Here is a 144,179-nt window from a genome sequence, read left to right on the forward strand (position 1 = left end):
ATAGTACGTACATGGAATGTAGTACGAAAAAATCGGTGAAATGGACATATAATACGAGGATAGTAATAATAAGTTATAGGGATAATTTGACTAGATAATGCATGTTTAATAGCTTTGACATATTCACTAGAATAGATAGAGCATAGAAAGGAAATCAATTCAACTATTTGAGAATAGTAAGTTGATAGGGAATACAATACATATGGTACAAACATTATTTTGCAAAAGGATAAGACTTCCTATAAACCATCATGTTAATGTGATTTTCTACATGGATTAAACCTCACAAATAATCCAAATTAATTAAAAAGGAAAAATAATACACATAAAAACCATAGATTATAAAGATAAGGACAAATGAATTTAAGGTGGGTGGGTGTCACAACTTTTAGCAGTAAAATCATGGTGCAAAAAAAGCCCTTTTTTGTGAGAAAATTTGTGGTTAAAAAGTTTGATTTTTTTGGATGTGTAAGAAGAGTGATGGGAGGATAAGAAGCAATTCCTCACCATAACATCATGTTGTTGGCCATTGATTCACTTCTTTTATGACCTACTACTCAATTACAATTTGGATTTCATTTTTATAAAAAACCCAACAATTTTTCCACTAACCCTTCAAAAATAAAATTTTAATTCCCAAAAAAAAAAAAAAAAAAAAAAAAAAAACCTAACTTTCTCTCTATAATGTGTGAGTTTGTTGCTAAAAGAAGAAGGGTACTTGTAAATTCACTATTTGAGAATAGTAAAGAAACTAGTGGTCATGTTATTGGCTAAGTTGTGCATGGTGCGTAGGATAAGGGAGGGTAAAGGGTGCGTAGGATAAGGGCGGCGTAGATTAGAGATTGGCACTTCACATTGCACACTCAAAAGCAAGAAATTTTTTTCAAAAAGCTACTAGAGTTTTTAATTATAAACACCCACATTAAAAAAGGAGGCTAAAGATCAAAACTTGGCTCCAATTTGCTGATTTTTTAACTTAAAAATTAAAGGGAAATGAAATTAAATAAAAAGGGTCACTTTCTTTTTCTACTTTTTGGGAATTTTTCTCTCTCATAAAGGGGTGGGGAGGTGATGGAATTGATTGATTTTCAGAGGATTGAGCTTCTTCTTGTTGCTGAGGAACTTGCTGTAAGAGAAAGACTCAAACTTTGAGCAAAGTAAAAAGAAAAAGTTCATTACTTCCATTCAATTTTTACAGCTTCTTCAGAATCTTGGTTTGCAACTGAAATTACTCTCTTTTGTTGATTAATTATAGCTTCAAATTTCAGTTTCTGTTGAGAATTGCAGTTGTGTTTTCATCAATTCTGCATCAATTGATTCATACTTTTTTGACTAACAATGTCTTCTGATATTAGTTAAATTATAAGAATTCTTGAGTTTTGAAGTAAAGTTTTGATCTTTTTGGTGAATTAGGTAATACCCATTTAGTGAATTTGTGTTGATGATGGAATATTGTTTGAAAAAAAGTGTTTATAGAGTAAATCATGTTGTGGGTATGGTTAGTTTTGTGAAATTGTTGTGAATTTTAGTAATTTTAAGGGTATTTTGATTGGAGACTGCTACTAGGGTCTGTGTTTAGGGTCTTTCGTTACTTCAATGGGGAGAGATTGCCTGCTGCTACCAAATGTTGGACCGCCAATAAAGCGGCGAGCAGGGTTGAGGAGGAAACAGGCTGGTAGAGGTTCATACAGAGGAAGTTAGATTAGATAATTGAGAAATTTTAGGTTGGTGATTTTGTGTGACAGATTGACATTTTTAACTAACAAGCCCGAGCTCGGCGGGGTGCAATTGTTCTTAGTTGGGGAAGGGGGGGTTTTAGAGTTTAGATTTGCTGGTGAGTGCCAAGATGGCAACTCACTTGCAGCAGTTGCTTCGGAGCCTATGTTGGAATACGGAGTGGAATTACGCGGTTTTTTGGAAGCTCAAACATCGTGCTCGAATGTAAGTATCTTCTCTCCAGCTTGAGTTGATATTGCCCTTTACACTTTCATTGATGTTTGTGTATTGTTTGATTACTTGGATGCTGCAGAGTTAAGATTATAGGATGCATTAATGGAAATCTATAAAGTGGCATTTGATATGATCACACACTATTACTAATTAGTAATTACCTTCTAACTATATGTAGTTGGTAAAATTAGGATATAAACTGTGTAATAGCATGTATTAATCTCACTTCAATTTTACTTTTCCAAATTTAACGGTAAAGGTTACCCCAAATGCTGAAGTCTTGTGTTAGTGTTGTCATTTTATTTGGATCTCTGTTGCCTGTTTGATTTGGTTACATCTATAGAACATTTGACAAACTAATTGACATCTGCAATATCATGCCTAAGATGTTCATTTTGACATTTTCACACATCTTTTTCTCGTGGTGTTATCAATTTTTTGATTTTTTTTTTAAAAAAATTGTTGGTAAACCCTAATTTGACAAAGCCATTTCTTACTAGGTTCGACCCTAAGTCTTTTGATGTGTAAGTCACGTAAAAGTATTGTTTAAGATGTTACTTTTTTGATTCTTATAACATATGTTTTTGGACCATTTGACAAAAGTATATTATGACATAGAATTTTGAAATTTATGTGCAAGACATTCATTTTCACACATCTTTGGTGTTTTGAAGTGTTACAATTTCAGTCTTGATTGATACTCCGTATTACAGTGAAATTTACGTTCTGACTTTGTTGGAGCAGATAAGGACTCGTTTCCATATCCTTCCCCTATCCCTCTCACCAAATGTGCTATATACAACCATTACCAGACCACAATGACTCTAGATTTGTAGACATGATAACATGTTTGTGAATTGAATTATATTCTGTGAAATTTATTCCAGGGTATTGACTTGGGAAGATGCTTTCTACAATAATCACTCTAAATTTGATTCTTCGGGGAGTAAAAGCTTTGGTGAAGTATTTGAAAGCTTGCATGATGGGCATGTTGCTCATGATCCTGTTGGCCTGGCCGTGGCGAAGATGTCTTACCATGTTTATTCTCTTGGGGAAGGGTAAGTTTTGCCAGATATATGGAGTCCTTATAACAATTTTTTCCTCGAAATTTTCTTTTATGTGTTAATTCGTTTAACATAATTTCTTGAACAGAATTGTTGGCCAGGTGGCTGTTACAGGAAAGCATCGTTGGATTTTTGCTGGTGAACAGGCAACGAGTTCCTGCACATCACCAGAGGTGTGTTGCCTCTCATGAATGGTAGTTTGTCTTTATAAGATAATTTTATATTAATCCCCACTTATTCCCTTTTGTATATGTTGTTTCTGTATCCAGCTCTGTGATGGATGGCAAGCTCAGTTTGCAGCTGGAATTAAGGTATGCCTGATCTGAGGTTATTCAAAAAAAATTTCCTGTTTCTGTATTGTGTTGGGTACAGACTGAAGAGTTTGCTTAATTTAAACTTCATTCTTCTGCAGACCATTGTCGTCGCACCTGTTGGTCCACTGGGAGTTGTACAACTTGGCTCCCTGAACAAGGTGAGATATTTATTTTTGAATTCGTTAATTTTGTTTTATCAAAATAGTTGCAATCATTCAATTTTAAATGTCCGTAGACTCTGTACGATAAATATAAACATGCACTTAAGTTCAGGAAATTAGAAAGTTTAACCCTCTAGAATTGATGAAATGACTAATCTTGCTTGCAATAATCCAGTTTGCTGAGTAAATTTTTCTAAATCAGCTTGTTGCCCTAGACAGGTCCATATGAACTAAAAAGGGTTAAACTTGTTGCTTTGTTAGAAGTTGAATTTCCCTTTCAATCTCATAGACTCATGAAAGTAGTACTTCTAATCAATGTGGGAATGCGCTTAGGATATTATATTATAAATAAACATGGTCAGGATGAGTTTGTTTCACTAATTTTTCTGTATACTCCAAGGACTCGTATGCTTGGCAGTAATAATAGTGAGTTTAGATGTAATTTTGCAAGGAAGACCTCATCACAATGTGCACTTTATTTTCTTCCATAATTTCATTACCACCGATAATCAGTGGTAATGTAGGCTTTTTAAAACAATAAGACTTAGGGATAATTGGGGATTAAGTTGCATTCTATGACCATTGGCATTTGGCATGGAACTTTCCTTGAGAAAATGGGTGCAAAATCATTATCAATACTACTAATCATTACTGCCTAGAAATAAACGAAATTGTATCAATCAATTTTTACATGTTTCAGACCAACGCTTTAGATGCTATCATGTCTATGTTAAAAGAGCTATAAATGTGAGGATGATGCTATTAGCAAATGACAACATCTCTGTTTTCATTTGCTCATAGCTTCGTAGCTCACCACAGTCTACTATACCCGCAGCATCTTCCTTGATCGAACTTAGCCTATACTTCTTTGTTATAAACTTCTTCATTTGTTGCTAGATAGCTAATGTTTTAGGGTGCATCTAAGATGATAGTGAAAACTTGGCTCTTCCTCCCATTAGAGTTTCAATGGAAGCTATGACAGTATAACTATTCCAACGTCCCACCTCTTCAGAAATCAGCAGTTAAAGACATAAATTACTAAGAAATGGAGTAGTATCATCAGAACTTGTCAAATACATTTTGGATATTTACAAGTCACTCATGGACAGAGATTAACAGAAGTTATGAAATATATCTTGGATATATGTGATTGCATATTCTTTAAGGGTTTTGGTCCGCCGGGTAGGGGAAGAGAGAGAGAGAGAGAGAAGGGGGGGGGGGGAGCGGGGTTGCTAGCTTGTGTAAATGTGAAGATTGTCAAGATTATAATTTCAGCTTCTTGAATGACAATGTATGTCTTTCTAAACTTTGGTATCTTTTTTGGGTGTAGGTCAATGAAAATATGCAGTTGTTGATGCATGTTAGATACGTATTTTCTTCTCTTCAAGAGTCAGCATGCCATATCCAGACTCCAATACAAAGCAGTCTGCAGAATGTGTTGCAGATGGTATGAGGCTCTCTTCCCCCTTCTGCATCTATAATATTTTACCTTTTTACACATCTTGAACTTAGCTATCTTCTTTACAGTCGGATATACCAGTGAGCACTTTTGGTTCAGATGTCCTTCAAGAGTGTGTACTTGATCTTGATAAAATTGCACATAATGACAACACTTCTTCCCATTCTCTTGGTATTCAATCTCCCAAGAGACGCCTTGTTGATTCTTTTGGGGGATCTTTGTCTGTTGTGCATCTTAGCGAGGCAGTGGAATTGATTAGGAAAAATGGACTTATTCAATCAATATCTGAAAATCAGCAATCTACTGATCTGCTCAATGACATTAGTTGCGGAAGTAACGGTTATAAGATCCAAAATGGAGTTACTAGTACTGCACAACAAATTTGCGCATCCTCTCAAAGTTGCCTTACAGAAAATAGCTCTTTATATGATGTTAAAGTTTCAGCTGAAAAGTCCAGAGTTCGCTTAGGCGGCAGAGACCATCCTTCTGAGGAAATAGCTCAAAAACAGGCAGCTTCTGACCCCTTGGAAAAACTTAAAGTGGAGGATATTTTGGAGAATCAACCAGAATTTAGTTGCCTGGATTCTCTAGGCAACTTCAAGTCACCCGTCACGTTCTCTGCTGGAACTGAGCTTCATGAAGCTTTAGGACCTGCTTTTCTAAAACAGTGCTACCCTTGGTCTTGGGAATCTGAAGATCCAGAAGGGCTAGCTTCTCAGATGCCAGAGACTATGGAAAGCAGCTTAATTACATCAGATTCTGGGACAGATCATCTTTTAGAAGCCGTTGTAGCTAATTTTTGCCGTAAGGATGCTGCTTTTAAGAGTGCAAAGTCTCTTTCTACATCTGAATCTATGTTAACAACTGAAAAAATGCCAGAGCCATCTATTAATAATAGCCATACGATTGGTTCATCGTCATATTACTCGATTGGCTGCTCATCGCTTCTAGAGGAAAGTACACAGAACTGCTTGAACTCTTCAGAATCTTGTAGCATTAGGTCTTCAACTAGTTCATACAGAGAGCCAATGGCAAGGCCAGCTGATCAGGGTAAGGCTAACAAGAAGAGAGCAAGACCTGGTGAAAGTTCTAGGCCTCGGCCAAGAGATAGGCAGCTTATTCAAGATCGGATTAAAGAGCTTCGAGAGCTTGTGCCCAATGGAGCAAAGGTATGTTTCCTTTGGCGCAATTGTGGAAACTGGTGCTTGTAGATGGAAATTTTCTACGTATATTAATATGTTCCCTTTTAATTGTGCAGTGCAGCATTGATTCACTGCTGGAGCGGACGATCAAGCATATGGTGTTCATGCAGAGTGTCACAAAGCATTCTGACAAGCTCAGTAATTGTGTTAAATCTAGGGTAAGAACAAACTACCATAGCCTCTTGTGTGTATGTTTTTCTCACATTTAATCATGTCACTATTCAGTAAAATCTGAAGATGCTGTGTTCTATACATGATCAAACTAAATGCTCAAATAAAGCAGAAATTGTGTGGTGTTAACCTGACTATATATTCCAAGAGTTTTGAACATTATGCAATCTATTTGAATGTGTAGGGTTGCAGTAATGAAATGGGAGCTCTAGGATCTAATCAAGAGCAAGGCTCAAGCTGGGTCGTGGAGGTCGGAGGCCATATGAAAATATGCCCAATTGTGGTTGAAAACCTCAACATGAATGGGCAAATGCTAATAGAGGTTTGTGTGTCATCACTGTGCTAAAATTTGTCAAGGAAAGAGCTATAAAATTGGAATAATGTCTTCTTGTGCCTTATAGTTTACTTTTTTGTATTTACAGATGTTGTGTGAGGATTGTGATCATTTTCTGGAGATAGCAGAAGCTATTAGAAGCTTGGGTCTGACTATTCTAAAAGGCATGACTGATAATCACGGAGACAAAACATGGATGCGTTTTGTGGTTGAGGTAAATTCTGAACGCAGATCCTTTATCTGCCTTGAAACTGCTCCCCTAATTGATTTTGTAACCCTCGTATTCGGCTTGTCTTTTTTGGAGCTCTCTATATCAAACTTTTTATATCCTTGAATTGTTTCGCATTTTCTAATTAATTTGTAAATTAATACATTGCAGAGTCAGAGTAACAGGAACTTGCATAGGATGGATGTCTTGTGGTCACTTGTTCAGCTACTTCAATCAAAAAATACTGTCTAATGACTGTTGTCAGCTTGGTGTCAGCAATTTCAATTTCAGCGCTTTCTTTGAGGTTCTGTGAGTTGTTTAGTGATGTTTTATGATGACCACCTTGTTTAAATTTAGTGTTTTATGGTTGAGTGATTTGGGTTTGCTTGCTCCCTTTAATTATATATAGTGTGCCAGAGAAAAGAAACCCTGAAATTCTAGAGAAATGGGTCTTTTCCACTTACTTTTATGTTGTGTTTTTCACCCCAAGTTGTAAGTTTTTGGGAGCTTGAAACCCTTTTTTATGAATCTGAAGTGTGCATTTATTTCTTTGCAATGCTCTACTCTTTCTTTCCTTGTGTCTTTAAGCTTTACATGAGAAATCTTGACATGTCTTTTATTTGAAATCTACTGTTATTTGATGTGTAACTATAACAAGAGAAACAAGGAAACTAGGACATTAATGGGACTGCTGCAAGAATTGTGAGTTCATCACAGCTCAAAATGAGGAAGAGCTGGCTGCCCATCAAGCCCGTTGGTCCTATAATAGGCTAGATATTCGGTGGAACTTGTTCCCCTGTACAAGGGCGGGTTGTTTTCTGAGAGAAACTCCTCTATTGGCCGGTATATCTCGTTTTTCTTCTTGGTGCTTGGATAGAAGAAACACGCAGCTGATGCCCTTGGACAGTTTTTCCTTAGATGTACTCTGTGTTCAACGCTTCTGAACTTGGCATTTGTGATCAGCTGCATTTGTCAAAAAGCATATGAACTTAGACTGTACACCAGTTATGATAGTTTATATTGTGAGAGAATCAGAGAGGAGCTAAATAGCGAACTGGTATAATAAAACCTCAATGGCTCTCTATGTCGAGGTTTGGAATGAAAATTCTCAAACCTGAGGATGCCAGGTTGTTTACCTAAATTTGAAGTGTCAAGATGAGAATCACTTGATCTTTCAAAATTCTGTACTTCAGGCTTAAGAATGATTGTATATCATCACTTACCATACCAGCCTAGCTACTTGGCCAACAATAGAGAGTAAATGCTAAATAGTACCTGCATTAAGTCTCCAAGATGGACTATTAAAGCTCCTGGCCTAGGTTGAATGTCAATCCATTGCTCTCGATGGAGGACTTGGAGGCCACCAGTGTTGTCTTGCAGGAGAATCGTCATGAAAGATGGATCACAATGCTTCGTTGCACCTAAGGTTAGGTGTGGTTCTGGGCATGCAGGATAGTAGTGGCATACCAAGTTTGCAGTTTCCATACATTCAATCTTGGCTAAGTAGTCCTTGTGAAGTCCTAAAGCCGCTGAAAGTATTTCAGAGAGCTTTTTCTTGAGACTTAATATGTTTTCCATGTACTTGGTTATTGCTTCCCTGCAAAATTCTCGAAGCAGTTTTAGTTACTGTTAGTTTAGCAGATGTTTACTCCTCCTGCAAGGGTTTAATGGTCACGTTGACCATAAATTTCTGTAATTTAGAACGAACGTTCTTCTGACAACTAATTCTCAATCGAGGTGATAAAATAGTGAGACAGAAAATTTTAGTCTTGTGTTATGTTTTACTATTAGTAGGATAAATGACATAGAAAGAGGAGCTGAGCAGTATAACCTGCAAACAAGAGGCACTTCTTCAGGGTTCAGATCACCATCCAGGTAGTCACAACTTATCGAATCCCTCCAATTAGCGACTCTTGATTCCAAAAGATTTCCATTGCTGTAGTACTTCACCTTGTGCTTGACATCGCGCCTGTAGAACCTTGATTTCTCACATGTGGGCTGTTCATGGAACCTCCGAATGCCTTTCAACAATTCCTCCATGACTTCTAATGAGATCCCATGGTTAATGAGCTGGAAAAAGCCCCATGTTTGAGCCGCCTCGCGTACTACTTCCAACATCTCTGAATTCTCCCTGCATCCATCATCACCAAAGTCTATCACCGGAAACTCAACCAATTGGGATACATCAGAATTTGATGAAAGGTTTTCTGGTGGGTGAATGAAGATTCGGGGTATGGTCAATAGACCAGAGTCCGTGAGCCCTTTAACTCCGGCCTTTGTTTCATCGAATTCTTCGACCTCTTTTGCTCGGTCATAGAGGTGTTCATGGATGGGTTTGGCTGCTTTTGCCATGGAAATGAGAGTGTTGGAGAAGAAACAAAGTTCTTGGTGTTTATATTAAAATTGATGCAAGAGAAAAAGATGAAGACAAAGGCTACCTCCTTACTTTGGATTGTGAAATTTATCAACACATTTAAGTAACATGTTTTTGGACAAAAGACCAAAACATGAGCTGAGGTACTCAACTTGGCATTTTCTCATGTCAACTATAAAACTATTATCCCATTTAGAAATACTTTATGATTTTCCACATTACTTATATATGGTTGTTTATGTTAATAATTTAAGGACTAATGATATGGACACATAACCAAAAACATGATATGAAAAATGTTACCTATAGTAGAAAAACTGTTGCATTAAAATATTGAAATGTGATATTGATTGTCTTCGATGTTTCTTCTTCTTTTTTTTTTTTTTAATACTCCCTCTAATCTATAATAATTGTCTTATTTTGACTTTTTTACATTGTTTATATATTTACGTTGATTATAGTTTTTAAATAATAATGTATCAAAAGCAACTAGTATCATGTAAAATGTTTCTAAATAGATATTTATGTGAAGCTTAATAATATTTACTTATATGATTTTTGTTCGTGTTAAATGATATATAAGTGGTCAAATTCATGTATTGACATGTGTGCTAAGTTTAACCGTGATAATTATTGTGAAATAGATGGAGTGTAAGACCAATAAGTTAATATGGGTGATATTTTACATTATTGTTGGACTCAAAGTCCATCACTAGGTATATTGTTGAGATATGAGTTAGTTTGTTACATAGCAAAAGAAAAACTTGTTATCCATGATAATAATTCGCTCAAAATTAGTAGATTAAGGGTGTGTTTGGAAAAATGTAGATGTAGACGTATTTATTAGCTGTAAAAATAAATAATTAAGCATGAGTATATTAGCTGTAAAATTCTTAAAATATAGAAGAAAAATTCCAACAAATACCTAGTTTTTTTTTTTTTTTACAAAAGCTAATAATATTAACTTTATTTTTTGCAAGCTACTCCAACCACTAAACTCTACAACATTGTCAAACACTAATATTTTTTACTAAGTAATGGTTTGAATAAGTTAAACTACTAAAAGTTACTCAAAAGCTAGTGTCGAACACGCCCTAAACAATAAATGTGTAAACGGTGAATGGGGTTTCTGTCAGTTTGATGCATTTTACTGTAGCTACTTAGAAGAGGAAACTGAAAAGAGAGTAATTAGAAGTGTTTTTCAACTATTTGAGTAATTTTTTCTAATATATATACTAATTTGCATGTGACTTGCCTAAGATATTGAAGTCTTTCAATAAGAAATAAACTTTGGCTACGTTCACTTTCATTCAAGTAGTTGGACACTTGCGTAGCAAATAGCAAGAACTGTATTGTGCTTTGTTGAATTATTTTAACCAAATTAGGTTGCAAAAAAACAACATAGGTCAACATAGGTTGCATGTACATTAGAAGATAATACAACATTTGGGAAATATAACAAAATCCAAAACAAATAAAACTGAAGACTTGTTCGTTTCTTTGTCTTGTTCATTTAAATATGACAATTTTGACATTGATATTAATGCAAAGGAATGGGAGCCTAGTGATTTTGCTTCTTTTGTACTCCCTCCATCTTTTTATTAAAGTCCCATTTCTAATATTTATTACTCACATAATAAAGAGAAATGGGACTCTAATAAAAGGACGGAGGAAGTAGTAAAAAATAACCATTTTCCAAGAACACTCTATGCATGAATTTACTTTTAAAAAAAAAAAAAAATTAAATTGTGAAGGTTCGTTTTGATAATTTATGTAAAAGGCAACTTAACATGTTTATATTTCGTCTAATTTAATCCTAGTTAAACAAAAAGCTATAATAATTTTAAAAAGTAAGATAAAAAATTATTTGCTCGTATTAATTGCTCGTTTGTTTGGAAAAAAAGGTATCCATTTAGTTAAACAGAAAGCTTTTTTTTTTTTTTTTTTTTTTTTTTTTTTTGACGCAATATAAATTATGAGTATACAATAAAAATTCAGCTATATATTTTACAATATACCTATATCACATACAGTACTTTGTTAGAATTACTCTTTGAATATTTGATTCGATTTTCTTTTATTTTATTTTTTATTTTCTAGAATAATTTGTGTCAATGAAAATAGTTATGATTTTGGTTTCTTTCATTTTATAATCTAAAAGCTTGAAGGCAATGGCCCATTTTTTAAAGCAAAAGAAGTTTATCTTGCAACAATAGTTTTCAGTTGTATACTTGTATGGCCATTCCAATAAAAAAAAGAGGGTGGATAATAAACTAGTGAATTATTAGAATATATGCAAAGGTAAATTTATTTAATATATCCTCTTTGATACCAAAAATTCAAAATATTTAAATAATTTTGGTGTTTTTATAATCCAATTTTATTTAAAAGGTTTATTTGGAATGAAATTCTGTATACAAGTGTCATTTGACTGCATAAAGAACCAAATCATGTCAATTCAAAATCTTTAAAGCATACATGTTAACTTGGCTTGCAAAGATTATGTATTTTTCTAGCAAGCTAACATAGTTTATTGTAAGATAGATCACAGATGATTTTTTATAAAATGTAGCGTGACTTTTGAAGTTTACCATAGAATATAGAATGACTTTCATTGAGAAAATTATGTGTGACATTTTGTAAGATATTATACGTGTGCGCACGTGCACGTGTGTCCATGCGCGTATGTGTGTGTGCACGGACATACCGGTAGGTTTATAGTGACACCAGGAATGTGTTCTTGCTTTGCATACATGATTATTATCAAAGGGCTAGTTTGTCTTTGATATATAGAGCTTGAGAATCGATTAACTTATCTGTACGACAGTATGAGTCATCTGTTATAAGTAACAACTAACAGCAGTTGTAACCAAATTTTGATTGATTTCTCTTCAAAACTTCCACAAATAGAGGAGATTTGTATATGGAGAACAAATTCCTGCATCATTTTCTGGTAATATCACAGTAGTTTCGACTTTGATCTTATTTGACCATGAATTCCATCATTTTATCCTGTTTAATGACTTTTTGTTCAATATAAACAATGAAAACTTTTGATGAAATGAAGAGTCCGGGTAATATAGGTTATAAATGTACAGCCAAGTAAAGGAGCATGCACTTAAAGCATACATAGATGTTGTGCTACAAGTGGCCTCCTGCATTCAGAAGAGCAGAACTGCAGAACACAGTATAAGGACTCAAGCTGCTCGAACCAGGTTATATAATAGCTTGCAAAATGAGTGAAGAGAAACATATTACATTGATACAGAAAACAAATCAAGTCCACAGTGAAGTACAGAAGAGTCTATACCCAGAAATGCCTGATTTATAGAACAGGACTATGCTAACTGATTCGTCCCTGCAGGCTGGGACTGTACATTTAAGGGCAGAAACAATAAAGTAATAGAAAACACACTAGATTTTTAACTGAACTGGTGAGTCATAGAGTCAAATTATGGGGGTTTAATGAGCAATTTAACTCTCATAATGAAGAAAAGATCTTGTCCAAGTTGCATGATTATACCAGTAGTTGCATGGTTAGTACTGATCGAAATAGATTAAAGCTTGATACGAGGAAGAGCTTTGGAGCCGCAACTTCCATGTACACCATGATGCTTGAGATATTCGGCATGAGTGATTTCTTTGTATAGTGCAGGATTCTTATCAGACTGAAGTTCCTCTATTGGTCCATAATTCCGGTCTTTATGTCTGCCATTCGGATAGAAAAAACATGCTGCTGACAATCTGGGACCTTTCCGATTTGCTAGTACTCTATGTTCAGCACTCTTTAACAAATCATTGCTTATCAGCTACACAAACAACCAAAAGGCACAATTTAGTGTGTAAGATTGCAAACTGATCTTTATTATGCATGATCAATTTCAAGACTTCGTAATTTAAATTTGAAGATCATACAGGCCATCTGAAATTGGATGTAAGGTGAAAAGTAAAAAGCCTTACCTGCAGCATATCACCTATTATAACAATAAGTGCTCCCTCCATTGGTGGCACATGAATCCACTGATCCTGATGCAAGACTTGAAGTCCATCAATGTCGCCTTGTAATAAAATCGTAAGGAAATAAGGATCTGTATGTTCCGCTGTGCCTAGAGTCAAATGTGGTTCAGGGCAAGCCGGGTAATAGTGACCTACTACCTTTCGAGGTTCCATGCATTCCATTAGTTCAAGGTGATCACACTCTAGCCCTAGAGCCTCAGAGAGCAACTTGGTTAACCTCCCTTTTAATTCAACTATGTGTTTGACATAATCAAACATAGGTTTCCTGCAGGAACCAGGAATACAACACAGTGATTATATAACCGAAATTAAATGACAACTTGAAGGAATAAACTATAACATAAGAGGACTGAAAACTGAAACCTGCAAATAAGAGGTAAGGCTTCAAAATCTTCTGTCATGTTTTCAAACTGACAGGCAATTGTGTCTTTCCAAACTGCAGTTTTACGAGCTGGTTGGACAGTCGCGTAATACCACACCTTCTTTGTGGAATCATGAGAATAGTAATCCTTTTTTAACTCATTTGATTGCTCGTGAAATCCACACACACTTTCTAGCATGCTCTTCATGACAGCTGAGGGAACTCCATGGTTGAAAATCTGAAACACGCCCCATGTCTTTGATGCTTGTAAGACTTCATTCACAATAGTCCTACGCCTTTTACCTTCATATCCCTTGAGGTTGATGACTGGAACTTGATTCTCGATACCATTAGAGCTCATTTGCTCCAAATAATTTACGTCTGCAGATGACAGAAAGAATCTAGGGACCTTAACAATACCGGAATCTACAAGTCCTTTTACTCCAGCTTTCGTAGAAATAAATTCACTAAATTCGCTCTCCAAATTATAATTCAACACATCTAATCCTACAGACTCTTTGCCATTAAAATTACACTCCATTTAAGCAGTAAGCGATTCAAAAGGTTCAGAGTTTGTGTTGAACTTTACAAGAAATTTACAGAATGCTCAAGTTCAGTAATCAATAATCCTTTTTACTCAAATTTAAGCATATTCTTTATCAATATATTATTAATAGAATCGATATAATGTTAATTACAGATGCTTCAAAGCATAAACTTTGCGATTTTTTAGGAAGATGAGACAAATTCAGTATGTATGAAGATTTAGATTTTCCTGCACAAGATACTGTGTTTGTCCTTAGTAGGAGAAAATGCTAGTTTAATCTTCCCCATGGTAGCAGTTACAACTTACAACAGATATAATTGTTTACTAATTAACTTTTGTAATTTTCTAACAAAGCATGCTGTCAACAAGCTTAATAATTGTTAAGAGTTTTACACTTCAAAACAAAAGCAAGAAAATGACTTTCAGATTAAAAATTGAACAATTAGGCCTCGCTTACAGAGTTACTGATACATGTAGATTTATGACCTCGACTAGAACATAATGTCAAATTGATCTTGGCTTATATGCATCTAGACTTATATAACCTCGTAAAGTTGTAACTACTAGAAAACTGTAAAAACAAAATAAGATGAATAGATCTCCAAGTATATTCTCTGTAGTCTGTATTGCCAAAATTGACCAGAAATAGAATCCAAAATGTGAAACATATGTCAAGAACTGAACCTTTTTTTTTTGTACCGAAGATTGTGAATATAACAGGCAAGTGTCGCCCTGTGACTATTTTATCAGGTCATTGCTTGAGCAGCACATATCATCTTCACTATACGAAGTACTATATATGAATCTGAAGACAGTTACAAAAAGCTGGTTCGAAACAATATATACTCCTAGCAGAACCAGCTATATAAGTGTACGTAGTAAACTACTGACACCAAATTTATGAGAAATATTTGGGTCCTCTCCTGACTCCCGGATGCTATATAAGTGTACGTAGTAAACTAATTACACCAAATTTATGAGATAAACTACTGACACCAAATTTATGAGAAATATTTGGGTCCTCTCCTGACTCCCGAATGCTATATAAGTGTACGTAGTAAACTACTGACACCAAATTTATGAGAAATATTTGGGTCCTCTCCTGACTCCCGGATCAGTGATCATCCCTGCAGAATCCTGCTTTCTATAATTCTATCTGAGATAGCTGAAAAATGAAATGGCAGAAATGCAAGAACAACAGATTAACAACTTTCAGATAAAAGTTATTTCCTGTATAAATCATAAAATGATTTTAGTTTTGCCTCAGATCATGCCCTGAAGCATAACAGATAATAAGCAAACTAGAGAGCTGAGTGCGGACTGCCTCCAAGTACAGCAAAAACAGAAAGTAAGCAAACTGAATAAGAACGTGCCTAAAACAATAGTAATACTTCTGAGCACACCAACTCATCAAAGCCAAGATCCTTGACTACATCAAACCAGACTACAACTTGTCTGAAATCATTGTGAGTCATCTGCAAGTTTCTGTAAGAATGCATGATATTGATATATATCAGTATGATACTAAGGGCAACTTAAGCCACATAGATTAGCAGTAATACAGTTGATATCACGGTGCATTATCACATTTCACATTTGCAGCATTGAAGGCTTGTAGCAGTCCATAATGATGAAAGCAAACCAGTGTCCGGAAAACAGAAATTATCAGCAGACTTTTCTTTTCTAAAGCTTGGTATAGCCTGTGCAGTGGAGCCAGGATCATTAGAGATGGAAATAATGTGCCATTGCTCCCACAGCCACGACTGCTTGTGCATAAAACTTTTGAAAGAGCAACAACTGAATTCAAAACTCTCAGACGCCTTGGAGATTCATTAAGTTCATTGGAGATTAGAAGAATGGACAAATGGTCATAACTTAAAACTCAAAAACATCGACATCAAAATAACTGTTAAATACTGCGTCAAAATTGTTGCATTGATCTTGAATAATCGACATGCACTGCATGACTGGCCAGAGTTTTAATTTTCTAAAACAAATCAAAATTATAACTTCAATCCATTCAACGGAGATTAACTTGAATCGCAACCCTCAAATAATTTCCTGAGTTCGTTCTTCGTTCTCGATTAGATTATTGTCTGTCGATTGTCCAGTAGTTATATCTAATGAATCTGTAATCTAACATTAATTTCCTGGTAGTTAAGTCAACATTGTTACACAGTTCATGGTTGGAGTAGCACATACAGAACAGATGAAATGATTAAAATCACCCTTCCAAACTCAACAATTCAGCGAATCAAAAACCAAAGTAATTTTTTAAAATAATTGAAACATGAGCAATAAACTAACTTGAATACCCATAAACGACTGAGAATTCATAAATATCCGTCATTGCTTATACCAGCTAATAAAAATTTAGCTGGAAGAAAATTACAATGACAAATTACAAAAATTCAATGTCGCACAAATATTGAGCTCAAACAGGAATTTGATTTCTATGCCAAGCCTTCGATATGTGCTTAATTAATTTAATTTACACAAAAAGTTATTTCAAAATTTACAAAATATCCCAGAAAATTTGAAAATTGAAGATTAAAAATTAAAGAATGATCAGACAGTACGAATACGTGAATACACCATCATTCCGGCGAATCAAACCAATAGGGAAATAATCACTCATCACCTCATTCTTTATTTTCCATTAATTTTAATTTATAAATTTTACAAAATTTATCAAAAATAATTATAAAAAAATTAGTATAGTCGCCATTAAAAAGGGGTTATCAAGCTATGAAATAATAAATAAATAATTAAATAAGCAAGAAAATCCCAAAAATGACGACCTTAAAAAAATTTAGCATATCCTATGAGCTCCACAAGGTATTAAATAAGTTTAACCAGTAAAGCACTCGAGTATGCATTAATCCACAAAAATTTAATTGAAAATTTGTAAACTTCAAAAAAAAAAAAAAAAAAAAAACAGAGAGAGAAATTTAGATCAGATAGAGCTAATACATAGTATCGCCATCATATAAGCGTATCATTCCAATAGGGAAAATTGCTCATCATTTCGTATTTTCTCAAAAAAGCATAAAAAATCAGATGAAATAAAGAACAATTTTAGATACAAATACAAAATTTGAGAAGATGAACCAACAAATTATTGATATATCAGCTGAATTTTGATTTGACGGCGTCGTGAGTTCGAAGAAGAACAAAATGGGTTGATGAACCCTAATTTCCGATAAACCCTAAATCTGGAGAATTGCATTAGTGGTTGTAGTATTTATATTGGAGGAACTGAGGAAGGTTAAGAAAAAATTGTGGGTTTTGGTGAAATGGGTATATGAATGAAATGAGCAACAAGTGGCCCGCGAAGCTGTAGTCCAGGCTAATATTGGGCTTAGATCGAATACATTCATATTTGTTGAATGTTTAGGTTAAATCTCCAATGTGATTGATGATGCAAATTTTTTTAAGGTAAACGTCTATAAAGGCTAATTATTTTTACTAAACTGAAATTATTTTTGTTAAACTTAAATTATTTTTACTGAATTAAAATTAATTTTATTGAAGTTAAATTAATTTTATTGATTTTCTATTATATTTCTTCTTTAAAATATTACTAATTTTTACTCTTATTTTTTTAATAAACTGATATAGTTTTTTTTTTCTTTTTTTTTTTTTTAAGGTGAACTGAACTGAACAGGGCCTTAAGCCCTTAACCAAAGTCGGAAGCAACAAGAACCACACTTGCACAACCCTCAACCCAAACTCTTGTTGAGAACCCAAGATGGTTAAGGTGGTCCATGGCAAAACATAACATTCTCAAAATAACTAGAAATAGAACAAATCTCTCTAACAAGCAACCCAAGGAAAGAACCGTCTCTTATCTTGCCATTCACTAAATTAATGAGTGGCATATAATTGCTTGCCTCAAAAGTGCAATCCCCAGGAAAAAAAAAACAAAGAGGGATAAAAAAAAGGACATTTACTAGTGCAAATAAATGTGATTATGTCCTTAATATTTAAGGAGTTTGACATGATCGAACAACTTCACTTTAAAAAAAAATCATAACTTGTATATACTTGTCAAAATTAGAATTTCAATTACAAGATAATAAAATTGTACAAAAAAAACACATTGAAAATAGATTGTTGGTGTGCTTGATAATGGATGCCATATACCTTGTTTCTTCTTGTTTTTCTCTTATTTTTGGAATTCCCTTGGACATGTAAAAAGAAATTAGCAAATCAAATGCTAGTGGATGCCTTGATGGATTAAGTCACCAAGGCATCATGGTATTTGTTTCAAAATGGCAAATCCTAATTTTCACTTAACCAGCCCAATATGTTTGCTCTTGTCAACTTTGGCAATTAGTTACCAAGTGAAAATTGAAAATGTTATAATGTTAGGTGAAATCCTTTTACAGTTGTAGGACAAAAAAAAAAAAAAAAAAAAAAGATACATGATTAATTATCTAATTTGTAATTGTTTATTTAGGGGGATATAAGGAGAGGGATTAGGGATTATGGAAAAAGGATATTTATGTTATTGTGTTTGTTTGTAAGGATAGAGACTAAAGAAGGAGGTAGAACAACGATTAAAACCCTCTATCTTCATCCTACTTCCCACCCAATAATTTCCTTTTCTTTATTCTACCTTCTTATCCGTATCCTTCACATCAAAGGTCTCGTTATTGTGGTAATGTAATGGTGGTTTAATAACTTTAATCGAAATAATTATATGCCATTCATGTTGGCCTCTACCAATTTGAATTCTCTTTTATTTCCAAACAATCAACTATTCATCCAAACGATGAAACGAGTATATATGTTTAATGGTGTCAATTCAGATGATCGGATCGGGTCGGTTTTTAAAGTTAAGTCATGCTAAATTATTATGTCTACGCATGTCCAAATCTAAATCGGATATTTTTTCGGGTGCTTTTGACACCTCTATACATGCTCCATTTCCTTCAATCCAAAGTGTAAATATGGCTTTAGGTTTGATCAAGGTATAGCAAGATTCATCATGGGAAGTCCTATTTAAATTCCCCTACAAACAATGCTTGGTCATAAAAAAGCATTAAAACTATCCCATTGCCTAAATTCAGTTACATAACCTTGATTAGCATAATTACTAATTTGTTTAAACAACAATTATTTATCAAAAATGAGATTCTCAGTATTAATTTGTCCATTGTAGTGCTTAAATCAAGGTTGCAGCAGTCCATGAAACACGATTATAATTTATAAAGAAGCACAGCCTTCCCAGAGTGAACTACCAGTAACGGGTGCGACCCATGCCCGTATTTACAAGATAAACCATCAATAACTACATTCACAAGTCAAAAGATTTTTCAAGCATTGTAATTTGTAAACAAATATTTGCGTCACTTGATACTTTGTAGGAGCTTATCTCAAGCTATGTAAACAAACAAGCTCAAGAAACCCCAATCAAGGACTCAAATCTCGCACAAGCGATGGGCTCAACAGGGGTATCACAGTCTTTTCACCTGCTCAGCCTTCAACCTTGTGCCACCTTCATTTTCATTTTGTAAATCCAATATTCAACAAAATTATTTCCATTCAAAATAAAAATATATACTTGAAATAAACAAAATAGAGAACGATCAGAGTACGAATACGTGATTTCGCCATCATTCCGGCGATCAAACCTTGAAATTGCAAGGATTTTATGATTAAATTCATCAAATCGATCTCTTTATAAATTTTCAAATTCGATAATAATTTTTTAAAAACAAAAAAAAAAAGGAGAGAGAAAGTAAGAAGATCAGATAGAGCTAATACATTGTTGCCATCATATCGGCGAATCAAACCAATAGGGAAACATAGTTCATTCATCATTTCAATTTACTCTCCAATTCGTTTTCAATATTTAAATCAAAACTTAAAAAAAAAAAATCGCAAATTTGAAAAATCTGAGAAAGTTACGACCAATGGAGAAGACGAGATGAGAGAGAAAGTATCGAAAATGGTGTGAGATAGGCTGAGCTTGTGTTGCTGCTGTTGCGGAAGTGAGATGAGGTTGGTGCATATGGAACCCTAATTATTTGATTGGGGATTTTATAGAAGATGATGATTTGTGGAGGCTGTAATTTTGATATCCAATTAGGGCATATGGATGTGATGTGATTTGTAGCCCAAATCATAGGCCCAAAACACATTTGAAGGAAGAACCCTACTTTCTTCTAAGTTGGAGAGCATTCTTAGGTAAATTCAGGAGTATCGTACATCCGAGGTTATTTGGTTTCATGGAGTAATGAACAAATAATTATTAACTAATTTGTTGATTAATGATTAAATGACCCTGGGTGTACGATATACTCGTGTGCATATAACAAATTATATCTAAATTGTGAACAATTCTTACATGATGACTACATAAGTATTTTGAATTTGAGAAATTACAATAATAATTGATATAGATGTTGGTCATTTAAAATATAACATAATGGTGTGGCAATAACACCAATATGAACTTTTTTATTTTAAATAAAATACATTATACTTCAAATAGATATTAGCAACGGTTTAATTGTTACATAGGTTTGATAATACTGTTGTAAATGTGTTATGTTGAAATAAAACGGGATACTTAATGGAAGATAAATGTATTGTCAGCATTAAAATGCATTGAGTTTACAACAGTGGGGCATTAATATAAGAGGTTGTTCCAATGAGCTTTGATGATTATTAAGGCCATAAGGGTGTGTTTTATTCATTACAATTTTACTTATTAAAACATATCACAAATGTTTCGTTTAAGTGAGGTTGTGTTTTTATCCTTTCAACTTATTTCAAGAGTATATTACTAGATGCGTTTGGTTCCAATTTACAAATAAGATAACGGTTAGCTGAGTTTAAATCACAATTGAAAAATAAGGCCTGAAAAATGATAAATTCAAGAGATGTATTTTCAAATGATTGAAAATTTGGTTAGTTATAATCCTTCATTTTCTTTGCCAAAATTAGATTGAACTTGTAAAATTCAGACCAAACCAATTCAAATGTTCATATTTCACAAAAGTCTTTCATCTTTGTATTCAATTGGTTTGTTAATTATTACTTCATATCTTCTTATTGGTCTTCAGGTTGGCTCTTTGACCAAATTTTAAAAATTGCGTGGTTAATTCAATCAATCGTTGGCCCGTTAGCTTTTTAGCTATGAGTTTATAACTATGCAAAATATCATTAATCATACAAAATAAAGATCAATTTGATTTAACAGAATAAGTTAACCAGTCAAAAAATCACTAACCAAAACATCTTACTCCTTACACACTAAAGAGAAACCGAACCAACTTGTTATTTAGGCGAAAAGAATACACCCTTAACAACACTTCCATCCATTTTACTCCAAGTCAAGCTAGGCCCAAAGAAATGAACAATGACGCCCAAAACCGAGGTGTTGACACAACCCAAAGCGGCACCGCCGCGCCTTTTCTTCTCTTCGCGTATCTTCTTCTGCTAGTCGAACACGCATCACCGCATCACAAAACACTACACCCAAATTTCACAATTCTTAACCTCTTCCCCATTTTTCTCTAACTAACTTCCTTTCTCTCTCCTCCTCATCTTCGCCCAACAATGGCGACTTCTTCATTGCGTCGTCTTTTGCATCATCTAGGTAAATTTTCTTCTTCATTTGATGAAATTGATGAAACTATTAACTATCATTTCTATGTGATTTTTGCCGTTTTTATAAATTGTACTTTATGAATAATCGTAGACTTAATTGTTGTTGAGAAATTTCCTAATTCAAATTTTATTGTTGTTAGAATCCTAATTTGAATGTAGGAATTTATTAATAAGTTGAAACTTTGTAGTTCTATTGAGTAGTATAGGTGTACAAGTTTATACTGTACTTAATTTTAACAGTACTGTATATATTAATGTATTGTGTTGAATCACCTCTTTGGAAATTTGGATAAATTTGAGTAAGTATGAAGATTTTGATCAAACGGTCACAATTTCTTGTCGGAAAACTCTATTTTTCTGTCGTATAGGTTGCTCTTTGTAGTAGTAATTAAGCAAAGTAAAAATGTGGATATATGTGGACCGTGGATTAAGTAGACAAGCCGATGAATGATTATGAACGAACTGTTTGTGAGCGTAAATGAGTCAAACACCTCGCTGGTCAAGCTGAGCTTGTTTATTGGATAAGCTCGGAAATTTGTTCGGGTTTATTTGTTTACATAATGAACGAACTGTGGCCGAGTTTGTTAATGAGATGTTCAACTATGACAGAGTTTGTAATGAGATGTTCGGGTTCATTGACATATCTAATAAGCTACTAAACTTGTCTAATAGCTACTAAACTTGGTTATGGTTATGTCTAATAGCTACTAAACTTGGTTATGTCTAAAAGCTACTAAATTTGGTCGGGTTCATTGACATGTCTAATAAGCTACTAAACTTGGTTATGGTCTATTGTTGCAATGAGAGGTGAAACCTTGAACTTATTGTGACATCTATTCCTGAACTTAGAGAATTTTCTTTAGTTAATGTATTAGAGTGTACGATTGCATTACATCAGGACACTTAAGTGAATGCCTTGACTCTTAGCCGTTGGTCTAATTGTTTATAATTTGCTCCATTTTGATGTTGGCTGTTTGATCTATTCTGCTTTTATTTTTGGACTTTGGTTCCAACTATAGATGATAAGTTGATTTGCCTACTTTTGTAACCTAACTATTGGAAAAATGTAGTTCATATCCTTTATCGACCATAGAATTACTCTATGAATAGGTAATGTCCTTTTTGTTTCTTGCTTGATTTATCTATGAAGTGCTGGGCTAACATCAGTTGCAAATCATAGTTAATGAGCATAAAGTTAGTTTCGTGGTCAAGTATATGTTTCTTTGGGCTGAATGGGTTGAGCTTTTAGAAGTATAGGGGTTTTTGTTACCTCAAACAATAAGCATCAGCTGCATGATTAGTAATACAGCTTCTTTTCTTGCTCCATCGTTCTATTTCATGATTGCCCTTATCCAGTTCTTTTTGCTACTCTGTTTTTGCTCTTTTTTTTATTAGCTTAAAATCTATTTGCTATTTCAGTGTGCAAACCTCACTATCTTTATAATGTCATTTCGCTCGTGACCTTTCTTTCTTTGCGCTGAAGTATTTTCCCATCATTTTGTTATGCTTTCTTCTATTATATGTGTTAGTAATATCTAATCACATCTGTAGATAAGCACATGGTAAAGAAACATGAATCATATGGAATGCTCGTATATGGCGCTCTTACCAGGTTTCGATCACTATCTTCAAAGTCTGAAAGCAAAGGTTCATATGAGGCATCGAAGAGGTCTGAGCTCATTGAGAAGACAGATTATGATCGCACACTTGGAAAGTATAGCTCTGATGACGATGAAGTGAATGATAATACACGAAAGTCGGAACTTGCATGGCTTACGAAGGCACTTGAACCTGCACTACAACTTTGTAGGTGGGCTTTCCCAGGTCTGATAATTGCTAATTTTGTTGTTCAAATACAAGGCTTTATATCAAAACAGAATATAATAAATGTTTTCGTAAATGGTTTTCTAAGTGCACCATAAAGTTGTTAGTCATGTAAGGGACTTTAGCTTTAGAATTTAGATCAAGGGTTTAATTGGAACAGTTTCCTTGAAACTGTATGGAAACGATTGCATATAATCCAGTTCTCTACCTCTTTGGGTTGAGACATTCTTAAAGGCATTAGGGGTGGTAGCATCATAGTTTTCCATATAAGGCCTTATTTATGCTTTCTTTGAGAGTAGTTAATTCTGTCATGGCAATCTTGCTTAATTTGCATGATTCGTGTATCAATTCTTTAACTATTCCAGCTATACCAGTTTCATATCTACAAGCTTTAAATGCTTACAGTCTTTTTCTTTCCATTACTAACATAATTGGATAAATTGTTTTCTTAATTATTCCAAACAAAAAAAAAAAAAAAAAAAAAAAAAACTTGCAATGCCTTGAGAGGTCCTTTTTGAAGATGAAGTATTTTGTTTTCTCTTTCTTTCTGTATAATTCTGTTTTTTTGCTACTCAAATATTTTTTTTAATGAAGACCTCCATAATTATTCATTTATTACTCAATAATGTTACATCTTTTATATCTTATGTATTGCCTTTGAATCACTATACATCGTAAGTGTTGAATGACAAACTGGCTGCATTATTAATTTTTATTTGTTGTAAATTATTGGGAAAGTTTAAAAAGATATTTTGTTTGTATGGAGTCTCCTTTGAAGTTTTTGTTTCATTCTTTCAGTTGGTAACTGGGGAAGTTGTTTTACGTAGCAGGAAATGGCTCTGAAAGTAAGCCTCCACCTAGTAGTCGTTCAATCGCTGAAATTGTTGCTAGTATCCAGAGAAGTAAGACTGGATTACAAGACTGGAGCCTCTCTGATCTCACAATTGGACTGTACCTTGTTTATCTTCGTCAAGCATCTGCAGCTCCACTTGTAGATGTTAAGGGTGTTCAAATCACCTCAGAATCCGTGGTAAATTTCAGAAATAATGTCCTAATAAATATGTTTACCTACCAATATCTTGGTTGCTGCAGGATTCTCACTATGTCTTGTTTTTGTAGTTTTTATTTAGACTATTGATTCTTCCTTCTTTTGATGCCTATGTGAATCAGGTACAAGATCTTATATATCACTTGGAATTAGCCAGAGGATCATATAGGGGCACCCCTGCAGGCCTCGCCAGGCAAAGCATGCTTCGAGAAAGCAACATCCTGAAATTCATCAGTAATTCGAGCGTGATGAGACCTGGCTATTACATCGGTATTGATCCTCGCAGAAAACTTGTAATTCTTGGCATCCGTGGAACTCATACAGTATATGACCTTGTAACTGATATTGTGTCAACAAGTGATGGAGATGTCACCTTCGAAGGCTATTCAACCCACTTTGGTACTGCTGAGGCTGCTCGCTGGTTTCTGAATCATGAGATGGGAACGATAAAGAAGTGCTTGCATAAACATGAGGTTGTGAAGCTTTTTATGTAACTCAATTTGATATCTGTTTCCTTTTTCAGCTTACTTTTACATACATGTATACATTTTACTTGTCTTTTTTAAGGCTGCTTTATTAGTATGGCCTAATTTATTCACAGGGTTTTAGGTTACGGTTGGTGGGGCATTCTCTTGGAGCTTCTACAGCTTCTTTATTGGCAATGATGCTTCGTCAAAAATCAGCCACAGAGCTGGGATTTGATCCCAGTACTATAACTGCTGTTGGAATTGCTACTCCTCCTTGTGTGTCCAAAGAACTTGCTGAAAGCTGTTGTGATTATGTCAGCACGGTTGTGATGCAGGTAGGCATATATGAGTATGTATGTTGAGTTCTGGGGCTATTAGGAGAGAACTTTATCTCACCTATGCATGCGTGGTCAGTAGTCACTACTCTTTGAGTAATATATGTTATATTGTCATGCAGGACGATGTTGTTCCTAGGCTAAGTGTCGCTTCTTTGGCAAGATTGAGGAATGAAATCATTCAAACTGACTGGTAAGCTAATGCCCCCTCATCATTCGGTTATTCCGCCCTAAAATCTCTAACATTGCAATTAAAGAAGCAGGAAGGGAGGTTTGCTATGCATCATGTTATTTGGAGGAACCTTTGTCTCTCCTGTATGTGTACTTGCTACTCCATTCTAGGTTATGGTCTTATGTATGTCCAAGTTTTTGTTCTGTTCTGCCCGGTGCTTCTTTTCCTTGCAAGGTTAAAAATGTCAATGTTAATTTGTTCGATTTTTATATCTATTTCAGTGTGCTTCTAAACCTATATATGTTTTTGTTATAACTATAATAATTGTAATGTTGTTTCTGTTGTAGTTACTATGTTTCTTCACTGTTTTATTTCAAGAACATATTTGGTTGATCTAAACAGCCTTGCCTATGGACCAATGGTGAAATCCGTTCTGAAATGTTGTTGCTGTTGCTAGGAACCTCTGCTGTACATTAGCTAATATTTTTCCCTCTTAGGGGCGGGGGTGGGTTACTCCTTGTAGAATTTGTGAATAGAGAGTTGACTTCCATGCTTAGGTTGTGGACAATGTCATCATCCTTGTGCAAATCTGACCAGTGATTATGTATTATAATATGTTGTAATATAAACGATTTTTTTTGTCTGCTACTTTGTCCTTGCAGACTTTCATTAAATCATAGCCGATAATGATTTCTTTTATATCCCCTGATCTTCTGTAGGATGAGTGTCTTGAAGAAGGAAGATTATAAAAGTGTGATGGAATTTTTCACAAATGCAAAACAGGTCATGTCTTCTGTACAAGATGTAGCTCGGAAAGTGGCTGACTATGCAAATTTTAGAAGCAGGATCAACAACTCTGGTATGATTCTGTGTCCTTGTAAATGTACCAATTGGAAACAGCTATTGTTTCAAATATGAGTCTAAAGATTTGTATTGATTATGCATATCTTGTGTCTAGCAGTAAATATTTTGACAAATGCATTATGACTAGTTATTATATATACCATTATCTTATTTTTCCCATGGTTTTTATATTCTTAGGAGGGTTTGCAATAATAAGATAGTTGATACTGGGTAACGTCGATAAACTTTGTTGTAGATGTTGTGTAAATTGGTAATATAGTGGAAAGGATTTTTGATGGAAGTCTTTAACCCCACGCTTGAAAGGGAAAGAGTGTTGCTGATTACTCTGTATTACTTTAAAGCTTGGTATTAGTTGATGGATAAAAGGAGTAGTTATGCAATGTATGTGTATACTTCACTACTGGACATTTGGTATTCATAATTTCCTCTCCCATTCATTTCTGTAGTTGGTAAAAGTGGCAACAGAAAAATAAATTAGAACCAAAGTTTTGTAGTTACTTACTTTGGACATTCATATTGGACAATTTGCGTGAAATAGCACATATACTCAAATTATCCCAGCACGTTATACCATCTGGGCTGTCATTATTACAATTTTTATGCCTGCTCCAGAAATGAGATGAGAAAGAGGGTTGTACGGCCTTGTATTACTTTCTGTATTGAAGGCAAACAAAAATTTGTACTAGTATTAAGGAAATCTTCATATTATAGGGTCATTCTTTGATATATATTGTAATTGTTATTCTTTCTAGTCTCTTGGTGCTTTCACCATAGGTTTCCTAAAAAGTGGCCTAGAAACTGGTTTGCATTATTCAAATGATCTTTTATGATAACTTTTTCATCATGTCGGCTCTGTTTGGTTTGACTTAAAACATTATCTATGAAAAATGAATTTTCATGGAAAACATATTTTCAAGGAAAACCACAATTGCAAATTAGTTTTTTTGGTTTGTTTCCTTGCAAAAAAAGTTATAGAGAAATTAAAAATATAGGAATGGAATGGTGAGGATAGATGAGAGGAAAGTAAAAAGGAGGCAAGACAGGAGGAATTTGTGGCTTCCTTTCTTTTGTATAGGAAAATGTTTTCCACCATTGAGAGTGTAATTTTCCACCACTGGGAAGATTGTTTTTCCCCCCTTCACAAACCAAACAAAGGAAAATAAGGGAAAATAATTTTCTATGAAAACATTGTACATGAAACCAAACTGTTAAGAGATATGATTACTTCTTATTTTGAATAGTTTTCATCTAAAACTTCTTATTTTTGATATAGATTACTTCTTATTTTGGATAGTTTGTCAGAATATAGATTATACACCAAACATTGTACATGAAACCAAACACATCCTTCATTGCATATAGATTACTTCTTATTTTGGATAGTTTTCATCTAAAACCTGACTGCATACCCAGTATGCTATCTGAGTGATGAGCGTATAAGAAATACAAACATCATACTAGGGCATTTATATGACAATTGTAAATTGTTGCCTTGATTAACAGGTATATTGACAAGTGAGGATTCGCTTGCTGGAGCCAATGGTCCCCCAATCTCCAAGCCAACTGCTGTTATCAGGGACAAAGATGCTGTTATCAGGGACAAAGAAAATGCTGCTCTGATGCATGAAGAATTGTTTGTCCCAGGAACTGTTTACTATCTAAAAAGAAATACTGATGCCCAAACCAGCGGCAGCAACGGAAGCAAAGCGAAAGAGTACTTCACACTCTGGAAATGGCATCCTGGGCAGCATTTCCAGGAAATTTTACTCTCGAGTAATTTAATTTCAGATCACAAATGCGAAAGCCACTATTATGCTCTCAGAGATGTAATCAAAGGCTTGCCTGGATCATCCAGTGATGAAGGTATTTTTTAACAACTTAATCCTGGGTATAATAATGAGTCATGCCTTGTGTAAATAGTTGTAGCAATTGTATAAGGTCCAACAATTGTCAATTTTGGGAAATTTGGTTGACAGATGATTATCATACCTAATGATCAGATTTTGATTTTTTGCTGCCGTGGCCTGAATAGGATTGTTATTCAGATGTAAGAATAATGCCACTATTCCCTTGTGTAAAGGTTTGTTATTTCGTCCTAAATTATGAAATAAAGACTTGGTAGAGGTAAGGTTTCGTATGTTTAGACCTTGTTGGTTTTACTAGCTAGAAAAAGTCCGACGGGTTGCTGGAAATAGTTCGAGGACTGGTTTCCAATTATAGATAGGTGGTTCCATCCAGTTTTCTCGTCTTTTCTACCAGTACTCCAGTTTTGCTGCTTGCCTTTATTGTGGTTTAAAGTAGTGCATCAACTGTTCTTACACTAATTCTCCCTTTTTATCCTTTCACTTTTACAAGTGACATTTCCTCAAAATGTTTTTGCCGCGTATCTGATCTATGGCGTTTTTGGTTTATGGAGTAACTTCTCTGTGATTATTCCTCAGTATGAAAACTAGGTTAACTTCTCACAAGTTACAAGTAGTGGTATTTCGAATTTAACCCTATTTAAAGCCTTAAATTGAAACTGTTTGTTGCGAGTCTGTTTGCTAGTCTAAGCTATGAGTGGTAGGCTGGTAGCTCGATCTGGTAAGGTCAAGATTGAGCCGTTTTCAGCTAATTAGTATGATTTGCTCGTATTAGACCGTTATTTTACCCTGTACAAGAAAATCAGAAATTGACATAAATATGACACAGCAACACAAAAGTTTATCTAATTTGTTCTTTAAGTGTGATATTTTGGGAATATACTGAATGCAAGAAAATTCTAAAGCAGCACTATGCATATGCTTGGGAGAATCCACGAGGTTATACTATGGTAGCAATGTAGCATCTTTTTAAGCATATACTAAGCTTGTTTCTGTATAGAATTGTTACATAAAAACAGTGGATGCTAATGTTAGGCATCATGCTAAATAATAAAGGCTAATATTGTTAGTATATTTGTTTAGTTTTAGTGGGTTTAGATTTTAGAACATTGATTTGACCAGTTTGTCCTTGCTTACATGCAACTTGTGAGTGAACTTCTCCTCGAAAGGGCATCTGGATAGCCCATAAAGTTATAAACTGGTTGTCTTTTTCTTTGCCTTTTTCTTCCTCTTTATCAGTTGATGAACTAGCAAGACCCATAGCTATCATACCTTTATGGCTTGCACAAGTCGTACAATGTCGATCGACTTGCTAAGTCACTGTTTAGTTTCGTTGACATATAAATACAAAATACATACTTATGTACGGAGTAGAGATGTCAATTCGAGCATTTGAGTCAGTTTTAGTTCGGGTCAAGTCAGGTCTCTAGCCATACTCAGGTTTGTAGATATTCTATGGAACTCGCTAAAAATATAATACAAAAGGTTTAATTTTTTGTGCTCAACTAATTGATATGTCCGTACTATACACTCATTACAATGACAATTTCAGATCCCGTCGAATATCCATTGTGTATAAAGTGGGCAAATTTTTGGAACACTTTACGTAGTACTTCCTCCATTCCTAAATTACATTCCTACTTCTCTCTATTATGTAAAAAATAGGAATGTAATTTAGGGACGGAGGGAGTTTAAAATCGTTCGATTCACACCTTTTAAGAATGATGACATGGCGTTGTTATAAGAATAACTCGAGTGATTTGTCTCAGTGGTGTAATAGAGTGGTAGATTAATGTAGTAGTCATAGTTAGCTGACCAAATATCTTGATCAAATGTCAAATGTGTAGGTAATTATTTTGATGAGATTGTAGAGTAAGTGAGTAACAGCTTAAGAGTGATTTAAGGATAAACCAATTAAGAGAATTAAAAATGGTAACTTATGTAATGATTAGAAATAATTAATTAAGGTATCTTTCTAAATTAGTGCGAACCTCTTTCCGACCATGGCCAAATGGCCCTAATCTTAGAAGGCTAGTGGCTAGTCTCTCTTAGCTTAGCCTTAGCTGTAGTAGTTGTGACATTTACTTGTATAAATAAATAAATTAAGAGTATCCAGGATTTTGTTGCATGCAAGAAAAAGTGCTATTCAATTCTATTCTTCTTTTCATGTGAAATTAATACAGTACGAAACAGTTTTTTCACCTTGTTAAATCAGATAATGTGCTCTTCGTTGCTCGTTAAAGGAATTACGGATATTATTCATGCACTCGTGATTCATGCACTAGGGTTAAAAGATGGTTTTCTTACGTAGTTTAGGGTCTAATAAGTTTAGACTCTTGAGTGTCTACAAATTCAATGGTAGTGCAACTCATATGTTGGTACATGTATCGTTTCTTATTATTTAGGTATGATGTATGTATCACCATGCAATATGCAGTGCATCCTTACCATTATAAGACCACTTTTGTGAGTCATTACAAAAATGTGACTATCACTTTTTTTTCCTTCTTGTCTCAACCCACCTACAATATAGTCTTATGATGATAAGACAATATTATTAAAAATTTGTAAATTCTCTAGTAAAGTGTTTGAGAAGTAGGTTATTAGATGATTTAAAATTTCAACATTAATTACTCTATACAAAATAAGGTGTAATCTATTTAATTTTCCGTAGTAGGTCATATTTATGAGCCGTTTCAAATTTTAATAATACTGCTTAATTAATTCATCAACAAAGAATCTTTATTTTTAGACGATGGAAAACAAAAACTTGAAAGCACTTGCTTGGATTTTAAAGAACAACCATAAGTCCATGACCAAAGTCATGGCAGAAGAAGACGAGGCAAATTCATACCTTCCACAAATCTTATTAGTAGTTAGTCAAACATAAATCCAAATTAGCTTAATATCAAAGTTCAAATTATGCTCTTTAATATCTACTATTGTATTGGCTTCTCCAAAGTTGTCTCCACCTAATATGACTATCTTGTACATAACCAATATTGTAACATAGATTAATGTTTTGTTTAATTTGTTAATAAAATTAAAGCTTCTTATAATTAGTCTTCTTGACATGACCGTCCAAATTGTCTTTTGTGTTACTTAGTTCTTTGTAAAAGAATATTATCAACTCTTCTTATCTCCTATATTTAAGGTTTAGACTTGGAAAAATTGCTTCCCATTCAAACTACATTTTCAATTAAATTATATAATCGTGTACGTAACTTAGAACTTTGTTATATTAATGTAACAATAATACCGAGTAATAGTAATTATATTAATTGGATATAATTATAATTGTTAAAAATGATAGATTTAGTCATATAATCTTGAATGAAAATGATTTAAACTTACTTGTGTCTCAATCATTAAGCAAAGGCCATTTTCATCACTGTTTTGTGTCAATGCTTTTCAAATTTGCTGATGGTAACTTGCTTGAGTAGTTTACCATTTGGTTTAACGCATTTAGTTGGCATTTTCTGGTTGCTCTTTTTGGCCGAAAGAGGACATGGATCCATGTATTAGGGCTACTAGTAAGAGATTAATTTGAGTATGTATAAGAGATTATATAGTAAAATGGGGTCGTAAATCAGAACCTATTCAAAATTATTTTTCTTAAAAAAAAAAAACTACATATGTTCTAAACATGTAACAATACATGGAAATAGGCACACTTGTTTTGATTTTATAATGGTATATTGGTATATATATTTTGTAACATCAAATTAAATGAAATAACACGTAAGATAGTTTTTTTTTTTTATTTTTTTTTTATTTTTTTTTTTATGATCAAATTAGTTCTTTCTCCTGTAATTATGTGATAGCATTGAAAAGATTAAGGAGTACAAAACAATATTTGTTGCTCTTTAGATTGCTTCATCAGTGTAAAAAGTATCTATTATTTGACTTAATTTAAGTCTTTTGATAATTTTTGAACCCTATATATAAATGAGTTCTTGTCTGAACTTACATAAACTTATTTTAAGTTATCTAAATTAATAAACCTTATTGAACCTCATTTTCGTTGTAAATTGAACATAAGTAGACCTTAAAAAAAACTTTAATGTATTTCCTTAATCCTAAACTTATTACTTACCTCTTGTAAAAAAAAAAAAAAAAAAAAAAAACTTATTACAACTGAATTTAGTTTTTTAAACTAAGGGTATGTTCTGATTTACTGAACTGAATCGCTTGGAGCTGAACTGCACTGAACTGAACTTATAAGTATTTTTTTTTTTGTTATATTATACACATAATTTATACTTGGAATTTTCGTTAGGGATCCTAAAGGATCGGGAGATAACGATTGATTCAATTAACAATAATTACATTGAATTAACAATAATTAAGATGAAATTTATCATAGATATGAAACAATAATAATACATACATACACGTGCAAAGGCTACAAAGTTTTGGTATAATTAGAGTGTCGGCTTGACTGGTCCATGGAAGAAGACATGTCTACATTATTCTCCGACACCATCGTTATCCATACTACGCCAATATCACACAATTTATATGCTAGTTTTCAATAGACCTCCCCTTCAAAATTTAATATATATGCCTTCTTTAATTTAATTAATGTGCAATCTAAACTAATTCCCACTAGTATTATTTGCATCTCTTTTAAGACTAGATGTTCCACTTAACAACATATGGTTTCATGCTTTCTTTTCTTTTGGATTGCGTTTAGGTCTAATCGATCTACTGTATGTGCTCGTGAATTTTTATCATGAAACGATCTAAGTTCACGAATTATCTAAGCTCATTATTTTGTGTAGTGAATGTTATTATGATTTTTGAGATTTTTTGGATGTGATGATGATTATCTTCATATTAGTTAGAATTTTACGAAAACTAATTACAATGATAATATACTATCATACTTAGGGCGTGTTCGGCGTTAGCTTTTGAGTAGCTTTTAGTGGTTTGACCAAGTCAAACCACTACTTGACAAAAAATGTGAGTGTTTGGCAAAGTAGTGATTCAGGTAGCTTTTAGTGGTGGAGTTATTTATGAAAAGTTAAGATTATTAGTTTTTGAAGTTAGAGGTAGCTTTTGAGGTAGCTGTGAAAATTTAATGTATAGTTTTAAAAATAATATTGATTCTTATACGTAACAGCTAGTCAACCACTACTTTACCTAACACTCATATCTAAATTATCTATTTTCACAGCTAACAGCTATCTACACAGCTAACCGCTACCTTCACAGCTAACAGCAACCTACACAGTTATATTTTGCCGAACACGCCCTTAATAGTCACTTGAGTAGTTACATATTTCACTAATAGTTACTTATCAATAACCATCCAGGTTACGATTAGGACTTCCAAAAACTAAACCAACTTCCACGTACATAAATCTACGAGCTTGACTAAATTATGGATTTGGTGGAGGACATAATATATGAACTGATGTTATCAATAATTAATTGACTTATACATATACATTAAGCGATTTACAAAATTGTATGAGAATAGTTTTTGAGATAATAATTGATTTAATATAGAATACTCCATGTGCATATTTATTAAGGAGTAGTACTACGTAATTATTCTCAATGAAGATGATAGATTGAGATTTTATTCGAACGGGAAGTAAAATACTAGTAGTTGTCTTTACTCTTCGCTAAAGGTTAACAATCGCCTCTCATGGCTCTCAAATTATATATTGCCTTCGTTTCATATTAGTTGCAACTTTTGAAATATTTTATATCTTACAAATAATACCCTAAAGTTGCAACTAATATAAAATTGAGGTAGTAATTTTTTTTTTTAGTCACAGATTAACTAATTACTAATTATATATATGCATTGAGAAGATTTGAATGAAACTCCGCTTGAAAATATTTTGTCTTAAAGATTAATGTAACAATGCAATTGAAGTTAGTTATTCAAACCAGGCCAAGTGAAGAAATGAGACCGCACCATACCTTAAAAATTGATATCAAAATAGATCAAACTTTATAAAAGAAAACTAAAACACTTGATTTATTTAATGTGAAGAATATTTAATGTGAAGAGAACCACTCTTTAGTCATATAATTATTTCCTTGAGTTGGTTCAAATCAATTTAAATTGAGATTTTATTGTGTACTCGGCCAGTTTTGGGTATATTTTAGGTATATCCAAAGTAAATAAGTGAGATTGATATTAGAACAAGTGCTAGCTAGCTAGTTTTTTTTTTTTTTTTTTTTTTTTTCATATCCATTACTCATTTCCGTTTAATCTAGCTACCATTGCTTAAAGAAACTTTGTACGAAAAAACATTGAGCTAATAAGAAAAAGTTAATTATAGCGCTATCAAACATAACATCTAAACGTATTATGATCATGTTTATTCTTGTTTGACCTAATATAATGCTAAAATTGTAATTTTACTTTTCATATGCGATTAATGCTAAACTATATAACTAAAAAGGAACTAAAAAGGAACTAAAAAAGATACAAGTATATAGATTAGTATTAGGTTCTCTTCTCCTCTCCTCTTCTATCCTCCTCTCTTCTAGGGTTTCTCCAAAATTTTGGCCGTTTAGGCTGGAAATAGTCGAAGAAATTAGACTATTTTCGACCCTTTTCCCTAAATTTTCTTTAGTTTTGCAATTTAGGTTTCAAAAAATCTACACGAGTAAGTGTAGATACGTCCGTCTCCCTATGGTGGAGTGTCTCCCTATGGTGGAGTCGATAGTTTTTGTTAGTTTAGTTGTTTGTTTACGTTTAGGGTTTGTTTGTGTGTTAGGGTTTATCAAAAAGGTAATCATCTTTTGCCCTATTGTCGGTTCTTTGGTAAAGATTTGTTCGGGATCACAACGGTTGTGAAGTTTTCAAACGCGTTCAAGCGAATCAGATGAAAATTATCCTTACTGCTATGCTACAACAAATCGTTAGACCGTCTCTCCCAAAAGGATGTATATTCCAGCGATGTGTGCAACAGATGTACCACAATGCAAGATTTTTTCAACGATTGTAGCTTTGATGAAGGAAACCCTAATTTGATTCAATTTTATATATTTGTTGATGTAGATTTCATTTGTAGATGCCGGATGACTTTTTATTAATGAATTGATTTGTTTCAAAAAAAAAAATATAACTAAAAAGAAAAAAAAAAAAAAAAAAAAAAAAAAAAAAAAAAAAAAAAAAAAAAAAACCTTGATGAAAAGACATTTGTAAAACCAATTCTATGTTCTTCTAAAAGCCAAACAAGAAGAATGAAGACCCTCATAAAGCAAAAAAGTTGAATTATAATTGTAGCCAAAAAAGATAACATAAAATATATAATACGCTTAATGTATATTTCTCTAATTTTGTGTAAAAGAACAGACAGTAGATAATGTCACCTTTCTAAGATTCGTATTCTTTAATTATTTAAAAACTTATATCCTAATTACAAGTAGAATAAAATCCAAATTAAGATGAATTATTATACAATAAATATATTATAATGTATACTCGTATATTTGGTGTACATGCATATTTGGATCCGACAAAGTTAATTAGCATTATTTATCTAGGTACTTGTTTATTAAGAAAATTAAGGGTCCGTACGTAATAGAACATGATTAGCACTTAAACTCTATGAAATGATCTCATAATAGAGGTCAGGTGGGATTTTGCGTCATACTTTCATTTGGTACTTCTGAATTATATGATCAAGCTGTATGTAGCTTGGATAAATGAGAAAATTAAAGTTGACTATTAATTATATATAGTGGTATTTAATTATTTATTACGGAGTACAATATATATAGGAAAATAAAAACCTTTTCAACTTGCACATTTTGACTATTTTTACTTTGTTTTTCTAAAATTAAAAGTTATTTTTTACTAATCTTATTTATTTAACCAAGTATTAATCCAAATGGTAAGATGATATACAATGTGTCAATGTATGAAAAGTGGATGTACATATATAAAACATCATATTATTGAATATAAATTATTAAGAAAATTGGTGGATATACATAAACATAAATGGAATTTCATTTCCTACTATCCAGAATTTTTTACATTGGGTCTCAAAATATATGAAATAGTGAAAATAGTTGATTTTGTGAATTATATATATATATATATATATATATATATATATATATATATATATATATATATATAGCCTTTAGTCTTGGACAAATTTGAGTTTTTTTGAACCTATAAAGAAATATGGTTGGAGCTAGAACTTCTCATGGAACCCACGATGTCTCAGGATGCCATTTGCATGGCTAGTGTATAACCATCCACTTAACTTTAAACCAGCTATTAATTTAACATTTAAACTGTTAATTTAACCATTTATAAACACTTGTGCCTTAATTAAATCAATACCACCACGTGGCTTTACGTGAACAACTAGTGAACATATATGATCCCAAATAACATTATATAACCCTAGTATAATGCATCACTTATAATCTAGAGTTTTTTTGAGGCAAGGTCCTGAAACCTTATGATAATATCTATCACTCTAGAAATTGCATGGTCGGAGAAGTCATATGAGTGGTTAGAACCGTTCCTTTATTTTATTTTTGTTGTGACACACTTTGTCTTCAAACAATTGATATACATAATAGTTATTTTTGTATACGCCTAATTAAAGGTGAACCAGAACCTTTATGTGACCGACTAATGACGGGGCCGGGTAGTTCGATATACTTAGATGAGTGAATTGCTTTCTTTCTTCTCTGAGATCGATCGCTAACAAAATAATTTTCAATTTAACCTTATCTCATTATACATGCTATGGAGTTAGTTGATGAACATATTTTATAGACTCTAGGCTGAATAGCATTAAGCCTTATATATCTAATACTCTGTATAATTGAGATTAAACTAATAATGGACAAAATCATGACCTACATACTAGGCTGTACAATCTATTAAAACCTAATAAAATCTATCATATTCACATAATCATATTACATATTTTCATGTAAGGGTAGGTCAGTAGCAGGTGTACGTGCGCAACTTGAAAATTTGTTCATCTGGAATTATTTCATGTTACACGAGTGGCTTCAGATTCCTAGTACTTACCAATTACGTTGCATGCCTACTGTATTATTTGAGTTGCTTTAAATTTGTTATCAAAAAGAAAATTGAACAACTTAAATTTTAAATATAATGTTAATAATTTAATAAGTATTTTTTTTTTTGGGTAATGCTACATGCAGTCATTAAGCATTTACTCCGTAATATGTTTTTTTTTTTTTTTTTTTTAGAGACTGAGAGTCACAAAGGCAAGCGATGAGAATCAATCTCAGAATCTCCTAAAATCGGAAGGGAGACTTTAACCACTTGAAGTATCCCTCACTCTTAATAATTAAATAAGTTAACATTTACAAATTTTACCATATTTATTATTTCAAATTATGAATTTAGTTCACTATGAACATTGTTGATTCTCTTAGTAATAGTAGTTCGTCTTTGTTATAAAATATTTAGTAGTATTACTTAAAAAAAAAAAAAGAATGAGTATCCATATCTTTTCAACTCAATTTTAAATTTTTTTTTTTTTTTTTTTTTTTTTTTTTTTTTTACTACTTATAAGGACTATTGTATTTTATTTTATGAGTTACAGTATAAATAAAAGAAGTCTTATGGTACTTTCTTTGAAGGGTGAGTCCTGAGAAAATTGACTATGTCAATATCACAATTAAACTAATATGAAATCAATTACATTGATTATAAGTAGCTTCTTTCTAAGAGGAACAAGGAAACAACTAATTTCTCATCCAATTATTAGCTTATCATCATAATAATTAATAACTCATATAAATAATTAATTTGGGTGTTATGGCCTCGAGCACATCAAGATTAGTCCATAATATAATTATGATTAATCAAGGTTTAGTACAATCAACAGTACAACAGTGAGGTTAAATTAAAGTTTTAGGTTCCAACAGAAGAAGCTGGCACAAGCATATAGACAAAATCCATCAATTCATCATTGTAATCATATAAATACACATTAATTACACTATTTAACATTTTACATGAGATTTATCAGTGGTATGTACATGTACGTAACAGCTCACATGAATCTTTTCTCTTAAATAAAATTAGATTTTATGTAACATAAAGCCAATACAAGAACTTTCGTTACTTACTAAAAAGTCTAAAATACATTTGAAAAATTATTTAATTAATTATTCCCTTTAATTATTTGGCGTTTGTAAGAAAATAAATAAATTAAACTGTCTTTTGCACGGTTACATTAAATTGAATAATGCATTTTTTAAAACAAAGTGCCCATAAAACTTGTATTTTGTACTGTAGTATTATATAAAAAGGGATCGAGAGAATATATAGATTCGGTGTTTTTTCTTTGTGGCTGGCCACACTGTATGATATGGAGTTATTTATTCAGGGGTTACTTATTTAGGAGTTACTCCGTCAGTTAAGGGTTACATATTTACTCAGTCAGTTAATTGTTTTCACGAGATTACTTATTTTGGGGTTACCCAGTCGATTATCGTGTTTTCTGTTTGAGAGTAACCATTGACTGATCGAGTAATTCTTGACCGACCAAGTGACTCCTAAATAAATAACTCCTAACTGACCAGGCAACCCCTAAATAAATAACCCCATTAATAAGTAATCTCAACCACACGGTGTGGCCAGTCAAATATAAAATTTGTGATGTAGATTATATAGAGCTTGTATTGTAAATTATTTAGAGTAAAATGTTTCCATATCATTATTATATGATTAAAATGTCAAGCTCCCAAATGAGTGGGCCAATAATTACCAATGATCTTACGTGTATAAGTGTCCTAAACCCTTCGATTAATTCTTAATCAATTGAGCAACATATGGTTGGCTATCAATTTGTCCTAATTAAACTCTCGCTGTTATTACATATATGTCTCCCCTAAATAATACGCAGTTGGTAGCTATTCTACTACAGTAAGAGATTAACTTAATTTGTACATGTGCGGGTTTGGGGATTATGTAGTGCACATTCTTGTTATTGAATTGAAATTATTTTTATAAAGTAGAATTTATTTATTTTAACTGATCTTTATTATATTTTTTTTTTAAAGTAATTGAATTTTACTGGTTAAAAATTATTTTCCTGAATTGAAATTATTTTTTATTAAATATTATTAGGTGAAGAGAACATGGCTTTAATGATTGCTCAACTTTTGATACCTCTTTACATTGTTGAAACTCTATTCAATCACCGTGGGCACACAATGCAATAAGAAAAATTAAAATGTATAGAGCTAAGTTCATCAAAATGTGAAAGATGTAATTAAACTGAGTAGAAATTCATGTAACGGGCTAGAAAAAAAGTGAGTAGAACTACAAAGAATGGGTGAATATTCACCTATATTTAGTTGATTATAGTCACAGGAGTGGATAAGGAATAACTAGACTTGTGATCGGATATACAATATAATATTTGTCTGTTGTGACTCTTTTTACTAAAAAAAAATAACCACAATGTAGGTAGTAATTTTCTAGTGAAACATTCGCTATTAAGAATACTATACCAAACAGTTATATGAGTAATTGAATATATAGTTTCAAATTGGTAGAAATTAATTAATTGATTCAGTAGAAGATGGAACAGACCTAATTAAAAAAAAAAAAAACCAAAAATGTGTAAAACGGTAAAGGACTACAGAGTGTCGAGATTGGAAGGTGAAGTGTCATTTCTGGTAGGTTTTGAAGAAACAAACAAATAATAATTCATGATGCAAGTACTTCTAGATTTATTATCTATATATTTTTTAAATGAAAATAAACTAGAAGTAGTTCTAAAATTAAGCTAATTGGTTTATACAAAAGTTTATTTAATGAGTTTCTCAAAACATACTAGATCATACACGTTATCAAATAATTTATCTATTGATTTATGTGTATTAAAGGGTGTACAAAGTTTAATTTATAATTAGATTAAATTTAGATGGAGTTTGTTTGGTGTTCTCTTTTTGTATATCTAAAAAAGTATTAATAAATAAAAATTGAATTAGTTAAATTAATTATCCATCTTTTAATCAAACATGCCTTCTTGTCTGTAAGATAAATCCAACCTTAGAAAGCTAAAGTGGCAAACAAGTACACCTGAGCACGAAAGATAATAAAGGGCCACAAAATTCCCCATATTCGGATGTTGGCTATGCAAATGCAATGCTTCCATGCATAAATATAATGTACATTATTGTTATTGTACCACCTTAGCTTCTTTTGTTACGTTTATGTCATCCAATGTTTTTTCTCCATCTGCTTAGCCTTGTCATCTTCTATAGTGTATTAGTGATTTAATGAAACATGTATCATAACACAAACTCTTAATAAGGCGATTTTGAAATTATCGTATAGATTGTAAGGCAGGCGTAAAATTGTCACGTCACCTTAGCTTTGCCTATCTATGTTGTCAAAGGAAGGAAAATCTGGAAGTTTTTTTTTGGAATGTGTGCAGACTGAAATTTATAAGCTGTATCTCCGAACAACATATGCGAGTATCCCAAATTGATAAAGAGAATAGAGATTTAATTATTTTATAAGGCTACTGTAATAAGCTATCCCTCCCTCTTGCAACCGTCATATGGTTAATTAGTTGATGAGATGAAGAGGCGCGTACCTACTCATATAGGTTCAAAGCCACATATGCCGTAACTTACTGAAAGTAATAGAGTATATAAATTATTATTAGGCTTCAATTATCAAATTAAGTTAATTAGTTGATCCTCTAATATGATATTAAACTAGTGTGACAAAAGGCCTTAATCTGTTCAAATCTCACTCTTCTTTCCTTTCAAGTGAAATTTATTTTATGGTGGGTATGAAGAGGCCCAAGTTACATCCATGTTTTAAACTCATTGGACTTTCATGTGAAGGGGCAATGGGGCATGATAAATTACATAAACTTATTAATCTACATCATCAACCACCAACTTAATTAGGGTTCGTTTGGCATCGTTGTGGTTTCTATTTTTTGGTTTTTTATTTTTTAAAATAAAATGATATATGCCATATAATGAATCAAAAATTAGTTAAATTTGTTAAAGTCATGATAATTTTGAAAACTGACAACAAAAAAGTGAAAACTCCTTTTTCTTGTTTCCTGTTTTTGGTTTTTTGTTTTAAAAAAAACTGAAAAATAAAAACAAAAAATAATGTCAAACAAGATCTAAGCTTTTGATTGAGTTGGTATTCTAATAATTACATACTCTAATAATAACAAATGAAAAATAAAAGGGATTCAAAAATAATGATCTATCAAACACTTGCATTTAGTCTATTACACCGGGCAAATAATGCCTCAAGCATTAAGTTATGATTGATTTGTTATTTCCGATTTATAAGTCATGACGACCACTATCTTGTTACCTATACAATTACTCAAGGGATTCGAACTAGTGACCTATCAAGCACATGCCCTTAGTCTGTATCAATTGATGACCGTGTATATATGTTGAATCCGATTTAAAAGTCATGACCATTGATGTTTTGTTAATTATACAAATACCTATCTCTTTTGTCAATGACAAATTATTATCATGATAAATGAGTAATCTATTATTAATTATAACTTGAATGTCAAATAATAGATCTTTACCCTAGCTAATTCCATCTTTAATCAAAAACAAAATGTATAGTAGAGGAAAACAAAGTAGAAGGACAAGCTAAGGGACATCAAGTCAATTTAAAGGGACCATTTCATAATTATGTGGGGGCTATTCTAATATTCACATTTAGAGTAAGGTCTCTTGTTTGTTGGGTACCATTGTGTGACACTAGAAAGTGACTTAAAAATCAAAATTCAATTAAATTATTGATCTTAGCTTAATTAGTGATAATAATTTTAATTAATAATACTCCCGTATTGCTCGACAAGCTGTGACCCTCTTGTACATAAACAAATACACACACACGTACACAATTGATTACACAAAGTGAGAAATCTTTTAATTTTTGTATTTTATTTTTCAAAGGATTCTATCTTTCTGTCACAACCTTTTGTTTTGTTTCAATTTTAGAATAATAGGCTCCATTAATTTTATTATTTCAACCATTATTTTTCCACTTTGCAATTTTTATTTTATTTTATTTTTGCTTTAACATGTAGCCAATTATATAAAATAACAATTGACCACTAATTTAATTAACCTAATTAGAAAGTTCTAATGTAATTATATTAACATGTAGCCAAAATATATTGGGGTGACCCAATGTCTCAAATATGGGACATTGTTACAACTCTTACAAGTTTATGGTTTCATATTAATATAATAATTATCCAATTACAAGTTCCTTATGTTTCCTCTTTAATTATTAGAAGGATCTTTTAATCTTATAATTAAAATTTAATTAAGTGGGACCGAAAACTTCCCTGTAAGATTGAAGTGGGTTTGTGTCAGATTTTACAGTAATAAAGCTTATTATGCTTAATAATTTTAATTGGACAGCAAAGCTTCCAAAATCAAGATTTTTGTGATTAATTCTGTTAAATTTTTGTATTTTAATGTATGTAACTACTTTTATTAAGCTAATAATATGTAAAAATGTACATTAAATATTAATATATAGTAGGACAATGATGATTTCATAGTGTCATTTTGTACCTAATAAGAAAATATGAAGTATATTTTTATTGCATGGTTCCTTTTGACTGTTCAAACATAGTTTTCTTGATGTCTATTCTCTTTATTTTGTCTTAGCATATAATATAAATCAAATTTATTTCTTCTGTTCAATGATCATTTAAAGCTGCCCATCATTTGGTCATTGGCAGTTGGCATAATGGCATTGTCCAAATTATATAAAAATTAACAAAAGAAATTCTTCTAGTAGTGTAGTTATCAACTGATCAAAAGCTGAGTCATCCTGTTTTTTAAGAATTAGAAAAACAGATATTAGCTTGTGTATATTATTATTTGCAAAATGATAAAAAAAAAGCATTAATTTGAATAAACCAGAAATTATTTTACCTTATTGAAATACAATTTGTGATTTCTTGCAATCTCATATTTGTTGTGCATATAAAGTAGGATGATTATTACTACAACCTTTAATTTGCTTTTATTATACACCCGGGGGTGTAATCATCTACTCAACAATCATTTACCACGCACATTTGTACCGAGGCTACATATTACATTATTACATCGATCGAGGATGTATACACAACAAATAAATAAGTTTAACTTGTATAAACAATTACACAATTTTATTGGTTCATACAAACTCTAAGTCCACCTACAATAAAATTATAAAGATTTTCTTAAATCAATAAAGTACATTATTTGCGTGTACACATTATGATATACTGTAAAGCATAGTGTCATAAAAAAGTCCATTTCTCCATAAAATGGTAAAGATTGACTAATACTATCATAATCATTCGAGATAAATCTCAAATTCCAATAAATAATTTGGTCGGATTGCATAAACAAATTGTACTAATTACTTAGTTACGAGTACAATTATAATACAATGACTTGTCAATTTGCATAGAAAACATATGAAAAATGTAAGGTTATATAAACAATTTTTACTACTAATCCAGGGTAAATATTGGAAGATTCCTATTTTAAAATACCTAAAATTACAACATGCACCTCGGGATACTAAAAAGAAAGAATAATTATTTATACGTAAATTGGCAAATAACAATTGATTAAGATTATTTTTTGTGAAAATTACAAATGGATCCAATAGACATCCAGATAGATACATAAATGGGGTTTGGTTTATGCCTAGCTCTTGTCGTTTAAGGATGTTGAATGTGGGAGTCTCTAATTAAAGTATGAGATTATTATTATTAATAATAATTAATTTAATCATATGATCTTATAACAATGGAGGGGTTAAGTTAAAGAAGAGAGGGGTTTATAATTAACCAATTTAATAATATAGTTTGTAGGCCATTAAGGGAACATAATGTAATTAAAGTATTGATTAAAATATAGTAAACCTCCCTCATCCTATGGTGTTTATAAACATGGAGGTTCTTCTTTCCTTTGGTCTTCAAAACTCCCTTAAAACAAGTAACAACTATTATCTTTTTTTTTTTCCACCTAAATTAAAATTAAGCATAAACTAATTCACAAAAAATAATTTAGTATCCAAAAAATTAAGCAAAAATGACTGGTTCAAGTTCACCTTGTGGTGCTTGCAAGTTCTTGAGGAGGAAATGTGTGAGGGGATGTGTTTTTGCACCTTATTTCTGTCATGAACAAGGTGCTACTCATTTTGCAGCCATCCATAAGGTTTTCGGGGCGAGTAATGTGTCGAAACTACTTGCTCATTTGCCGGCTAGTGATCGTAGTGAGGCCGCCATCACCATTTCTTATGAGGCTCAAGCTAGGCTTCAAGACCCCATTTATGGGTGTGTTTCTCATATTTTTGCCCTACAACAACAGGTAATTACTATACATGTTTCGCGAGTTTGATCCTTTGTCTCATTCTGTGTCTCATCTAAAACGCCAGATAAATTAAATCGCGTGTTTTTATTGTTTATTCATTTTTTTGTGGCTCTTAGTAGCCCTAATTTATGAATCGAGTGAGGAATTTATAATTTTTGATCAAAAATTATGCAGGTTGTAAATTTGCAAGCACAATTAGCAGCTTTAAAGCAATTACAAGCAGCTCAAGGCTTGTTAAATGGTAATAATTCTACTCAAAACCCTAGTGAAAGATCTTCTTCTAATTACCCTCAAGATGTTCATAGTTGGTTGCAATCTGAGTACCCACAAATGGTACCTCCCTTTGATCCAAACCACCTCAACTGTAGCGCCGAATCTTCAACAATCTATGGATCAAATAATAATCAAGGAGGATATAATAATAACCATAACTCAATGGTTTTACAAGATGATCAAGATGCCTCTTTTGCTAGCTATGAAGGATCTTCATCTCATCACTCGGCTTCCATGGCTTCTCTAGAGTATGAGAATAAATCGAAATGGCCTTACCAAGACGCCGATGATCTTCACTCTATGGCTTTTGGCTATACTCAATATTCATTGTGAAAGGAAGCAAATTAAACAATGATTTGAAGGTTTTTAAGTCTAGTTTTTATCCAATTTTTGAGATGCTACTTGCATACATCTTTGTTTTTTTTTTTTCCTTTTCTTTTTTTCGTTGATCAAAGCATGAGCTTTGATTACAATGATTAAATAGAATCCCTATATAAATCTCTCTACCTTAGATTCTAGATAAATATTTGTTAATACCTTTTAGATCAAAACCCTAATTTCGTATTATCTGCCTCCTATAGTAATGTTTTCTTAGATCTTTCTGTAGCCATGGAAGATGTTAGATCAATCAATAATTATAATAATAATAATGTGGTTTTTTCAAGAATTTAAGCTTTTATTAGCTTTATAATTAGATTCAATTATATAAAGACCTAAAGCTTTGACTTAAGGATCTTTTTTACCTGACATCTTTTTGTCATAATAGGTTTTTCCTCTTCAATCTGTTGTTATCCCTAATCTTCCTGATCATTTTCTTCCGTAATTAGTTTATTTTGGATTTAATCAGCATCATACAAAAATCTTCTGTCTATACATCATCAAACAATTTAGTTTAATGACAAAAACCGATTTTGAGTAGCTTAATTAGGTATCTAATCTAACTGATCTGAATATGCTTGATGTCTCTTTCATATGTGCTTGGTACTTCCCTGAAATTTTAAGGCTTACTTTGGTAATAAGAGGGACTAATTATGTATGAAGCTTTTATATATAAGGAGCTTACCTGTGTAACATATAATTAGGGAATGACTGATTGTAAACAAGAACTAATGTATCCAATACATAAGTTTATTTACGGATTTTACACTGACACGTATGCTCGTGTCAAACATATATATGTGTCCAACTGTCAAACTCAACTATCAAAGTTTTGGTCCAAAATCAAGTGTCCATGCCTAGGTCGAAGTGTCAATAAATTAATGCCCGCCTTTGAGATACTCCATCAAGAACTAACCCGTTAATAGGCATTAACTAACTTCATCCTTCCTCCAAGATAAGCTTTTGAACTCCGATCCTCCTAGCTTTGGCATGCCGTGTTTCGATTTGGTTAGGCAGCATGCACTTAATTAGACCAAAACATTAACATTAGAAAGCAAAATTATACTTTATATGCTATTTAACAATCCCAAGAAGATAATAATGAATCTCGTTCTCCTCGTTTTGTAGGGATAATTAGAGACAAACCTAACTTCTCCTAAATTAATCTCAATGATCAACATATTCTTGTTACTATATTATAGCATAAAAGGTAGCTAGCTCACCAGTGTGAACTACGAAAGCACACAATCAATTTAATCCTATTGGGGAAGGTGAATTAAGAAGATAATAGCTTAATTATATTATTATTAATTGTATAATATGTGGCTTTAATAATCTTGGTAATTGGTTTTCTTAGGGATCTGCTACATATATGTAGATGGGGGGTTCTATAATTGTCCTTATTAGGTTTTACAAGGTCAACAGTAAATTATTGGTTATGTAATTTATGTTAGGAGATGTGAATCCTATGATAAGATGCCTAGGCTTAAAAATGTTTCTTTCTTACTAAAAAGGTAATCATCTCTAGGCTAGATTTCTAAATAGCCACCAATTTGAAATCTCGAATAGCTAACTTTAATTTAGATTGTGTAATTCAGATATGAAGTTCTTTTATTTCAGTCTTAAGGTGTTTTGAACAATAGGTACACTATCCTGTAGTTTTTTGGTTATAATTATTGTTGAACTTAAAAGATCTTGAAGTATTACTTATAAAAGGCTCACCCATGCTTAATAATGTCAAGCACATAGAAATTAAATAAACCGGATCCATATCAAGTTATAAAGCCATTCATATTATGTGGCCGACAAAAAAACAATCCAAAAAAGACATTATACTTTTCATCTACGCGTTTTAATAGATCTGACAAAAGTGAGTACATTAAGAGTTAGTTACACAACAAGTAGTAACTCTGAGGGTGAAATGTGCCTTGTTGTTTAGTAAAAACTTATTCTATGATAAATTTTAGAGGTTGATGTACTGTTTTCGAACTTTAAGATAATATACTTAGTAGTTCATTCATTTGATAGCTAACTTCTAATAGATAACATAAATTAGCTACATATACAACAACTTTTGCCGAACATGCCTTAGCTTAGAAACTAGACACTCAGATTAATAATTGCTTCGAGTTTTCGCATGATCAGATTTCCAACTTAAGCTTCAACAATCATCCAATTAAAACATCTGAAAATTCCTAGAATTTGGCAGTGTGCATCCTACAATGCCATTCAAGCTCTCTGCCTACTTTCCATTTACACATTTATATAAAAAATATAACCACTTGAAAAGATTAACATATTTTCATTCAGATAATTAAACTGAAACATTCAAAGAACAAATTTAATTAACCTAAAAGTTTGGACATAAAGGAGGAAAAACAGGAAGATGTACAATTCTTTTGTCTATATAAATCTAACTCTAATTGCTCATATAACTCCAAGAACAGAAATTATCTTGCTAAAATAATTGTGATTTTCAACATTATTAACATCAACATCAAGCAATAATCAAATTAAACCATACCATTTTTCCTGTCAAGCGGCCGAATTCTTTCCTTTAGCTAGCTGTTTAAGAAAAGATTAAAAGAAAGAAGAAAATATATCAATCAAAGTTAAATTACTTAACCATTGAAAAATCTTAATTAATTAAAGTATAATACATAAGTATAGTAACCTTTTTGTCTTTTTGCTTGGTTTAGTAAAGCTGAAATAAGCCTTTGATCTGACCATGAATACAAAACCTTCAACTTGATGAATTTGTAATCTTTGACAAAATAAATGAAGTTTGTAAATTATAAGAAGATTATATATATATAATATTATGATATAATGCTAGGGTTATCTAGTGGCAGAAATTGGGCAACTATGAGTGGTGCTGGTTTAAACACGGTGCTCACAATAAAATCCAAACAAAAAGCAACATTATAACGTTACAAAGCCCTAATTCTTAACAAAAAGTAATTTTTGTTACATATAAGAACAAACTACCAATTAACAGATAAATAATTTTAGGGTTCATTTATACTCTTCAAATTAACCCTTCAATGGTAGGATCCCTATTTTATGAGGTTGACTAGACTTGCTTTAATTTACATGGGGCTTGCCCCACGTTCGCACCAAAAAAAAAAAAAAAAAAAGACTTGAAAGACTTGTTTTACAAATTCATATTTGATACGGATGTCAACTAGTTTAATAGTAATGGTTAAAATTTTCCCTTTTTACTAATGTTTTTGTCTTTTTGGGAGAAATAATCCTATCATTTTCTAAGTCTCAAGTAAATTACTTGGTTAAAGACTTAAACTCTTGGAGTGATGATTAAAACCCAAATCTTATATATAGTCATAGTATGCCATTTGTATTTCTTTCATTAATTCATAAGGTCTATCTTTTATAAGGGTGTACAAAATCTATGTACACAAATTACAACTTACAAGTTACAAATATCTCACAATAAACCTATATGGCTATATGCAAATATACAATATACTATACACTTGAATGCTAATTAGTTTGATTGGAAAACTTATGTATGGTGGTACCCGTGACATGTGGTACTCGTGACTTGAGGTTGAATCTCGTCTAAAAGTTAGATGTAATACTAGATTTTGTTACATATATTTTAATATCATGGTTAGCTTAAGTGTGTGAAATGCTATACAACAAGGTTCAATTGTCAACTATGTCCAATTAATTCAACTAATATTTTCCTATTTTTATGGCAGAACTAACTTATACATTGTTTATATTTTCATCCCCGAGATTACTTTTTATGCTTCTAATTTGGAATTAACTCTAGTATATACATTTTTTTTTACACTAATACTCTAAAATACATCTAAGTCTCCGTATCACATCTACATACTTCGTATTATTTTTTAGTCAACTAATACCCCCGGTCAAACCGATGCACTTATAAAAACAGAGGGAGTTAGCTAGGGAAAAGTGTGGTTATATTTCTTAACTTACTCTAATAGAAAGAAAAAAAAAAAAAAAAAAAAAAATCCAAATATGGGTATGATCTTAGCATTCCTAGGCTTGTGGATCAATAGTCTATCTTTAAATTGGATGATACTATTCATCTTATTAGCAATGTAGCTTGGCCCAACAGGAACAAAGAACCCAAAAAAAAAAAAAAAAATAGAAAGCAAAAATGCGGTGAGCGTGGATCGAACACGCGACCTTCAGATCTTCAGTCTGACGCTCTCCCAACTGAGCTATCCCCGCATTGTTGACTTTTGCTGCTTTATCGTTTACTATTCTAAACTTAAAGTATTACATGTGGACCGAATATAATTTTTCTACTGGTTATGGACCACTCTTAATCTACTGGGCCATTTATATTCATAAGTATTGATTTAATGGGCTTATATTAGTTAAACCCAACTTTTTTTTTTGATTGGTTGTTGAGGGGACATTACATAAATTAAACCCATAAAATCTAGATTAAAATAATAAATACAAATACGTAGCAATGGGAAGATGAGAGATAAATAATTTTACAAGGTTAAGGAATTAAGCTATCTGAATTTTAAATTGGAAGCAAAATATTTAGTAAAGGTGACATATCTACACATGTACTTATTCTTTTGTACTTCCTCTGTTTTTTTTAGTCGACACCTTTTCTATTAATCATGCTTGTCAACGCATGTTTTTAACAATTAATATCTTTAATTATTAATATTGTAAAATTATAAAAAGTGAATATTAACAAAATATACATTGAAACGATTCAAATAATATCCCACATGAATATATCTTATCGTATCTATAAACCACAAAATCGAGTCAAAGCCTGTTGTGTGAATAGTGTAAAAGTCAAACGGTGTCAACTAAAAAACGGAGGAAGTATAATTATTCATCTTTTAATTACACATATTAAGCTGAACATTTTGTGATGATGAATATAATGTGAAGATGAGTGATGAATAATTTTACGAAGTAGTATCACATGTTTTTTTTTTTTTTTTTTTTTTTACTCTAAGGTATACACTATTGTTGGTGGCATTAATGCATAATTAAAAAAAAATGAATATAAACATAATAATGGCCAAAGTTCAATGTTGCGAGGTGTAAATATTGCTTTTTATTTTCCTGGATAAAAAAACACAAGTTTATTACATGACTAGAACGAACTACCATTACTACTAAATAGAAAAATAAAGTAAAATTGATACACCCAAAATCACAAATCATCATTTGCAAACTACAAAAAAATAAAACTACTAAAAAATAAATAAAAGTAATCTACTTCCTCCCTATACCGCAGTCCCTAGCTAGTAAGCTTCAAGCAGTTACAACCAAAGTTAGAAGCTTTGAGCATTGGAGCAACAAAGTCAACCAACCCAAAATATAAAAAGTCAACTAAACATTTTCGTAAGAAACACTACCATTTCACAAATCCCCACTTTTTCTCTATCACCATAATTTGTCCGTTTTACTTGAATTCTTCCAACATTTTTATTAGAGAAATGGACAAGAGAAATGCTTATATCTTGTTACCAAAAAAATAAAAAGAAGAGAAAAGCTTATTTATCTAACGTAATTTGCTTAACTAGGGTGGCTTTCTCACAAGTCACACCTAAATAATATGGTCATTTCTCACATATACTATAAATTTATGAATTATGATCAAAGGTCATAAAATTCGTCCCTAATATATATAATTAATTGAATAAATAATAAATTCTAACACCATATTTATTTCATATTAGTTCAAATAAATTTATTGAGATCATCACATAAGAAATAATCAATGATTAGTAGAGCAATGACTGATATGACTGATGATGAGATTATTGATTAATCTGAGATTATTTATTAATGAAATTTAAGAATAAATATATATACATACCATGTCCTATAAGATCGTAAGTGATACTCGTATTTCCTATATAATTTCTCATCATATGTACATAGTAAAATTGCTACCGATTTATTTGTTTATTTTATCACTTTACGTTTACTTTATGAAAATTTTGAAACCAATTTTACATCAAAATTATTAAATTAACCTAAACCAATTTTATAACAAAATTATTAAATTAACCTGTGCCACAAAAATAAAAAAAATAAAAAAAAGGGGGGGGGGGGGGGGGGGGGGGGGTGGACAGTGGGACATGCAAATTACAAAGGCATACAACTTACTAGTACTTCCTAAATGTATTGACGACTTTAACGGACACACTTACCACTTTCTTTCTTTTTTTGTAGTTGAAGACTACTTTCTTCCCTCTTTCTAAACCAATCTATTACTTCCATCTCTTTATGCTTACGACTCTTCTTCCTTTCCTTTTGAGTTCTAAACTGTAAAGACTAAAGTATATGTCCCTCCTTTTTCCCATTAGACTACAAGTTAGCCACCTTGACTACTTTGTACTCTGTATTATTCTATCGTACTCTTACTCTTAGAATATTCAATTACTCAATGATAATACGAATTATTTGTAGTCCTATATGTAGTCCTAAAGCCTAGATTCAAGAATTTATAACATAATTACATTTTATGAGTCCATCGTCTTTTATACTTTGTATATATCTAGAGTATAACACATCCTTTCAAGATCAGGTATAGTGATAAACTAATGCTTCATTTATTTCTTTTTAGTTAATATGTATGTATTGATTTTAGCACTATTTATGTACACTTTTCTTCAATCACCATTTGTAATCTATACGTAACGAAAATGTAATCAAATTGAGTACATTCTTAATTAGATAGATTTGTTTTGATAATTGATTAATTAATATATAGCTTTCAAAGTGCATTTGATGTGGCCCAGTTATAAGCGAAAAACACCAAGTTGTAAACAAATGCAACGAATTAATTTGGAGTTTTTGGACCCAACACTTTATTTTCCGTTTGCTTGTCTTTCCTTTATCTCATGTTATGATCATTTGTTTAATATTTAGGGTGATGTATGAAGATGGTCAGCTTGTTTGACTATAATCAACGTTTTAAACTTTATTTTAAGGTGCTAAAGTTTATGGGCTCGAAAAGATTAACTATTTAGTCAATTGCACTTTTTCTCATTGTAATCATCCACTCTTTGATTTAATTGCAATTAGATTCAACAATTCCACTCCTAGTTATAGTGTTATACCAAATTAATAACAAATTACGAGATCTATATAAGTTTTTTCCTTAAAAGTATAGTTGGTCAAAAGGACCACCACATATGATGTTATGTAGATATTATACCAGCATACCCAAAATATATGCCTATAAGAAGAGAAACTTCAATATACGTAGTGTAATGTGTAAATATTGGTGTGCCCTTTAATCCTTTAATTTGTCTTAGCTTCTTATTACTTCATGTGTATTGTATTTAGTTTATCATAGTGCAAATGAGGTAGGTGCAAGGCCTCGAATGAGAAACATTCAATTCAAAAGCAAAGGGAACAATTGAGCGAGGGAAATTAGACGTACTTGATATAGTAATTGACTTGCATTCAGTGGCGGATCCAGGAATTTGAAGTAGGGGTGGCACTAGAAACTACCAAATAAAAAAATTCCTATAACTTGAGCCTCAAACTATTTTTAAGCTAATGATAACACATGTAGTTAGCTAGCATAGATCAAATTAATTTTTTTAACACAATGTATTGTGTTATCATTCAAAAGTAACTATAAAATCTAAAAAACGATCAATTTCCCAGGCTCATGACTCCATGAGGTTTTTACAAATAAATTATATACTCCATACTAGTTACAAAGTATCAAATACTCAATATGACAATCAAATCAATAAATAACAATCAAAGTAATATAGAGTAAATAGTAATATTTATCAAAATACTCATGTTAATTATGAATTATTTGAAGTCATTTTAATATATACGTAAATGTCAAGAATGGAAGGGAAAAAAGCACCGATAGTTAAAAAAAAGTAAAACAAAGATATATACGTAAATGTCAAGAAGCTAAGGCATGGAAGGGAAAAAAATCATTGATAATTTAAAAATGAAAACAAATACTAAAGGCACAAAAGGGAAAAATAATGTCAAAAAGGGAAGAGAAAAAAAAGCATGGATAATTTTTTTAAAAAATACAAAGACTAAAAAAAACATTGATAAAAAGAAAAATAAATACTAAAGCTACAAAAGGGGAAAATGAATGTAAAACATTGATTAATTATTTTTTGGAAAAACAAAGACTGAAGGTAAAAAAAAAAAAAAGGGTAAATGAATGCAAAAAAAAAAAAAAAGGAAATGAATGGAGAGAGATTCGAACCGTCACCAACCAACACATAGCAATTTATTACACTCCTTAGTTACCATTGCAGCAACTTACCATTCTTGACATAAAATGCAATATAAAATATATATACCTTATATTAAAATAGGTTATTTTATACAAAAGTTTTTTTTTTTTTTTTTTTTTTTTTGAGGGGGAGGCACGTGCCCCCCCAGGTTCCAACGTGGGTCCGCCAGTGCTTGCATTTACCTATTCATCTGACTTGAAATAATAACTTGATTCATCAAATTGATAAATTAAAGCATAACGAAAATTAAGTTACCTAAAACTAACTTGGCTAGGAATTATATCTTTTATAATTTGTTTTATCACTTTAAGATTTACGTGCTTTCAAAATAATAATAATGCACATCACGCTGTTGAGTTTGAATTTTAGGTGGAACACTTATATATTCAATTACTTATGTTACAAATTCCTTATTTAAATAAAAAATAAATTTGATGAGTTTGATTTCTTCACGGACGGTCAAATCAAAATTTTAACTAATTTATATTTAGAGAAGCTGCCGAAGTTCCTTACGTTTGATGTAGGCTTGTGCTTCCAATTAAGGGGACAATTTGTCCATCTATTTGACAACAAATGTGATTACATACTTGATTTCTTATTGAAAGATATAAATAATATTTAGATGTCTTAATTATATATTGGGTAAACCTACTTATTCAAACATATTTGCTCAAGGCAAAGTTGGGGTCCACTTAAATACTAACTCTCTAGAAATTTGGCATTAGCTTAATGGCCACAATTATAACTTTTGCCTCCTTACTAATCCCTAATTAGTGAGTTAATCAACGTAGTGTCATCATTTAAACTCGTACGTGGACACTAATTATATTTAATTTTTATGAATATATAAAAATGTTTCTAAGAATAAACTTTTTGGGCTTGCTGATATATAAACTAGTAATATAGTATTATGGACAGCTACTATATTGGACTTACGATTTGGAAAAAGGACACGGATGGGTTAAACGTATCTCAATGGACATACGTGTGATTAATTAACTATACTAATTGCTTTGGTTAATAAGATATTAGAAGCAATCATTATAGAACCTCCCTTCTTCCCACTTTACAATGAGGCAATTTTATTAACTTTTTCACCATCCATTAACTGTATTTTGAGAAATATATAATTGATATCTTCCCGTTGGGTAATCTATCCACACATATATAAAGCTCATCGACATTAATAGTTAGTGATTAAAACTCAACAACATAAATAATTTTTAGAGATAAATGCCCTCAGTGACCGTGAGTTAATGAATGAGATCAGCATGTACGCAAATGGGTTAATGACAATTTAGAGGCAAAGTGGAGGGATCCAATTAACTACCCTAATGGTCTCCTTGAGTGTCATGGGGTTTATAAAAAGCACCCTAACTTATTTATTGTTAGGGTCTTAATTAAAAAGTAAAAAATATCCGAAAAATGAAGGTAATAACCCACGCTTTTGGACCAATTTAATATTTTTTTTTTTTTTTTTTTTTTTTTTTTGTTAAATTGAACTGAATGTGTGAGGCAATGTGTGGGGTCATATAAGTTGGTTTGAAACCATAAGTTCCATAACAAATCTAACAATAAGTCTGTAAAGCCCCGAGAATGATTTTGATTCAAGTATGTGCCTCTTTCGGAATTATGATTACATTAATAGTGAAAAGCTACAAGAGACGATTTTGATCTTACAAAAAAATGATGAAATGGAATAAATGTTATGAGACTAGGGGAGCACATCTTCACTGGTTAGAACATTCAAAGTGTCAAATCGACTGTCGTGGAATCACTATCTTTATTTGGAATTTTACTTACGAAGTAATCACATTGGAGGTACGTAATTAGTTTGAGCTTTGAGTAAACTCACCAAAGAAATCAACTAGCACCTCTTGGAATTAACCCTTATAAAAAGGCACTAGCTTTTGAATAATTAATATGTAAAATTAATAGCACTATTTATGTCTGAAAAATTGTTAATTATGAGCACATAGGACAAGATAGGATTCAAATAGCTAATTAGCTAAATACTTCATAGTATGAGTTGGTTACTACTTACTACTAGTCTACTACAAATTTGTCCAGTGATACTGTAGACTTGTTATAGTGTTTAAGAGGTAAATATAAATTTATATAGTAGTACTCCTGTTATCCGGTTAAATACCATAAACTTATTAACTTATCATGTACTTCCTCCGTTTCTTTATATAGAGTAGTAACAACACTTTTTTAAAATAAAAAGGTCATAATAGTTGCAACATATTATATAAAAGGAAGGTTTTTATGGTGAAAATTATACTATTACCTTTATTTAAAGCTCATGACCCACTTGAAATACTCCTAACAACCTCTTAACCCCATTTTAAGTGTACTATATCACGTAAGACCTATTTTTCTTAAATATCGTGATAAAGTGTGTGTTGCAACTATAAAGAACGGATGAAGTATGATTTCTGTTTAAAAAAAAAAATTGCACCATTGACAAATATAAATTCTTTATATTATGCATATCATCGTGGGAAGTTTCTTAGGAAATGCGTAAGTAATACAAGGATATATATTATGTTATTTATTGATAAGAAATATTTCGAATCACATGAGAAAATAGGGAAATTTAATTATTTATTAAGAGCTTTTAAGGGCCATATATACTAAAATCCCCTCTTCTAATAGTATTTGACCCATGCATGTGTTGCATGCTTTAGCTGGTAACGTTGGTTATTATTTATTGTCTTAATCTAAGCGTTCTCATGTTTTTGCTTGGTAGACTAAATAATGTATCCACAATATTGGAGGACAACCAAATTGTGGTGTAAGTAATTATATAGTTGTATGTATGTAATGGAAGCCATTGTGGACTACAGAGTTAAGATGGACTTGTATACTTGTTCTAATAAAAAGAGGAGGCTAACCAATATTTATTGGTTTTGGTAAAGGATCACCGGAGATGAAAAGGTGAATGGTGATGCGACAAAGATAGGAGGTCGATAATATAACATTTATTGTATATTTGAATGTAAATTGTCTTTGTTTTCTCGGATGCATAGAATAGCTGTATATGATGATACCATATTAAATTTGCTATGGTTGTGTATGGTAACTAGTTTATTTGAGCAAAATTAGCTTATTTGACCATTATTAGCCTATTGACTATTAAATAAACTAATTCAAGCTAAAGTGTGTGGTGGGAAGCTTATTTAAAGAGCTTATTCCACTCAATAAGCTCTTTTAAATTACAAAAAGTTTCTTTTAGGAGCTTTTTCAATTAGCTTATTCAATTTTTATGATGAAATGACACTTATACCCCCATTTAATTAAAAAAAAAACCTATATGAACTACCTATCCCACAATCAGCTTAATTCAGTTTTAAACAATCAGCGATTTACCAAACACTTTTCTACAATAAGCTAATAAAATAAGTTAGTCAAATCAGTTAATACAATCAGCTAGTTAAAATTAGCTAACACAATCAGCTTCATCCCTCAGCTTTTCCCCAAACACAACCTATACAAATCGGAAAATTTTCATTCGTTATCATATTATGAAATCACTCTGACACCCAATTAATTAGAGTTGGTAGATAAGACGATAACAATACCATAATGAAGCTATAGAACAACTAAACAAGATTGATAGCATAAATGAACATTTTCATTAGCCTATTAATATTAATTAATAAAATCTGACCCCAGGTATTCATGTAGTTGATCAATTAATAGTATATATTAAAAACAAAACAATAGTCCAACTAAAAAACAAAAACAAAATGCCTCAAATTTGGGTATTGCCTCATTTTATAATATGCCAAACATATTTTTTTTTTAATACTAAGTACTAAAATTAGCTCCTCTGACAATCCCCTGTATTTACAATCATTTGTGGGATTAGAGTCATAAACCACCAGTCCACCATTATATTTTTCTTTTTTTCCTCTCTATTTTTTTATAAAAATAAAAAAGACAAGAAATAAATTAAAAAAAAAAAGACTAATTTCTCATCATCCTAAGGGCCAATTCTTGAAGCTCACCCATGTCATTATGGGATCTTTTCTTTCCAATAATACCCTCCGATTTTGCCGAAATTACACCACCATAGTCTTGCATTGCCATTATCATCATTCCTTGATGATCATGACCAACATTTTGTTGATCAATTGAGTCCAATGAACTTTGTGGTGATATTGGATTATTGTTATTATTACTAGTACTATTATTATTCATATAACTATGATTATTGTTAATATTATTGTTGTTAACTCTTGTTGTTGTTGTTGGGCAGCTTTGTGTTTGAAAAACTGATGTTTGAATGGTTGGATAATTGTGACTGTTATTCCCTTGTATTGCTGCTGTTGCTGTTGCTGTTGTCCATTGGTTTTCCATGCTGTTTCTGTTATCTACTAAGTTGTTGGCTAGTTGTGCCTTCACTTGTACAAGTTGTGCTTGTAAATATGCAACCTATACATACATTATTCCCAAAAAAAAAAATGAGATTCAATACATGATTACATGAATGTATATATAAAAATAAAATCCTCTAAATTTTTAACTGCGAGTTTACTCATACATAACTCGGGTTTTCGAATTTCAATTTTCAAATCGAGTCCGTTATAGAGGTTGAGTTAGATCTTCATGTTAATTATAGTGTGACCATTATGATATGTTTATATACGAATTTATATATTTTGTAAAATGCATGTAGAATTATGATCATATTTTTAGACAAGGAAATTTAGTACGTTTAAGGCCAGGATGTAAGACTAGGGAATATGAAGTGAATTTGTTTACACATTCTGAAACTGCATTACTTTCTACGATTAATTTAGAACTTAATACCAAAAAAGATGTAAGAAAACTCTGATTTCTCTTTCAAAATGTTGAATTAACATGATTATTATCCAATAATTAATCATTTACTTACAAGGTCATTATTAAAAAAAAAATAAAAACCATATTTATATTACATTGCTACTAATAGTGATATTGTGAGAGGGAAAAAAAAACCCATAAATTTTGGATATGAAAGAAGGAAAATAAAGTGAGAAGTTTTAGACTTTACTCAAGAAAAAGAAACTAAATATTTGTGGGTGTTATATGATGATAAACATAAATTGTTAGCTTATTATTTACCTGTTGTTGCAAAGCAAAGATGTGAGCAACACAACCGTAAACCGGGTCACGGATCCGGGCTTGGGCTTCATAAGCAATGGTAACAACAGCCTCACAACGGTCATGCACTGGGAGATGCAAAAGGAGTTTAGACACATTGCTAGCTCCAAACACCTTATGTATGGCAGCGAAACGAGCCGGTCCTTGCTCGGAACAAAAATACGGGGCGAAAATGCAATCGGATGCGCATTTTCGCCTTAAGAACTTGCATGCTCCACAAGGAGATCCTGCCCCTGCTGCCATACTCACTTGATGAGAAAAAGAAGAAAAAGAAGCAATTTTTGAAGTAAGGAAAAAGAAACAGAAGACTTTACTAAGAAGATTTTATTTTAGAAGAGGAGGGTTTTAAGCACACGGGTGTGCTAGGAAATGGTGCAAAAATAAGGGGGTTTGGTGTGTTTATGTATGTACTAGTACTACAACTACTAATTAGTAGCTTAAGAAGTGGGGTTGGGTCATAATAAGAGGGGGATATATATGAAGAAAAAGTATGGTATTAGACTATTATTAGAGGGTCCCTTAATGTAGGGTTCTATGGAAACATTTGGTAATGGTTTTGTATAAATTATAATTTGTGAAACTATAGTTTTTTTTCTAAATCCATCTTTTTATCACTCCAAAAGGTTTCTTCTTAGATCAGGTTTAGTTTGAATGTGTACATCTTTTCTTATGAGACAGGATCTGGTGGATATTTATTTTTAAAGCGTAATGTAACGATTGTCTATTATTTTATATCTGTTTTTTGAATAATGATATTTCGAACAAACTGACAAATAATCATCGAGTTATTGATTTATGAAGTATGGTATTAATAAAACAAAGAGATAATAATATGAAGCGAGTGGAGTAATAATTAAGTAATGCATAAAATATAAAAAATGGGGTTGGACTGAGTGAGTGAGTGATTGACCGTTGAGTATACTTTGTAATAGCAAGCAGTACAATTAGTAGTATTATTAATGTGAGATAATGATGTAAGATTGGATTAATTAAATAATGGTGGTGTAGTTTAGTTTAAGGGCATGATATGGGTAGTGAATATAAAAATCGAAGTGTACTAAGTTTGATTTAGAGGTCTTCTTTCACTTCAATTTTCCGCCGAACGCCGCACCTGGGAAACTGCTGTCATTTGTTTGTTTTCTGGCCTTCTTCCACTTACACGTGTCACTATATCATTTTTTACCATGTTTTTTTTTAATTTTTTAAAAATTTTATTTCAATAGTAAAATAAAACTAGTGAAAAAAGAAAAAAAAAAAAACCTGAAGTACGTATGCTTTAGTCAATAACTTAATAAAAAGTATTTTGTAATACATTACTTTTATTACTTAACTAAAATCTCAATATAAATCTTAAATTGTACATTGATGGAAATATTATCTAAGGGTTATTTCAAAATCTTGATTAATTATTAAATTCTTTAAGAAAAGTATCATGATAAATTAAGACTTTCTCATTTTTGAGTACGACAACTCTTGTTTGTAGGAGATTTTCAAAGTTGCATAAGTGTTTGTTTGCGCGGGTTTAGTGATGCATGTTATTGGTAAATTATTACATTATATTGTAAAAGGATAAGTTATCAAAGAAATTCGAGTATGAGTCACATATAAAAGTATTGGATAGGGGATTATTTCATTTCTTAGTGTTGATTACCTGAAAAACACAATTTATAATTATTGTTAGTGATGTAGTCTAAGCTGGTCCTTCAAACTTCAACAATCAAAAGAAAATTTGTGAATCTTTTGACCTTGGAATGAAGCATGTATTGGTGAAACAACTATTTATAAATTGAAAAGTTTGTGATTAAGTGCTTTGATTTCTTTCCGCTTTCTGCCCATTTCTTTTTAGCCAAAGTGGGTCATTAGTCACTAAGATTATAAAGCTAATTAAAATTAATAGATGTATAATGTACTAATGTACTCCATATTAGCAAGCTACTCCGTAAGAAACATTGAAATAAATAAGGAAAGTTGTCCGTAAAATAAATTACATTGGAAATAAGTGTTGCTTTTGAGCACTCACTTAAATTTGTAACCTCATTAAGCCTCGTCCCAATGTCTGGGAGTCAGCTATTGCTCGATGGAATTTTGAGCACCTATTTATTGCTACCATGGTTTTCCTTTATTATGCAATTACTACCACTTTACTAGACAATCAAATTAATCATCAACTCATATTAGAACTTGTTTTTTTTTTTTTTTTTTTTTTTTTTTTTTTTTTTTTTTTGAGGCAAATATTAGAACTTGTTAACCAACAAGAGTTAGTTCAAGTGTGATAAGCAGGTGGATGTCGCTTAAGGGAGGTGTCGAGTTCGAGCCTCACCGCATGTAGAAAACTCTTGTTGGGAGACTCACCCACTATAAGCCAAGGTGTACAACTCGGATCGAATCCAGATATAGTCGGATCATCAGTTGTCATGTGATCTGACATCGCATGTGTACTGTATAAAATTTATATAATAAGATTTAGTAAAATAACTTCAGTTCAATAAAAATAAGGTGAAGAGAACGGGGTCTTATGTTCGAATCATGTGGATTGTCCTACATGAAATAACAAAAGTAAGATTACTACCATATATCAAAATCCTACTGGGTTTCCACTTGAATTTGTATGTGATTGACATCCTAATTAACCCCATCTCAAGTCAAGAAATTTTACCCGGAAACTTAGTAGAAAATTTGTTTCTTCTATACAAAATTAGTAAACTAATTAATTATGAACCTCATGTATAGGTCCGTTAGAGAGTGCGTAAGTGTAATCTTACTTTCAACAACAAAAAAAAAAAAAAGAAAAGAAAAAGAAGTGTGTTTTCTTGCCAATTAATTGTTGTTGACTAACATGGTCTCAATTTTGTTGCCTAATCAATTTGTTGTTCATAAAATACAAACTTCAATGCTAGATTTTTAGAGAACAGAAATTGCATATCGTGATCTTTACTTCAGTTTCTACTAACCTCCTTATAAAGTTCGACCCTATTACTTAGAATTAAATACGGCCAAAATTTTAATTGCAACCGTCATACATTAAATACAAAATGAATGTTAACTAGTTTAATTAGAATTAATTAGTGAAAATAGTACTTAAACTCTGAGATCAAATGTCATTTACAAGTACATTATTTTGTCTTTTATTACTCTCTCAACAGTAAAAATTGGCCGAAGAGTATATTGCCATTTGGCGTAATAAAAACCTGTTGATGTATATAATATACCCGTTGCACTTAAGATCGATCTAGTAGTAGGAATTTATGGCTTATCACATTTATTGACAAGGGATCAAGCCATATGCTACATAGTTGCTTGTCTCCAAGACCAAAAGATAGGAGAAGAAAGAACAAAAGCCAGAGTCAAAGATCTATGAAGAGAAAAGGTCCAAGTTATAGTAACACATGAATTGCACTTAATAATTATTTCGTCATCTTTAACCAAGGAAAATGGCAGGAAGTATTCATGCATTAAAAACTCTAACTTCTAAGGAGTACATCATAACAAAAACTAGCACTATATATTCATATTACTAATAGATATTGTGTCATCATCTACAAGATTATAAAGAATAAAGAATATAAGGTCAATAGCTCTTGTTAACAACGGTCTAGAGCTTTCATGACGTGTTCAAACATATATTCAATTCAATACAATCAAATCTCGTCATTTACTCACATGGCACACATGAGAAACTGAATTTTAGAAAGATTTTTCATATATTGAACATACATCAACACCATAAGAAATAAACTCACAACATATACTTAAAAAAGATTAAGTATAGCTAGATTCGATTTTATGACACAACAATGCGTAAAGTTTAATGGATTGAAACTATAATTATAACAAATTTCAACCTAGCAACATCAATCAACTAATTTGAAAACATGCACATGTATTATGCATCCTTCTCATCGATCAACGACGACATCAAGTATCATTATAGATAGAGGTGTGGCAAATTGATCATTTCAATTGGGATGTATTGATTACCTAGCTAGGGTGATAGGTCATTTGCATGGTCAAGTTTTGGGTCTTGTTTGAGTATATAGCAAGTTAATAATTTGAAATCGATCAGGATTGAATTTATTTAGGTAAGATTACGGTTCTAACCTTGAATGTATTAGTAAATAATTGGATTCAAATTAGTTCTATAAGGTATCATATTAATTAGATAAAAGCCCGAAAAGATAAATTAACAATAATAATAAATAATAAAACTTTGTCATATGATCAAAGATGCATGCACTCCTACTTAGAAAAATCTAATCACAAACAACAAAAGAAACACAAGAAGTGTACGTTCAAATATAAATTAAAAGATTTGAACAACAAACATGAGTGGCCGCTTAAGCTGTAGTTAAGGGCTAATTTTTTTGTATGATTATTAATATATAATGCTAATAAGGAATCTTATAATCTTGGTATATTAAATAATGAAGGCTTTTTATGTGCAATAATTGGTCCAAAAACATTTGCATTAGGTTAAGGAAACATCAATGCTTGACAGTACAAATCGTAGAACAATTATGTTTATGTGAGTATATTAGTGTATACTTCGAATCATATTATCAATTTTGCTTAAAATTATCCCTGTTTAATTGTTTTTAACTTAACACGTGACACACGTAGGGATGGCAACGGGTCGGACGCGGAGCGGATTATGCTAAATCCGACTCCGATCCGACAAGAAGTCGGATGTTAAATCCGACATCCGACTCCGACTCCGACATCCGACTCCGAAATCCGACTCCGACTCCGACTTCAATATCCGACCTCCGACTCCGATCCGACCCGACTCCGAGTTTCTTTTACATTATTTAATATACTTTGAGATGTTGGGCTATTTGGGCCTTGACAACCCACACCCAATGCCACCATGACCCACACAAAAATCCACTATCTATTGGAGTCGGAGTCGGATAATCCGTCAAAGTCGGACATTTGTCGGAGTCGGATTTTTTTCTCGGATTTTTTTTAGGATCCGACTCCGACCCTCCTCTGACTCGGAGTCGGATTATTTTAACGGAGTCAAACTCAGATTACTTTTTTCTCGGACTCGGAGCGGATTTTTTACCTCGGATCGGGGCAGAGTAGGGTCGGATTCGGACTGGATTGCCATCCCTAGCCACACGCTTGGCTTGTAGTCGATACATTGATTAAAAAAAAAAATTAAAGAATGAAAAAAAAAAAAGTAGATTCATGGATCAACATCTATGTAAAAAGACCAGAAACATTGTATACATACAAAAAAGTTCATGTTATAATAATTTACAAACAAGTTAAAAAGTATGTCTCAATATTTAAGAGTTCCATTTTTTGGACGGAAAGCAAGTAGGAGGGAAAAATATTTTGGCCCAAAAATGTGCAAATTCTACTTTGGATAACAATGCTACACACATAAAATGAAGAAAATTGCGTATTTAACTCACTAATTAAGGTCGTTCGTATACCAAAATGCATGTTACTTATATTTCATTTGTCACCTTTTTTTATTTTTTATTTTTTATTTATTTATTTTTATCCTGTAACTTATCATGCATAGACCCTTAATCATAACTACAAAGCTCACAATACCTCATGTTACTTAAAACTAATTTTGAGAAAAAATAGCTTTAATAAGTGTTATTGTTAGAGATATGGGATATCGGAAAATTAGCTCTGATACCATGACAAATTAAGGAAAAGAGAGAATCGAATGACTTGTTTATTATTCATCGATAGTTAGAGTATTTATACAAAACCTACGAACATAAGATAGGAACCAATATTCCTAAAAGATATTCATATATCGTAAAGATATATTCACTAAATATTATCTTAGCATAAATAAACCTAAATATATTATCCTACTAATAAGATCAATACAGAAAATATATCACACATATATTTTCCGATATCCCATAATGAATGTATAATGATTAAGTTGAGATATTGAGTGATAAAGGTTTTCATGTAAAATGGGATAACCAAATGACGTTAGTTGATGGTTGATCTTCTCTGTTAGTTCAAATCTTTGGTTGATTGATAATTAATTAGTCAGATTAGTCTTACCATACCTTGGGTTGCATTGGTAGCCTTTGGGCTGAAATATTGCAGAGGCCTAAATAATTTTCTTGTTTTAAGAGGCCCACCCCACTAACAGGCCTTATTTAGTTAGCAATCTTAGCATTTGGGATGATTAATTTTTTTTTTTTATATATTTATTTTTTTAACACTATTTGGGCTGATTGACCTTAATTCATGGGCTCAATACTAGTTTCAATATTGAAACTTAGAATTTTTTTTTTTGTGTGTGTGTGTGTGTGTTAGAGACCCACAAGGGCAGATAATGAGAATCGACCCCAAGATCTCTTAAAATTGAGAGGGTAGATCTAACCACTTGAACTATCTCCCACTCTCTGAAAACGTAGAAGTTAATTGCTCTTCAGCTATATTCTCATCACCTTATTAAAAATTACTTCTACTGAACTAATTTTTCCTGTTATTATTTTTATTATTATTATTATTTTTTTTGGTGTTTAGAGAGCCACAAGGGTAGGTTGAGAATCGATCCTAGGATCACCTGGGACCGGGAGGGGAGCTCTAACCACTTGAGCTGGGAAACTAATATCTCCTGTTATTATTATTTTAAGGTGAAGAAAATTTAGAATAGGCTTGTTCTTTTGAGCTTTTGGCAGAGCAGATTTCAGCAGAGCAGAGCAGATTTCAACAGAGTAGAACAAAGCATAACTTTCAACATACTGCAGAGCTTAGCAGAGTAGGAGCATGGCAGATTTGTTACTATGTGTATTCATTGCAGATTGTTTTCTTAGGTTATTTATGGTTCTATTAGACTATTACTTTGAATTTCTACACTATTTGTGTTACTTGATTTAACTATATGATGGAGACAATATCTTTTTTAAATATGGGTATGATTTTAATTTTCCATCCAGTTCACTGTTTGGACTAATTTGGATTCGGAGCTCAATTCTAAATGGTTAGATTCTAGTTCAGGCATGGATACGATGAGTATACACAATAGTACAAAAGTATTATTATCATATATAGTTATGTCATAAAGATATGTTAAATTAACGCGCTAATTAAGTCATTACCGACTTATTAATTATGTACTATATTTAATTAATGTTTGCAGCAGTTTCATATAACATGATAATTTTTGGAGGAGTATTATTATTGAGTATAGTATTATTATCCTATACGAAAGATCTTGGCCTAAAGGAGCAGCTAAATGCATGGGGAAGTTCCCATGTGCCATGCATGTGCATCCATACATACATGATTGGAGTTGGAGAAGCACCTGCTGCATGCTTGCCTGTCTTACGTTGCAACATGTTTTATTGCGGGTAATTGATGAGGTGCTTAAGAGGAAAATGATGGTGATCGAGGAATGACGGGTAATTTCCATTATGTATTCGGTGTACGTTGTTATCACTAGTACGTCAATACGTACGTAATTAATTTATAGGATATTTGTGTATTGTCGTAATATAAATGCTAATTTTGTTACCATTATATATAATAGACGAAGCGAGTCATTTTTGAACAAAAGAATTGAGAGTTGTTTAGATAATACAAGTATTAAACAGTTTGATTAGTAAATTCATTCTTCTTTTTTGTTTTGTTTCATTTACTTGTTATGTAACGTATATAGTTTTTGCTTTTTAAAAAAACTATTTAGTAAAGTGTATTTGATTTTTATTTATTTAATATTTTTATAAACATTTTATACTTCGTATTACTGTATTAGAGCGTATCTTAAATTATACAAATATATAGAGTACTTCAATTTTTGAAGTGAGAATTAGTCAGTTAATTTTGTTTAAGCTACAATTTAAATCAAATTATTTTCCAAAGTATATCAAGTGGTATCAACGAATATGTAACAATGTCAATTGGGGTTATCCTTTGACTCTAAATGCTACAAAATCAGCCATTATATATGGATAGATTGTTTATTATCTTGACCTAGGACTAAATGCTTTCACACATATACATTATACAAAATATAACTATAACAAAGACGAATATTACTACATCATCTCAATAATCGATAGCTAAATCAAACATAGACATACAAAACTAAATAGCGTGGTTATCAATTGTTATTTTCTAGCTATGTAAAATGCGGAATCTAACCACATGATATGATGATAGTCCAATTTATGTATTTTTAATGAACAGTCCCAAGTTTGTCTTTAGGACAACTTTAATACAACCCAGCCACTAAATTAATTTAATCGAACAATTAATAGAGTATGTACTAAAGTACTTAAGAAATTGTCAACATTATATAGCTCGCCACGTCTATCTTTTAGTTCTTGATTACAAAATTATACTGTAATGAAGTATTTTTTTTTTAAAAAAAACATCTTTTTAATATATAAGAATTTTCATACAAATTTGGTCAACTTCAACTAATAAGTATTTTAGTCGTCGATCTTGAATCTCAGTGATGATATATTTGCCATGTTTTAAAATGCTATAAATATACGTATAAATGAATGTATATTCCTTTAAAAATGTTAGTACAAACCCGAATTATCTTCTATGATCTAGATTTAAGAGTTAATAATACGGAGTATTATAAGTGAAGACTTGAAGTTTTATATATATATAGTATAGGTTTCCTACCCTTTCAATATCATTACATCCAAACATTCAATCATATACATATCATTCAAAACAAAGCTTGATTATCGATCTGCTATCTTCTAATTCATACCTAGCTACTTTGGTATGCTCTCTCTTCTCTTTGTTAATTGTAAAAAATTTACCTGGTCGAAACCTATATTATTATGTTCATCTAAATTCAATTGTCGTGTTGACAATGTAATTATTTGAACCAACAATAATGTAACAATTTAGCTAAACTCAAGACGGGAGTAATTGTTAGAATCTATATATAATTTTTTTTTAAATTCGCAGTATTCTTAATTGTTTGATAATTGATATCTATGTTTTTTCTTCACTATCTAACAAGGTTGAGAATATAAGGATCGGATATATACGATAAACAAAGTGCCAAGATTACAATGGATCAGTTAGATCAAGAGGCAAACAACAATTCCTCAAGTGATGGCAAAACCTCATTCTTAAAGACGTTATTCAATGGCCTCAATGCAATTATAGGTAATTTAATTTAACTCTCATACACTTTATCATTGATAATACGCCACCTAGCTCACTCATAGTCTTCCTTCTTTAGCCTAATCTGTGAGTGAAATGCAATCTTGCATAGCGTATCCGATGCCTGATAATAGTCTTGGACTCTTGGATGAGCCAGGCCCACGAGACGAACCACCCCTTTGTTTGTCTTCCTTTTCTCAATGTCGTTGTTGGCCTCCACCACCTTAGTTACATTGTAGTCTTGCTCCTGACCCCTTCCAAGCGGAGGTCTTCTACTTGGCAGGAGCCTTGTTCAACTACACTACAATAACTTAAGGGGAGTGCTGGATTTTTGGCACTAACAACACTTATTTTTTTTTACCTTTTCAATTTATTGTCAATTTTACTTATCACAAGTACATGCGGTGGAATTTGTTATTCTCTAAATCCAGCCGCTACTTAGCTTGTTTTAATTTTTTGGAATTTATCTTGTTGTGTGGGTCAATTTTTTTTTTAAGGTAAACACTTCCTAGTGGTTAAGCGGTGTGGGATTTAGGCTATCTTATTTGTTTTTTCTTCAACTGTGATTTCCCGTAGTAGTGAAGTGTCTTCTTCCCGATGATGGTTTGATCCCTTAGCTTCTTATTCTCTGGATCTGCAACTTAGCCCAAGTCTGTGTGCGGCTCTTTTCCTTCTCCTCAAGCCTAGGAGTGCTTATCTCTCTCTACGTAGGTCGTGGCTGTTGCTTCTAATCGCCATCACCGGCACATGTCTACTACTTCTCTTTTGATCATGGGTTACCATACTATCCTTACCGCTCGATGCGTGATTCAGATCTAGTCTGAGCATCCGATTTTCTCCCGCTCCGACTACGGGGGTGTGATAGAGAATATCCATAGAATATTCTCATCTTAGGTTTAGGATATATTTTGTATAAGATTATCTTTGATATCTGTACATATCTTATACTTACCTAATATGATTAGGTTACTCATTGTAACCCTATAAATATTGATCAATGAAAATCACTCTAATCAAGGAGTTTATATTATCTGACAATCATCATACAACAACATTGTTTATATTCACATACTCCAAATTAATTTGGTCTTATTTCCTAAGGCCGGAGCTATGTTCAGTTGAAAGTTGAAACCCATCGTAATCCCACTTGTAAATATCTTACTATTACTAATTAGTTTTAGTACGAAAACTCTTGAGCTTTGTTTGTGGACGAATTTTTTGCATTATTGTACGTTTATCCTATGCTAATAAACGTTGTTCGTATGATGAGTTCATTCTATATTGTAGGAGTGGGACTATTGTCAATGCCATATGCCTTAGCTTCAGGAGGTTGGTTGAGCTTAATCTTACTACTAGCCATCTCCGGCGCTGCAGGCTATGCAGGCCTATTAACAAAACGATGCATGGACGCGAATCCTAAGATCAAAACATACGCTGAAATCGGAGAGGCTGCATTTGGAAAACTCGGAAAAACAATTGTATCAATTGTTCTATATGTAGACCTTTATTTAGTCCTAACAGGTTACTTAATCTTAGAAGGAGATAATCTACACAATCTTTTTCCTAATATGAATATTCATATGAAAGGGATTAGTATTGGTGGAAAACAAAGTTTTGTGATCATAATCGCGGTAGCCCTTCTTCCAACGGTTTGGCTAGACAATCTAAGCATTCTTGCGTACATTTCTGCTACCGGTGTTGTATCTGCTCTTTTGATTCTTGGATCAGTCTTATCAGTTGGAGTTTTCGATGGCGTCGGATTTCACAACAAAGGTGAACTCCTAAATTGGAAAGGCATTCCAATGGCTATGAGCTTGTACATGTTCTCTTATAGCGCTAATCCTGTCTTTCCGACCCTATACACTTCCATGAAAAAGAAACACCATTTCTCTAAGGTACATGTTCCTATGTTATTTTATTTTAACCTTTTTTTAATTTCTTAATTTTTTGTTATTAAGAAATTAATGGTTAGACATACAATAATACTCCACTTTGACAATTTTTTAATGATTTTTATTTCACACAAAAAAACAAACATAATCATGTAATATGAGATCATGTTACATTTGCCACAACATATAATCTCATAATTAAATTGAATATTATGGGATAAAAAATTAATGTACTTTTTTTTTAATACAAAAATTAATATTAATGGTTGGAGACATGTAATTGAAAGCATGAAATAATTCAAAACGTTACAACAAATAAAAATTGGAGGAAGTACTAATCTTTATATAATTCAAGATGCAAATAAATTTTGTATAAATGTGCTAATCATGTTGTTTAACATTTTGTGTTAGGTCTTAATCATTGGATTCGCATGTGCTACTATTTGTTACACTTCAATGGCAATACTTGGTTATCTAATGTTTGGTTCAGCATTACAATCCCAAATAACATTGAACCTTCCAACACATACAATAAGTTCAAAAATCGCGATATATACAGCATGGATAAGTCCGTTATCAAAATATGCATTGATGATGGAGCCTGTTGCAGCTACAACTGAAAGTTGGTTCCCAAAATATCAAAAGAACAAGGGGTTCAAAATTTTATTGAGAACTATTTTGGTTGCTACGCAAGTTGTCGTAGCTGTTACCATTCCTTTCTTTGGAAGTCTTATGTCACTAGTTGGAGCCTTGCTAAGCGCGACAGCTTCGATCACAATTCCATGCTTATGCTACTTGAAGATTTCGAAAAATAGTAAGAGATCGATCGAGCACATGTTCATCATGCTACTTATACTTCTAAGTTTAGTTATTGTAGCACTTGGTACTTATACATCATTGCGGAGTATAATTAAGGAAGCCATTAAACATCATAGTCACTAGGTTTTAGTACATATTCTAGGAAAAATATAGGCAATGTTTGGTTTCATTGAAGTTTCATCATAGCATGCATCATGATACTTTATACTTGTAATTTAATTAGTATCACAATGAAAGTAAATTTATATATAGCACTAAGGGCTACATATATCATTACCTTTGAATCTATTAGGAAATGAAAATTGGAAAGGTTGAAAGAGATAATTGAATTTTTAGAAATAAATTAAGCGGATTCATCTAGGGAAAAACTGAATATACGAAGCGAATTTCAAGGCTAAAATTTTAGAAATAAATTTGCTTAGTTGTAAGTAGATAAGACGACACACAATTATTATCATATCCTTAGCTTGCTACGTAAATCTAGCAACACAGCTAGCATTAAATTACAAGCACAATGTGGCACTTCTGCTAACCCACACTCTCATCTCAACATAATCTCTACTACCTCTAGCTAAGATATGAGCGGCACAATTGCCATCTCAACCAACTCGCAATTATTATCTTGGCAACTAGTAAGACGTACTACTATTACTCACGTTTTTGTGTGTCTAATATTTTTTAAGTATTTTCAATCACACACTTGAAATAGATATTGGCTTGTACTATACTGTGCATGGCTATAAAATAAGGCCCTAAACTCTTTTTTTAGGACACAATAAATCAAATAAAAATCCAAGTTTAGTTGAAATAATCAATTGAATATGAATAACAAGTTGTGTGCTAGTTTAATTCTCCTTGCCTTTGTGGTGGTGGGTGAATTAATTCCCCTCTCAAACATCATGGAGTTTGATGAGCTTGCAAAACTGCTCATTGAAGGTGGTGGTAGTGGCCACGACACGGTAGGCAATCGCCTCAGTGGCCGTGTTTGCAAAAAATACTGCAAAGACGAAGGTGAATCTTGTGGATTTCGCGAGGGGCCTTGTTGCTCGGACACAAACTGCATTTAAGGTGCTTGCAAAAAAAAACCTGCAAAGACGAAGGCGATTCTTGTGGATTTGTCGACGGGCCTTGTTGCTCAGACTTAAACTGCATTAAAGGTGCTTGCAAAAAAAACTGCAAAGACGAAGGCGATTCTTGTGGATTTGTCGATGGGCCTTGTTGCTCAGACTTAAAATGCATTAAAGGTGCTTGCAAAAAATACTGCAAAGACGAAGGCGATTCTTGTGGATTTGTCGACGGGCCTTGTTGCTCAGACTTAAACTGCATTAAAGGTGCTTGCAAAAAAAAACTGCAAAGACGAAGGCGATTCTTGTGGATTTGTCGATGGGCCTTGTTGCTCAGACTTAAAATGCATTAAAGGTGCTTGCAAAAAATACTGCAAAGACGAAGGCGATTCTTGTGGATTTCGCGACGGGCCTTGTTGCTCAGACTTAAACTGTATTAAGTAAGAAAAATGTTGCAAGATCGACTCAGGGTAAAAAGCAAGCTACTTGCGATGCCTATAAGATATGTATGTATTTTTGTGAACGTATATGTAATGTTCATGCCTTCTAAATAAAACAGTGTTTCTATGTGTATGCATTATATTATTATTGTTGCTATCTATATGGGCCATATGGCCAATATGGGTCGTACGTACATGATTTCTAAATAAACTAAAATCTATCGTGTGTAAATAGGTGTACTGTTTTACTCTATAGTATTTTATTAGTGATCTCATTTCATATTTAGTAACGTGTCAAGTATATACACTACTATATTTTTTATCAAATGCAACGATCGAAATACAGCTAATGCATCGGTCAGATACAATACCGTTACAATAGCTGAATCTAATGTGACGACTACTTCATAGCAAATGTAATAACATATTCTAACACAACGGCTACACCCTAATGCCACGCCCCTATTCACAGCCGTTGTGTTAAGGTTCATTATCGTGGCATTAGGGTGGTCAATGGTTATATACCACTCCAGTCAAATATATATATAGGAGGGATCCGGTGAGAATAAGTCCATATGTGAGAATTCATACTTATATGATAACTGATTTAAAATTTAGAACATGTGAGTAAAAATTTAGAACATGTGACTCAAATAAAAATTTTGAACATATGAGCAATAATTTAGAACATTTGTGTGAGTAATATGTTTAGAACATCTTGGATGGTTCCACCGACCCAATTGGACTCCCGGAGGGTATTAGAGATCATGGTAAACATCTCGACAATTTTTATTTCTGGGAAAAAAGGTCAAAAAATTACAAAATTGAAGTCTATAATCCACACTTTTTGAGGAATTATTGAGGTTTCAGGGCCCGGTGGCAAAAAGCCTTGAGACCCTAAAGGATACATCTCGGGGTCATATAATTCCGTTTATGTTGTCATAAACGTCCGTGGTAGTCTTGAGTTTACGAAATCACTTAAGTTGGGAACGGGTAAAATGACTGTTTAAGGGCATATTCGATGATTCCACCGACCCAATTGGAATCCCGGAGGATAATATAGACCATGGTAAACATTTCGACAATTTTTTATTTCGGGCGAAAAAAGGTCAAAAAATTACAAAATTAAAGGCTATAATCAACGGTTTTTGAGGAAATTTTGAGGTTTCGGGGCCCGGTGGCAAAAAGCCTTGAGACCCTAATGGATACATCTCGGGGTCATATAATGCTGTTTGAAACCATATATGATCATTATATGTTGTCATAAATGTTCGTGGTAGGCTTGAGTTTACGAAATCACTACAAGTTGTGAACGGGTAAAATGACCGTTTAAGGGCATATTGGACTGTTCCACCGACCCAATTTGACTCCCGGAGGATATTGGAGACCATGGTAAATATCTCGGCAATTTTTATTTTCGGGCGAAAAAAGGTCAAAAAATTACAAAATTGAAGGCTATAATCCACAATTTTTAAGGAATTTTTGAGGTTTTGGGGCCTGGTGGCGAAAAGATTTGAGATCCTAGGGGATATATCTCAGGGTCTTATAATGCCGTTTGAAACCATATAGATCATTATATGTTGTCATAAACGTCCGTGGTAGGCTTGAGATAACGAAATCAGTGCAAGTTGTAAACGGGTAAAATGGCCGGTTAAAGACATATTGGATGGTTCCACTGACCCAATTGGACACCCGGAGGGTATTAGGGACCATGGTAAACATCTCGGCAATTTTTATTTCCGGGCTAAAAAAGTCAAAAAATTACAAAATTGAAGGCGGTAATCCACGCTTGTTGAGGAAATTTTGAGGTTTTAAGGCCCGGTGGCGAAAAGCCTTGAGATCCTAAGGGATAAATTTCTTGGTCATATAATGCTGTTTGAAACCATATATGATCATTATATGTTGTCATAAACGTCCGTGGTAGGCTTGAGTTTACGAAATCACTTCAAGTTGTGAACGGGTAAAATGATCGTTTAAGAGCATATTGGATGGTTCCACCGACCCAAATGGACTCCCGGAGGATATTAGGGACCATGGTAAACATCTTGGCAATTTTTATTTTCGGGGGAAAAAAAGGTCAAAAAATTACAAAATTGAAGTTTATAATCCATACTTTTTGAGGAAATTTTGAGGTTTCGGGGCCTAGTGGCGAAAAGCCTTGAGACCCTAAGGGATACATCTCAGGGAAATATAATTCCGTTTGAAACCATATATGATCATTATACATTGTCATAAACGTCCGTGGTAGTCTTGAGTTTACGAAATCATTTAAGTTGTGAATGGGTAAAATGACTGTTTAAGGGCATATTGGATGGTTCGACCGACGCAATTGGACCCCCGGAGGATATAAGGGACCATGGTAAACATCTCGGGAATTTATTTTCGGGCTAAAAAAAGTCAAAAAATTACAAAATTGAAGGCTATAATCCACGCTTTTTGAGGAATTTTTGAGGTTTTGAGGCCCGGTGACGAAAAGCCTTGAGATCCTAAGGGATAATAACTGGGGCATATAACGCCGTTTGAAACCATATATGATCATTATATGTTCTCATAAACGTTCGTGGTAGGTTTGAGTTTACGAAATCGGTGCAAGTTGTGAAGGGGTAAAGTGACCTTTTCAGGACATTTTGTGTTAGGTCTTAATCATTGGATTCGCATGTGCTACTATATGTTACACTTCAATGGCAATACTTGGTTATCTAATGTTTGGTTCAGCATTACAATCCCAAATAACATTGAACCTTCCAACACATACAATAAGTTCAAAAATCGCGATATATACAACATGGATAAGTCCGTTATCAAAATATGCATTGATGATGGAGCCTGTTGCAGCTTACTACTGAGAGTTGGTTTCCAAAATATCAAAAGAACAAGGGGTTCAAAATTTTATTGAGAACTATTTTGGTTGCTACACAAGTTGTTGTAGCTGTTACCATTCCTTTCTTTGGAAGTCTTATGTCACTAGTTGGAGCCTTACTAAGCGCAACAGCTTCGATCACAATTCCATGCTTATGCTACTTGAAGATTTTGAAAAAAAGTGGGAGATCGATCGAGCACATGTTCATCATGCTACTTATACTTCTAAGTTTAGTGATTGTAGCACTTGGTACTTATACATCATTGCGGAGTATAATTAAGGAAGCCATTAAACATCATCGTCACTAGGTTTTAGTATATATCCTAGGATAAATATAGACAATATTTGATTAATAGCATCATGATACTTGTAATTTATTTAGTATCACAGTGAAAGTAATTTGAATTAAATTGTTTGACAATAAACTAGAAAAATGAAAATTACTTCATACCTTTATATCGTTTGTATTCTATACTAGCAAAGTTTTAAACTGGTTGTATTATATTTTATCGACCTTATTAAATTTCATCTAAACGTATTTATGTCAGAATCATTGGAAAAAGAGTGAACAGATCGAATAGGGTTTTAGATTTACATTATCCTTGATATGTGAAAAATTAAAGGTAATGATTTTGTCATTTTGATATGTTCGGCGTAGAGGTGTCAAAAGCACACCTGACCTGACCCGATCCGAAACCGACCCGAAAAATATCCTATTCAGATTTGGACTAGCGTGACCATAATAATTTAGTAGGAATTAACTTTAAAAATTGACCGACCCGACCTCATCAGACCCGATCCGATCATTCAAATTGACACCTCTATTCTGCGTAAATCATGTGTTTTCGATTTCTAGCATCTTCCTTCAATTCAATTGAGAAAGAAATCACACACTTATATAGATTAGATACATAATTATTACCTTGTTCTATAACTGTGGGAAGGTATACAATAATTGATCCTTTTTATTTTTACGTCTTTTAATTTATAATTTCAATCATTAATACATTTTAATAATCAATTAAGAATTTTTATTTAAAAAAATTGACACGAGTAGTGTTTTAATAAAAAATCGAGACAAATACAACAAGATGTCACACGTCATTAATCTTATATTCATTTCTTTTTAATAAACTATTAACTCCTCATATCCACCGTCCTTTAACACAAATGCTTAATAACTCAATTAAAAAATAAATAAATAAATAAATAAACAACCTCAACATACATCACTTACATTTTTTTTTTGAAAACACACTTACATTTTATTATATTAAAGTCAATTAAACTAATTAGAACTATGTTAATATTGTGCCAGGGAAGTGTTTGGCTCTCCATCAGTTCTTCCCTCATAGCTTGCCTGACTAAGAACTACTTAGAACTACAATACCAAAAACTTCCCTAGCTAAGCCTCAAGTAATTGCCACCTACTTGGGAGTAAATGCTAGGAAGCAAAGTTAAGGTTTTCAATAAAACCTAATCTTTCCCAACCAACTTGATTGGACTACTACTTACTTCGTTTTAATTGTGTCTCTAATATTATAATTATTTTCAATCACACACTTGTAAATATATTCTATCACACGTACACTTGTAATTAAGTTGTAATATAGATATTATTGGCTTGTGCATGGCTATAAAATCAGGCCCTAAACTCTTTTACGACACAATAACCAAACACAATAAATCAAACATCCAAGTTTAATATAGTTGCGTTGAAATCAATTCAATATGAATAACAAGTTGTGTGCTTGTTTGATTCTCCTTGCCTTTGTGGTTGTGAGTGAATCAGCTCCCCTCTCAAACATCATGGAGTTTGATGAGCTTGCAAAAATACTCATTGAAGGTGGTGCTAGTGGCCGCGACACAGTTGATGATGATGGCAATCGCCTTAGTGGTGCTGTTTGCAAAAGATTTTGCAAATTCGAAGGTGAATCTTGTGGGTTTTCGTCTAACAGGCTGGACAGGTGTTGCTCGGACTTAAAATGCTCGTACGGTACTTGCAAAAAATTCTGCAAAGCCGAGGGTGAATCTTGTGGGTTTTCGTCCAACAAGCTGGACGTGTGTTGCTCGGACTTAAAATGCTCATACGGTACTTGCAAAAAATTCTGCAAAGCCGAGGGCCAATCTTGTGGGTTTTCGTCTAACAAGCTGGACGTGTGTTGCTCAGACTTAAAATGCTCGTATGGTACTTGCAAAAAATTCTGCAAAGACGAAGGTGAATCTTGTGGGTTTTCGTCTAACAAGCTGGACGTGTGTTGCTCAGACTTAAAATGTGCTGGGTGAGCTAAGATGTATGAACAATCTGTTGCAAGACTAGACTCAAGGTGAAACAAGCTAGTTAATTGCGATGGGTAATATTCAACAAAACCATTTTATCTCACTACATATCTATATTACATATCTATATGCATGTATTGTTGTGAACATATATGTAATGTTCATGACTTCTAGTGTTTCTATGTGTATGCATTATTGTATTGTTGCGTGCTATATGGCCAATATGGGTCGTATATGATTTCTAAATAAAATAAAATCTATTATTGTGTATATGGGTGTTTTACTGAAAATTCTACTATGTCATTTTTTAAAAAAAGCACAACAATTTGTTGATGTTGCGAAATCTAATTGGCTTGCATTTAGGTTAATCATGCTACTTATACTTCTAAGTTTAGTGATTGTAGCACTTGGTAGTACTTATACATCATTGCGGAGTATAAGTAAGGAAGCCATTATATTAAACATCACCGTCACTAGGTTTTAGAATATATTTACTAGGAAAAAATATAGTCAAAATGGTTTCATTGAAGGTTCATCATAGATTCACAGCATCATGATATTTTATACTTAAAATTTATTTAGTGCGTCACAATGAGAGTAATTTGAATTAAATTGTTTGACAATAAACTTGAACAATGATAATTACTCTATACCATTACTGCTTTACATTGTTTGCATTCTAAACTAACAAAGGTAGATCAGAGTGTGCTGTTAGGCATCAATTTCATTTGATCATTTTGATCTAATTAAGCTAACTAAAATTTTTATTAACAACGTTAGGTTGGAAGACTCAAATTAAAAGTGGCTCTGTTGAATTCACCAAATAGTCCAAATAGTTAGTGAATTGAGATTATATTTACTTGGACCTTTTGTGAAAAACTAGCTTATATACATCAAATTTTGTGAAAAACTACCTTATAAAAAAATTGTTGTAAGAAACTACCTTATAAAACTAAATGTTGTAATTTGCTACCATTTGCTTAATTTAACAATAAAAGAGAATGAGAATTAGGAGTTATAAGAGGGCTATGGAGAAATTGGGTGAAAAAATAATAATTGGAAAGGGATCATTAAACGTCCCTTATTCAATATAATGCAATAATCTGGTAAAAGGTAGCTTTTCACAACATTAATTATTTAATATGGTAGTTTTTTACGACATTTATTGTTAATAAGTTAGTTTCTTGCAATATTTTTTTTAATGACGTGGTTTTTCACAAAAACCGACTTGTATATGATATTTCTTCACAAAAAGTCCTTTTTACTTAAATTCTTAACTTTATTAAAGGAAAGGCTAAAGAGATCGTCGGATGGGGACGTCCACTTGGTGATGGTCATTACTTCACAAATCACAAGTTCACATTTCCAAATTTTGTACTAGTATTTGATTTGATAATGATAACCATCACAAACAAACAATAAACTTCCTTATCAGTATTTTACCATCAGCAATAAAAATTAATGCTCAAGCAATAGTCGTTATTAGGTCACAAAAGGCTATTTGGAACCACATACACTCATTAATTGGTCACATAAATACTCGTGGTAGCCTAAGCTAGGTCAATAAGAGTATAAGACGCACATGTTTTACTAATAAATTGATAATTAAAAGACAAAGTGAACGATACCAATCATCTAACTGACCTCCCTAATGAGTCTCGTGTGGTCTATGGAAAGCAGCCCGTCCTTTTTATTTTCAGGCCAAAATGTCAAAAATTCTGCAAAACTAAAAGCTATAATCTACTCGTTTGAACCAATTATTTCGGGAAATTTTTCCAACTTTAAAGGGAATGTGAGGGATGTTTTTTATTCAATTTGGCGTTGTTCTATGGTATTTTCACTTATCAACGTAAGATTTATGACATTATATGCTATCTTATTGTATATCCTATCCTAGAGAATAGGATATCTTAGAGCGATTCTTAGGTTATTTGTGATTCTATTAGACTACCACGTTAAAAATCGTTGTAAAAAGGGTGAACAGTACAGAATACATAGGGCTTTAGATCGATTTACATGTTCCTTGAAATGCTAAAAATTAAAGGTAATGATTTTGATATGTTCTGCGTGAATCATGTGTTTTCAATTTCTAGCATCTTCCTTCATTTAGTTGAGAAATAAATCACACACTAATGACTTATCTTGATTAGACACACAGTGATTTTCATGTTCTATTGTGGGTAGGTATCAATTAATCTTTTTTTTCTTCTTAGATTTTTTTTTTTTTTTTTTATGTTGGTCTTTAAATGTATGATTTCAGTCACTAATATATTTAATCATTAATAAATAAGAATTGATAAAAAAAATCTTGATAAGAGTAGTATTATCCTATTCCTATCTTTTTTTTTTTTCTCCTTTTAAAAAGTTTAAAATTACTCTAATGAATAGTATTTGGATATTTATACCTTTAAAATGTATTTACGTATTTGTCCTAATTAATATTAATTGTTTTTTCATTATTATATTAAAAAATAGTGTGCGGACATTTATACCCATAAAAAAAATTTATTTACATATATTTCCATCGTTAATGCTGCCAACAATTAAATTTGTGACATAAGGTCAAACCGAAAGAGCTCTTCGGACATGGTAAGCTATGACACGCGAGTTCACTGGCCTAGTCTTATAAAAAGTTTAACAAAACTCTTATGAATGGAGCATGAACATTTATATCCCTATAAACAAAACTTACATATTATTCTTTACTATAGTTTTCAAAATAGTAAACTATTAACCACACAATCTTTTATCATCTTATATTATTACATCTTATTATAATAAAGTTAACTAAATCACCAAAATCATGTGCCAGTCAAAGTGTAACACATAAAAGACAGAGGGAGTATCGATCGACTTATCGTGGGCAGCCACACATTTATATAATTGAAGTTAATAATTGAAGTTAATAATTGGAAAGAACTGTAGAAGTATTGAATTCTTGGCTTAGGCATGGCTATAAAATTAGGCCCAACTTTCGCCTTATACAACACATTATTCAAACACACTTCTCAGATCACATATATATCTAAGCTCTAGCTAGTTAAAATCAACTCAATATGGATAAGAAGTTATGTGCTAGTTTAGTTCTACTAGTCATTATTGCCTTTGTGATGGTGGGTGAATCATCACCACTTCCTCTCTCAGACATCGTCGAGCTTGAGCTAGAGCTTGACCAAGTTCTTAAAGGTAATAGCCATGGCGCGGTTGATGATGGTGGCAATAATAACCTCAAATGCGCGGCTGGTGGGGAGCCTTGCGGTTGGGGAACCTTCTGTTGCAAGAATTACGGGTGTTTGGGAGGTGTTTGTACACAAACTTGCAACTTCAAGGGTGAAACGTGTGGATTCGGTAAGGGTTTTTGCTGTGGTGCAGCTGTGCACTGCGTTGGCGGTGTTTGTACTTGAAAATGTACGAGTTGCAACAACGATTTCCTATCTACCTGCATTAGTAGCAGTGAATGTCGTTTTAACAAATTATAACGTTTGATGATCTCCATAATCTATACCTATATATATCTATATGTATTGTTGTAGATTGGAGACGTGATTTCTATATAAAATAAAATGTATTCCGTACTTCATATTAGTCTGTGGGTACAGTGTTTTGATTCCAAAGTGTTCCTAGTATGAACATATACTACACCGGTATCAAAAGTTGTGAGCAATTTGTTAAAATCTATATTAATTACTCCTAAAATTCGACTCACTTGGTTTTATCATGATCTCCAAAACACAATATAATTATAATCATTAAAATTTTCACTTATGAATAACCAAATAAATTAGCTAAAATTTTCACTTAACCAATTAGCTAATGATATAAAATGTTGTTCAACCATTTTTTCATCTTAACTACACTACGTATAATTTATGCAACTAAAGGCTATATACATATATACTTTGTAGGGAGTATTATTTTTAATCCAATCATTGGTCTCGTTTTATGATAGTTACTCCATACCTATATTCATTCATGTTGATGGTTAAATTTTTGTGTTAGGTCTTAATCATCAGATTCGCTTATTGTGCTACAATATGTGACACTTAAACGGCGATACTTAGTTACGGAGTATCTAATGTTTGGTTCAGCATTACAATCTCAAATAACATTGAACCTTAGCTTCCAAGTTCCAACACACACTATAAGTTCAAAATTCGCGATATATACAGCATGTATAAGTCCGTTATCAAAATATGTATTGATGAAGGAGCTTGTTGCTTTCTATTATATTAAAGCCAATTAAATTACTTAATATCGGTCAAGTGTAACACTTTAGAAATTCGGCGGGAGATTGACCTACTTACAGTTTTAGAAATAAATTTGCTTACCTGTAAGTAGATTAGAAGATCGACACACATTTATTATCCTAGCTACGTAAATCTAGCGACACAGCTAGCATTACAAGCACACTCTCATCTCAACATATACAATCTCTACCAACTTAATTGAGAAAAAGAAATAAATACTAGAGCAACACACAATTATAATATTGGCAATTAACTAGTACTACCTACCCACGTTTATCTAATATATGTTTGTCTAATATTATAAGTATTTTCAATCACACATTTGTAGATATATTCTATCACAATTATTGGGCCGTTGTGAGGGTGCCCCATATTCTGAGAAACAAATTTTGTTTCTCACATACATTTTCGTAAATAAATCAACAATTTTATTCAACAGAAGCCTACAATAATGAAAAAGTTGTTGATTTATTCACGAAAATGCCCCCATGAGAAACAGGTTATTTCCCGTTGTGCATGTCTATAAAATTAGGCCCTAAACCCTTTTACGACACAATAAATCAAACATTGAAATCAATTCAATATGAATAAAAATAAGTTGTGTGCTAGTTTAATAATTCTCCTTGCCTTTGTAATGGTGGGTGAATCGGTTCCGCTCTCAAACATCGTGGAGTTTGATGAGCTTGCAAAAGTACTGATTGAAGGTGGTGGTGTAGAAACTATAAGGAGAGAGATGAGAAATACATATTTGATTAATCTGATTGCAATTTTAACACACTTGAACAAAACATCACTGCCTTGCCTTCTATAGGCCAATATCACGTACAAACAAAGCTGAAAAATATGCCAACTAATTACTTAATAATAGGAGCATGACTCCACTAACAAACCCACTATATCTCCTAATATTTCTCATGCAATTGACTAATAAACAAATTGACCCACTAACATACTCCTAAAGCCTTTAGGCATGACCAAGTACACGTAACTACTACTCCTAATAATAAGGCATAACTATTTTGAAGCAATACACCAACAGTAGTGGCCGTGACACAATTGATGAAGAAGGCAATCGCCTCAGTGGCTATGTTTGCAAAAAAATCTTGCAGAGCCCTTGGTGAATCTTGTGGGTTTGGCATAGGGTTCTGTTCCTCGGACTCAAGCTGCTATGATGGTACTTGCACAAGATTTAGCAAAGCCATAGGTGAAGCTTGTGGGTTTGGCACAGGGTTCTGTTGCTCAGGCGTACATTGCGTTGATGGTGCTTGCAAAAAAACGTGCATAGACGAAGGTCAACCTTGTGGATTTGGCGTTAGCGTAGGGATATGTTGCTCAGGCACATCTTGTGCCTGACCAATCTGTTGCAAGACTCAAGATTCAAGCTCAAACAACCTAGTTGCAATGCACATATATATATATATATATATATATATATATATATATATATATATATATATATATATATATATATATATATATATATATATATATATATATATATATATAGCAATGCGATGGGTATTGGGTAATGTATGTTCAACAAAACCTTTTATCTCACTACATATCTTTTTTTTTTTTTTTTTTTTTTTTTTTTTGACGGGAAGCACAGGCAATATTATTAAACATCAATTTGGCTTAAATCAGCCAAAACTAGTTCAGATACATCATGAGGATATTCCTCCAACCAAACTGTAAAATCAAAATAAGTAGTACATAACTTGGCTAAGCTATGTGCCACCTTATTGCCTGAGCGCTTCACCAAGGAGAAAGAACATGTCTGGCACGAGCGAGCTAACATAAGAATATCATTGACAATCCTCCCAAAAGCGTTGGTGGTGACTGTTGCCTTCGACAGGTGAGAGTAGAGTTTGAAGCAATCTGTCTCCAAACAAACACTCGAGAAACCCGACTCCATCGTGACTTGCAATGCGTGCCTCATAGCCATTGCTTCAATGACATCAACCTCAAAACGTCCTTCCATCTTCATACACATAGCAACAACAACATCACCTATATGGTCACCCATCACCCCACCAAACCCCACCAAATCTCTAAGTGGGTGTTGTACATACTATTATCGGGTGTGTTAATTTATTATGGTTAATGAACATCTCTCATGAACTCTACCGTTGCCCTCAATTTCTATAATTATGTATTACTTCTCCGTAGCTTCCAACACTACTGAAATTCGGTCAAATTGCGACCGTTTTTCTACTACCGTCTTGAATGCAGTCGCAAAATTGCGACCATTTTTGCCGGTTTAAACCGTTGCAAGGTTATTTCAACATTTTAAAAATAATTCGAAATTTAAAAAACCTTTTGGACCAGTTGGCAGGCGCAAAAGCGTTTTTTTTTTTTTTAAAAAAATCCTGCATAAAAGGTCACTCAATTCACCCTAACCCTAAATTACTCACGCCGCGCTCTCTTTCTTCTCTCTCCTCTCTTCTTTTTCCTTTCTCTTTCCTCCTCCAGCTTTACCGCCTCTCCGATCTCCTCCCTTTATTCTCTTTTAGTCCATCATTCTTTCTATGTTCTTGTTCGGATTATCGCAAAAAATCGGACAAAGTTTAAACATTAGATAAAAAATCGCACGCAAAGAATCTATAGGAAATTCGATCACCGACACCAACCTTCAACCGTCACCACCATGACCTCCATGGTCATACGCATAAGTCCACTGCCACGATCTCCGCCGTCACAAGCTCATGGTTGAACAAGTTAATAGTTTTAAGGTCAAATTCGGCCGTAAAATTTGAAGTCAATTCGGGGTTTGAGGTATGTTATTGTGTTTATACATTTTTTGTTTGATTTTTTCTTCGAATTTGGTTTGATTTTTAGTTCGAATTTGGTTTGATTTTTTGTTCAAATTCCATGTTCGGATGTTGAATTTTTTTTTTGTTTGATTTTTGTTCATTTTGGGTTAGATTTTCGTTTTGATTATTTTGTTGATTTTTGTTAATTTTGGGTTTAATTTTTGTGGCTAATTTTGTGGTTTTTTTTTTTATTTTATTTTATTTTGTGGTGCAATTTCTAGGTTATATTTTTTGTGGTTTAAAAACGGGGGTTTAATTTTTGTGGGTAATTTTGTGGATTTTTTTATTTTATTTTATTTTGTGGTATAATCTCTAGGTTATATTTTTTGTGGTTTAAAAACGGGTTATGCTTTTTATGGTTTAATTTATGGGTTATATTTGTGGGTTTTTGTTTTTTGTTAATTTTGTGGGGTTTTTTTCGGAGTGGCCTCGAGCGAAGCGGGAGAGAAAGCAACCCGAACAAAAGTACTGAGAGCGGGACAATCTATTCCGAAGTTTTTTTGTTAGTTTTCTGGGTTTTTGGGTTAAGGTTGGTGGTGGTGGTGGGTAGAGGTGGTTTAGGGTAGGAGGTTGGTGGAAGTGTGTAATCCCCCGTATTTTTAAATAATTTATAAATGAAATTTAATTTTATTTATAATAATTATTTGTATTTTTTCGGAATTTAATTTCAAAAATTTCAAATTATTAATTTTGGTTGAATATTATTATAGCACAAACTATTTTATGAACCTATATTCTACAATTTATACCAATACAAATTAAGCCTACTCCATTTCATTCATTTGGCCCATTATTTTATGACGCCCAATCTTCCTACTTATCATACAACTCTCTCTCCTATAAATACCCCATTAATCCCTAAAATTTTCCCCACACAAAATTTTAGTATTTTTTTCTTTCTCCTTTATTTTTTTTCTTTTCCTTTTCATTTTTTTTTCTTTCTTTTTCTTTCTTTCCTTTTTCCTCCTTCCTACATGAGCAAAGCTCACTGCCGCCCAGCCACCTCCGTTGCACCACCTGCCGCCGCCGCCTCCAGATCGTCGGCGACCCTACTGGCCCACCAGCAGCCCACGTGGCCTACTTCTTCTTCTTCTTCCCCCTTTGTTTTATTACCTAGTATAAATTTTAATGTGTTAGTTTTGGGTTTTGATTTTGTGGTATAAAGATTATATTTTTAGTATCAAATTCATGTTTTTGATAGCTCAAACTTATAATTTCAAATTTTAATTATGTTATAATTTTTAGATTTTATGATTTTAAAACCTAGGGTTTTAATTTATTTAAATTGGGATTTTAGGGTTCTTATGATCAATTAATTTGGGGCTTTTGTTCCTATTGGATTTCTATTGTTTAATCAAGCATTAAAAACATATTTTAAAGGAAGTTTTAAGGAGTTTTAATCTAATTATATTGCTGGAAATTTGTCTAAGTATTAATTTGTGATTATTGGTTGTTTTCTAGGAGGTGATTATTCCCTAGTAGACTTTTAAGTGATTAAAAGTGACACAGAGATTGTTTATATGAGGTACGTACATGTCTACTTCGTTATAAGTAGTATCATGTTTAGGTACCAAAAGGAATGAACTTAGTTTTTTGTTTAGGGAACTCTTGAATGGAAATTGTTTGGTTATACATTTAATTAATTCACGTGCTTATATTTATGAGGCATGTTTTGGTGAATTAATTATGTTTGTATGAAATTTTGGTTGCAAACATGTTGAATTATATTGGCTTAATTGTTTGTATGGAATGTTGATACAAGCATATTTTTATTGGATTGGTTTGTTAACCACATTTGGATTATTAAATGATTGGAATTTAATGGTTTAAGTGGAATGAATTTATTAATTATTCCATAAGGATATTATTTATTTGTTTATTTATTCATTACTTAATCGTGATTTGTTAGTATGTTGAGTAAAGGTGGATTAAGCCGAAATGGCTAGGTGAGTTGGCTATGTTCAACAATTTTGGATAATTTGGAAGTTTAATGGAATTAAAGGTCAATTTATTATGTGATCACCATTGTCCTAAATAAGATTAAAAGTGAATTGATGTATGATTGTTATGTATGGTATACTTGAATGAGTTGGCTATTAATTAAAATTGTACGATTATTGTGGGAAAAATACTTTGCAACTCCGCCGATGTGGGAGGCAAGGGCCTGGCCAGCACGCTGGAAATCCAGCTGTCGCTGCAATGGCAGCAGTCAACAGGGCTGCTCGAGCCAGCCAGCGCTGGACAGTCAGCGTCCCAACTTGGCTTGGTTGGGCAGCACATGCTGGCCATCGGTGCAGATCAGCCCCCACCTCAGTCAACGGTGGTCTGGCAGCCGGTGGCAGCCGATGATAATTTTTTTTCAAAATTCCGGTAATTTGAATGATTCCGTGCTTCTGCTCCTTTTGTTGAACATGAAACTACCGACGAAAATATTTTTATTGCGCCGAATTATTTGAGGGGGAGTTCGACGGAAAATTTGGTTCGTGGTCATCGTGAAAAACGACCTCCTTCGTGGCATCGGAACTATGTTACTCATACTCTCATAACTGAAAATATAAACCTCGCTACATCAGTTGACGACCCTGCTCGATCACATTCCTCCCCTTTCCCTATAGCTTGTCATATTGAATATAATCGTTTTTCTATGAGACACAGGTGTTTTTTGGCTGCGATGATTACTAAGGGAAAGGAGTCGTCTTCATTCAAAGAGGCGATTAAAGACGTCGGTTGGCGTAAAGCTATGCAAGATGAGATTGATGCTCTCGAAGGCAATGTCACATGGACCGTTGAGGATCTTCCTCCCGGCAAAAGAGAAATTGGTAGTGGTTGGGTTTACAAAATTAAGTACACCGAAAAATCAAAGGTGGAACGTCTCAAGGCTCGTTTGGTTGTTCATGGCAACCGTCAAGTGGAAGGTGTTGATTATAATGAGACGTTCGCTCCTGTTGCAAAGATGGGTACGAAACGTATTCTATTAGCTGTTGCTGTGTCATTAAATTGGGAGTTACATCAGATGGATGTTCATAATGCTTTTCTTCATGGTGATTTTGATGAAGAAGTATTTATGCAGTTCCCTCCAGGGTACGGTACTCCGTCACCTGGCAAAGTTTGCAGGTTGCGAAAATCTTTATATGGCTTGAAACAAGCCCCGAAATAGTGGTTTTACAAGTTGTCCAGTGCTCTGCGAGATTTTGGGTTTAAAAACTCATACGCTGATTACTCTTTGTTTAGCTATGTGCAAGGCAGTGTATCTTTGCATGTTCTTGTCTATGTCGATGATTTGATTATTGCAGGATCTTCTCATGATGCTATTGTTCGGTTTAAGTCTTATTTGTGAAAATGCATCTATATGAAGGATTTGGGTTTGCTTAAGTATTTCTTAGGCATTGAGGTTGCTCGGAGTCCGGAGGGTATCTTTCTTTCTCAACGGAAGTATGCTATGGATATTTTGACTGAGGCAGGAATGTTGGTTTGTAAACCCATTGATACTCCGATGGAGCAGAATCATCGTCTTGCACATGCTTCCGGTGACCTGTTTGCTCAACCGAAACAATATTGTCGTTTGGTTGGTCATTTGGTTTATTTGTTAGTTACTCGACAAGAGTTGAGTTATTCAATGCATGTGTTGGCTCAGTTTTTTAGCATTCCACAGGTTTCCCATTGGGATGTGGCTAGCTATTCGTGTCTTGCGCTACCTTAAGGGTAGTCCAGGACAAGGTATTTTGTTGCGAACTATGCAGGATTTATGCTTGATGGCGTTTTGTGATGTGATTGGGCAGCGTGTCCGTTGACTCGGCGTTCATTGTCTGGTTATTTTGTTTTCTTAAGTCGTTCTCCTGTTTCTTAAAAGACTAAGAAACAACCTACTGTAGCCACATCCTCGTCTGAAGCCGAATACAGATCTATGGCTCTCACTACTCGTGAGTTGAAATGGTTGAAATAGTTGTTGTTTGTTCTTGGTGTTAAGCATTCAAAGCCTATGCAGTTGTTTTGTGATAATCAGTCGGCTTTGCATATAACTAAGAATCCGGTATTTCATGAACGTACGAAGTATATTGAGGTAGATTATCACTTTGTTCGTGATGAGTTGATAAACGGTAATAAATCTACCTCCTATGTTTCGACAGGTCATCTGTTGGCAGATATTTTGGCCAAGGTTCTTGGATGAGTACAGTTTGGTTTTCTATTACACAAGTTGGGCATTCACGATTTGCATGCTCCAACTTGAGGGGGAGTATTAGAGTTGGTTTGGTTTATTTGATATATTTATATTAATATTGTATTTATGTTAAGTTTATCTTTTAGGAGTTTTAGGCTAATTAGGTTTCCTAATGTGTTGTGTATATATATGTGATTAATATGAATACGAAAGCTAAGCCGTTTTCTCCACATTATTCTTGAGTTTCACAAAAGTCAATTAAACTACTTAGAACTATGTTAATATTGTGCTAGGGAAGTGTTTGGCTCTCCATTTATCAGTTCCTCCCTCAGAGCTTGCCTGACTAAGAAATACAATATATACCAAAAAATTCCTTAGCTAATCCTCAAGCAATCGCCACCTACTATATACTTGGGAGTAAATGCTAGGAATTGAAGCAAAGTTAAGGTTTTCAATAAAACCTTATCTTTCCCAACCAACTTGATTGGACTACTACTCACTACGTTTTAAATGTGTATCGAATATATGTGTGTCTAATATTATGAGTATATTATATTCAATCACACACTTGTAAATATTTTCAATCACACGTACACTTGTAATAAAGTTGTACGTAGATATTATTGGGTTGTGCATGGCTATAAAATTAGGCCCTAAACTCTTTTACGACACAATAAATCAAATATCCAAGTTGAAATCAATTCAATATGAATAACAAGTTGTGTGCTAGTTTAATTATTCTCCTTGCCTTTGTGATGGTGAGTGAATCACTTCCCATCTCAAACATCGTGGAGTTTGATGAGCTTGCAAAAGTTCTTATTAAAGGCGATGGCAATCGCCTCAGTGACAGTGTTTGCAAAAAATTGTGCAAAGACGAAGGTGAATCTTGTTGGTTTGGCAGGGGGGCTTGTTGCTCGGACAAACACTGCATTGATGGTGTTTGCGTAAAATATTGCAAAGACGAAGGTGAATCTTGTGGGTTTGGCAAGGGGGGATGTTGCTCGGACTTACATTGCATTGATGGTGCTTGCATAAAATACTGCAAAGACGAAGGTGAATCTTGTTGGTTTGGCAAGGGGGGCTGTTGCTCGGACTTACATTGCATTAATGGTGCTTGCATAAAATACTGCAGAGCCGAAGATGATTCTTGTGGGTTTGGCAAGGGGGCATGTTGCTCAGACTTAAACTGTGTTTAACTAAAATGTATCAACAATCGATCTCTTGCAAGACTGAAGGTAAAACAAGCTAGTTGCGATGCCTGTATATCTATATGATATGTATGCATGTATTGTTGTGAACGTATATGTAATGTTCATGACTTCTAAATAAAACAATGCGTGTTTCTTTGTGTATGCATTATATTGTTGCTATATATGTGGCCAATATGGGTCGTATGTGATTTCTAAATAAAATAAAATCTGTTGTTGTATAGGTAAATGTACTTTTACTCCAGTGTGTTAATTTATTATGGTTAATGAACATCTCTCAATTGTAAGACATGTGACACGTTTGAGCATATGATCCCCTTTAGTGAACTATTCATGGCCTTTGAGTAGTAAACTCTTTCGGTATTTATTATACATATTTTTATCTATATCAACCAGTTTTGTATAGAGCCACACCACATGACCACCTGTACCAAAAAAAAAAAAAAAAAAAAAAAAAAAAAAAAAAACCTATATTATGATGACCAAATAGCATATATAACGTTGATCGAGTAACCCCCATAACATTAATGAAGTAACACCAATGATGGCTCCATCCCCAACATCCCCTTTTTTTAAAAAAAAAATATTAAAAAAATTGAGAAAGATTAGGGCTTTGTAACAGAAGCTAGATTTATTCATTATGTGCTATCCTATGATAGATCCTTTCCTAGCTAGAGAATAGGTTATCATATAGAACGATTTTTTTCCCTCTTTGAGTGTTTGTCGTCAAAAGAAAAAAAAATCTTTATTTGGAGTCTCTCGAGTCGGATTGAATATGTGTGATATATTTTCCGTATTGATCTTACTAATATCTTTAACATAAATAAATATAAATATATTATTCTCCTAATTTAATAAGATCAATACGGAAAATATATCACACATATATTTTCCGATGTGTGTGGCCGGTCACACGGTGTGGCCAGCTAACACACACGTAACCCCCTGATTAAGTAACCCTTGACTGACTTAGTGTCACAGTCACTTTTGGGTCGACCTAGGCAAGGTCGTCGACCACCCCGCATAGGCGCGTAAGGTCTTCGGGTTTTCACTTGCTCACACGAGCAAGTGTGCGCTCGATTCGGGAAAAACGAGCCAAGTGAGGCCAGAGTAGCTCACTACCATGTCTAAGGCATGTGAGGTTATCAGGGATGACCTCCGAGTGCTTAAACCATGGTGCTAGCAGAGCATTGGTTAGCTAGGCCTTGGGCTTAAGGCTAGCACGCGCACGCGAGCACTAAAAAGATCCTCGGAGTGTTTGGATGAGCAAAACTCCATAACAACCTTTGATACTTATTGAGGGGACTTATTAAGGACCCTAATAGATCATACATGGCCCTAAGGCCAAGGTTGGGTTCAAGGATCGGGCTTGAGAGCCCATTATTGTGTTACTGTTAGTTGGGTGTTCACTAGTATTTCATGGACAGATCAAAATAAAGCTCTTTAGGGGGCGAATGCTCACTCAAGGGTCAGGGGCTGACTCAAGGGTGGCCTTAGGGATAGGGGCCTTGGGCATCGTCTTGGACATAGGATGGCCTATGGGGACTATAGCACACTTGGATGGCTATGGTGGACACTCGATAGGACAAGCCGAATCGGTGGTCCCGACGACTAGGGCAGGTGCGGGGAGACTAACAAGGGCTTGGGACTTAGTACGGGCATACTAGCTAATGATGCGTGGTTTGGCTAAGGGATGCTCTTGGGATCATGTAAAGGTGTCTCAATGGTCCACTACTATGGTAGAGACCATAGTGGCTCCAGCATGGATGAACAAGTGCGGTCCGTGCTGACGATGACCATGGGTCCTTCGAGGGAACCATGGGCTTGCATGTCTAGGTGCTGGATGTTGAGAAAAGGTCCTAACTTGATAATTGGTCTAACCAAAGCCTTCCTTTTTGGGCTATTTATAGTAGGGACTCCTTGACGGTTATGCTTAGCTATCGTGGTGGCATGAGGTTGCATTGAATATAGGGATTGGCTGAGTAGTGGGGCTAGGGTAGCGGTTGAAGTAACCACCCACGTTGCATTACTCTCCCTAAATTGTCGGGGCGATTATCACTACTAGAAAACAGCTCATTTCCGACGAAAAATTTCCATCGGAAACACCCTAAAATCCGTTGGAAAATGGGTTTCCGACATAATTCCGTCGGAAGTGGTTGTCGGAAAATGGTTGGTAAGAAAAAAGACTCTTTCGACGAAAAATTCCGTCGAAAACATTGTTCCGACGAAATTTCCGACGGAATATATTCGTCGGAAAAAAATTTCCGGCACCGACACTTTCCGTCGTAAATCTTCGAAATTTGCGAGGGAAATTCCGTCGAAAAATAATTTAAAAAAAGCCTCCCACCTCCCATCCACCCCCCACAACCAGCCAAGACCACCAGTTACCATCCCCCACCACCATCCCCGACCACTGGCCCCCCTAACCCACGCCACCAGCCCACACCTAAAGGCACTACAACAAAATAAAGCAAAGGTAACAGTGAAAAACCATTGCCTAATATAAAAAAAGTGTTGCCTTATAGCAAAGGCAACAAATATGAGGCGTAGTATATGCCCCCGTTGTCTATTCATAAGACAACACATTTTTATTCAAATGCAACAATTTTGAAAACCAAGGTAAAATGATACATAAGGCAACACTTTTACAAAGACAACAATTGAAAAATGTTGCCATCTAAGAAGACTATTTAAAAATGTTTCTAAATGTTGCCACTCCCAAGCATTTAGTAGGTTGTAGGGCTCGAACTTATATATATATATTCTTGAATCCACCCTTTAATCCATATTCTTTTTTATGGCTTTTAATCAGGCTAAATTGAGGTTTAAAAAAGAATTCGAATAATAACTGTTCATTAGATAATGGCAATTGCCAAGTTCCATTTTATAAAATTAATTAATTTCTCCTCTCCGCATGCGAATTTTGCGAATGCTAGTTCGATTTTCTATTTGCCTTTTGCGCATATTTAAATAGAGTTGCTTGAATATTTTGCAATATGTATCATTTCAAAACAAAGAAGAAAGATTGAAGAGAAGTAAGGGGGAAAAAAAAAAGTGAAGAAACAAAGAAGAAACTGAAACAGAAAACTGATAAGATCATAATTTAATTTAATATCAACGGTTCACATTAGTCGATTGAAATAAACGGTTATAAATTGTGGCCATTTAAAAGTGATCCATTTTATACCTAACATTCCATAAAATAGTATCACAAAAATCATAATTCATTTCATAATAATTAATTATAATCCGTTGTTTTAATCCTTATCTATGTTATTGTAATCTTGCTTTTCGGCATCTCCGGCGCAGCGTGTTACACCGGCCTATTAACAGAACGGTGTATGGACGCGAATCCTAGGATCAAAACATACGCCGAAATCGGAGAATTTGCGTATGGAAAAATAGGCAAAAGAGTGTTATCAATATCAGGTTACTTAATTGTAGAAGGTGATAATTTTCATGGGATTAATATTGGTGGAAAACAAAGTTTTATTATGATTATTGCCGTTGCATTTTACCAACAGTGTTATCTAAGTGTTAATGCGTACGTTTCGGCCACGGGTGAAATTTCGGGTTTTGTAATCCTTGCATCTGTTTCATGAGTTGGTTTATTTGATAGTGTACTGTTGGATTTCATAGTAGAGGTGAATTAATCAATTGGAGAGGAATTTTAACAGCTATGAGATTGTACATGTTTTCTTATAGCACGAATATGATTTTTCCAACCTTACACGTTTCCATCAAGAAGAAACGTCATTTCTCCAAGGTAATTTTTTAATTTAGACTGCGTTTTATTTATCTGAACTTATTAAAACTTATTTTTACTGTATATTAATCGCTATTTTATTTTTATTTTTTGTGTTTGTATAAGGTCTTACTCATTGGATTTTTCGGTGCAACCATTATATGCTATGCTATAATGGCTATACTTGGTTATCTAATTAACAACGTACGAGGTACGACATAGGCACCTACTCTCTTTAGTTTTTGTAAGTAGCATTGTTACATTGTTGCCCCACCCCAACAATTATTACAAGCACAGTATATGTGGCACTTCTGCTAACCACACTCTCATCTAGGGGTGCTTATCGAGCGAGTCGATCACGAGCTGAGGGGTGCTCGACTCAACTCGAAAACTTTTTACATGTGCTCAACTCGTGCTCGCTAAAGTTTCGAGCAAATAAAACCTGCTCGACTCGTGCTCGTTAAAGTTTCGAGTCGAGTCGAGCAGCTCACATTCTGCTCGTTAAAATTTTGGTCCTTCTATTATTATATGCCTTTATTTATTTTTTGTTCAATTAATATTGTTTTCCTTATTATATATAGATTTTATTAAAAATTTACTCTTTCTTTTTTTATGATATAAGTTAAGGCTTAATAAGTGTCAAATTTGTTTAAAGATAGTAACTTGTTGTTTGCAAATTCTATATTAATATTATATTATCGAGTTGCTCACGAGCTTATCGAGTCGAGTTAGAGCTTGCTCAACTCGTGCTCGTTAACATCTCGAGTCGAGTCGAATTCGAGTCGAGCCAACTCGAGTCGAGTTTTGACCGAGCGTTGACCGAGTCGAGTACGAGTTGCTCGCGAGCTGCTCAACTCAATTAGCACCCCTACTCTCATCTCAACATAATATCTACGTACTATCTCTAGTTGGACAATGGACCTCTCTTTAAACTTGCGAAAAGGAAATTACTCACGTTTTTATATGTGTGTCTAATATACGTGTATCTAATATTATAAGAATTATCAACCATACACTTGTAAATGGATTAGACACAGTTATTGGGTTGTGCATGGCTATAAAATTAGGCCCTAAACTCTTCTACGACACAAAAAATCAAACATTGAAATCAAATCAATATGAATAACAAAAAGTTGTGTGCTAGTTTAATTCTCCTTACCTTTGTGATGGTGGGTGAATCAATTCCCCTCTCAAACATCATGGAGTTTGATGAGCTTGCAAAAGTACTGATTGAAGGTGGTGGTAGTGGCCGCGACACAGTTGATGAGGAAGGCAATCGCCTCAGTGGCTTTGTTTGCAAAAAATCTTGCAGAGCCCTTGGTGAAGAATGTGGGTTTTCCAAGGGGTTCTGTTGCTCGGACTCAAACTGCTATGATGGTACTTGCAAAAAAACGTGCAAAGCCAAAGGTGAAGAATGTGGGATTTTCAAGGAGATCTGTTGCTCGGGCTTAAATTGCATTGATGGTGCTTGCAAACAAACGTGCAAAGCCAAAGGTGAAGAATGTGGGATTTTCAAGGGGATCTATTGCTCGGACTTAAATTGCATTGATGGTGCTTGCAAACAAACGTGCATAGACGAAGGTCAAGAATGTGGGATTTTCAAGGGGATCTGTTGCTCAGGCACTAGCTGCACTACCTGACCAATCTGTTGCAAGACTCAAGATTCAAGGTCAACAAAACCTTTTATCTCACTACATATCTATATGCATGTATTGTTGTGAACGTATATGTTATGTTCATGACTTCTAAATAAATGTGTTTCTATGTGTATGCATTATTGTATTGTTGCTATATGGCCAATATATATGGGTCCGTATATGATTTCTAAATAAAATAAAATCTATTGTTGTGTAAATCTCTAAGCGGGTATTTTACATACTATTATCAGGTGTGTTAATTTATTATGGTTAATGAACATCTCACATAAACTCTATCGTTGCCCTCAATTTCTATAATTACTACTTCTCCGTAGCTTCCAACACTACTAAAATTCGGTCAAATTGCGACCGTTTTTCTACGACCGTCATGAAAACTGTTGCAAAATATGAAATTTGCGACCGTCTTGAACGCAATCGCAAAATTGCGACTGTTTTTTCCGGTTTAAAGCATCACAAGGTTATTTCAACATTTTAAAAATAATTCGAAATTGAAAAAACCTTTTGCGACCATTTTGGCGGTCGCAAGAGCGTTTTTTTTTTTTTAAAAAAAAAAAATCCTGTATAAAAGGTCACCCAATTCACCCGCACTACAAGAATCAGGTCGAATTCCGACGGATTAGTTCCGACGGACAGGTAATTCCGTCGGAAAAGCCGAAATTTCCGACGGATTTATATTCCGTCGGATATTTCCGACGAATTAAAAATTTCCGTCGCAAATCCGTCGGAAATTTCCGACGGAATCATAATCCGTCGGAATATATGCCCTTTCCGACGAATTTTTTCGTCGGAAACGAAAATTTCCGACGGATTTTTATTCCGTCGAAAAATACTTTTTTAAAAAAAAAAAAACAAAAAACACATTTAAGGAGGAAACCCTAAAGCAGCTCCTCCTATCCCTTATTCTCTTTCCGCCTCCCACCTTCCCCTTTCTCTCTCTCACCTTCCCCTTTCTCTCTCTTCTCTTCCAGATTACCTTTCCTCTTCCTTCTCTCCTCTTCTTTTCCCTGTTTCTTACCACCGCAACAAAAACCACCCCTTCTCCGCGCTTTCCCCTCTTTCTTCCCACCACCGAGACTGCAACAACCACCACCAACATCAACCTCACACAACACCACCACTGCAACAACCACCTCCAACATCAACCTCAAACAGCGGCGTAGTACTTGGATACTCCTTCTCGATCTACTCTTTTTTTCTCCTCTCTCGATCTCCTTTAATTTGTTGTTCATTACCAAAGCTAGCCCACGAAGCTTTTCCGACCATATTCCCGACCACATTCCCGGCGTTTATGGTTTTAAGGTCAAGTTCGACCATGGAAATGCTAGATCTAGCGTTTTCATGGTCGAATTTGGCCTTATATAACCAATTTTCAGACCAATTTCAAGTTTTTGAATCGTTGTGGTAAGTTTTTTTGTCTGAATTTCAACTTATTTTGTTCGGGGTTTTTTTTTCGGTTTCAAGTTTACTAGATCTAAAATACGTGGTTATGGTGGCTGTTGAAGTTCGGGTTTAGGGTGTTGGGATTTTAATTTTTTTTCTTCTTTTTTTTGTTAATTTTTTTCGGGTTTCGGCGGTGGTTTTAGGTGGGTTTCGGCGGTGGTTTTAGGTGGGTTTCGACGGTGGTTTTAGGTGGGTGGTGGCGGTAGGTCTGTTTTCATTTTTTGTTTATTTTTTTTCTTTTTTTTCTGTTTTTAAAGAATTTTCCGGGTTTTATGTTTTCATTTTAATTTTTTTGTTTGTTTTTGTTAATTTTTTCGGGTTTGGTGGTAGATCTGGTGGTTGTGGGTGGTAGGGTGGTTCTGGACTGTTGATACAAGTTAGGGGTTGGTGGTTGTGGCGGTGTCTGATGTTGCGTTTTTTGGTGGTTTTAGGTGGTGATACGCCGTGCCGGTGGTGGCGCGGCGTATATTTTTTTAAATTCAGATCAGCAATTTCCGACGGAAATTCCGTCGGAAATTTTCGACGGAATTGAATCCGTCGGAATTTTCCGACGGATTGTTGCTGTACCTGAACAGAATTTTCCGGCGGAAAATTCCGTCGGAAATTCCGTCGGAATAGTGTTTCCGACGGAATTTTCGTCGGAAAAGTTCATTTTTCCTACAAAGGCTTTTCCGACAACTGCTTCCGACGGAATTCCGTCGGAAACCCTATTTCCGACGGATTTCAAGGTGTTTCTGACGGAATTTTTCCGTCGGAATTTAGCTTAATTCTAGTAGTGCCTAACCCTAAATTACTCACGTCGCGCTCTCTCTCTTCTCTCTCCTCTCTTCTTTTTCCTTTCTCTTTCCTCCTCCTCCATCTTTACCGCCTCTCTGATCCTCCTCCCTTTGTTTTCTTTTAGTTCATCATTCTTTCTATGTTCTTGTTAGCAAAAAATCGGACAAATTTTAAAAATTAGATAAAAATCGCACAAGAAGAATCTATAGGAAATTCGGTTACCGACACCAACCTTCCACCGTCACCACCATGTCCTCCACCGTCACAAGCACGAGTCCACTGCCACGATCTCCACCGTCACAAGCTCATTGTTGAACGAGTTAATAGTATTAAGGTCAAATTCGACCGTGAAAAGTTTAGATCTAGACTTTTCATGGTCGAATTTGGCCTTATTAAACCAAAATCGAGGGGAAATTTGAAGTCAATTCGAGGTTTGAGGTATGTTATCGTGTTTATACATTTTTTGTTTGATTTTTTCTTTGAATTTGGTTTGATTTTTAGTTCGAATTTGGATAGTTTTTTTGTTCAAATATCCATGTTCGGATATTGATTTTTTTTTTGTTTGATTTTTGTTCATTTTGGGTTTGATTTTCATTTTGATTATTTTGTTGAGTTTTGAGTTTGATTTTTGTTAATTTTGGATTTAATTTTTGTGGTTTGTTTTTGGTGGGTAATTTTGTGGATTTTATTTAAATTTTATTTTGTGGTGTAATTTCTGGGTTATATTTTTTGTGGTTTAAAAACGGGTTATACTTTTTATGGTTTAATTTATGGGGTATATTTATGGGTTTTTGTTTTTTGTTAATTTTGTGGGGTTTTTTTTTTTTGTTAATTTTCTTGTTTTTTGGATTATATGATCATTTATCAACTTGCACCGATTTCATTGTATATAGTACAAAGACAAGTCTTGATAACTTCTCCGCATTGGCTAGCCATGTCGCGCGCATCGCGCGCGTTGGCCACCCTAGTTAAAGGAAAATTGGATGGTTCCACCCACCAAATTGGACTCCCAAAGAGTATTAGAGAACATGGTAAACATTTCGGTAAATTTAATTTCCATGCGAAAAAGGTCAAAAAATTCCAAAATTGAAGGCTAATGTCCACACTTTTTAAGAAATTTTTGAGGATTCAGGGCCCGATGTCGAAAAGTCTTGAAATTCTAGGGCATATATCTCTGGGTCATATAACGCCGTTTGGAACCATATATGATCTGTATATGTTTTCATAAATGTTCTTGTTAGGCTTGAATTTATGAAATCGGTGCAAGCTGTAAATCTGTAAATTGGCCGTTTAAAGGCAAATTGGATGGTTTCACCCACCCAATTAGACTCACGGAGGGTATTAGGGACCATTGTAAACATTTCGGCAATTTTTATTTCCGGGCGAAAAAAGTCAAAAAATTCCAAAATTGAAGGCTTATATCCACGTTTTTTGAGAAATTTTGGAGGTTTTAAGACCTGGTGTTCAAAAGTCTTGAAACTCTAGGGGATATATCTCTGGGTCATATAATGTCGTTTGGAACCATATATGATCATTATTTGTTGTCATAAATGTTCGTAGTAGGATTGAGTTAATGAAAAGGTACAAGTTATAAACCAGTAAATTGGTCGTTTAAATGCAAATTGGATAGTTCCACCCACCCAATGGAACTCCCGGAGGGTATTAGGACCATGGTAAACAATTCGACAAGTTTTATTTTTGGGCGAAAAAAGTCAAAAAATTTTAAAATTGAAGACTAATATCCACGCTTTTTGAGAAATTTTGGATGTTTCGGGGCCCGGTGTCGAAAAGGCTTGAGATTTTAGGGGATACATCTCAAGGTCATATAATGCGTTTGGAACCATATATGATCATTATATGTTGTCATAAATGTTCGTGGTAGGCTTGAGTTAATGAAATCGATGCAAGTTGTAAACCAGTAAATTGGTCGTTTAAAGACAAACTGGATGGTTACAACCAGCCAATTTGACTCCCGGAGGGTATTAGGGATCATAGTAAACATTTCGGCAATTTTTATTCCCAGGTGAAAAAAGTCAAAAAATTCCAAAATTGAAGGCTAATATCCACACTTTTGAGAAATTTTTGAGATTTCGGGTAGAGATGTCAATTCATGTAAACGGGTCGGGTTTGGGTTTGTAAAATTGGGTCGGGTCAACTCAGGTCGGTTCAATTCGGATTAATTCCATAACCTATGCGGGTCGAGTTTGGGTTGGGTCATGCTTGAGTCGGGTCACGTCGGGTCATATTTATTATCGGGTTTAGGTTGAGTTTAGGTCGGGTTAATAACAGGTCGGATTACATTCGGGTTGGGTGAACAATAGTTCGGGTTTCACGGGTTAAAACAAGTTAGGGTAATTCACGGGTTCGAGTCGGGTTCGGTTCTGATCAATAATTTGCGGGTTAGAATCAGGACGGGTCATTTAGGGTTTGAGTCGGGTTTGGTTCAAGTCAATAATTTGCGGGTTATAATTAGGCCGGGTCATTTTCAAGTCGGGTCATTTTCGGCTTCAAGTCGGGTTCGGTTCTAGTCAATAATTTGCGGTTTATAATCAAGTTGGGCCATTTCCAAGTCGGGTCATTCTCGGATTATAGTCGGGTTATGTTCAAGTCAATAATTTGCAGGTTACAATCAGGGTCATTTCAAAGTCATGTCATATTCGTGTTCAACTAACTATAAATAGATAATTATCATTTTTATCAAGCTAATTATTTCCTTTGACTATAATATATATATATGGCAATATACTAGGGAACTATAGTATATAATTCAGGAAGATAATTATCTCCTTTGACCATACAACAAATATATACTATATAAAACTCTTAAATTTGAGGATGATACTCCTTTCTTTTGCTGGCATGGACCGACTTGGTCTCACCAGACAAAATGCTTTGATCAACAATAATAAGGTGGTCTAAATTACATTTAAGGTGATTTAAAATCGGGTCAGGAACAATTTGGGTTGAATTTAGGTCAGGTCAATAACAAGTCGTGTTGATTTTGTGTCGGGTTAATAACAGATCGGGTTGAATATTCGGGCCGGGTAAGTAATAGGTCTGGTAAAATTCGGGTCAGGTCAATAACAAGGCGGGTTGAATTTGGGTCAGGTCAATAACAAGTCTGGTTGATTTCGGGTCGGGTTTGTAACAGGTTGGGTTAAATTCAGGTCGGGTTAGGAACGGGTCGGGTTGAATTTAGGTCAGGTTAGTAACAAGTTGCGTTAAATTCGTGTTTTGACAGGTTAAAACGGGTTTGGGTCAATTTCGGTTCAAGTCGGGTTCGGTTCAATAATACTATACATTGATCTTTATTTACCATTAATAGGCTACTTAATTGTAGAAGGTGATAATTTACATGATTTATTCCCCAAAGTTAAGACCAATTTTCATGGGATTAATATTGGTGTAAAACAAAGTTTTATTATGATTATTGCCGTTGCATTTTTACCAACTATTTGGTCAGAAGATCTAAGCGTTCTTGCCTACGTTTCGGCCACGGTTTGTTTCACAAGTGATCATAGCGATGGCGGTTCCAATTTTCGTAACTTCGAAAGTCTCATGTCTCTGGTTGGAGCCTTAATAGGTGCGACTGCTTCGATCACAATTCCATGTGTATGCTACCTTAAGATTTCGAGTAATAATCGGAGATCGAATGAGCGGATGTTCATAGTCAAATACGTTTATTGGAGATCGCACAAATAATACAAAGTGAGTTGAACTTTTAGGAACGGAGTGAGTATTTATTTTTAGAAAAATTAAGTCAAATCTAGGCACCTACTCTCTTTGTTTTTTGTAAGTGACATTGTTACATTGTTGCCCCACCCCAACAACACATTATTACAAGCACAATGTATGTGGCACTTTTGCTAACCACACTCTCATCTCAACATAATATCTACGTACTATCTATAGTTCGACAATTGACATCTCTTTAAACTTGCGAAAAGGAAATTACTCACGTTTTTAATTTGTGTGTCTAATATTTCCTCCGTTTCTATTTAGATGACGCGTTTGATTTAGGCACATATATTAAGGAAATGAGAGAAAGTGAGAGAGAATGAAAAAGCAAGTGGTGTAACTTGTAAATGCAAGGTAAAAAATTTACCCCAAAAGAAAGCGTGTCAACTAAATATATAATTGTGTGTCTAATATATGTGTATCTAATATTATAAGCATTATCAACCATACACTTGTAAATAGATTAGACACAGTTGTTGGGTTGTGCATGGCTATAAAATTAGGTTCTAAACTCTTTTACGACACAATAAATCAAACATTGAAATCAATTCAATATGAATAACAATAAGTTGTGTGCTTGTTTAATTCTCCTTGCATTCTTGGTTGTGGGTGAATCAGCTCCGCTCTCAAACATCATGGAGTTTGATGAGCTTGCAAAAGTACTCATTGAAGGTGGTGGTAGTGGCCACGACACAGTTGATGATGTTGGCAATCGCCTCAGTGGCCCTGTTTGCACAAAATCTTGCAGTGCCCTTGGTGAATCTTGTGGGTTAGGCATAGGGATCTGTTACTCGGACTCAAACTGCTATGATGGTACTTGCAAAAGATTTTTCAAAGGCAAAGGTGAAGCTTGTGGGCTTGGCACGGCCGGGATCTGTTGCTCAAACTTACGTTGCATTGATGGTGCTTACAAAAGAACGTGCAAAGCCAAAGGTGAAGCTTGTGGGCATATAGGGGAGGGATCCGGTGAGAATAGGTCCAAATGTAAGAATTCATACTTATATGAGAACTGATTTAAAATTTAGAACATGTGGGTAAAAATTTAGAACATACGAATTAAAATTTAGAACATGTGACTCAAATTAAAATTTTGAACATATGAGTAATAATTTAGAACATTTGTGTGAGTAATATGTTTAGAACATCTCATTTAAGAATTATAACAAGTGATTAAAAATTTATAAAATTTGCTTTATGAAATTTTAAACAAATGAGTAACATTTAGAACACTTGATTTAAGATTATGAACATGTGAATAAAAATTTAGAACAAACTGATATTGAATATAGAAAGTGTGAGTAAAGAATTTAGAACATACGAGTAAAAAAATAGAACATATGCTTTAAAATCTGGAACATATAATTAAAAAATCTTAGAAAATCTGGAACATATAATTAAAAATCTTAGAACACACGTTTTAAAATTTAGAACATAAAAGTTAAAAGTTTGGAACAAGTTATTTAAAATTTATGACATCAAGCTTAACTAATTTATAGTTTAGAACATGTGAGTAATAAATTAGAACATTTGATTTAATTTAGAACACCTAAAAAAAAGTTTAGAACATCAGATTTAAAATTTAGAACATACGAGTTAAAATTTAGAACATAAAGAGTGTTCTCACATAAGAAAAATTCTCATATAAGAAAAATTCTCACGAGAGCCTTCCCCTATATATATATATATATATTTTTTTTGGGTAATGTATGTTCAACAAAACCTTTTATCCCACTACTTATCTATATGCATGTATTGTTGTGAACGTATATGTTATGTTCATGACTTCTAAATAAATTAGTGTTTCTATGTGTATGCATTATTGTAGTATTGCTATATGGCCAATATATATATGGGTCCGTACATGATTTCTAAATAAATTATAATATATTGTTGTGTAAATCTATAAGTGGGTGTTTTACATACTATTATCGGGTGTATTAATTAATTATGATTAATGAACATCTCTCATGAACTCCACCATTGCCCTCAATTTCCATAATTACTACTTCTTCGTAGCTTCCAACACTACTAAAATTCGCTCAAATTGCGACTGTTTTTCTACGACCGTCATGAAAACAGTCGCAAAATATAAAATTTGCGACCGTCTTGAACGCAGTCGCAAAATTGCGACCGTTTTTGTCGGTTTAAACCCTCGCAAGGTTATTTCAACATTTTAAAATAATTTGAAATTTAAAAAACCTTTTGCGACCATTTTGGCAGTCGTAAAAGCTTTTTATGTGTAAAAGGTCACCCAATTCACCCTAACCCTAAATTACTCACGCTGCGCTCTCTTTCTTCTCTCTCCTCTTTCTTCTCTCTCCTCTTTTTTTTTTCCTTTCTCTTTCCTCCTCCTCCATCTTTATCGCCTCTCCGATCCTCCTCCCTTTGTTCTCTTTTAGTTCATCATTCTTTCTATGTTCTTGTTCGGATTATCACAGAAATTGGACAAAGTTTAAAAATTAGATAAAAAAATCGCACGAGAAGAATCTATAGGAAATTTTGTCGCCGACACCAACCTTCAACCCTCACCACCATGACCTCCACCGTCACAAGCACAAGTCCACTTCCACGATCTCCACCGTCACAAGCTCATGGTTGAACAAGTTAATAGTTTTAAGGTCAAATTCGACCGTAAAAAGTCTAGATCTAGAATTTTCATGGTCGAATTTGGCCTTATTAAACCAAATTCATGGTAAAATTTGAAGTCAATTCGAGATTTGAGGTATGTTATCGTGTTTATACATTTTTTTTTATTTTTACTTTGAATTTGGTTTGATTTTTAGTTCGAATTTGTTTTGATTTTTTGTTCTAATTTCCAGGTTCAGATGTTCATTTTTTTTGTTTGATTTTTTTTCATTTTGGGTTTGATTTTCATTTTGATTATTTTGTTAATTTTTTGGTTTGATTTTTGTTAATTTTGGGTTTGATTTTGGGTTTAATTTTTGTGGTTTGTTTTTGGTGGGCAATTTTGTGGGTTTTTTTTTTAAAAAAATAAATAAATAAATAAAATTGTGGTTTAATTTTTGGGTTATGTTTTTTGTGGTTTAAAAACGGGTTATACTTTTTATGGTTTAATTTTTTGGTTTAGTTTATGGAATATATTTGTTGTGGGTTTTATTTTTTGTTAATTTTGTGGGGTTTTTTTTTGTTAATTTTGTGGTTTTTTGGGTTAAGGTTGGCGGTGATGGTGGGTGGAGGTGGTTTAGGATAGGAGGTTGGTGGTGGTGGAGGTGGGTACAAGTAGTTTAGGGTGTGAATGTATGCAAGCTGGGTTTCCGATCATTAAAAATAAAGAAAACGGTTGCAAATTTGGAACCATATATGATCATTATTTGTTGTCATAAATGTTCGTGGTAGGCTTGAATTAATTAAATCGGTGCAAGTTGTAAAACGGTAAATTCGTCATTTAAAGGCAAATTGGGTGGTTCCACCCATCAAATGGGACTCCCAGACGGTATTAGGGACAATGGTAAACATTTCGGCAATTTTTTTTCCTGGCGAAAAAAGTCAAAATTTTCAAAATTGAAGGCTAATATCCACGCTTTTAGATTTTTTGGAGGATTCGGGGCCCGGTGTTGTAAAGTCTAGAAATTCAAGGGGATACATCTCGGGGTCATATAATGTCGTTTGGAACCATATATGATCATTATTTGTTGTTATAAATGTTCGTGGTATACTTGAGTTAATGAAATCGGTCCAAGTTATAAACTGGTAATTATGCCGTTAAAGGCAAATTGGATGGTTTCATCCCCCAATTGGACTCCCTAAAGGTATTAGGGTCCATGATTAACTTTTCGGCAATTATTATTTTCAGCCGAAAAAAGTCAAAAAAAATTCAAAAATTAAAGGCTAAATAGAAATTTTGGAATCTTTGGAGCTCGGTGTCTAAAACTCTTGAAATTTTAGGGAATACAACCCGGGGTCATATAATGTCTCTTGGAACACTATGTAATCATTATTTGTTGTCATAAATGTTCATGGTAGGCATGAGTTAATGAAATCGGTGCAAGTTGTAAATCGGTAAATTGGTCGTTTAAAGGCAAATTGGATGGTTCCACCCACCCAATTGGAATCCCGGAGAATATTAGGGAACATGGTAAACATTTTGGAAATTTTTATTTTCGGACGAAAAAAGTCAAAAAATTCTAAATTCAAGGCTAATATCCACGTTTTTTGAGAAATTTCGAAGGTTTCTGGGATCGGTGTCGAAAAGAAATGAGATTTTAGGGGATACATTTCGGGGTCATATAATGCCGTTTGAAACCATATATGATCATTAAATGTTTTCATAAATGTTCGTGGTAGGCTTGAATTAATGAAATCGGTGCAAGTTGTAAATCTGTAAATTGGCCGTTTAAAGGCAAAAAGATGGTTCCATCCAACCAATTGGACCCCCGGAGGGTATTAAGGACCATGGTAAACATTTCGGCAATTATAATTTCCGGACGAAAAAAAGTCAAAAGAATTCCAAAATTAAAGGCTAATATCCACGCTTTAATTTATGCGAATTCGGGGCTCGGTTTCGATAAGCTTTGAGATTTTAGGGGATACATCTAGGGGTCATATAATACTGTTTTAAACCATAAATGATCATTATATGTTTTCATAAATGATCATGGTAGGCTTGATTTAATGAAATCGGTGCAAGTTGTAAACCGGTAAATTCCCTATTTGAATGAAAATTGGATGGTTCCACCCACCTAATTGGAATCCTAGAGGGTATTAGGAATCATGGTAAACATTTCAGAAATTTTTATTTACAGGCGAAAAAAAGTTAAAAAAAATTTACGCTTTTTGAGAAATTTTGGAGTTTTCGAGGCCCGGTGTCGAATATCTTTGAGATTTTAGGAGATACATCTCGGGGTCATATAATGCCGTATGGAACCATATATGATAAATTATATGTTGTCATAAATGTTCGTGGTAGGCTCGAATTGATGAAATCGGTGCAAGTTGTAAATCGGTAAATTGGTCGTTTAAAGGTAAATTGGATGGTTCCACCCAGCCAATTGGACTCCCAGAGGGTATTAGGGACTATGTAAACATTTCGGAAATTTTTTTTACGGGCGAAAAAAAGTCAAAAAATTCCAAAATGAAAGGCTAATATCCACGCTTTTAGAGAAATTTTGGATCGTTTCGAGGCCCGTTGTTGAAATGAAATAAGATTTTAGGTAGGGATGTCAGTGGGGCGGGATGGGTCTCAGTTTGGAGGGTGGTGAGGTGGGTATGGGGATGAAAACCATACCATCCATAGGTGATGGGATGGGGTGGATTTTAGGTTGTACTCGTCCCATCCCTGTACCGCCCCGCCCCACCCGCCCCACTTCGTACCCGCCCTATCCCCACCTCATACCCACATCTATATATCATTTAAAACAAAATTATATACTTTTATACTATTTTATAAAATTTTTATGTAAAATAATATATTAATCATAATACTTTGTAATACACTTATATTATAAAAAAAAATGTGTAGTATAAAGAATGATTTTTTTAATATAATCTATATTAATTATGTAGGATTGTGTATTTAAAAGGTGGAGGTTAGGTGGGTCTTGGGTACGGTGGGGATTAGGCGGGTCATTGGCGGGGATTTGGTGGGGGTGGATATCCAACTGGGGGTGGGGCCATGATGGTTTTGGAATTTGTACTTGCCGGGGCGGGGATGGGATGAATTTTAGACTCGTTGCGAAGATGAGGATAGGGATGAAAATGTTAGGTGGGGATGGGGATGGGAATGCCAACATTCGCCCCGCCCCGGCCCGCTCCATTGATATCCCTAATTTTAGAGGATACATCTCGGGGTCATATAAAGCCATTTGGAACCATAAATGATCATTATATGTTGTCATAAATGTTCCTGGTAGTCTTGAGTTAATTAAATCGGTGGAAGTTATAAACAAGTAATTAATTGGCCGTTTAAAGGCAAATTGGATGGTTCAACCCACCCAATTGGACTCCCGGAGGGTATTAGGGACCATGGTAAACATTTCGGCAATTTTTATTTCCGTTCGAAAAAAGGTCAATAAATTCAAAAATTGAAAGCTAATATCCACGTTTTTTGAGAAATTTTGGAGGTTAAGGGACTCGGTGTCGAAAAGGCTTCAGATTTAAGGGGATACATCTCGGGGTCATATAATGTCGTTTGGAACCATATATGATCATTATATGTTGTCATAAATGTTCGTGGTAGGCTTGAATTAAAGAAATCGGTGCAAGTTGTAAATCGATAAATTGGCCGTTTAAAGGAAAATTGGATGGTTCCACTCACCCAATTGAACTCCCAGGGGGTATTAGGGACTGCGGTAAGCATTTTGGCAATTTTTTATCGGGGCGAAAAAATGTCAAAAAATCCAAATTGGAAGGTTACTATCCACACTTTTTGAGAAACTTTGGAGGTTTTAGGGGCCGGTGTCGAAAAGTCTTGAAATTCTAAGGAATATTTCTCGAGGTCATATAATTCTGTTTGGAACCGTATATATATTATCATTATTTGTTGTCATAAATGTTCGTGGTAAGCTTGAGTTAATGAAATCAGTGCAAGTTCTAAACCGGTAAATTGGTCGTTTAAAGACAAATTGGATGGTTCCAACCACCCAATTGGACTCCCGGAGGATAATAAAGATCGTGGTAACAATTTTGGCAATTTTTATTTTTGTGCAAAAAAAAGTCAATAAATTCCAAAATTGAAATCCACACTTTTTAAGAAATTTGCGATGTTTGGAGTCCCAATGTCGAAAAGTTTTGAGATTTTAGGGGATACACCTCGTGGTCATATAATGCAGTTTGGAACCATAAATGATCATTATATGTTGTCATAAATGTTCGTGGTAGGCTTGAGTTAATTAAATCGGTGCAAGTTGTAAACCGGTAAATTGGTCGTTTAAAGGCAAATTGGATGGTTTCACCCACTCAATTGGACTTCCGGAGGGTATTGGGATCATGGTAAACATTTCGGAAATTTTTATTTCCGGGCGAAAAAAGTCAAAAAATTCCAAAATTGAAGGCTAATATCCACGCTTTTTGAGAAATTTTGGAGGTTTCGGGGCCCAGTGTCGAAAAAGGTTGAAATTTTAGGGATACATCTCAGGGTCATATAATGCCTTTTGGATCCATATATGATCATTATATGTTGTCATAAACGTTCGACGTAGGCTTGAATTAACGTAAACGATGCAAGTTGTAAATCTGTAAATTGGCCATTTAAAGGCAAATTGGATGGTTCCATCCACCCAATTGAACTCTATGAGGGTAATAGAGGCCATGTTAAACATTTCTGCAATTTTAATTTTCGGGCGAAAAAAGGTCAAAAAATTCCAAAATTGAAGGCTAATGTCCACACTTTTTGAGAAATTTTGGAGGTTTCGGGACCCGGTGTCGAAAAGTCTTGAAATTCTAAGGGATACATCTCTGGGTCATATAATGCCGTTTGGAACCATATATGATCATTATTTGTTGTCATAAATGTTCGTGGTAGGCTTGACTTCATGAAATCGGTACAAGTTGTAAACCTTGGTAGTTTAAATTCAAATTGGATGGTTACACCCACCCAATTGGACTCCCAGAGGGTATTAGGGACCATGGTAAGTATTTCGGCAATTTTTATTTCCTAGCAAAAAAAGTCAAAAAATTCCAAAATTGAAGGCGAATTATCAATGCTTTTTGAGAAATTTTGGAGGTTTCAAGGCCCAGTGTCGAAAAGTCTTGAAATTCTAGGTGATATATCTCTGGGTCATATAATGCCATTTGGAATTATATATGATCATTATTTGTTGTCATAAATGTTCGTGGTCGACTTGAATTAATGAAATCGGTGTAATTTCTAAACCGATAAATAGGTCGTTTAAAGGCAAATTGGATGGTTACACCCATCCAATTGGACTCTCGAAGGGTATTAGGGAACATGTTAAAAATTTTGGTAATTTTAATTTCCGGGCGAAAAAAGTACAAAAATTTCCAAAATTGAAAGGCTAATGTCCTCACTTTTTGAGAAATTTTTGAGGATTCAGTCGAAAAGTCTTGAAATTCTAGGGATATATATCTGGTTCATATAATGCCATTTGGAATCATATATGATCATTATTTGTTTTCATAAATGTTCGTGTAGGCTTGAGTTAATGAAACGGTACAAGTTGTAAACGTGTAAATTGGTCGTTTAAAGCCAATTTGGATGGTTCCACCCACCCAATTGGGCCCCCGGAGGGTATTTGGGACCATGATAAGCATTTCGACAAGTTTTATTTCCGGGCGAAAAAAGTCAAAAAATTCCAAAATTGAAGGCTAATATCCACGCTTTTTGAGAAATTTTGGAGGTTTCGGGGCCCGGTGTCGAAAAAGGTTGAAATTTTAGGGATACATCTCAGGGTCATATAATGTCGTTTGGAGCCATATATGATCATTATATGTTGTCATAAACGTTCGTCGTAGGCTTGAATTAATGAAAACGGTGCAAGTTGTAAATCTGTAAATTGGCCGTTTAAAGGCAAATTGGATGGTTCCAGCCACCCAATTGGACTCCCGGAGGGTATTAGGGGTCATGGTAAACATTTTGGCAATTTTTATTCTCGGTTGAAAAAAAGTCAAAAAATTAAAATTCCAAAATCGAAGGCTAATATCCACGCTTTTTGGGAAATTTTGGAGGTTTCGGGTAAAGCTGCCAATTTGGGTAAACGGGGCGGGTTTGGGTCGGTAAGAGTGTGTCGGGTCAACTCGGATCGGTTCAATTCGAATAATTCTATAACCTATGTGGGTCGGGTTTGGGTTGGGTTATGCTTGAGTCGGGTCAAGTCAGGTCATATTTATTATCGGGTTTAGGTCAAGTTTAGGTCGGGTTAATAACAAGTCAGGTTTAATTCGAGTTTTCACGGGTTAAAACAGGTTAGGGTAATTCTCGGGTTCAAGTCGGGTTCGGTTCTAGTCAATAATTTCTGGGTTAGAATCAGGATAGGAAATTTTTCGGGTTTGAGTCGGGTTTGGTTCAAGTCAATAATTTGCGGGTTATTATTAGGTCGGGTCATTTTCAAGTCGGGTAATTCTCGGCTTCAAGTCGGGTTCGGTTCTAGTCAATAATTTGCGGGTTATAATCAGGTTGGGTCATTTCCAAGTCGGGTCATTCTCGGATTCAAGTCGAGTTATGTTCAAGTCAATAATTTGCAGGTTACAATCAGGTCGGGTCATTTCCAAGTCAGGTTATATTCGAGTTCAACTAACTATAAATAGATAATTATCATTTTTATCAAGCTAATTATTTCCTTTGACTATAATATATATATGGCAATATACTACCACTATGTTTCTATAGTATTCATCTTTAATTGGACTCCCAGAAGATATTAGGGACCATGGTAAACATTTCGGCAATTTTTATATCCGGGCCAAAAAAAAGTCAAAAAATTCCGAAATTGAAGGCTAATTAATATCCACGCTTTTTGGGAAATTTCGAATGTTTCAGGGCCCGGTGTCGAAAAGTTTTGAGACTTTAGGGGATACATATTAGGATCATATAATGCTGTTTGGAACCATATATGATAATTATATGTTGTCATAAATGTTCGTGGTAGGCTTGAGTTAATGAAATCGATGCAAGTTGTAAACCGGTAAATTGGTCGTTGAAAGGCAAAGTGGATGGTTCCACCCAGCCAATTTGACTCCCAGAGGGTATTAGGGACCATGGTAAACATTTCGGCAATTTTTATTCCCGGGTGAAAATAAGTCAAAAAATTCCCAAATTGAAGCCTAATATCCACGCTTTTTGAGAAATTTTAGAGGTTTCGGATAAAGCTGTCATTTCGGTTAAATAGGTCGAATTTGGGTCGATAAGAGTGGGTCAAGTCAACTCTGGTCGGTTCAATTCAGATTAATTCCATAACCTATGCGGGTCGGGTTTGGGTTAGGTCATTCTTGAGTCGGGTCACGTCGGGTCATACTTATTATCGGGTTTAGGTCGAGTTTAGGTCGGGTTAATAACAGGTCGGGTTACATTCGGGTCGGGTGAACTATTGGTCAGGTTTAATTCGGGTTTTTACAGGTTAAAACAGGTTTGGGTAATTCTCGGGTTCGGTTCGAATTCGGTTCTAGTCAATAATTTGAGGGTTAGAATCTGGACAGGTCATTTTCGGGTTTGAGTCGGGTTAGGTTCAAGTCAATAATTTGCGGGTTATAATCAGATCGGGTCATTTTTAACTCGGGTCATTCCCAGCTTCAAGTCGGGTTCGGTTCTAGTCAATAATTTGCGGGTTATAATCAGGTTGGGTCATTTCCAAGTCAGTTCATTCTCGGATTCAAGTCGGGTTATGTTCAAGTCAATAATTTGCAGGTTACAATCAGGTCGGGTCATTTCCAAGTTAGGTCATATTTGGGTTCAACTAACTATAAATAGATAATTATCATTTTTATCAAGCTAATTATTTCCTTTGACTATAATATATATGACAATAATAGGGAACTACCATTGTCAATTTTCAGGCAACGAGATACGTAGTAGCAAAATGTAAAGAATTACAGTAATTAAATGACATTTTTGTATGAACTAGACATGTATATAGAAATTAAGCAACCTAATTATGAAACAATAACCACAGTTTGTTTATGTAATCGATTAAGCAACCGAAAGTATTTAAGAGATGAAGTCAATGTAGAAGTGGTTTGGAGAATTACATTTGGGGAAGAGTGAAGAACCAATTATTGAAACATAAATTTATTAAGAAGAGGATATTTTTGTCTTTTTAAATTTACATATTTTTAATTTTTTCGGTATTTAGGTTATTTTGTACTGCATTTAATATTTGTGTAAATTAATATTGATTGAGAAAATTCTATTAAAACTCCACATGTTAATTTAGATGTTTCTATGGTAGTCATCCTTAGAACCACTTGATGACTACCTCAATATTTCATTTTTATTGGCTGATTTTTTATTTTTTTTGTTTGTCAAACTTTTTAAAAATGATTTTTTTTTTCTTTTTAATGTTTTTGTAATTAGAAATTATTTATGATAAATTTTTTAAGTAAATTGAAAATTCTGATGAGAATGATATATATCCTATCCTCGAGCATATGATATCATAGAGCGATCCTCCACATTCTGCCGTCAAAAAGTAAAAAAAATCCGCTGTTTGGTTCTCCTCTAACCCTAGTAGCCATTCATGGAGGTAGAGGCAAACATTAGACCATTAAATGAAGGCTCCACTTCATTCTTCAAGACGGTATTCAACGGCCTCAATGTTATCATAGGTAAATTTTACTCGTCATTATACACTCGAATGTATCTTGTAAACCTCACTTGAAATTTCAATAAATTTTACTCATGCGTATAATAGACACGCTAAAAAGTGTTACAAAACTCACATTAGTCATAGAACAATTATCTTTTGTTTTAATCATTTTTTTTTTTTTTTTTTTGAATTAGGAATTGGTGTATTATCAATGCCGTATGCCCTAGCATCAGGAGGATGGTTAAGCTTAATCTTGCTTTTCGGCATCTCCGGCGCAGCGTGCTACGCCGGCCTATTAACAAAACGATGTATGGACGCGAATCCTAGGATCAAAACATACGCCGAAATCGGAGAATTTGCGTATGGAAAAGTAGGCAAAAGAGTGTTATCAATAATACTATACATTGATCTTTATTTAGCATTAACAGGTTACTTAATTGTAGAAGGTGATAATTTACATGATTTATTCCCTAAAGTCAAGACTAATTTTCATGGGATTAATATTGGTGGAAAACAAAGTTTTATTATGATTATTGCCGTTGCATTTTTACCAACAGTTTGGTTAGAAGATCTAAGTGTTCTTGCGTACGTTTCGGCCACGGGTGTAATTTCGGGTTTTGTAATTCTTGCATCTGTTTTATGGGTTGGTTTATTTGATGGTGTTGGATTTCATAGTAGAGGTGAATTAATCAATTGGAAAGGGATTCCTACAGCTATGAGTTTGTACATGTTTTCTTATAGCGCGAACCCTGTTTTTCCTACCTTATACGCTTCCATCAAGAAGAAACGTCATTTCTCCAAGGTACTTTTTTTATTTAGGTTGTGTTTTATTTATCTGAACTTATTAAAACTTATTTTTATTGTATATTGATCGATTTGTGTGTGTATGTGTATAAGGTCTTACTCATTGGATTTTTCGGTGCAACCATATGCTATGCTACAATGGCTATACTTGGTTATATGATGTTTGGTTCAGCATTACAATCTCAAATAACATTAAACCTTCCAACGCAGAAGCTAAGCTCAAAAATCGCGTTGTATACAACATGGATAAGTCCATTATCGAGGTATGCATTGATGATGGAGCCTGTTGCAGCTACTACTGAGAGTTGGTTTCCAAAATATCAGAAGAAAAAGGGGTTCAAAATTGTACTAAGAACTATCTTGGTTGTTTCACAAGCGATCATAGCGATGTCAATTCCATTTTTCGGAAGTCTCATGTCTCTAGTTGGAGCCTTAATAGGTGCGACAGCTTCGATCACAATTCCATGTTTATGCTACCTTAAGATTTCGAGTAAAAATCGGAGGAGATCGAATGAGCGGGTGTTCATCATGTTGCTTGCAGTTCTAAGTATAGTAATTGTTGTAGTTGGTACTTATACATCCATGAAAAATATTATCAAGGAGATCATGGTTAGACAGCATTAGGTTATTTAGTTTTAATGTTTTATCATGAACACTTCAGATTGTAAAAGTATACATTTTAAGTTATTATATCTATCTTGTATTAAACAGATAGGTCGACGTCTTCATTTTTTAGGGCACGACTTTACCTGCGTGGTTACTAATCAAGCAAACGTTGCTGAGTACTCAGGAACATAAGAGCAATGTCACAAAATAGTAACGAACTAGGATAAGATTTGAGCTAATCGTCGTTTTAGTACATTTATAAGAAATATGAACAGAAGAGGATCTCCAAGAAGCCCCAAAATGAGATCTTCAACTGAAGAAGGTAGCAAAATACTAAAATCAGTTCAAATCTACACGGTTGGGCATCAAAAGACAAAAAAACTAAAACTGTACACAGCTGTGGCAAGTCGATCCTCAGTAACTCATTATCTCTTGTAGCGAAACCTAACCTTCAGCAAATATTGCATCTTAACCTGTAAACAGTCAAAATGCATAAATCAGTATCTCATTAGCACAATGTCAGTTTGCTGAAGGTTACAACACCCGAGGTAGAGGTCAGATGATTATTGTGATATTAGCCCAACAAGATAATAATCGAGTCAGTCAATCATATTAAATTAAGCAGCAAACACCCCAACATTCATGTGCATATTCCAACCAGAAAACATCATATTTATCATGTGCCTAAGCTTATATTAGCATGGTCCACAGCTAATTGACAGTCTGACTTTAAAGTCAATTAGAAAACAAAACATATACTATTTTGCATGAATTCATCTTGAGAAGTTGTTTGACAGATATATTTAATCCTTTCGGTAACACCCCCCCCCCCCCCCCCCCACCCCAAAAAAAAAAAAAAAAAAAAAAAAGGGACAAAACTTCGCATCATGTAAACTATCGATGGTCATATACTGTTCATTCAACCAAAAAGGTCCTGCTCTTAAAAAAAAAAAAAAGAGATGTTAAGAGAAGATAAGCATAAAGGTGTAGGGCATAGAGCAGTTAATCATAGTGCATCAAAATCATTTTTTCAAATCGATCTGATACGGACAGTACTGCTAAGGTGGAGCATAAAGAAGCTGAATATTAGAAAATGCAATAGAAACAAAGAGTTCTGATGATATCTTTTCAAAAGCAAACAAATTATTTGAAACTTGGTATGGTGGTATTCCTTGGAGCTATTTAAAATAAGAAGAAAAAAGGGACTTACTTGAGCAGTGTCATAAACAATATACTCATTGTACATCAGGTCAGATGTTTTATCTTTAGAATCCACTGGTTTCCCACAAGGCACAACTACCTCATCCCGCCATTTTGCAAATCCAGCCTCATCAGGCACTTTCTTACCAAGTCCTTTGGTAGAGTGCTTCCCTCTTGGAGGTTTGTCCATGTACTTTAATACATAACAATGAAATTAGGAAAAAGCTCGACCATGAAGGGTCATACATATACAGAAATTAGAAAAGCTTCAAGAGAAGAAACAGATGAAATTATGACAACATTATCAAGGAATGTCTGTAAATCATTTTGAAACATAAACCCATCTCTTTAGGATTTGCAAGAGTACATAAACATAGCTTCATAACATCATGTCTACCAAATTTTTTTGTACACTTCTTTTGTTCCATACAGGGGAAAGATACATACCCCGATACCCTTATTACTCAAGATGCAATAAAAATAACTTTAAATAGTCTCACCTGGGCTTTTTTGAGTTCATGAACCTTCCCAAGAGCTACTTCACTCAATAGCATCAAGCCCACTGGATTTTTCTTGTCAGTGAAGCAATACTGTGCACTCTTGCTGACAAGGTCAGCAAAGTAAACCCCTTTGCCAAACTGCAAGATTAATTAATTTGAACTCAGTCAGGGAAATATAGCTGGGGAATTCTAGCTAAACTTGCTCATCAATCTGCAATAAGTTTGCATGAGATGACATGGAATGAATAAGTGGCAGGACTAACCATGTAACCAGTAGCTGGAGCCTCAGGAGGAGCAATTCTGAGTCCTTGGCTAAGGATCCCAACAAAATTTGTCAATCGGGAACCTGAGAATATTTATGCATCACAACATAGATTAGCCCCCACATAAAGCATATTACCAACGCTTTAGCATGAAACTAAGTACAGGAAATCATATTACCATGCCAAAGGAGCATTCTGTTGCCAAGCTTCTCACGCTGAGGTGCAAACTTATCAAGCTCTCCTTCCCTCTCAAGTGAGAAAACTTCTTCGAGTTCAAGGCTCCATTCCTAATGTATTCCGGAAAATATAAATAACTATATAAAAGTTGGTTTGAAATTCTTGAAGAGCAATATAAACATTGACCCACCGTATGTGTAGGAGCATGAGTAGTGAGAAGATACTTCTCAATTAATTGATAATCTTCACTATCATGTGACAAGGGTACCATATCACACTGAAGCTTCTTATACTTGGTGTCAAGAGGTTCATCACTGTCTGCATCAAAGCCCACCAATCTGGAGGCTATTTCAATGTCCTGAAGTGCTTCTAGCATTTTGACCTAGCATGGAGATTGAGGAAGATTTTTTTTATTAAACAAAAAAAGCAAAAGAAGACAATTACACGTACCAAACAAATAGTGTATCAGCTTAGTTTCTCTACCAAAACTAAATTTAGCAACAAAGAAATTTATAGACTTGGGGCCCTTAATTTTTCAACAACAGAGGGCTGTTAGGCTTCGCAGATATATGCCTGGATAACAGAAAAAAAATCTCTTCCCTGCACTTAAGATGTTGATATTGTTGAACAATTTATCTCACAACAAAACCCTAATACAAACACTCCAACAAATAGACAGATCCACAATGAGAGAGGGGAAAAAAAGCATTAGAGTGTGGCATACCTTTGACTTGAAATCATCTTCATCTCTAATTACATGAGGATGAATAGAAGGAATCATAGTGAAAAAGCGATTACTGGCATCAACAATCAAGCTCTCTTTAACAGAAGGTTGAAGACCCGTGTTTTCCAACAAATTTTGTATCTGTGTCAAGGCCTCAAAACCTGACAGATCAAAGATGATAATAGTCACGGACAAAAGAACCTTATCTTGATCAAAGTTGACTAAAAACTATACAGTAGTGCCAATGCAATAACACCTTGTTGGATATTGCTCTTGCTCAGTTTTCCAAGCGGCATCTCAGACAGGTTGATCTCAAACTCCAACATAGCAGCTCTACAAAATACATATGAACTTAAGTAAATCCTTAAGGGAGGAAAAGAAACAGAACACAACTATTTAGGATCACAATTCAACCTATAAGTTTCCACATTAAAAAGCATCTTAATCAACTCTTTTAATGCAGGGGCTAGTTTGCTGTTACTATCATCCAGATTCTTCTTTGGAGCCTGCTTATTGACCCCATAATCCTGAGACATGACAAGAAAAAAAAAACACTATAACAGCCGGCAACACACTATGGATATAAGAAGATAATAGAGATAGAGAAGAGTAATAGTACAATATCTAATGGAAAAAACCGTCCAGGATGCTTCCGGAAGTTCTTTTTATGCACCCTAGCTTCCCAAGGATTCCCAGTTTTCTCCAGAAATAGCCGTTTGAATTCTTCAATTGCATCTGATTTCGACATTTCCTCAATTTTGCTACTTCCAATTTTCTCATTTCCAACTCGACCCCACTTCCGAAATACATGGCACTCTTGACCTTTATCATCTTGTATAATTTGAAGAATATAATAACTTTTTCAGAGCACAAACAAACACCAAAAAAAAAAAGGTTAGATTAGCTGCAGCATATGAAGAAAAACTTTGGTTAAAAGGCAAAGCAATGCTGAAATCAATATCAAAGATTAAGATTACAAGACACAATGTTAAATCCAGTAAGTCATATTTGATCATCAACAATGAGGTCAACAACTCAACATGTAAAGACTAAAGAGCATTAGAGCACTAGGAAAAATAAAAAATAAATAATAAGCACAGTCAACTGCGTAGTGTGATAACAGAAATAGCTAGTAACAACTGCAAAGTGTGTCAACTGTTTAGCAAAAGCATGAAGACAAAGGAAACTCCCGAAGTGGGGATTCTTCTGAAGGCAATAGTACTCTGCCTAGATATAAGAAAATTCATATTTTACCAACCTGTTAATTCCGGATGACAGGTCAGACAGGCTTAGAGTAGTGTTATAGATGCTGGGACCTTCCTCCAAGATGTGACCAGAATCTTGCAGACCAGAAGCTTCATGAACAGCACTTCGCCCTTTAACTTTGACAGTAACCATGCTAGAAGACTCCCCAGTGGCTTCCATTTTGTACAGATTAAATGGAAGCTTCTTCTGCTTTTGGATGCAGTTAACCAGATACTCTTCTCTAACAATTGGGATTTTCATCCTCCTGCCAATACATTATCCAACAGTGACGCAATTAATCAAGATATGCAATTAGCAAAAAGGAGTGGCAATCTGTAACTGTTCTGCATACCTTGCTTTCTTCAGCTCGGCATGTTGATCACTAAGCCCGCCACCCACAACCAAACAATTTGTATCTGCGATATAAACAGTAAGTGCCCCAAAACTTTCTGCAGGACTAAGAATAATTAAAATTTTATCAACTAAAACATCCAATCAGATAAAAATGGTGCAAAACCTTTCTTGATTTTGGCATGGACCTGGCCTCCAGCCCCTTCGATTTTGCTTCTAAAATCTTCCTGTATCACATTGTCAGCCATTCAGTGTGGACAAAATCAAGAACATGAATCACAGTAGCAAGCTAAAACATGGGTGTGTAAAAAATAAAAAAACACTCCCAATCCGTAAATTATAAATGGGAGGAGAATATACCACAGTTTCTTTAGGTAATCCAGCAATAGCAACTCTAAGATCCTCCAACTTTTCATCTTTAAAAGACTTGAGTTGTCCATTAGCACTATGATTTCCATCAGACGTGTTGGAAGCTGAAGGCGGTAGTATCCTAACAGGTTTAGCTGCCTTTTGTAACTTAAACCACTGTTCAAAGTAGATTAAAAAATTGTTAAAATCTCATAAAGTCATAATTGATCATGGACCAAACTTTGAACAACATACCTTAAGAAGATATTGATTATCTGTCTCTTCTGATAATTTCCACTTCCCTTTGATTCTTTCAGGTTGATTAGTAGAGTAGGAACATTTGCTCCACTCTGAGATAAAGCCGTGGCACTTATACATGCCTCCAGAAAAGGAAAGATGACCAGAACACATAGGACATCTTTTGAGCGCTCCAAACATCATGCCATCAGCACTAAAAAGAAAATTAGGGACAAAAAAAAACACGCGTTTAAAACTCGTGCAACACACACACACACATACTTACTACTATCCACATTTTATTTTTATTTACAACACCAGATGTAACATTTAATACACAGAAACCAATATGAAGTTTATTATTATTGAATTCCAATAAGTTACGGTCACATTTCCTAAACATTACTCTAAAATGACTATGAAAAAAAAAAAAAAAAAAAAAAAAAAAAAACTGTACAGCTGTGCCTCGCCACATCACCAACAATTACCCACTCAGCTAGCAAGGCATGTCTAAGATCTTTTTAAAAAGTACATGCATTTTATTCAAAAACTTTGCCTCAAGAACTACTAATCATGCATTTGAGAACTAAATCAGAACAGATAATAATCTTATCAACTACCACAGGTTTAAAAAGGAACTTACCAACGGTCCCTCAAGTCAAGCTCTGAGCCCGATGTACTTTGTTCATTGGCTTGAAGCATCTGTCGCAACTCCACAGTTGAAACATGTTTCTTCAAATCATCTTTCAGATCCCATAACGCTCTGGTCTGAACCTCCAATCTACTTTCCAAAGCAGCATCCCCACTGTCCAAAGCTTTAGTTAGAGAGCCACACTGACGGATCATCATATCAGCATCAGTTTTCACAATTTTGGCATCCTGATCACTGCCACCAGCATTTTTCCGCTTAGCCCCATCTCTGGTTTTTGAATCTTTTAAAAACTTCTCACTACTTCCTAGACCTACAGGCAATAATTACAAGAAAAGACAAGATTTAACAGCAGTGGCACACTATCAATATAGTACACGGAAAACAAAAAAAGAAACGAAATATAGAATAACTGAATAATGAAGAACTAGTACCACTCTCTGCAGAAGGAGCTTTTCCCTTAGCAGCAACTTGGACTGAAGCTTGATCACTCGATGAAAGGCTTTGCCATCCAGATAATTTGTCAGGAAAGGTGGAAGGATATGACTCCAGGAAACAAGTGGCATGATACCATGACAAACCTCTAGAAGCTTGGCCATCAATCTTGGCAGATATTCGAACCTGCTTGAATGTTAGAAAATACTGAGGAAAATCATTTCACAATCAAAACTAATCCCTTCTACTAACCAATTTGAAAAATATTATCATAATATCATTAGTATCAATAACTCAAATATAAGTTGTTTCTACTTTCCAACATGTATATGCATAATTCAATCTATTTTGAGATGTTTAAATGAGCTCAATTATATTTGTCAAAGACTTAAGTTGATCCCAAAACAAGTCAGGATTCACTCTCAAGTAATGCACAAGCATCTCATCAACAATCCTATTAAGGTTTGCATGCATACATACACTGGATGTGCGTACTTATTTTTTGTATATACATGTATATAAGGCCACTGTCTATGATGAGAAGTTCAAAATTAAATGGAAGCAAGAAAAAATCGACCCTTCCACAACGATAGATAAAGAGCACAAGAATCTTTTAAAAGTTAGACCAGCTAGTTCTGGAATGTAATACTCGCCTGTCCTTTAATTATCTTTTGGCTACAGCCCTTGCATGTTGCACGAGAAGTTTGGGACACTTCAATACCATATGCTGCAGGAGCAGACGCAGGAGCAGCAGCAGCAGCAACAGTGTTACTATCCAGTCCATTGCTATCTACATACTTTCTGATTTTCTGCTGATCTTCCCATCTAAGAGATTCAATGCCTTCGATTTCATCAATGCTGAAAAAGAAAGAAGGGTGCTAAACTCAATCACACCTTCAGCAATCAATCTAAAAAAAACAAGGTTGTTCCAATTATAGCCATATTTTCCAATCAATTAATTTTTATAAGCACTTACGATTTAATCTGATTCGCTTTCTTCATTATGCAGGTGGCATGGTGCCACATCTGGTGAAGAAGAACAGTCAACTTAGAACACTTTTATAAAATGAAAAGGAAAAGACATCCGCTTAACATTTGAAAGCCGGATCATTAAAAACACACACACACACACACATATAGCACGTGATGGTAAGTATGTAACAGCATTAAAGAGAATAGCAGTTGAAGTTGGTTTCAATCAGCAATAATGCACAAACATCTCATACTTCACATATATAAGAAACTGATATTCAGAAAGTAGATTAGAGTATAATGTTGAAAAATAAAGTTTTCTTTATGAGAGTTGGAAATGATGAAAATATAATCAGTTCAAACCATCTCAGTTGGAAGTAGATCTTTGTCATCAGAAAATACGTGCATGTCAACAAAGAAGTCCAAAGAAGCACAAAAAGTAGCACCACACACCGCAGCAATTTTTAGTAGTTCAGAGATTGACAAGCAAGCTAGCTGACCATATGAAACAGAACTAATACTCTAACAGAATCAGCAACAAATAAAGCTTTTTATCACACACCTCAGACCACCTTTGCCTACCTTTCTTAGCCACAAAGGTGATTGCCACACTTCAGTATGATGAGGTGATGAGTGGTGGTAGAATTTTGGAAATGTGAACCCCCAAGTTTACACCTTAAAAGGATCATATTATAGCAGCACATGAAAATTCTAACTTTTTAACACTTAAACTATAGGCCTGGAGCTATGAACTCCTAAGTCCACGTCCTGCAACTAGTATTCCCTCCATCCGGAAAGGCCGGAATCAATGGTCATGTTTATGGTGTAATATGAACTCGTAATGTGACAACTAAATCTAGGCACATAGAGTATAAAAGTAATCTATAACTACAATACAATTTTTTTATTTTTTTTTATTTTTTGTTAGTACAACACAAATTAATAGTCATGATTTCTTCTCTCTCGCTCCTGTGTTTGCATGTAAAACACCATGATGAATTCAAGCAAGAAAAAATCAACTTATTAACACATGATGTTCTAGTTCAAAAATTCAATTCAATCATCTCATTTATAATTTATAAGACTATATCACTAATAACAATGCAAAAATCAATCACAATACAGTTCAATCACTAACCTGAAAACTAGAACATTACAATGAGTCCACAATTACCCACTTAATTCAATTTCAATAATTCCGAAAAAAATAATTCCAGAAACCCTTTTCCCATTTTTTTTTTTTTTTCCAAATGAGTATCAAAATTTACAAGAATTCACCTCGAATTTGGAATTTAACCCTCAAAAATTGGGGCCAAAATAACACAAACCCAGAAAGAGAAACAACCAAAAAAAAAAAAAAAAGGGTGATGAATTATAAAAATTAAGAGAGAAAAGGTAAGGAAATTACAGGCATGAAACCATCAAAATGTGGAGATTGAACCATTTTGCCAAAACGAAGAATTTCTTTAGCAATGTTGTTCTTGCAAGTTCTACAAGCAGCCCTCGCTGATTTCGCATACTCTGCTTTCCATGGCTTCTCTGGGGCCGCCATTTTCTCTCTCCTTACTTTCTTCTTTCTCTCCTTTTTCTGCTAAAAATGGCGCTGTTTTTTTTTTTTTTTAATAATCGAAAAGGAAGAATAAAGAGGAGAATGAAATTTTTTGAGGGTATTTTTATTTAATTTTTTGAGAGTGGAGTAAGGTCACTCAACATAAACTGGTTTTACCATAATTATGATCAGCATCGAATGTACTCTAATTTTCCACACGAGAACGAATTTCTCCAGTAAAAAAAAAAAAAAAGAACCTAGAAAAGGGTTGATTTTGAACTATTGCGCAGACGGTACTTAACCTTGTTCGGTAATTGTTTTATTTTTACAGGTCGATTCATTTTTTGGTGTCATATTCAGATAAACGAATTTGAAAATCTTTGTCATTCTAGATTTACGGAGTAATCATTTTTTCCGATTATTTGCAAAAAAAATTGAATTTATTAAACAACTTAAACACAAAGTTACCAAGTATGTGTTTCAAAAAAAAAAAAAAAAAGTTACCAAGTATGAGTATAAATAAATGTGCTAAATTGCTTGTTTTAAAAACAGCTTTAGTGAATTTCCAAACAAGAAAAAAAAAAAAAATCGTGAATTTAATCATCTAAACAAAATAACTCCCTTTTAGGTGCACCTGAGTGTAAGATAAATGTCAAATCCTTCAAGACTTCACCTTCTCTCAATATGTTGTGATACTAAATCATTTTTAAGGAATCACTCTTAGATGTCAGCCCCTTTTCTATGGAGAAACATCAACACCTTTTAAGGAAAATTTGGAGCACAAAAGTCCCTTTACAAGTGCAACACTGAAATGGTGTGATACTGGGATATCAAAATGTATGATTAAGCGTTCGATGATCAGTTGGCAAATATGGAATTGGAGAAATCTTTGGTTGTTTGATAAAAGGAGAATTGCCCATTATTTACTTGTAATTAAGCAATGTATCTCCTAGATAAATTGGAACTAAACAATGTAAGAGACGAATGTCCTAGCCAGCCATCAGAACATTAAGATTTGCATTAAGATTAAGATGAACAAATTTTTGTGGGAACTGAAAGAGCATCCTGCAAGCACACGCCCACACAAAAGATTCACAAGAATTATAGATAACACAAAAATCAGTGTTCTACAATTTTCTGTTGGTTTGATATCCAGGTCAAGAACAACCCCTTTCTTAGTGTCAAAATAATTTATATCTTGTATATCACCAAGTATATAGTATGATAAACCTCAAGGAGGGTAAAAAAATGCTTCTGACATAGAAGGTTAGCCTTCCAATGATTAAGCAGCTTCCCCAACAACAGGAATTTGCATGAAGAGGTACTGCAATCACAAAAATTCAAGAATCAGAAGCTCTATACCTGGCAGATTAGATCTTAAAGACACGTCTACAAATAGTAGTGTATGTACCTCGAAAGATTTGCCAGATTTTTCAAACTCAAGCATGCTGAGAGCGACCTCACAACTCTGTGAGACTATAGGCTCAGGGTCCTTGGAGAATTCCTCAAGAAGTGATATACTTTTTTCATCTGGAAACCAGGCAAATGAATATAGTGAATTAGTGATCAAGAATACACCCAATTTAGGCGAATTGAACAAAATAGCACATAGTAAGTCAATGCAGCTTCCTGACTAACTGGAACGCGTTGCAGGGCAAGTGGAGGGGCAAAATTCTTCAAGTCATTCAAGTTCTCATACTAACCAGTAGTTAACCAGACCAAAAAACAACACCCTAAGGCCTAAATTGGCTAGTTTTCAAAGCTTCAATTTAAAAGCACAAACTCTTCAATAAATTTATATTGTCATGAATCTCATGATATCATATAAAGTGTTTTCAAATTCCTTACATTAATCTTAAGAATTTATTAGCATACCTGCAATTGAGCCAAGAGCTTCGGCAGCTTCATGTCTAACCATTGGGTGCTCAGCAACATCTTTTAGAACCCTAATAAGGGCAGTTGATGCAACTTTATTTTGCATTTGGCCAAGCACATAAGCGACCTGTCTTCAAGAAAAGCATACATCATCCAGTGTTAAAGGAGATACCCACACATAGGATTAGCAAAAATAGTCCTTGTACCCATAAAACATGCATACATAATACAAAATTACAAATGGCAGCAAGTTTATTTGAGTACCAACAACCACTTAAGCATACAGTTGATGCTTAAGAAATCATCAGTCTGAGTTTGCAAATCTATGTTCAAGAAATATTTATCTAGGGCATTGACAGATGTGAATAATTAATCACTCTAAGTATCTGAAAAATGACATGCAGAGCGCTAAGTACTGCTAGAGTGTTTTAAATCATCAGGCTGAGTTTGCAAATTTGTTCAAGAAAACTTTCAATAGGGCTATTGACTGATGTGTATAAATAAGAAAAGTAACCACTCAAAGTATCTGACAAATGACATCCTGAACCCAAACTACTGCTACGGTATATAACTAACCTCGTGGCGCAATAGAGCACTTTTAGCTGCCAGGGAATCAACAATTGCAGAGATAGCCTCATCTCCCCCATCATTGCGTAGAGCAAATAAGGCGGCATATCGCTCGTACATACCCTTTCCTTCATCTAAGAGCAAATCCCTTGAAGATGGAAACAGCACAATAAACATTAAGATTAGCAATCATCCTTGCCCTAAAGCAACCACTATTATAAATTACACAAACCTTAGTTCAGATACAGAAGAGCAAGAAGATGGGGCAGCTGGGTCAACTGACAAATATGGAGATGGACCTTTATCTTCAGACTTATTATTTTTCATTTCCTCAATCCTATGCAGTGCCAATTCACATGTTTCTCTAACCTCTGGAGCTGGATCAGAGACCAAGCTTTTTTTTAAGAGAGGAACATTCATCTCTAGGCCTATAGCTCCGAGAGCCTCAGCAGCCTAAATAAAATGGACCAAAGTACAGATAGGATCAGAAATTGATGGGTGACATTCTAGAAAAAGGACAAGTCAATCCTTAACAGTACACTCACTTCATGACGAACAATTGGATGTAAAGAAAAGTCATTGAGAATGGATTCTAAGGCAGGAATAGCATCCGCATCTTGCATTTGGCCCAATGCAAATGCTGCTTCGTGTGCCAACAAATTTGAAGCATCTCTTGTAGCTGCAAAATGGAAGTCGCACAAGATAAATTAGTCCACTAAAATACAATGATGCATGTATTTGCCAAAGCATGTAAATGGTGTGTAATAAATGGTTAAGGGTGGGCAGTGTAGGAACATGTAAATAAGAACAGCAATTTAGTCATATTACCACTTTGTAATAGCAAGTTAAGAGTACCAGAAGGTCAACAATGCACCCCCAACACACACACACCCCGGCCTCTTTGCCAGTGATATGAGGGATATAAGTCAATTCATCAAGAGAGCTAAGCCAACTATTTCACTTGCACCCTTTAGCAGATTGTAAATAAAAAAATAAAATAAAAATAAATAAATAAATAAATAAAAAATAAAATAAAAAAACGGCACACATTTATGGACACATATCTTTCTATAATCACTCCTATAATAGTTCTTGAATTGCTCATAGATTTAAGCAGTTAAGCTTAACAAAGTTGAAATTCAAATCTACCCTATGAGGTCAGTACTCCCAGTCCTCTAATCCTCTCCATATACAAGTCATGAACCATTCACTAAACATGTAAAGAACCTTAAGTTACAGTCCAGAAGCTCAAAAGCTTATCTTAGTGTATAGTAGACAATCTAGACATAATGAACTTTCAAGATATCACCTCAACTCTTTTACGCTCATACTTTGCTACCTATAGTGGTATCCTAAATCATTAATTGCTTGCTAGATATTGTTGTGCCTAAATTTTTACTGCAGGTTCAGATTTCTGCAGGTTGCTAGGTTGCAGGTCACAGGTTGCTAGGTTGCAGGTCACAGGTTGCTAGGTTACACGTTACATATTGTTACGTGATCAGCTACCTGGTTCCATGTATTAAACAAAATCAAACAAAGATATTTCCAAGGAATATTCTAAGAGAATCCAAGTTTGAACGAAGTCAAAGTTGTTATAAGCTTTCCTACAATCAAGGAGGAGATATTTCCTACCAGGAATCAGTCAATTGGAAATGTTAAATGTATCTGCACCACAAACTACTTCTCCTATTTTCATGGAGGACACTCCCACTATTCTCCAACTAACCAGTAGCAAAGAACAAGTCAAAAGGCAATGGATAAGCACAAAGAGAACATGACATGAATCTCGGAGCTGAACCTGGCAGCTAACTCCTACTTTCAAGGAATCATCAAAGAAGCTGTTACAAGACTTCAAAAGACTCCCCTATTATAAATAAGATGGAAGACCATGGTAAAAACAGAAGATACGAGCCCTAGGCAACATATTTCATAATCATTAGCAATTAGTATTAAATTACAGATTCATTTTTAGTCACAAAACAACCTGTATTGTACCTGTAATTCATTCTCAAACTAGTAGATTGGTGGACTCAACGCCACCCGCAGTTTTTACCCTTATTCCTGGGTTTTCTGCGTCATCATCTTGTGTCTCTTCTTCCCTTTCCCCTTTGTTCATCTTTCGTAGGTTATTCACCCCCATTCTTTGAACCTACGCTATCATTCATATCCTTATTAATCTAGCTGTTATAGAACCTGGTCGAATCTAGCGAGCAGATTTTGGCCAAAACAGATATCAGAACTAGTTGGAAGGTAAATACAAGTCATGCAAAGCTAACACTAACATGAGTGTGCTTATAAACAAATTATATGACCTTACAAGACTACATCATAGAAATGCCCATGCTACCGAAGAAGCGAAGAGTGTTGGACATCATACAGGAGGGGTTTAAACTGCATAGCCTAACTGACATGTGAAGGTTCTAAAGGCAACTTAGATCATCTATAGGATCGATTATGTTATTGTTAGATTGGTCCCAGTTCAATGAATATTGAATCATATACAGTAAATTCTTATCAAACCTATGTTTCAACTCTTAGTCAGTAGGCATTACAACAAGATGGCATGATCATGAACTAGGAACAACGCCAGCGAGTAGGCTAACATTACAATGCAGAGTAATTCTTCAAAAGCAGAATTACAAAAGGTCGGGAATACACAACACGGCTTTTAACTAAGGAGGAGATAATAAGTTAAGCAATTCCAATAATATAACTTCTGTAGTTTTCCAATCTTTGGCAGTTGTTCAATAGGGTTGCATCAAACCACGGGCATTTCCAAACTAGGTTTACTGCAATTTAGCTAATACAGGGATAAAATGTGTACACTTAGGGCCCATTGAGGGTAAAAGCCTGTAAAATGTTATGGGTTAATTATTATGGGCCTTTTGGCATACCTGGATTGAGGGTAGTAATGTTGGCCCGTAATTCATTCCTCCCAAAACAGGGGTAAAGGATTACTCTCCCCCCCCCCCCCCCCCCCCCGCTTAACTTTTTTTTACGGGTGAAAAAAAAGACCAGAAATTTTCATTTCTCTTTCACCTCTCGACCTTCAAGCACGAAGTAACCCTAGCTATGGCGGCCGACTGAAGCTTTCTCTCTCCTCCTCTCCTCCTTTCCTTCGAACACTTTCCTTGAAGAATTGGATTTGAAGTTGCTTCCTTCTTTGTAAATTGCCCCAAATCGAAGTTGAATCTGAAGGTTAGTCGTTCTATATTGGTTATTTGATCTGTGGTTTTCTTAGATTATGAATCCTTTTGATGTTTAATTTGTGATTAAATCTATGATTTGTTATTTGATTTTTACGATAATTTTCGTTTTTATTTTTCTGAATTTAATCTAGGGTTCTTAGTAGGCGTAATTTATGAAATTTATCGAAAATTAGTTCAATTTGTGCGGTTTTATGAAATTGAACGAATATTAGTTCCATTAATTGATGTTTGTGATTAGATCTATGATTGGTATTGTATATTATGCATTCAAATTTTCTAATGAATTAATATTATGCATTCATTCAAATTGAAATTTAAATTTATGCATTCAAATTTATTATGTACTGCACATTTTAATTCACGGCAATTAATATTATGTACTGCACGTTTTAAGGATGGTTCTGTGATTGATTTGTATAGGATTATTATTTTGGGTATTAAACACTGTAGTATGATAATAACTAAAAATGTAGTAGAATTTTCTAATGTTTCTAGCTACCCGATTGATGTTGACTGATGTTCACTTGCTGGGTAATCTCCAATTTTTTTTATTATACTAGTTGAAACACATTGATATATGTTTTAATCAAGGATGAAACACTCATATAATTAGCCATCTTGAAGTTTATGATGAATCTTGCCAATATTTGATATAAGAAATTCTAAAGTCAAAGTTGTTATCCCATATAAGACTTTCTGTGAGTACTAAGATAAAAATCCTACATGTTATTGATTGTATGTTATTCTTCTATGCAGCCATGGCTCGTATGCCACCATCAAAACGCTGAAATGCTATTATTTTACTTATTTACTTTATTAGATTGAGGGATATGATGATGATGATTTTTTTTTACACATTATGTCTATACTTGATTCATTAAAAATACCACGCAAAAAAAATGTTCATTCTTCCAAACGAACCCTTATTCGAGGTATGAAGAATATAAAAGAGTTTCTTCGTGATGAAATTAGTTGTATTGACCAACTAAGAATGGATAGAAATACATTTTATACATTATGTGATTTGCTTCGTAATTATGGAGGCTTAAAAGAATCAAGAAACATGTTTGTTGAGGAGAGAGTTGCTATATTTATAAATATACTAGGTCATGACTTAAAACAAAGGTTGATAGTGAGACGTCTAAGAAGATCTAAAGAGACCATCACTAGAAACTTTCGTGAAGTATTGAGATGTGTTTTGCGATTGCACAAAAACTTGTTAAAGACTCCGGAGCCTATTAAAGAGGATTGCAAGGATGAAAGGTGGAAGTGGTTTAAGGTATATATTATAGCTAATTAGTTTTGTCAGATTTTGGTTTAGGCATATTTTCATACATTGGTAGCTAAATTTATTTTTATTGTATGTAGAATTGCATAGGGGCTTTAGATGGAACATACATCAAATTAAGGGTCTCTGACATTGACAAGCCTAGATATCGGACAAGGAAAGGGGACATAGCAACAAATGTTTTAGCTGCTTGTTCTATGGATATGCAATTTATATACTTTTTGCCTGGGTGGGTGGGTGGGAAGGCTCTGCTGTCAATTGTAGGGTTCTCAAAGATGCACTTAGTAGAAGACATCTTATTAAAGTCCCTCGTGGTGAGGATAATACTTTTTGAGTTTAACTTAAGTTTGATTTAATATAATTGATTTATGATAAACTTTTGACAATATTTTAGGAAATTATTATTTGGTTGATGCCGGTTACACAAATGGAGAAGGTTTTCTTGCCCCATATAGAGGTCAAAGGTATCATCTTAAAGAGTGGAAGGAGGGTTATCAATCTACTACTCCGGAGGAGTACTTCAACATGAAACACTCTTGTGCTAGGAACGTAATTGAGAGATGTTTTGGATTACTCAAGATGCGTTGGGCAATACTTAGAAATTGTAGTTTTTATGGTATTGAAACACATGCTGATATTATAAGCGCTTGTTGTCTTCTCCATAACCTCATTCGTAGAGAAATGCGCTTTGATCCACTTGAACCGTTATTAGATACCGAATTCGAAAGACAATTCATGGATGACGATGATGAAGACTATATCAATGTCCTTGAGACTTCTAATGCGTGGACTATTTGGAGAGATAACCTTGCTCGTCAAATGTTTGATAATTGGCAACTTCATAGAGGATAGATTAAATGGTTTTTGTGACAAATTTATGTTGTTTTGTTTTTTGTATTTATTTTTAATATTTGACTATAGCTTGTACGATTAATTAAATGCATCCAATTTATGAACCTCTAATGCTTGTTCTATTGACTATATATATTGCCTACTTGCTTAAGTATTTTATTTTTTTTTTGCATTTTTAGTTTTATAAAAATGAGTGATAGGAATGCTCCGAGGAGATGGATTAGTGAAGAAGATGATTTATTGGTCCAGTTTTTGGTTAAGATGAACAACGACGGAAAATGGAAAGGTGAAGGTGGCTTTAAAAGCGGCTACTTGAATCATTTAGAGAAACTATTTGGTGAGAAGATGCCTGAAGCAGGTTTAAAAGCATCAAACATTGATTCAAGGCTATCTTATTTGAAGAAAAGGTTTAATGCATTGTTGGATATCAAGCATAAAGGTAGTGGTTTTGGCTGGGATGACACTTTAAAAATGGTCACGGGTGATCGTACTTTGTTTGAAGGATGGGCTAAGGTAAATTTATGAACCCCTAATGCTTGATAATATAATTTTCTGGGATTTTATATTGTATGCTTGATAAATTTAAAGTTTGCTGGGATTTTATATAGTATGTTAATTGGAGAGATTAGTTATGTCCTGCTGTATGTGAGACCATTGCTATGTCCTGTAGTGTCTCTTTCTCCTGTAGTATGTGTAAAGTTTTATGTGTTTATCCTGTCTGAATATCTGCAGTCTTGGAGAGTTTTTGTTGCAAAATATTTCATTACTTGCATAGAGCCTATGCTATGAGTTACTATAGAGCCTTGGCATTAAATTTATTTGATAAGAAAAAGTTATAATGATATGAATAATATGAGTGGAAAATGGCAATATTTTGGTATCAAGAATATCAACAGATTGCTATAGTATCAACTGAATTATTATCATTTTTGCATGATGACATGACTTACAAGAATTAGATTTACAAATGTTATATATCGATACTCTATGTATTATGTCTCTTTTTGTTCCATCCCAGGCTTCAATGCATGTCCAAGATTCCTCTTTTCTTGATTTGATTGAATAAAGATAAAAATACACACCTTGTTATATATTTTTTTGTTTTCATGTTTTCTTCTGTGTTTTAAAACAGATTGTGTTTTGTGTTTGTGTTTGTTTAAATAATTTTGAAAAAAGCTATGATTTTGATGATGCCTTAAAGGTGGGACATCTGTGTACTTGCTTTTGTTTTCATTACTTGCTTTTGTTTCCTGCACTCCCCCCCTCCCTAATTATAATAACATAGAACTTGTGTATAATGCTGCCATGTTGCTATGTCAGTTGCTCGTTCCTTTTATTCCCTGTTTTGCTATGTCAGTGTTGCTATGTTAGTGTTGCTCATTCCTTGTACATCCTGCTGCTGCCATGTCTAATACCATAAATTTACAGACTCACAAAGAAGCAAAGGGCTTGTATCGAAAACCATTCCCATTGTTTGATGATCTTGAGGAAGTATTTGCAAAAGATAGAGCTACTGGAGTGAAAGCTGCAATGCCTCTTGATAGAGATGATCAAGTCATGAATGTCCAAGACATCACCCAAGATGATGCTACATCATCAAAAAAGTCTGTTTAAGTATCATCTACAAACCACGATGATGATGTGTTAACTGAAGGGTCTAATAAGAGGACTATAGATGAGGGTTCATCCAAGAAGGCAACTAAGAAAAAGTTGCGAACAACCAACAAAGAAATTCAAAATGTTCAAAAAAATTTGGAGTCGATGATGGGAAAGATGTTGGAGAATAGCAATGCTCAGATTGATAAGTTGGTGAGTATTCTCGAAGGGCCAAAAAATATCAAGGTTGGATTGCGTGAAGAATTAGGAAAAGTTCCCGGTATTTCTACGGCTAATGCACTTTCTTTGTGTGTTAAGATGACTGAAGATGAGATAGTCATATTTCGAGACTTGGTGGATGATAACGAGAAATATGATTTTTTAAATATGATTTTAAAGAAGTAAGGGTGGTCTTTGGGAGTATATTTTGACATATGTACTAATAATGTTGATGCTACCTTTTAGCTTACTGTCTATTTTACTATTGTAAGGTACTTAAGTACTAATTATGAATTTATTTTCTTAATTAGCTTTTTTAATGTTTAATTTCCAAAATAATCATAAAAGAAATGTTAGAAAAATAAAATGGAAAAAGAAAGAGTAAAAAAAAAAAAATAACTAACTAACAGAAGTGATCTTGAGTAATATCAGTACGAAGGTAACATCATAAAGCCCAGCGTAACATTCCCAAACTTGGAAATGGGCTGGAAATTATAAATCTGGTAACATTCCCAAACCTGACAAATAATTACCCCTGTACACTTTGTCCACCCCATCCCTCCCCCCTTGAATAGTTAGTGCTTTAATAATTACCCCCCTAATTATTCTCTGCAATCCAGGCATCCCCTTAATATTAACATGATTATTGGTTTCGACTTTCGAACCACCAAACAAGCTCTCAATTCCCCCTTGCTCATAGTATACAGCAGAAATCATCTACATCTAGTTCAGTGAAACATGTATGTCCCAATAGGCCAATACTATGCCTAAAATCTTGATAGAATGTAAATGTTCCAACCACTACTTAGTTTTGATACTACTTAACTATAAACAACATACTAAATGCATCATAAAATAAATTAATCCAGGAAACAACCCAACATAATTTGTCACTACAATTGCACAAAAATAAAATCCCAATAAATAAAACTTGTTCACTAATTCCTATATCAAATAATACGGAGTACTTAGAAAAAAATCCATGAAATTTGTATGAATTTAATCCAACAAAATCCAAATTCAATTCCCATAAATAAATTTAGGAAAAGGAAGAAAAGTACCTAGAATAAGAGCATCACGAGGAAGGTGGCCTTTAAGATTTCGGAGAGAGAAAAGAGCCCTGAAACGTTCAGAAATAGGTTGAGATTGATCCACAAGCCTCTCGCATAGAAATTTTACAGTTTCTTCTGAAGCTTCAAATGAACCCATTTGATTTAATTCACAAAAAAAAAAAAAAAAAAAAAAAAAAACCCTTATTTTTTGAGCAATTAAAACGAAAACCCAGAAAATTATATGATTATGGCAGTCAAATTTTTGCAGAGAAACGAGAAGAAGGAGAGGAGAATCAGATTCCACCTCTTCTCTTGCTCTTGGTCTTGTTTCTCTTCTTTGAAAGAAAGGAAAGGTGGGAGCTAAACATGGGCACGGGCCGTGCCCGTGCCGCCGCGGGCCGTGCCTGGCCGTGCCGGGGTGGCGGCCGTGCCGTGCCGTGCCGTGCCGGCTCCGCGGCGGGCCGTGCCGTGCCGTGCCTGAAATTGGCACACCCCAGCCCACGGCACGGCACGGCCCACGTGCCTAGCGGGCCGTGCCGTGCCGGGCCGCGGGCCAAACCGTGCCGACCTTAATTTATTTTTTATTTTTTTTTTTTAAAAAAAAAAAATAAATGTTAAAAAAAAACGAATTAAAAACAAAAATGCATATAATAAAAAAAAAAATACTAGTGCGATAATCCGAAAACACAAAAAATTGAAGAATAACTTATTTTATTATATGACGGTAGCCGGTACGACCGTACGAATGTACGATAATTCAATAATACAAAATTACAAAATAAGTAATGATAATTAAAAATCGTACAACAGTGTATGAATATTGAATAACTTCATTTATTATACGGAATACGAAGTTCGATAATACAAAAAGAATACAATAGTGTATAATGTAAATATGTAATCATGTAATTATTATTGGTCGTCTTCGTCTTCGCCTTCGTCTTCATCTTCGTCTTCGTCTCCTAGAGGTTCAAGTTCATCCGCCAATTGAGTGGATTGAGAACTAAAAGAAGTCGACGTTCCTTCATCGTCGTCGTTTTGTGCATAAGTACGATCTTGAGAACGAGTTTCGGCATCCAACCAATCCTTGAAGCAAACACACATTTCAAGTGTTTCGGGTTTTAGTCTTGTTCTTCTATCGTCTAGAACTCTTCCCGACGCACTAAAAGCTCTTTCGGAAGCAACGGAGGAGACTTGGATAGCAAAAATATCACGAGCCATTGCCGACAAAATTGGATGTTTCACGGCTTGTGATTTCCACCAATCGAGGATGTCGAGGCCAAACTTCTCTTCATCGTCCATGCCTTTCATGAAGTCGTAACTTAAGTACATTTGCAACTCCGAAACATCGCTTTGAGTTCTCCTAGATGATGATGATTCTGTACCTGAATACTTAGACATCAAGTTAGCAGCTTGTGCAAATAAACCTTTGGCCCGTTTACTTACATTTTTGGATGTTTGAGAAGGGGCAAATCGAGACACGGTTCCATATTTACTTTCATAAACATTATATAAATTAAAAAACTCATCCGTCACCTTATTCTTAAAAGTTTCAACATCATCTTCAAAATTCATGTTACTATAATAAATATCAATTAATAAAAAGGTGCCATCATATTTTTGTCTAGGATCTAAAATGGAAGCAAAAATATAAATCTTAGGAATATCGGTGTAATATTTACGCCATTTATCCTCCATGGATGGAAGATATCCACGATAAACATGTTCTGATCGGTGTTCCGCAAAAAGTTGTGCAAGTAAACATGCATTGCTAAGAAAAGAATGAGCACAAGGATTATATACAGAAGAAAAACAATGTGTCATACCATATAGTAATTGTAAAAACTGCATATATTTTTCACAATTAGCCCAATCATCTTCAAGTAAAGCATTTTGTGGATATTTCATATTATAAAAAAGTGTTAAATGAACCTTGTACTCGATTGCCCGACTCAACATTTCATAGGTGGAGTTCCACCTAGTTGGACAATCCGGTGCTATTTTTATGGTTTTAATCCGTTGTTGCCTGCAAAAACCTTTCCATTCTTGATATCTCATGTTAGAGCTATTAATAGTGCAAATAGCACTCCGTATTTTGTGATAAAATGGACCAATTGCTTGTGTTCCATCCTTCACACACAAGTTAAGAACATGACAAATGCATCTAACATGAAGTGCTTCTCCATCTAATACTAAATCGGTTAATTGGGGTTTAACCAAATTCGCACTATATGTCATAGAAGTTGCGTTATCGAAAGTCATAGACATGATTTTATCCCTAAGACTATATGCATCAATAGCTTCCATTAAATGATGTGAAATGTTAAGACCGGTATGAGGGTATTCAAGCATTTTGAAATGAATGATGCGTTTTTGTAACATCCACTCATTATCTAACCAATGACAAGTAACACATAAATAGTGAAGTCCGTACCCACCATCCCATGCATCGGCGGTTAAAGAAACTCTACAAGGAAGATTAGCTAATTCATTTACTAATTTCAATTTGTACTCTAGATAAGTCTTCATGGCAGCAGATCGAACGGTTTTTCGGGACATTTTTTTGTGTTTTGGTTGTAGTGCTCGGTTAATATAGTTGTTGAAGGCATCATTTTCGGCGAAAAGAAAAGGTTGTTCTGCATGTACAAGCATTCTCCCAAGTTCATCCCTATCTCTCTCGTAATTGTAAATGAAACCTTGTGGATGGAATTGAGAAATTTTAGGTTGGGTTGGATCACTAGATGGTCCACCACATTTTTTTGTATGCCTAGTAAGGTGTCCCGTCCCTCCCTTGGTATCGGCCGAGAAAATTTTACCACAAGTCCGACACTTGCATTTTTTTCCATCTTTACTTAATTGATAATGTACCCAACATCCACTCTTTCTTTTGGTTTGAGCAAAATCCTCTTCGGTACACCACTCTAATATGTTAGGATTATGGGTGGATGGTTCACTCGACCCGCAAGCTTGTGTTTGGCTACCTTGGGAAGGAGGAGGAGGAGGAAAAGGAAATTCATATTGTTGAAATTGGGTTTGTTGAAATTGGGTCCAAGGAGCCATATCATCCATTTGTTCTTGCCCTCCCGTGTTTTGGGGATGAAAGAAAGGGGTGGAAGTGTTTGGAAAGGGCATGTTAGGAGAGGGAAAGGGCATGTTAGGGGGGGGCATAGACATTGAAGTGTTTGGGTTTGGTGATTCCCTACGTGTTGACTTGGCTTTTCTAGAGGAGGAGGAAACGTTCGGGTTTGATGCCATGATTAATTAATAATAATAACACAACTAACAATAACAAAGTAACAATTAACAACAATGAGATCAATGAGAATTAATTAGTAAGTAGTTTTTATATAAATTAAATTTTCAAAAATAATTATAATAATAGTAGATTACTTGGATCAATGAGATCCCAGGTAGGAGAGGTTAGGAGCGACGTTGTCCAGAGCCCAAATCCCGCCTTAGACAGATTTCAACAATCCAAATAACCCACAATTAAAATAGAAAGTAGTTTTTATATAATTAAGTAGTTCCAATAATAATAATAATAATAATAATAATAATAATAATAATAATAATAATAATAATAATAATAATAATAATAATAATAATAATAATAATAGTAATAATGATAATAAATTAATAATAGTAACAATAACAATAACAATAACAATAACAAATTAAAATAAAGTTGAGTTAGATCTTACAATGACGCTTCAATGCTTTCCCAAATTTATAATTTCCCGAATTTTTAATTTCCCGAATGTAAATATAACAATTTTTTTTTTTTTTTTTTTTTGGTAGTAGACTAGTACAAGTAATAATAGTAAAAATGTAAAATTTATAAGAGAGTAGGAATTTTTTTTTTCTTTTCACAAAAGAGAGGAAGATTGTATGTTTTTTAGGAATTTGAGAATTGAGAATTTGGGAGTAAGAAAATTAGAGAATAAGAGAGAAGAGATGAGTTGATGAATTGTGAAAATTTTGGAGGAAAATATGAGGTATTTATAGGGGATTTGGGTGGGAAATGGGGTGGAAAATATGGCCGTTTATAGCTGTTGGAAAACGGCCATAAACGGCCATATTCCAACGGCACGGGCCGTGCCGTGCCGTGCCGTGCCTGGCCGTGCCGGGCCGTGCCACGTGCCGTGCCGGCGGGTCGTGCCGGCGTGCCGGCCCACGTGCCGGCCACCGTGCCGCCCGCCGTGCCACGGGCCGTGCCCGTGCCGGTCCCAAAAAATTTGTTCACGGCACGGCCCACGGCACGCCGGCGTGCCGCCGTGCCGTGCCGTGCCGGCCACCGTGCCCGTGCCGGGCCGTGCCGGAGTCGTGCCGGGCCCGTGCCGCCCGCGTGCCGGCACGGCCCGTGCCCATCTTTAGTGGGAGCTTTCAAAACCCAGCGAAAAGGGGGGGTTTTACTTTGTTGGGTGATGTTCTTAATTTGTTGACTTTGAGGGGTAAAAAGGTCATTTTGTTATCGTGCTATCAAATCACCCTAATCCAAAATAGACCGACTAGACTCGATTAAATTTTGCCGTCAATATTTTTTTCTTTTTGGTATTAGAGAGCCACAAGAGCGGAGATGAGAATCAATCCCAAAATTTCCTGAAATAGGAAGGAAGCTCTAAACACTTGAACTAGACTCGATTAAATTAACATATCATGAATTTAGATGACTCAAAAACTAATACTCGCATAACACAAAATTGAATATGGTTAAAATTGATGTATTTTTAATAATTAACTTATTGACAATAAACACCAAGTAATCCGACTAAATTCAAACATAAGTAAGTTTCGACGTATGAAAATAGTTTTTGGGTAATCAAAATGGACTACAAAGCCATCTCTCACATATGAGGTCAAGCATGAGCAATCAAACCGCGTGCTAGCTTATGTCATGTGGTATTCATGCCTTTGTTTGTGACATTAATCAACTTATCAACTATATTAAATTTATGTATTACAACACGTGATCTAAATGTATCATAAAATAATGTTTAGTTAGCTAAAGTCCTATCATGTGGGCTAAGTAGTGCACATATTTTGTTGTAGTCTTGTAGGCAGAGGTGATCTTTGATTGTGTTAGGACATTTGGTTATGCTATATAACCTATGTTGACATGCATGAGCAACTTTGCAAGTTCTTTCTTTAATCAATATCCATATGTACATTTTTTATTAGGTTTTTAGTTAGATGCATTTTGAAGATGGATTTATCAATCATTGTATTCATAATAGAATAGGAAGTGGGTGTGAAAAAATTTCAAAATAAAAAGGAAGTTTTCACCTAGCTAGTGTGCATAAGAGAAGTGTTTTTTCATGTTTTTTGTGCAAAAAACTAGGTTGGAGGATTCAATAACCAAATCACCAAAAAGACTCTATAATAACTAATTACTCACCGATCACTACCGATCACTATAGTATTAGCGCCACCACTAATCCCCCCATCCCCCTTAACTCCTTTGATCTACTAGTGCATTTTCGAGTAGAGCGAGCTAAGCATGGGCCAAATTGACATGAAAATGATCCGACACATTTATAGGCAAGGATTTATAGGCAAGGAATGTACATTGCCATCATTCAAAGCGTGGCATGAACACGACGATTGACTCGTTGACCTGTCACAATATGACTCAATATGACATCGCACATAGTTCAAATCATGCATAAACTTTATTCATAAAAGATCAACATAAACCCAACACAAGACAACAAATATTTTGAATGACCCATTCCAAACATAACATGATGAAACGCGAGCCTACACAACCCGCACCCATATCTACTTTCCAGCCAATGCAATTGTGGATTGTTCACCTACAATTAGAAGTAAAGAGCAATCTAGTAACTTCCAATTCTACCCCTTGTTTTCTTTCCTTTTATTTTTTTGGTGTGCATTTGTTTAATGGATAAACTGAGTATCAATCGAAAAAGGAGAATTCTCAGGTTCAGGTAAATGACTCATCATCACTCTTTCTTTTCCCTCAATTTCCTCTTCAAAAATAAACTTGCGTTTTCCTAAGATCCCAATTTTCTCTCTCCTCCATTTCTAATTAAACTCTTCTCTGATTACTTCGGTAAACCCTAAATCTCACCCCCAATTCTATTAATTAATTTCTAATTTAAATGTTTCGCTACTACTTCACCAATTTATGTTCTTAATTACGTTTTTTTCGTTTTCTTTTTCAGATCACTGGAAGCTTGATCCCTTGTAAACTGCGTTAATTGATTTACCATGAATCCGAGAAGGTTTGCATCGTTAATTTCTTGCTTTTTGATGTTGTTTTTGGTTCAATTGATTCATACGATTGCTTGTTTTTCAGTTTCCCTAATTTTATCTGCATTTCTATAGTATGATCAGTGAATAATTGATTTAATTGTGAAATTTTTGATAGTACTCGATTCTTTATTGGCGGTGATGCTTTGAATTACAGAAGTGTGATTTATAACTCTTAATTGCGGCCTTATATGTGTCAATGTGTCATCAATTGACTAGCAATGTTGCAAACTTTAATACCGCGAAAGTTTCTTAATCGAGGCGTTGTTTTGATTTATAAGCCATTAGTAGGGGTGAGATTCTGGCATTTATTAGATATGATTGCAAGTGATAGAGTTAACAATGTTCAATTAACCTTCTGATGGAAGCTGTATATGTAGAAAGAAGCGTATTCTGTATCCGAACTTTGTTTTGTTTGCCTTATGGACCTGTATGTTCGTGTGATGGCGTATGTGAAAGCTTTTTTTTAGTATGTGTCTTACGGTAAATGAGGTGATCCTTTCTGCGATAGAGTTGCCCATTAATGGATTGCTAAATGTGTTGCTAGCTCAGAGTAAAGGGAAAGGATTCTGCATCTAATATCTTGCTCATATCGGTGCATTTTGTTTGAAATATATCAAGGTCTTAGAATGTAGATGACTAGATACTAGTAGATGTAACTAGATGTAGCATCCAATTGTTGTGCTGTTTTAAAGTTGGCCCGAAGAATTTTTATGCTTGGGGAGTTTGAGTTACTTCTAGACATTAATACATACTTCTATGAACTATTGTGATGTAAAAGTTACCAAGAAATCTTTGTAACATTTCTGCCTTTTTGTCTAGATGTTGATCTCCTTACTTTGTAGCAGAATGATTTTCACTGTTTATGGTGCCTTACATCTACATCTAAAGTTTCCTATGGGTTTTTGTTTGTATGCAGGGATTATAGAGGGTCTAGAACTTCTGCTTTTGATGGCATTGAGGAGGGAGGTATCAGGGCCTCATCCTCGTATTCCTCTCATGAAATTGATGAACATGACAATGATACAGCACTTGATGGGTTGCAAGATAGAGTTAATCTTCTGAAAAGAGTAAGTTATTGTTTCCTTGGTTTACAAATGTGTATCTTTTTTATTAACTCTAGGGGCTACTGCTACCTTTATCAATGTCCCAATTACTATGTCATATTTTCCTCCCGCCTAATCCACTGTTAATTGCATATGGGTTCAAGTTTTAGTTAGTACTCAAGGTCTGAGAATTGGTTTTCTTTGAAGTAAGGATTTGCTTGGTAATAGCGTAGCAGTTTGGTTGCCTTAATGTTCTTTGGTCTTCAAACTTCTGGCCTGAATTTGTGTATGCCCATGTAATAACCTTGTGAACACTAGAAATTACAGTGTCATTTAATTTTTTTTGGCTTAGAAAATTTGTTAGATTAAGCCAGCTAATCTTGACTAGCTTGAGGTGAGACAGCATCAGCATGTGTCGCACAGCTAATGTGAAAGGGTAGTGTCCATCTCCAGTTTTCTAAGCGTGCTATAAGGGTGAAATACATGTGCTGGCATTGATAGATATCTTAAGTCTAGAACCTGGGCATCAAAAAGGAATCTGGTTTTGGGTAAATGCAAAATACTATGTTGCAAATGCAGTTTGAGTGGCAAGGAATTGATGACTGCTTCACTTATCATTGATCATTGGAGAAGCGGATGCAAATATGCAATCATTCCACATATTTTCAGGAGGGATGCCTTTAGTTTGCAAACGATTACTAGAGTGCTTCTAGTATTGTGTTATTCGCAAGTTCAAAAATAATAAAGTTTTTCTAGAATTATGTTAAAACTGCTATAATTGTTTACTGTCACCCTACTTAGAGGCAAATGAAATATTATATCAAGAGGTTACTTCTACTTGTCTGCAAACTCTGCATACGTAAATTCAAGGGCTCGGTGGATTATTCTTTTGTGTCCTTGTTATGCATTCATATTGTACCTAAAATAATGGGGTCAAATCATGCTACTTAATTAATATAAGCATGAATTCTTAGAATACAAGAGCAAAAGGTATATGCTGTGTATCCCAATTCCCAAGTGATGCACTTATGTTATGTGTGGATTTGAATGACCAAAAACTAATTTGTTGAATGATATTGCGCTATATATATGTTGCAGTTAAGTGGTGACATAAATGAAGAAGTTGATGCTCATAACCGGATGTTGGACAGAATGGTATGTTTGTGACAGTCACTAGCCCCATATCTTAAATGGTTATATTTTTTTTCATTTTGCTATCATTGTGAGATTTTACTTGAGACTTATATTAAATACTCGTTTAGGGCAACGAAATGGATGCATCTCGAGGATTTTTGTCAGGAACTGTGGATCGGTTTAAGCAGGTAAATTTGATTGGCTATCCACACTCCCCCATACGCTGATAATTCATTTCTTAGTCAGCTGTTACAATGTGCTGATAAAGTTTCCCATTCTCAGGCATTTGAGACCAAATCAAGCAGACGAATGTTCACTCTTGTGGCCTCATTTGTGGTTCTTTTCCTTATTATCTACTATCTTACTAGATAATCCAAATAGCTAAAATTGATACTCCGTACAACTCCAGGCTTTTTATCTGAAGTGAGTCGCTGCCTCAAGTCTTTTCTTTCTCAGTTGCCGTGTTTTCTAATTTCTATATGAAATTGGTACAGCAGATTGTAAAAAAAATTGCAAAGCCATAAGAAGGGTACTTGAATGTATGAAGTTGTTTGTAACTTGTAACTCTGCTTCGTTTGAGTGTGATATCAGATTATCAGATATTTTTAGTTGAATGTATGTTTCTGGCCTTTGTTCAGCTGTGAACATTCTTCTCGTGTGGAATTAACTGTACATGCGTCTTTAATTACTCCGTGTAACATCTCACGATGCTTCTCATGCTTGGCCAAGAGATGTTAGAGCTTTTGTTTTTACGAAGTTTACATTTGCTATGAGTTCTAACCTAGGGTCCTTGTGTTAGATTCCTCGAAGGAATGTCACCATAGGCATCTTATCAAGGTTTCTCGACTGCGAAAGAGGACAAGTAGATATATATGACTTCATACTACGGCAAAACATCCAACTATGAGTGATAGAATAATACAAAGTAGCCTTTTCATTTTGGCTTGAAAATTCACTTACAAAAATCATTTCCAAGAACTTTTAGTTTTACATTTGTGAAAGTTTTGTACTAGTGGTTTTTTCATCAGCTCATCAGTGATTGTAATACGTAGTATAAAAGGATGGTGAGACGAATGATTGAAAAGGAGTTTGCTACACCATGTTCACCCTCCCCCGAGCTAACAATCATCTCTTTAAAGCGCCATAATCAGCTACTGGGAGTCCGATTAGCTTCAATGGTTTACGAAAAATAAAACAAAAAAAAATGCACCAGCCGGGAATCGAACCCGGGTCTGTACCGTGGCAGGGTACTATTCTACCACTAGACCACTGGTGCTTGATTGAAAGATATGGGAAGCTTTACATAATTATTTCTAGTATTTCTATGGTGTCTGTTTAAGTGAGCTTGTTTCCTAATTATATATTAATAAGATTATAAGGTGAAAATTCCTTTTAAGAAAAATAAAAAAATAGATTGATTGAAGAAAAAGTAAAGGAAATGGAAAAAATGACAATTATACATTTTCACATCAATTAACATTTAACAATACTATGAACTTGGGAAGTACTCCGAGTTATGGTCTTTACAATTTTTTTTTTTTAAACTAATTTAGTATTTGATATACTACATAGAAGATTTATTCACAATACTTATTCTCGAGTCACAACTATAATGGTATATAAATATAAAATGCAACGGTTATATATATATATATATATATATATATATATATATATAATGCAACGGTCATTTACAATTATGCACATGATAGTATACTTTGAATGTTTGAAAATATTTGATAAAAAATTGCAATTCAAACATTAAGAATTTTACAAAATAATAAAGAAAAGAAAGTGAAGTAATATTTAATAATTAATAATAACATATGAAATGATATACAAAGTATACATTAGTGACTCCGTCCTCAAGTAGATCGAATACACTACTTTATTAGTGACTCCTCAAGTAATAGACTACACTATTAATTTTAATTGTAAACATAACTATTATTAATATAATTATATCATAGGTACATTGTGAAGTCTCCATAAATGATGTTACATTCCTTGACTGCTTCATTATCTATTAATCTAGTTCCATTACAAGAACCACGTAACTAACTCTCTTTTATTCCCGCTCCAAAAATACAAAAAGCTAAAAACAAAAATTAATTAGTACTTATATCATACTACTTCATATATTAATCAATATTTGGTTACATAGAATCATGAAGCATAAGATAGATAATATTACGTGCTAATCATTCTTCAATCTACAAATCGATAGGGGTTCGATTCTCATCTCCAAGGAGTTAAAATTTCACCCCGACCCTAGCCTTCTCATAGTGGTCCCATTAAGATATATTAGGGCGGTGAGATTGTAGCATCTTATTAGCTAGTTGGCTTAGTTTAATTACCATGAATAGTGACCAAGACGAAGTTCAAGATCCAACTCTTCTGCCCCTTGACTATGATCATGATCTTGAATCCTCTTCCCTAGCATATGACCCGAACCGCCTCGCAAGGTTGGACTATGATCTCCAAGAAACCGATGAACACGACCCTCAAAACTCGAGCTATTCCCATTATTAAGGTGACTAGAGGAGTAGAATAATTTTGTATTAGCAACATTATCAACATGATAATCATCCTCTAATAATATTTCTTTGTTGCTAAAAATAGCATTATTATTATTAATAATATTATTAGCAGGCTCTTTAGTAGGGCTAGGTTTGTTGGTAGTAGTAGGGTTAGCTCTATCTTTTCTATGAATATTTATGTGACCTCCTAAAGCTTGA

At 33.9% G+C, this 144,179-nt stretch overlaps 11 protein-coding genes, 5 non-coding genes and 2 pseudogenes across 17 annotated transcripts in view; 6 read left to right on the forward strand and 12 right to left on the reverse strand.

The window, feature by feature from the left end:
* Nucleotides 1-671: 671 nt before the first annotated feature.
* On the forward strand, nucleotides 672-7,443 carry LOC145567122 (transcription factor EMB1444-like). Its single transcript, XM_081626361.1, has 11 exons — nucleotides 672-1,941; nucleotides 2,838-3,008; nucleotides 3,103-3,187; nucleotides 3,284-3,325; nucleotides 3,427-3,486; nucleotides 4,820-4,936; nucleotides 5,017-6,117; nucleotides 6,207-6,308; nucleotides 6,506-6,643; nucleotides 6,744-6,869; nucleotides 7,035-7,443. The coding sequence occupies exons 1-11, from the start codon at nucleotides 1,847-1,849 to the stop codon at nucleotides 7,113-7,115; spliced, it is 2,118 nt and encodes a 705-aa protein (XP_081482487.1). The 5' UTR covers nucleotides 672-1,846; the 3' UTR covers nucleotides 7,116-7,443.
* A 124-nt stretch (nucleotides 7,444-7,567) lies between these two features.
* On the reverse strand, nucleotides 7,568-9,424 carry LOC145567123 (1-aminocyclopropane-1-carboxylate oxidase homolog 1-like). The gene is made up of 3 exons (XM_081626362.1): nucleotides 8,695-9,424; nucleotides 8,139-8,460; nucleotides 7,568-7,826 (listed from the first exon to the last, which is right to left on the reverse strand). Exons 1-3 carry the CDS (start codon nucleotides 9,213-9,215, stop codon nucleotides 7,575-7,577), a joined length of 1,095 nt encoding a protein of 364 aa, XP_081482488.1. The 5' UTR covers nucleotides 9,216-9,424; the 3' UTR covers nucleotides 7,568-7,574.
* A 3,370-nt stretch (nucleotides 9,425-12,794) lies between these two features.
* On the reverse strand, nucleotides 12,795-14,156 carry LOC145568049 (1-aminocyclopropane-1-carboxylate oxidase homolog 12 pseudogene; annotated as a pseudogene).
* Nucleotides 14,157-16,724: 2,568 nt separating this feature from the next.
* Nucleotides 16,725-16,810, reverse strand: LOC145569784 (small nucleolar RNA Z102/R77). Its single transcript, XR_014096315.1, has one exon. It is a non-coding gene; the product is annotated as a small nucleolar RNA Z102/R77 (small nucleolar RNA).
* Nucleotides 16,811-17,113: 303 nt separating this feature from the next.
* On the reverse strand, nucleotides 17,114-17,196 carry LOC145569785 (small nucleolar RNA Z102/R77). The gene has a single exon (XR_014096316.1). It is a non-coding gene; the product is annotated as a small nucleolar RNA Z102/R77 (small nucleolar RNA).
* Nucleotides 17,197-19,911: 2,715 nt separating this feature from the next.
* Nucleotides 19,912-19,998, reverse strand: LOC145569783 (small nucleolar RNA Z102/R77). The gene has a single exon (XR_014096314.1). It is a non-coding gene; the product is annotated as a small nucleolar RNA Z102/R77 (small nucleolar RNA).
* A 1,509-nt stretch (nucleotides 19,999-21,507) lies between these two features.
* LOC145568178 (uncharacterized) lies at nucleotides 21,508-28,624 on the forward strand. The gene is made up of 8 exons (XM_081627619.1): nucleotides 21,508-21,774; nucleotides 23,337-23,609; nucleotides 24,440-24,639; nucleotides 24,780-25,130; nucleotides 25,259-25,459; nucleotides 25,582-25,652; nucleotides 26,351-26,490; nucleotides 27,999-28,624. The coding sequence occupies exons 1-8, from the start codon at nucleotides 21,735-21,737 to the stop codon at nucleotides 28,367-28,369; spliced, it is 1,647 nt and encodes a 548-aa protein (XP_081483745.1). The 5' UTR covers nucleotides 21,508-21,734; the 3' UTR covers nucleotides 28,370-28,624.
* Nucleotides 28,625-44,449: 15,825 nt separating this feature from the next.
* Nucleotides 44,450-45,365, forward strand: LOC145568179 (LOB domain-containing protein 31-like). Its single transcript, XM_081627620.1, has 2 exons — nucleotides 44,450-44,728; nucleotides 44,906-45,365. Exons 1-2 carry the CDS (start codon nucleotides 44,450-44,452, stop codon nucleotides 45,335-45,337), a joined length of 711 nt encoding a protein of 236 aa, XP_081483746.1. The 3' UTR covers nucleotides 45,338-45,365.
* Nucleotides 45,366-49,533: 4,168 nt separating this feature from the next.
* Nucleotides 49,534-49,606, reverse strand: TRNAF-GAA (transfer RNA phenylalanine (anticodon GAA)). Its single transcript has one exon. It is a non-coding gene; the product is annotated as a tRNA-Phe (tRNA).
* Nucleotides 49,607-57,263: 7,657 nt separating this feature from the next.
* Nucleotides 57,264-59,038, reverse strand: LOC145568180 (LOB domain-containing protein 16-like). Its single transcript, XM_081627621.1, has 2 exons — nucleotides 58,756-59,038; nucleotides 57,264-58,083 (listed from the first exon to the last, which is right to left on the reverse strand). The coding sequence occupies exons 1-2, from the start codon at nucleotides 59,035-59,037 to the stop codon at nucleotides 57,616-57,618; spliced, it is 750 nt and encodes a 249-aa protein (XP_081483747.1). The 5' UTR covers nucleotide 59,038; the 3' UTR covers nucleotides 57,264-57,615.
* An 8,782-nt stretch (nucleotides 59,039-67,820) lies between these two features.
* On the forward strand, nucleotides 67,821-70,748 carry LOC145568181 (amino acid transporter AVT1I pseudogene; annotated as a pseudogene).
* A 12,386-nt stretch (nucleotides 70,749-83,134) lies between these two features.
* LOC145568050 (uncharacterized) lies at nucleotides 83,135-83,542 on the reverse strand. Its single transcript, XM_081627490.1, has one exon. The coding sequence runs from the start codon at nucleotides 83,540-83,542 to the stop codon at nucleotides 83,135-83,137; it is 408 nt and encodes a 135-aa protein (XP_081483616.1).
* Nucleotides 83,543-111,709: 28,167 nt separating this feature from the next.
* LOC145568051 (amino acid transporter AVT1I-like) lies at nucleotides 111,710-113,872 on the forward strand. Its single transcript, XM_081627491.1, has 4 exons — nucleotides 111,710-112,289; nucleotides 112,465-113,072; nucleotides 113,168-113,683; nucleotides 113,786-113,872. The coding sequence occupies exons 1-4, from the start codon at nucleotides 112,202-112,204 to the stop codon at nucleotides 113,870-113,872; spliced, it is 1,299 nt and encodes a 432-aa protein (XP_081483617.1). The 5' UTR covers nucleotides 111,710-112,201.
* On the reverse strand, nucleotides 113,839-122,434 carry LOC145568182 (poly [ADP-ribose] polymerase 1-like). Its single transcript, XM_081627622.1, has 20 exons — nucleotides 122,190-122,434; nucleotides 120,786-120,835; nucleotides 120,463-120,667; nucleotides 119,809-119,995; nucleotides 119,369-119,687; nucleotides 118,744-118,939; nucleotides 118,501-118,665; nucleotides 118,307-118,367; nucleotides 118,142-118,205; nucleotides 117,803-118,054; nucleotides 117,164-117,401; nucleotides 116,959-117,071; nucleotides 116,801-116,877; nucleotides 116,545-116,705; nucleotides 116,011-116,202; nucleotides 115,822-115,930; nucleotides 115,644-115,726; nucleotides 115,381-115,518; nucleotides 114,891-115,073; nucleotides 113,839-114,153 (listed from the first exon to the last, which is right to left on the reverse strand). The coding sequence occupies exons 1-20, from the start codon at nucleotides 122,331-122,333 to the stop codon at nucleotides 114,106-114,108; spliced, it is 2,985 nt and encodes a 994-aa protein (XP_081483748.1). The 5' UTR covers nucleotides 122,334-122,434; the 3' UTR covers nucleotides 113,839-114,105.
* Nucleotides 122,435-123,350: 916 nt separating this feature from the next.
* Nucleotides 123,351-133,145, reverse strand: LOC145567124 (deoxyhypusine hydroxylase-like). Its single transcript, XM_081626363.1, has 7 exons — nucleotides 132,998-133,145; nucleotides 125,318-125,451; nucleotides 125,005-125,225; nucleotides 124,782-124,920; nucleotides 124,206-124,332; nucleotides 123,742-123,860; nucleotides 123,351-123,654 (listed from the first exon to the last, which is right to left on the reverse strand). Exons 1-7 carry the CDS (start codon nucleotides 133,143-133,145, stop codon nucleotides 123,613-123,615), a joined length of 930 nt encoding a protein of 309 aa, XP_081482489.1. The 3' UTR covers nucleotides 123,351-123,612.
* Nucleotides 133,146-138,839: 5,694 nt separating this feature from the next.
* On the forward strand, nucleotides 138,840-141,814 carry LOC145568183 (bet1-like SNARE 1-1). Of its 2 annotated transcripts, none has more exons than XM_081627623.1 (6): nucleotides 138,840-138,936; nucleotides 139,174-139,233; nucleotides 140,181-140,331; nucleotides 141,406-141,462; nucleotides 141,570-141,629; nucleotides 141,724-141,814. In XM_081627623.1, exons 2-6 carry the CDS (start codon nucleotides 139,220-139,222, stop codon nucleotides 141,811-141,813), a joined length of 372 nt encoding a protein of 123 aa, XP_081483749.1. In that variant the 5' UTR covers nucleotides 138,840-138,936; nucleotides 139,174-139,219; the 3' UTR covers nucleotide 141,814. The 2 variants fall into 2 exon arrangements, with proteins under 2 accessions (XP_081483749.1, XP_081483750.1); XM_081627624.1 differs by having other exon boundaries at nucleotides 138,925-139,061.
* Nucleotides 141,815-142,646: 832 nt separating this feature from the next.
* Nucleotides 142,647-142,717, reverse strand: TRNAG-GCC (transfer RNA glycine (anticodon GCC)). The gene has a single exon. It is a non-coding gene; the product is annotated as a tRNA-Gly (tRNA).
* A 1,077-nt stretch (nucleotides 142,718-143,794) lies between these two features.
* The window catches only part of LOC145568053 (putative transcriptional regulator RABBIT EARS), a 450-nt gene continuing 65 nt past the window's right edge, over nucleotides 143,795-144,179 (reverse strand). The window contains exon 1 of the mRNA XM_081627492.1: nucleotides 143,795-144,179. This exon is cut by the window's right edge and continues 65 nt beyond it. Coding sequence (XP_081483618.1) covers nucleotides 143,795-144,179 — 385 coding nt within the window.

This window comes from Chenopodium album, chromosome 11, assembly GCF_948465745.1.
Source record: "Chenopodium album chromosome 11, dcCheAlbu1.1, whole genome shotgun sequence".
Taxonomy (NCBI): Eukaryota; Viridiplantae; Streptophyta; class Magnoliopsida; order Caryophyllales; family Amaranthaceae; genus Chenopodium; species Chenopodium album.

Bases quoted from the DNA above. Each gene is read 5' to 3' on its own strand.
- LOC145568180 (XM_081627621.1), bottom strand. From the start codon at position 59,037: ATGGCAGCAGGGGCAGGATCTCCTTGTGGAGCATGCAAGTTCTTAAGG. The intron at 58,084-58,755 runs GTAAATAATAAG...ATGTATGTATAG, and splicing joins TCTTTGCTTTGCAACAACAG to GTTGCATATTTACAAGCACA.
- LOC145568050 (XM_081627490.1), bottom strand. From the start codon at position 83,542: ATGGGTGACCATATAGGTGATGTTGTTGTTGCTATGTGTATGAAGATG.
- LOC145568178 (XM_081627619.1), top strand. From the start codon at position 21,735: ATGGCGACTTCTTCATTGCGTCGTCTTTTGCATCATCTAG. The intron at 24,640-24,779 runs GTAAATTTCAGA...TATGTGAATCAG, and splicing joins AAATCACCTCAGAATCCGTG to GTACAAGATCTTATATATCA. The intron at 25,653-26,350 runs GTAAGCTAATGC...GATCTTCTGTAG, and splicing joins GAAATCATTCAAACTGACTG to GATGAGTGTCTTGAAGAAGG.
- LOC145568051 (XM_081627491.1), top strand. From the start codon at position 112,202: ATGGAGGTAGAGGCAAACATTAGACCATTAAATGAAGGCTCCACTTCA. The intron at 113,073-113,167 runs GTACTTTTTTTA...TATGTGTATAAG, and splicing joins AGAAACGTCATTTCTCCAAG to GTCTTACTCATTGGATTTTT. The intron at 113,684-113,785 runs GTTAGACAGCAT...TGTATTAAACAG, and splicing joins ATATTATCAAGGAGATCATG to ATAGGTCGACGTCTTCATTT.
- LOC145567122 (XM_081626361.1), top strand. From the start codon at position 1,847: ATGGCAACTCACTTGCAGCAGTTGCTTCGGAGCCTATGTTGGAATACG. The intron at 3,009-3,102 runs GTAAGTTTTGCC...TTTCTTGAACAG, and splicing joins GTTTATTCTCTTGGGGAAGG to AATTGTTGGCCAGGTGGCTG. The intron at 4,937-5,016 runs GTATGAGGCTCT...TCTTCTTTACAG, and splicing joins TGCAGAATGTGTTGCAGATG to TCGGATATACCAGTGAGCAC.
- LOC145567124 (XM_081626363.1), bottom strand. From the start codon at position 133,145: ATGGGTTCATTTGAAGCTTCAGAAGAAACTGTAAAATTTCTATGCGAG. The intron at 125,226-125,317 runs GTGAGTGTACTG...CATTTTATTTAG, and splicing joins ATCCAATTGTTCGTCATGAA to GCTGCTGAGGCTCTCGGAGC. The intron at 123,861-124,205 runs GTATGCTAATAA...CCTGGTTTCCAG, and splicing joins AGCTCTTGGCTCAATTGCAG to ATGAAAAAAGTATATCACTT.
- LOC145567123 (XM_081626362.1), bottom strand. From the start codon at position 9,215: ATGGCAAAAGCAGCCAAACCCATCCATGAACACCTCTATGACCGAGCA. The intron at 8,461-8,694 runs GTTATACTGCTC...AGAATTTTGCAG, and splicing joins GAAGTGCCTCTTGTTTGCAG to GGAAGCAATAACCAAGTACA. The intron at 7,827-8,138 runs GTACTATTTAGC...TGACAAATGCAG, and splicing joins ATCTTGGAGACTTAATGCAG to CTGATCACAAATGCCAAGTT.
- LOC145568182 (XM_081627622.1), bottom strand. From the start codon at position 122,333: ATGGCGGCCCCAGAGAAGCCATGGAAAGCAGAGTATGCGAAATCAGCG. The intron at 118,940-119,368 runs GTAAGTTCCTTT...TTTTCTTTTTAG, and splicing joins CTTGACTTGAGGGACCGTTG to TGCTGATGGCATGATGTTTG. The intron at 118,206-118,306 runs GTTTTGCACCAT...TTTATATCGCAG, and splicing joins CCATGCCAAAATCAAGAAAG to ATACAAATTGTTTGGTTGTG.
- LOC145568179 (XM_081627620.1), top strand. From the start codon at position 44,450: ATGACTGGTTCAAGTTCACCTTGTGGTGCTTGCAAGTTCTTGAGGAGG. The intron at 44,729-44,905 runs GTAATTACTATA...AAAATTATGCAG, and splicing joins TTTTTGCCCTACAACAACAG to GTTGTAAATTTGCAAGCACA.
- LOC145568183 (XM_081627623.1), top strand. The intron at 140,332-141,405 runs GTAAGTTATTGT...TATATGTTGCAG, and splicing joins GAGTTAATCTTCTGAAAAGA to TTAAGTGGTGACATAAATGA. The intron at 141,463-141,569 runs GTATGTTTGTGA...ATACTCGTTTAG, and splicing joins ACCGGATGTTGGACAGAATG to GGCAACGAAATGGATGCATC.